The sequence below is a fragment of the Coturnix japonica genome, chromosome 4 (assembly GCF_001577835.2).
Source record: "Coturnix japonica isolate 7356 chromosome 4, Coturnix japonica 2.1, whole genome shotgun sequence".
Lineage (NCBI taxonomy): Eukaryota > Metazoa > Chordata > Aves > Galliformes > Phasianidae > Coturnix > Coturnix japonica.
In genome coordinates, this window is record NC_029519.1 from 20,900,847 (window position 1) to 21,045,025 (window position 144,179).

Below are 144,179 nucleotides of genomic sequence, written 5' to 3' on the forward strand. Positions count from 1 at the left end.
GGGAAGGGTCCAAACATTACAAGGGCAGGCTTAACCACAATGCTGAATTTTCTCAGTAAATGCAGTGAGTTGAATTGCTGCTGTATAAACAAATAGATGTTTCATCATCAACACAGCATATTTCTTTTCAAAACTGCATGTATACCCCCCATATTTAAATGGGTTTTTTGTTTTTTTTTTTCCCCCTCTGATTTCTTTTCTAAGCAGAAGAGGCATTGGATCAAACAGAATCCCATAAAAATCCAAATGCTATTCAAATGCCTTTTTTCATGGCTAGACTTGTAAGCTGTTTTGCCAAAAACAGGCAATTTGGCTGCAATCATTTTTGTTACAGCTGTATATGATTCCTTTCAGGTTCACTGAACTAGTGAAAGACATAACTGTAGAATAAATAAATAAATAAGTAAGATTCGTGTTCTGTTTGTGTTTGCTTTTGATGTTCTGCATCAAAAGTAACTTGTGCTAACATCAGACATTTGGCATAAAAGCCAAAATAACACTGGAACAAAATGACAGAAGTCAGAGTTCTGAAAGGCTTAATGTTCACTTAGGAATGAACATTATTTAGTAGCTCTGGCATAATAACAAGCAGCAGAACCTGCAGCTATGTGCCTACAGGACCTATATGGAAGTAGTGTGCAAAGCGTTCCCTCATCAGCTTCCAGACAAGTTTACAATGACTTCATGATCAGCATCTTGGATCCCTCAACATAGAGCAGTCTACTACTAGTAAGATTCACTTGGGTTTCATGGATAGCTATGAGTTAGGGGGCTTGCCTTATGAAGTAATGCATGCGCAAGTTTACCATGGGATACAGAAACATGAATGTGTGATGTGACGGTGACCAGCACTGCCCAACCTCCCATGGGCAGAACTGATGGGCTCAGACCTCACCAGCACCATGGAACAGGAACACAGGGATACTTCTAATGCTTCAGCTGAGCACGCACTCCTACAGCTGGTCCCTTTGGAGCTGACTGCCATGTAAGAGGGTTTTGTTTGTTTCAACTCTTTAACAAGCAGCTCATCTCCTCCAACACAATCCAGTGCCAGATCCGCTCATCTATTGAGACAAATTCAAGAGATGCAAAGCCCACACTTCATAAAAACAGCACCAACAGTAGTGATGATTTCATTTAGAAAATCCCCCTATGGAAATACATTTAATTTTTTCTTTAAGCGTTCCCAAATCAAACATCAATGTAGAGAACTTGAGAAGGAAAACAAGATTGCGTTTTCCAAGAAAGGAACATTCCTAGAGATTGGCAAACATTAAATTATAAATTAAAACGCACTTAGTTTAACATTTTATTAGCCTTAATAAGAAATCAACCTAAGTAGCTACTAGAACTAAAACCACAGAACTGTAGGAGTTGGAAGGGGCCTCCAGAGATCACGTAGCTTGTTTAAAAGAAAACAAGCCGGCAGCAGCATCCCCAGACAGACACGCCGCCCTTCTTCACCCAGCACCGCTCCCGGGGTGAGGCGCTTACTGGGCCCGGCTACCGCCCTCGGAGGACCGCAGCTCTCCGCACAGAGCTTACCGAGGGCCAGGCCCAAGCAAGCTCAGCCCCAGCCTCCCCCGAGGGACAGCATCAGCTCCGACATCCACCCGACACACACTCCCTTCCCACCCCGCTGCTGCTGACAGGTACCGCGGCCGCCGCCAGGTGCACCGCGCCGATCCCGCCGCCTCCACCACGTCTGCGCGCCGCTGCCCGGCCCTCCGGCGGGCGGGGCCCCGGAAGTGGGCAGTGCCGGCGGCTCCCGGCGGGCCGGAGGGCAGCGGGGCTCTGCCGGGCGGGCGCAGCCGGCACCCGGCAGCGGCTGGCATGGTGTTGGCGGCAGCGCGCGGCGCCCGCGTTACCCGGAGGAAAGCCGAACGGAGCCGCCATGGAGATGTTGCTGCCGCCCGTGTGAGTGTGGCGGGCGAGCGGGCTGCGAGGCGCCGTGCCGCGGGTTAAGGGCGCGGGGTCGGGCCCGGGCGCCAGCGGGGGACGGGGGACCGGCGGCGGAGCTCAGCGGGCCCATTGGGCCACGCAATGAGGGCTGGGGGCTGCGGGCGGGCCTCGCGCTAGTTAGCTACGGGGGATTTAGGTTGGTTTTTTTTTCCCCTTTTTCTATTTTTTTTTTTTTTTTCCGTCTGATTTTTCCATATGCCCTCCCGTTCGCTCCCTGTTTGAGTCAGCGGCCGCGCAGCTGTGCGGGAGACGAGGAAGGGAGCGCGGTGCTTCGGGCCTCTCCCGGCCTGGCGGGGCTGCGCTGCTTCCCAGCCGCCCTCCGACAGAGCGTGGGGGAGAGCGGCTCCGGGCTCCTGGGCAGGTCTTGTGTTCAGCGCCGCTCCGTGCACACCTGTGTGTCACACACGTACAGCGTGTGAGTCCGGATGGGTCCGTCCGGCACCCGCTGTACTCCTGGGGATGGAAGGAGGTACGGCGTCCTCAGACTTGATAATTCGGCGGTTTAATTAGTGCAGGGCTCTGCCATCCCGTTAGTCGGCAGTGCTTTGAACTGGTGTGATCTGTGTCGTTTTTTGAATGCTCATCGCTGTATATGTTGCAGAATTCAATAGAATAGCAATCTAAAGGAGTATACCAGGTAGCATCTTTTTTCCCCTCTGCACAGAAGCTCATGTATGTGCTCTTTGGTTTGTGACCTGGCTCCTTTTGGCCACGAGCTGTATCATTCTCACGACTGAGCAAGAAACTTAGCATTGCAGTGCCATGGTACAGCGCAGTAAGTGGCGACTAGTTTCAGTTCCATGGAGGGATCTTACTTTGCTGTCCATTCTTAGTGGAGAATTCACATTCCTTTGCTGCCTGGTGTGGTTTTCTGCTGTTTTACTCCAAAATTTTGTAGCCAGTTTTTGAATAATGAGGAGTAAAGCCTGCCTGTTGGCTTTAGAGGTTGTTGTAAGGCACAGGGTATAGAGGTCCAAGTTAAAGTCTTAAATTTATTATCTGTGATGTTTACTTCTAAGGTTCCTTAGACATACTTGAATAGAAACTTTTAGGTAGGATGGAAGAGTGTCCAGATGTGGAATCACAGTGCAGGAGAGACACATGTGGACCTGTTGAAGTGCGGCCAGAGGAGGACCGTGAAAGTGATACCAGGGATGGAACACATCCCTTACAAGGACAGGCTGAGAAAGCTGGGGCTTTTCAGGCTGGAGAAGGGAAGGCTATGAGGTGAACTGAGAGCAGCCTGCCGGTATCTAAAGGGGAGGGCAATGAGAAGGAAGGGGGCAGACTCTTCAGCAGAATCTGATTTGGTAGGACTAGGGAAAATGGTTTCAAACTAAGAGAGGCTAGATTTTAAGTTGGATGTAAGGTGGTTTTTAATTTATTTATCTATGTATTTATTTTATGGTAAGTGTAGTGAAGTACTGGTACAGGTTGCCTGAAGGTGTGGTGGATGGAGCTCTGAGCAGCCTGATCTAACTGTAGGTATACCTGATCATTGCAGGAGAGTTGGACTAGATGACCTTTAAAGGTATCTTCCAAATCAAATGATTCCATGATAAGGGGGGTTGGAATTCTGGGTGTCAATGCATATGCTAAGTTTGGTTCTTGCTCAACTCAGCTAAGTCAGGTTTTTATCCGAAATGATAATGATGAAAGCAGACCCCTGATGCGCCAGGGTTGGTTGCCCCACCACTACTGACTGCAGTGGCCAAACGTGTTTTGCTTATGTCCAGTTTGGAATAAAGCTATGATAGTGTAAGTGGACTCATTATTGATGCTACGTGTTTTCTAAGTAGGCTAATAAGGTAATTTGCATTTTGATTGTAAACTCATTGTAAACTCATTGCCTGGGATTGAAAAATGTGCTTGCTATTTGGACAGTTTGATGTAATTGTTTTCCTATAGAACTTAGTATCTAGAATTTAACTATCTCTTAATATGAGTTAGTTGTAGGTAAAGCGAGTGATTTAGCTGCTAGGTTTTTCTTCTTGCAGTCTTGGTACTGTTTTTGGATGTAAGAAGAACTAAGAAGCTGGTCACTTTTGCTTTTTGGTACAACAAATGGGTAAGCAAAATCATTCTGCTAGGGAAAGCCTGAAGAATTAAAGCAGTCATCATGCAGCCTTCCTGTCAGAGAAGATGACCTGGAAGCTGTGTGAAACAGTAAGCAAGATTCTGGTGGCCATACAGAGCTTAGCTCTGTTTTTGCAAGTGGTCAAGGCTTTGAGAGATCAAACTGCTGGAATATGTTCTGCCTGTCAGTACTGGTGGTAGACTAGAAGTTACTGGAGTGCTGCTTCTATCCTCATTTCAGTATGTATTAGAAGTATTCTAGGGCATTTGTTTGTGTATTTTCCACATTGGAGCTTATTGTTAGCCCTGAAAGCTTCTGTAAACCTTACTAGTTACAATAAGCCTTACTAGCTTATTATTAGGTAGATAATCTTACCTGCTTCTCTTTTCATCATGTGCTGTTGGTAAAAGGGAAACCAAAATTGTCTGGAGTAAAGAATAAACTGAAATGCAAGTCCCATTCACACTCACCAATGATAAAGATGGCAAGAACAGAGTGATAGTCTGAGGGAGTAGGAATATTAACCTTTTAACTTTTTTTAAACTTCTTTTTAAATCTTCTTTTTTTTCTTTTTCCCCAGATGCACCAAACTTTGCCATCAGAAGCCTTTGGATTTGAAAGATGATAACACTGAAATTCACTGTCCTGTTACAGTGAATCCATGGCACATGAAGAAAGCTTTTAAAGTTATGAATGAGTTAAGAAGGTATTAATTCACTGTATACACCTGCCTAGAGTCTGTAAACCAGGTTTAGTTTCAATTACATTTATGAAGTTCTAAAAATGGAACATGGAATTCCTGAAGTGTAGCTGAGAAGAAAGACTATTATTCAGCTGTCACTTCATTGTATATATAATCAAGTGATCATAGTTGTGATGGATGCAGTATGTTTCTACTCTTCGTAAGTTAATTGCAACTAGGTTTCTGCGGCTTGAAAAATGCATAGAGGATATATTTAATGAGACGCTGTGGATCCTGTGTTTTATGTTGATCCTGCCTAGATTAAAAGTGACTTTCTAATTGAGGCTGAAGCTCTTTATATATCTGCTGTTCATTTTTGTAGAGTTCTGCAAGCTGGAAAAATGATAGTTTTGTAAGCTGGAGACATGGCTTGCAGTCTAACAAATGTAAAACCAACTGATAGTATTCTTTCTTTTCTTAGGTATCTTTTGCACACCCATTGGGAGCAATTTATGAACTCCCAAATCAAATGTCGAAAGACGTTTAGGTAAAGTTTACTAAGACTTTGAGTGATATTACCACCAGTTTCAGCAAAACTTGAGGACTGGAGCAGCTAATACTGCTCTTGGCACCCATATTGATTTATTTTCTGCATATGAGGAGGTGAGATGGTGTTGAAATGTGTGACAGCTGGTAATTAGATCTCACAACTGAGCTCTGGTAATTAGGACTTGCAACTATCACTGACAGTAATTCAGCTTTATAGCTAACAGCAACAATAGAGAAATTAAATGTTTCTGCACCATAGGTGATACTGGAGTGTGTAAGCCCTTTGTTATTTCCTGTATGAGATTAAAAGCTTTACCTTATAAAAACAACAGCAACTGATATTGTATAAAAGTATATAATATAAGAGCTTAGATGAAGACTAGTTTCCCCAAATGAATCTTAGAATACAGCAGTTTCAGCAGTGAGGAACCTTTCTTGAGTTTTTTTACGTTGCAAGTAAAATGTACGTGGTCTTCCAGCAGAACGCACTGTTGAAGACCATGGATTATTTTCAGAATATACTTTCGTTTCCATGGTTACTCAAATTGGGATTGCTGTACAAGCAATTTCAACAATTTTCTTACATATATAAATAGTTGAAGTTTAAACAGGAGCATTGCCGTGCAAACATCAACTTTATTTTTTATTTAATAAGATTGTTGCAGCAAAGTTTACTGTGAAAGCCAAGTACACCTTTTAAAATCTGATAAGATTATAACCATTAATTTTCGCATTTATTTCCATTTGAAATAATAAACAGATACATTTTAGGTATGTTTCAGATTTCATTACTCTAAAAGAAGATCTGGCATTAATCAAGTAAAAATATTTGATTTTGTTGACTACTTAAAGTGGCTTCTATCTCAGTTTTCTTTTTAATGAGTATAGCACAAGGTGGTGTTTGCCAGAGGAATACTTTCCAGAAAGTGGATAACAAGTGGAGAAATTGTCTGCTGAAGTGTCTAAAATGTGTTATGTTTGGAATGCTCATGCCCATAAAGTAGTATTACATTTTTGGCTATGTATTGGTGGTAACTATACAGGCATTAACAAGAATGGTAATTACAAGGATGGTAGTAGAAGTATAGAAGGTATAAAGAAAAAGAGGAACTCACCAGTGATGACGCTAGGAGCTGAGGTGATCTTCACTAGCAAGTAATCTCCAAGAGATGCTGCCTCAGTGAGGGTCAGCCCTTAAATGAGGTCTCAGAGGAGCTGGAGTCGAACTCCACCCCTCAAAGGAGCACAGCTACATAACTTTCACCTGTGCTCCCACAGATGACCTCACACTTGCCTCAGCTGATTAATCAGTGGTTCACGCTGTGATTACCAATCTCCCATACACGCTACTACCAAGTTATCTGATCCTATTAGTTCCTAAGAGGTTTTTTTTTACTTTTACATTTTGACAAACCTGGGTAATACTCTCCTTAGTAATTTCTGTCATTTCATTACTCGCCATCACCTCAGCAATGAGTCAGATCATTAGGATAGCTAATTAGCTTTTGACACAAAAATAATTTAACTGTAGTGCCTATCTTTGGTCTTAATTATAATTTGCTTTTATCACAATGGAATTTGACCTTACCTATATTTTTAAAAATTCCCGTTCTTACAGACAAGACTCTTGTAAGATATTTTGAAGATATGGGTAATGACCTTCCTCTATATAAGGCCATGCAAGTTGGTAAACAGTAGTTGTTCATAAATCTATACTTACTTTTTTTCCATTTCTTATTTTCTCCTTTCATCTATGAAGATGGCGTACCACTGTGGCTCTGTTTGTTCAGTCACTCTGTAGTAGAAGATTATTATAATATTACTTCAGAAAGCAAGCTTTTCTAAAGTAAGTTAGTGCCTTCCTTTGTGGAATGTGCTGAGTTGCTGTGGGAGCCACAGGATGCTTGTGAGGGGTATGCTGTTAGTTGGTAAGCTTGTTTCTTTGTCTGATAGTTGATGTAGCTTGTCAGTTTATAGAAGCAAAAGGCATAGTCGCCTAATGCAGTTCCAGGCAAGAGATGTATTGGGACTACCCTAAGTTGCTGTGCCAATGTAGTGCTGTGTAGTTAATCAGCTGGAATTTTGTGTTGATGTAATTCTGTTGCTTCTGGCTTGGATAACTGTGATATTTCTGTTCAGCTGAGAGTAAAACCTTTTGTTACTGTTGCCAGAATAAGTGGAAGCGGCTGAGAAAGCTGGGCAATTGGTGGGGGTGACTGGTGAGTTGTTTTTTTCTTAGTGTTGTGTTTGTGTCAGTTTTTTGTATGATAAATCTAACAGTTGTTCTGAAGCTTCTCATAATTCTCTGCTTAATTTGGGTGTGGTCATTATATTATGTGGCTTTTTAAAATAGCCATATTACACACTGTAGTGTAAATGCTAAGTCATGGCCTGAAGCAGTGATTGAGCACCTGGTGGGAAGGCAGGGCCAACCCAGGTGAGTTCAGATCCATGCAGTGCAGCTGAATGACCAGAAAGGGTGGAACCATGATCCACCCCTTCCCAGATCTCATTTACAGGTTGGCAGTGGAGGCAAAGGTATCTTTCTGGGGATCCCTGCTGACCTGAAGCCTTCCAAAGATAAGTAGCTCTTTTCCTTCATTTCTGTGCCCGTGGCTACTGCATCTGGGCTTGTCGTTTGCTGCAGCGAAATACTTTGCTATCCCGCTATTATCATTGTACTTTCCATCACCTTATGGTGTTACACGCACTAAAGAGATTTAGATAGTTGCTATGGATTTTGACCTTAAAGGGGGAAAAAATATCTAGTTCTGGGGTTGCAGTGTGACCACAAAGGTTAGTTGTGGCTGCCAAGATTTTTGTTGTGTGGCTTCCACAAGGCTTGCTTTCTTGAGGCTGCGGTCAAAGAAATTGCATGGTTGTACAGGATGGGCAGTTACGGTATTTTCTTTGAGACCAAGGTGAATATCTGAGCAGTTTGGCTGACAGCTTCCACTCTCTGTGAGAGCAGAAATGCAACTGCTCACCCAAACCTTTGTTGCTGCTCTATGTTGTAGTCGCAGACTGTCAAAGAAACATGGAATGGTTTTGTCGGATGGGATCCTTAAAGATCATTTAGTTTCAGGCTCTCTTTATGGGCAGGGCTGCCACCTGCCAGATTAGGCTGCCAGGGCCCCATCCAACCTGGGCTTTAATACCTCCATGAATGGGGCATTCACGACTTCTCTGGGCAGCAGTGCCAACACTCACCAGCCTGTGAGTAAAGAATTTCCTCCTAATATCTAACCTAAATCTCTCCCTCTTTTAGTTTAAAGCTGTTACCCTCCTTGTTCCCCTTGTCCTGCTGCTATGCTCCCTGGTAATGAGTCACTCTCCAGCTTTCCTTTAGTCCTCCTTCTGCAAAGGCCACAATGAGGTTTCCCCAGGGCCTTCTCTGCCCCAGGCTGAACAAACCTTTCTTTGCAGGTGAGGTGTTCTAGCCCTCTGATCATCTTTGTGACCCTATTCTGGGGACTGTCAAAAGGCTTGCCTTCTAATTACCATATATATTCTGGAAAGGTAAAAAACAACCAACCAAACAAACAAAACCATGTATTTCAAATATACTGAGAATAAGGGCAACTGGATTGACACACAGCTCTAGCTCTTAGCTTAAGGAATATTGTGCACTTAAGAGATGCTGTCTCCCTCATCCTTTATGTGTTACCTTGGCTCTGCATTATGTCATTTATATGCTACTTCTACAGAGAGAGTCTGCTAAAATAGGAAGGAATGAATAGATATTTGTGACTTTGGCTACTCTACATGCTGGGACAATATAGGCTTTTGGTGTTTTGTTTTTCTTCCTATCGTGGAAAATTAAATTATAAAGAGTCTGCTTTGCAGTGGATTTAACTGGAAACAGTGTACCTTATAGCTGTAAACTGTGTTGGAAACATTTGTTGCCACTCATGGCTCTAAAGAGATACTGTATTATTGCAGTAGAAGAGGGAGGAAATTGCAAAGGTTGAGAATGCACATGAATGTAATGAAGATAAAAAGTTGAGCAGGAATGCAGTAAGTTGTAAACTAGCTTGAGTGGAAAAAAAAACAACAGTTGCTACTGTTTATATGATAAATGTTTGGAAAGCAGAAAATATAATTAGTGATTTTGAACAAATAAGTAGGTATGAGTTTCCAGTGAAATGTGACATTCAGCTGTTTGACTTTTGGAAAGTTGTGTATACCCAAGCACTCCATGTATTCCTTCTGAGTAACAGCTGTGCCATTTTGTAGCACATTTTAAAACAATGCTTTATCAACCTTGTATGCCTGCCTGTTTTGAGGGCATGGAAGGAGAAATTGTATGTTATTTTATACTGTTTTACTGTGGTTCACATATGTGAAATGACTTTCTCTGATATTTCTAAATAGTCAAAACTTGCTGTGTGATGTGACGATAGTAGCTGAAGACATGGAAATTGCAGCGCATAGAGTTGTGCTAGCCGCCTGCAGCCCCTACTTCCATGCCATGTTTACAGGTACCAAATGTTTCAGTATTTACTATGTTCTAATGCAATCCATCTGCATAATTCTGTTAGCACTGCAAATACTTTTTTAAAGTATTCATTATTTGAACTAATGTACATGCTAAGTAAGCTGGGAATGGTGGAGTGGTTACACCTCTGGAAGCTGCAATAATCTAACTTGCACGAAGTAAGGTTAAAGTGACTTTTAATGTGAATTCTGAAGTGAATTATGTCCTTTAACAACTACTGCTGCATTCTTCAACCCATGTATGTTCTAGGCTGTTAATAGATACGAAAGCTTTCTGAGGCTTTGGCAGCCTGTAGCTGCAGTGCATGTTTCAGTACTCTTAGGATAATTCTTTGTGACAGATGTGCTCTGCATCATTGCCACAACTTTTTGGAGCATGCTTGATTCTGCCTCTGCTTTCTCCATCCTGGCCAGGTTGTTCCAGGACTGCCAGAAGGTTTTCAAGACTTAGTCAGATTCATAGTACCCTACAGCTGAATTGCTGTTCTGTAGGTTTAACTTCATGATGGTTACAAACGGTACTGAAATGTGGAATTTGGTGTCAAAGTGAGAATGCATGTTAAAATTAATTTCTTAAGTTCTATCTATTCCTTTTAAACTCTTGTGCTGCTTTGGTTCTTAATAATGACTGCTTGAAATTAAGAGAATTTTCTGTAATGTTTTACTTCAGACTTCAGGCTCAAATGTAGGGGGAAAAAAAGACTCTTGGCATGCCAGTATGCAAGAAAAATGAAGTTTTAATAATTCTCACTGCACACAACTAGAAGAATGATATAATTTGACATACTGTTGTTTACTGGGAAGCAGGTGATTATTAACAAGCAATTCAGTGAAACCAAAGAAATCCATAGTTCAGGGTAGTCTTGACATTATGCATGCATACTGTGATATGATCAGTGCTAGAAGAGGAGTGACTGCTAGCAGAAACAAATGCTTTAAAGACTTTCCATTTAAATAACAGTTCTTAAAGTAATTCAGATTTGCATCTGTTGTGGTTACAGACATTCCAGGTGTCTGATGCACATTCCTTCTTAACTTTTGTACTTTCTCTGAAGTGAAAATTTAAACAACTGTTTCTGTCGTTCACCTAAATAATGAATTAATCAGTTCTGTATTAAAGATTATTTTTTTACTGACTCTCACATCAAAAATACTCTTTACTCAGGTTGTAGTTCTACATTATCCTTTTTGTGGCATACAAAAACCTGGTAAAGGCATTTCTGCTTGCCACTGACTGCCCTTTCTATGGAGAAGTTTATTTCCCTTTAGGAGTGCAGATGTAATGGATCTCTGAACAAAATCACCGAAACCACCATTCTTTCCTTCCTTTGCTCTCTCTTGAGAAGTTTTGCTTGTTTTATGTTTTCAAAGGTAGGTCTGCATTGACCCATTGTGTTGTGGGATTTGGGAACACTCATCTGAGGAAACAGTAAGAACTTTTTAACCCATCCATCAGTGGCAGTGTTTGTGTACTTGGTGAACCAAACTGATGGGAATTTAAACAGAATTCAGGTTTGGCTTCAAAATTTATCAGTGGACTTTATATTACTATTATATGCTGTTTTCAGCAAAGACCAAGCATGTTGTCAGTGTGTTTTTAGCTGTTCTCCACAGAAATAATCCCATAGCTCATAATTATCTCTGTGAATCCTAGAGTTGATACTTCCCAAAGGGAGTTGTACTCTAATCCAGTAATCTGCAAGTTCGAATAAGTTTGATGTTTTAAACATCTACAGGGTTACCTGCTCTTGACTAGAAACTAGAAGCTTCTCTGTAGGCACATGTTTGTAGGTTGCTTCCATCTTTGTCTGAGTCATTAGGTAATCACAGCAATGCAGGATAAGGTACAGCATTAGCTGCAATCAAAAAATCAAAACTTCTTTTTTTTTTCCCTTCCAGTTTGTGCTTGTAATGGCAGAAGTAGCCTTATTAAATACCCAAAAAGAAAGAGTTACTGTCTTTTAAAGGTACACAATTTAGTAAGTTAGCAACAATGCTCTTGTAAGTAATACCAGACGGGAATAAAGATTAAATGTCCTGGACTGTGTTACAAGGATTATATATATATTTTTTTCTTCTGTGAATTCTTTAGAAATATTGGTTGCAATCCTAAATTAAATATGCTTAAATGATTAGAGGAAAAGATTATAGAACAACAGTGAAGGAGCGCATCAGTGGTCTTACAGCCTGACATGTGACAAGGGTGACCTGCATTTCTTTCTGTTCTGCTGCAGCAGTTATCCTTAGGCAATTACTTGCTTTCTTCTATTTTCCATTTGTAAAATTCTATTTTAAAAAAACCAACAGCAAAACAAGAACACACCTTCCTTGTGTTACTGTATCATATTAACTTTTTAGATTTTTTTTTTTGGCTCTGTTTTTGCTCTTCTGCTCCTATTGGGCTGGTCTGTCCTTCTAAACATTTTCCTTTCTGTGTCATTGACAACTCTGTGAAGATGTTGTGGTGCAACTGCCCATGACGTGAGTTCTTCAGAAGGTTGCATTCTAAACTAAGAATGCATAGCAAGTGGGTCAATAGTTGTCTTCATATGATCTGTTAAACAAAGTCTGGAACATGAGAGGACTGATCCAGCATCATAGGAACACTGCATGTCCTTCTAACATGAAAGAAGTTTCTTGTTTTTTGTTTTTCTCCCCCTCTGTGGATGCTGAACTCTGTAGTTAAATAGAGAAGATGCCTATCCATGGCTTTAGAAGCCTTGACATAAAATCTGAAAACAAAACTAATATGCTTGCAGAATATCAAACTCTGCTCGCCTACATACAATTTTCCCAAAGGACCACCTCCACAGCAGCTTGCATAATAAATGACTTGCTGCTTGCATGCTCTGAAGATCAATAGGTTTAATCTGTGTCAAAGAAGTAGCTTAAACTTGAAATACAGGACTCTGCAAAGAACATACTGCAGTGATCTTTCACAGGTATGTGTGTTTCAGTTTCAGAAGAGCAGCGGAAAAGGAAGTTCTATGGAAGCTGAATTTTGCTCTTTCATGTGGTTCGCCAGTGCTTTCCAGAACTCTAATGTTAAGTGCTGCCATTAAGCAGAAATACGTTGCTGGAAGTGGTCTTATATGCTTCTTATCAACTAAAGAGTTGATTTCAAAATGCGTTCCTTAGCATCCAGCTTGAAAAAAGGAAAATAAAAAAGCATGAAGCACAGTAATAAAATTCTCAGTGATGAGCCAGGTAAGGGGCACTGTTTGTTGTTGTTCCTAGAAGACCACAGGATAACGAACAACAAAAATGTATGCACTTCAATAAGAAGATATCAATAATGTTAAACATCTACTGGTTCACTTCTGTGTCCTGTCTACTTTTATTACTGTGAAGATTAAACTTCCTGCCTCTCAATACCCTTTTCTCTGGATGCTTAGGGGAAGAAATAATATATCAAGCATAGAAGAATAACATGTATGTATCCAGAGATTGTGATATGCTTTTCCAAGGTGGAAGTTTTATGTCTATAGTTAGTGTATTTCATTTTTCACATTTCTGTGTGAGAAGATTATAGGTCTTAGATGTCCAGATGCATGGTTGGTCACCATGGAAAAGGCTGTAGTCTTTTCTTAGAAATTTATCTTTAGGCAATTATTTCAGATACAAACATAATGTTGCATTTTGAGAGCATTATCTAGCTGTAGGTGTTCCTGTTCATTGCAGGGGAGTCAGACTAGATGACCTTTAAGAAACCCTTCAGACTGCAGAGATTCTACAATTGTATCAGATTTTAGAAAGTGGAAGCTATTTTTGCAGGACTTTCTATGAAGACCAGTTGTGGCATATGGCCAATGCGTCAGCCTCCACGAAATGAGGTCCAACAAGTTTTTTCATGCTTACCATTTTATCTTAATTTGAGTTTTAACTGTTAGAGCTGAAGCAGAAGTGGAATTGTGAAGAGAATAAGAATAAGGCAAGTGAAGAAATATGGATGCTAATCCTTCTGCGGGAATACTCTAGACTGCATTTGGCTTGTTCCTTAGATTCAGAAGTTAATAAATCAAGCGATAGGTTGGTTTGCCAGCAAAACGTATTTGTATGCATTTGAATAGTCTTATTTAGGTATAATAATATTTTACTGATGTTGAAAACTGGTGAAAATAGATCACTTGCAGTAGAAGTATTAACCCATGTAGCATTCATGTGATGGTAACAACAGAATCTTTTTTTCCCTTTGGAGGGAAAGAGGAAGGAAAGAAACTGAATTCTTATTTAAATACTTTTATTATTACAACTGATTATACACAAAAATTTCTGCTGTTGTCAGGAGTAATTACTGTTAAACTGTTGAATTTTTCCTGTATCTCTATCTAACGTACTTGATGACCAATATGTATTTGTAGGTGAGATGAGTGAAAGCCGAGCAAAGAGAATTCGAATAAAGGAAGTTGATGGCTGGACCCTAAGGATACTTATTGATTATATTTACACTGCTGAAATTCAAGTTACAGAAGAAAATGTGCAGGTAAGACCAAGAATAACTTCTTCAACAAAAGGGACGTAATCCACAGAATCATTTAATTTGTCAGTCTGGTTAAACTCTGGCAAAGGAAATCTCATCTGTAAGCTGGAAGTTTTCCAGACCCTGTGCTTACAGAGCAAGCAATCATAGCATTTAAATTCTGGGTCACATTGGAAGACTGAAGTAAATTAAGTCCGTTGACTTTAATGTGCTTTGGAACCAAACCTTATGTAATGCAGTAAAATAGATGATTTACTCAGCCTAAAAATTAGTGCTGTCAGCCACCTCTGTACCACCCCCTCTCTGGTTCTTCAATGTAATTTACATAAACAAAAGTAGATTTCCTCATAAATGTGTACCGCGTCTTCCAGTTAGTATTCTGTTTGTCAGATTTATTATAAATTTATAAATTATTTTCTCCTGTATCTACTTGGTGGCCAGTCATGCAAGAATTTTTAGCTTGTTCTGCTTCTTAAATCAACTAATTTCTAGCATGAAGGTTTTTGCCCATCCTACACAAGCAGAGCTGATCATTTTTTTTTAATCAGATGTCCCAAAAGCTAAAACTTCAGTTAGATTAGAGCAAACATAAGCTTAGAAAAATAGAACTTATGAGGACAGGGTAGATTTTACTTCCACTGTCTTCTGATTCAGCTTAGATTTTTGGTAAGTTCAGAAGTAGTTGCATAACAGTTGTTATGTTTAATTGGTTTTTGTTTTTTTTAATTTAAAAAAAAAAAAACAAAAAAAAAACCTTCTGTCTTCTATTCCCTTGTTTCTGCTTTTGCTCTGTCCTGGATTGCTAGAAATTGCTTTGTTGCCCTTGCAGGACTCAAGTAATATTGCTGTATTTGGCACTGAGAACTTTTGTTGCAATTTTATGTTCCAAAATTGATAGATTTTACTGGGCATTAAGTTAAAATCAAAAGCTTTCTTACTAGCTGCTGAATCAGATGGAATCATTGGTATTTTTACTTATGCTTGACTGAAGGCCTGGCAATGAGATTTCATACTACCAACTTGAAATATTATACAACTAAGCTCATGTTTTAAATTGTGCTGTAAGTCTTTTGATTCTTCAATATTGATTTATTGTTATCTTCTAGAAGAGTTGTTTACTTTGTTTGTTGACGGATGTATATAGTGCAACCTGACTGAATTTATGCTGTATTTTGCCAGTCTGGTGGTTGTACAAATCTCTGTTTTGCTGCAGCAGGCCTTGGGCAAAATCCAATGGTGTCAAGTACGCCCTAGTTGATCTCTTCTGGCTTGGTCATCCTCACTTTTCATCCTTCAAGCATAATATTCTGTCTTGCTTACATACCTTAATGACCATAATCTGATACTGCTGAAGCATGTCAGACTGCATTTGAGAGGCAGCCTACTATATTTTGGCTGCACATGTATTACCTAGAAGGGTGCATTTTAACCTGATGTTGCCAATACTAGTTCTTATCTGTTCATGGGAAGGAAAGGGTGCTGTTCTATTTCTCCTTGTACAAGACTCGTTAAAAGGTTTAAATCTCCCAAATCTGATAGCTATCATTTTCATAGCTCCTGATGACCTGACTGTCTGAAGATGCATGTAATAAAGTTGTGCTTGGTAAAACAAATAATATTGTGTGTTGAGGGATATTACACGTCTGTGGGTAGTTAAGCATTGGGAAGACAGTCAAACTTTTAAGGATTTATTATAATATAATTGTGCCCTAACATTGATGGTGAATGTATTTATGACTAGTATTGAATGTAAAGGTTATTCTTCATTTGCCATCTTTGTCTTTATTAGTACTAGATTTTACTATTTATTTGCATTACAGTAGAGGCAAACACTACAGATGAAGCCTAACATGCTGATACAAGACTCTTTAAATTTGAAAACTGAAGTGGAAAAAGTGTAGAAATCTGAAAATGTAAAATCCTAGCATAGACTCTCAGGCCTTGCTTAAAGCTATGTTCACTTGATCAACATCTTACATGGTCTAGCTCTCGGTTTCCTATCTGTAACAGCAATAAATATCTCACAATACTTTTTAGCCATACTGTAATGGTTCAGAATTCACAGTTTCTGAATACAGATCCGAACCGAAGATGCCATGTCTCTAACTTTTTTATACTCAAGCTAATGCAACTTAACAGTGTCAACAGGAGCTTCAGCTTGGAGGTAGCTGCTTGCAATTCTAATTCTGATATCCTTCATGGAATTTCAAGCATGGTATTCTTTCTTTTCATATCATACATAGTAAGGATTGGTATTGAATTCATTTCTGATATGTGATGCTCATAAAAGGCAAGAATGCTTCACATTTAAGTAATGCAGAACTGCTAAGCAGTCTTTGACATTAAAATAGCTGTGTTGTATATTTATGAAAACTAATTATAAATGAATACTCAGTGCTGTAGGCAAGTTCACTAGTCCTCAACAGGAAAGCAACTGAGCTTCTTTCATTAATATCTTACTTGATATAGGCATGAACAGGAGACTTCTCTATTAAAGTGCCTTCAGAAGTTCTAAGTGAGAAACATCCTTGTTCCCACTGTTGTGTTATCATTTGTATGTTTCTGAGAAAAGGAGACCTAGAGAAGTCCATTGTAATCAATGACTGAGGAAAAAAACACATTCACTCAGTGCATTGAACTATCAAAACTGGAAGAGGCCCTCAGTACTACTTGTTAACACTGTATTAGTTAAGCATAAAAGAGATCATTGTTCTTTTCTGCAGTTTTCAGTTTTGTGTCAATAGGTTTTCCTGCACCCCTCGCAACTGTTAGACAGCTGGTGTATGAAAAAACATGCTTATATGTTTGTTATTTTTTTCTCCCAGTATTTGTTCTTCATGTAAAGTAAGTTATTTTATCATTCTTTCCTAATAGCACTCACTTTACAGAATACAATCATGTAATTCCTGTCATTTTTACACATTGTGATGATTCTCTGTACTCAACTCCATTTTTCCTTTTATACTTTTTTTCCTCCAGAAATTAGCTGACAGGCAATCCTATATCACATTTTCACATTTTAAGAGATAATAGAAATCAATATTTTTCAGAAGGGAAATCAATTTTCTTTCATGTGACTTTTTTTTCAGCTTCCATGTAGATATTAACTACATGCAGTACACAGTGTTGGAAGAGTCAGTCACTATAAGAAGCTCATGCTTGAATAACTCTTCCACACTGTGTGTATGCTTTTCAGCATGTGTTTAGTCAGCCTTGCATCTCAAATACATTGGAGCAGGAACACGAGAAGAAATTCCTGCATTTGTTCATAATCTGTGGCTTTGGCATTGGCTTCAGAGGTCAACCTGGTAATGTGGTGTGTAGAATGTGGTTGTGGTAAATGTGGTATAAAGTTCTGGACATTAATTAGGTCCCTTTCTGGTTCTGTGCTATGACTGTCTACTCCTACAGTTGTGATGATAAAACAGTTTTCTGAACTATATTATAAACCAGATCACAGAACTGAGCTAAAAAAAAAATAAAAAAAATAAAATTCAGCACTTCCCTTTATGTGTCTTTCTGAGGTGTTATTTTTAACTTGTTTTCTTGCTGCCTGGGGAAAACCTTACAGTCAGCTTCACTTTGGACCTACTAATAAACATAGTGCCTTACTTTCTAACAAGAAGTGTGCACGAAAGATAGCAGAAGGGATAATTACAAATCCTAGTATTTTTCCAGAGTTCTTTCTTGGCACATTCTTCCCTTTGAAGAATTTTGTTAGGTATAACCAGTAAAAAATCCAAAATCATGAATATGATTTAAAAAAAAACACAACTATTTTCTTGTTACTCATTTTTTGAAATTAAGCAATAGCAACGTTTATACAATAATAAACAAACATACAATTCAGATCTATGCTTCTGTTATAACTATTAACTATTCAGGCATAGATTGCCATCTGAAGTTATAGTGTGTGCTTCTCCATTCGTATGTGTTCCAGGGCATGGTGACGAGAGTTGTCAGCATGCTTAAGGTGCTGTGAGGACAAGACTACTTCTGTCATGCATGATCTTTTCTGGGTACTAATTTAAAGGCAAAAATAAAATTCTGTGCAGCATGTAATGTCTCTTATTCGTTCTGCTGAACATTCCGGTAAACTCAGGATCAAGAAGCATGGAATAAGTAGTTATATTTAGAGTGTCTGTTTGTGACATATCACCTACAGTTTTGTGTGGGTTGGATGTATGAAATGATCACTGCTTAAGGGCTGAAAGTTCCTTTTGAAAATGGTGAATTACCAGAACGACCAAGCTGGTAGCAAAATAGTGTTTTAACTTATACCTGTTTCTTATGATGGTTTCAGATTCCTTCCTTCAATACCATTTCCACTAAGGGACAGGTATGATGGTTTATTGGATTTTAATTAAGAATGTGGTTCAGGATCATAGAATCACAGAATGGCTTGAGTTGGAAGGGGTGTTAAAGCCCGTAGGTTTCCATACCCGAGCTGCATGACACTGGGTTAGGCTGCCCAGGGCCTCATGCAACCTGGCCTTGAATACCTACAGGGATGGCATATCCACAGCTTCTCTGGGCCGCTTAATTGTAATGGGATTGCCTCCTCAACAAATTACTGCATATCAGTTGAACAGTAAACAACTGTTTTTTGCTTTAGCTTGAAGAAAATATAAAATAACTTGGTATAAGCCAGTCTATAAGACTCACATTAATATGTGTGAGCACTTAATGATCAAATTACTTGTATTGCTTGTATTTGAGCTTGGAGCCAGAATACTTTGGGAATGTTTTGATACTTAAATCAAGCTTTATCCTCAAAATGGTATATTTTGTTTATACAAATTGATGATTAAACTGCCTGTCTTTATGTGTCTTAGCAGCAGTATGATGTATGAAGAGCATAAAACAAATGCTGCACGTTCCTGGAAAATAAAATTTGTTTTAAGTACCAAACACTGACTGCTTTTTGAGAATTTGAAAAGCCTGCCATTAAATATACTCTTTGAATGCTCCAGAGCATCTCTGTTTCTCTTACTGGATGAAAAGTTATCCATTACCCTTCGGAGGGTTGTATTTGTTTTTCTTTATGAACACATACGTTTTCCAGTTTAGATGGACTTCTCCTTTTTTGAACTGAAGACTGATTGTCCTATACAAACTCATGATTGGGTATCACAAGAGGAGAGAGTTCATTTAAGTACTTGAACAGAGATGTGAATTCTGTGTTCTGGAACTGTGCCTTCTGCTGTGTAAGGGGGTAGGAGAGATAAAAGGAATATTTGTTCAACTGAACTGAATGCTGTGAAGGTTTCACCGAATCTTACCATAAGCTAAGTTCTAATTTAAATCTATCGTATATATATAATTGCTTTGAGTCATAGGAAGGCTGAAAGTTCTTCCACAGGATCTGGGCTTTTCTCCACCAGAGAGCAAATTATAGATATGCCTGGAAAAGAGGTGCTACACTTGATTCAGGAACCTGAGATGTACAGGAAGGGAATGAGTTTGATCTTAGTGTATTTGCAGATATGTTTCTCTAGCCACCTCTTCTTCAAGGAGCTTCTGATCATCAGAGCAAGGGAAGCAGATGAAGCAAAAGCACTGTGTTGGAAAGAAGTAGAGCTAGGTAGGCTTAATCTAGGCCAATACATTCCTATTTGTCATAACCAATACGCAAAGACTAAGAGATAATTATCGCAGGTCCAGTACCTACCCTGTTACGCACTCTGTTGAAATGCAGTGCCTCTGGAGATAAAATGTAATGTCCGAATAGTTTTCAAATAGGATACCATACACTAGACATTGCAAGTGTTGAGACAATATGGATAGCAATAGCAATTTTCCTGGCTATAAGCAGATCCACGTAACTTGTTAAGACTGTTACCGCTGTACCGCAGGTTAAAATTTGACATCCCTTAGTTTGCAGGCTGGTTATTGGTATGATAAAGACTTTTTGTTTACCCCATTTTGCTTCATTTATTGACCACAATTGCTTGTTGACAGTATTTTCAATTTATCTTTGTCTATCCTGCCCTGTGGCAGGGAGGTTGAAACTAGATGATCCTTAATGTTCCTTCCAACCCAAGCCAGTCTACACTTCAGACTGTGCTTGCTCTTACCAGTGAATTCCTTGCTATGATGTTTATCAATTGAATGTGATATTTGAGTTATTAGATATGTCTTCTAAGCTAGGGCTGATCTTCCCCACAGTTCTTCATACAGCTCTCCTTATGTGTCCCTGCAGCACCAGGACAGAGACTCCTTAAAACCTTTTTGTCTTGATTTCGGAGTCTTTCCAGATGTACACAGCCACTTGCTTGAGAACAAGTTAAGAGCAGAGCATGGCCAACCTTATGGCTTTTTACTCTCACTGTTTAACTGCAGGTGCTGGGAAAGGAAATCCTGGCTATGTAAGCATCTTCATTCTCGGCCAGAGGGTTTTCTTCTAAGACTTCTTGTTCAACTTGGCATGGTTGTCAAGAAAAATGAAGATACAGTTTAGGTCAGGAAATGCTATTGCTATTGAGTATGTTATACTTCTTTTCCTTCCAAAGAAAGTTTTATGTGGTGACTGTGTTTGCTGTGAGTTTTTTCTTATGCTGGCCCAAAACAATGAAAAAAGATGGAGCAATATTGTACTCTTTTCCTTGTCAATAGTTTGCAGTAGGTTTTTTTTGTTTTTAATAATAATAATATCTTTAACTTCAGTGTGAAGTCAATAAGGATTTTGACAGCATCTTTTGAGCTGAAATCTGCGAATCTGTATTTTTTGTGTTAAATCTAATTTGCCAGTACCTCTCAGCTAAGTAGCCTGGTGCAACCCATATTTTTATAGACAAACTGTTAGGCCAAATGTTCATTAAAACTGTACAACTATCTTTCAAGCTGTTCATATAGTTTTATTTTTCTGAACTGATATTGAATGTACATTTTGAACAGATTTTTCTGACAAATTGACGCTGTTTCTCCAAATGATTTTTCTTTCCATATAGAGCAAAATAACATGAAATGTTAAACTGTCATACTGTGTGACTTCTCAGCACCACTCAAACAGAAATGGTCTCTGTGCTGCATTGTGGTGCCTCAAATGGGCACAAATGGAATCTTGTTTCAATGTTTGGACCTGTTACGGATGTGATAATCATCCTGCATGCTGCAACTACTTGCAATACCTGTTCCTGCAGCAAGAATATATGAGATTTTTTAAAATTTTTTTAGCTGCCATGTGAAGGGCTAGGTGTTAAACCATATGCCTGCACTCTTTTATTACTTCTCTGCATTCCTGTAGATAGCAGATAATTTGTCACGACCTGGCTTTTAGGAATGAGGTACAGGTACGTCGTATCTCCTCAGGCTGAAGCAGTTTCTGCTCTGACAGACTAAATAGAAGTGTCGATTGCATTATTTTTTTAGATGAAAAGCTGTTGTCAGAAATGTGTAATTAACACTGTGTAATTACTTGAATTCAGGAATGTCAAGAGAAAACATTTTTCTTCTGTAATAATAGCACCAAGGCATTTTAAGACTGTGGCATGTCCTAGATTGCAGACTCACCCAGCTTTTCTGCTTGCTCCTTTCGTGAAGTTCTCAGGCTTTGCCCTTTGTAGACCCTTTTTGGAACAAAGGAAAGAGAAAGCTGAAGGTCCGGGAGTAGGACTTGGTGTTCCATATGGGTCTCTTCCAACTCAGGATTTCTTTGACTTTATGACACGTTAGATGTTAATAAGAAACAGTAAGGATATCTGGACAGGGGGGGGGGGGGGGGAAATAAAGGGGGGGAATGGGGGGGGGGGGGGATGATGTGTTTACTTTTTAATTGATATTACATCTCTATTATTTCTTTGACAATCTCTTGTATGATAATTTCTGCAAAATTTTGAAACCCTACCCCTCCACAATGCTTTATAAGGATAGTGAGATGCTATCTCTTGAACCTGGGTATGAGAGGTGGATATTCTGTTTAGTTCTGGAGAAGTCAGAAAGCTTCTCATGATGTTCTGCTCCCTCAAGTTTCATAGCCTCCACCAGTGGGTGTTTGCTGGACATGGTTTGATCTAGAAACCATATTTTTATGCTGTTCCTCATTTCTTACACTGGTGTCATGGAGAGCTAAATCTTTGTATCCATAAATGATTTTTTTCCCCCAGATTTCAGGCAATTGCACTAATTCTTTAAAGTGTTTTTCTTTTAAAACCTTTTATATAATAAAGCTATTGAGTTTCAGAAGCTATCAGTGGCAGGTGGTTTTATTTCCTTAACACAAATTAAAGCTTTAGGAGAAGATAAAATTCTTTTATGGGATGATCTTATAGAGCAGTAAAATTAAACAAGCTTTTGGTCTTCCTGCTGATCTCTATCATGGCTGCGATGGCATTTCTGCTAAATTTTGGAAATTTTTGTAACTTATGAAATGGTAAACCAAATCTGTCATATTAAAATGTTTTATTAAATTACTGGTTTCATGATTAAAACTGAATTATAAAATCAGTTAACCTTAAGAAGGTTGAAACCACTGTCTATATGGTAATCCAAAATTTCACTTTTATTCTGGAAAGTTCTGATAGCATTAAAGGATTGCTGACACTGCAGAGAGGTATTTAAATCCAAGCACAAGTGAGTTTCATTACAAAACCTTTTAATAGAAATATTAAGTTATAATGAGAATTAATTTAATGTTGGACTAAACAGTCTTATGTTTCTTTAAATGTCTTGGTCATGTCTTGAAAGTGTACCAGTAGAGTACAACGGTATTTTGCTGTTATATGTATTTTATATGCTATGCCTCATGCAACCATCTGGGTTGTCTTTTTTGACCTTCCCCTACCCCTTTTTTAATCTGTGACAGTGGTTTTGAGGTCTTAATAATGTGAGGGTGAAACTAGCGTATGCCTTAGCTGGAGTACAGACAGTGGCGTACTACTTTAATTTGTATGCAGTGTAAGATGTGTCAGGCAACAGTAAATGATCTAATTTTTCCAGTGGAAAAAATCCTACAATGCATTCCTCATTTGCTTATACGTGATGGTATGTCAAGAAAGTGCACGTAGGAGTGAAGGGAAAAGAGAAAGGTAATTTTTCTACACGTGTATTTTATTACTAATACAAGCTTCATTAAATTGTGCTTTGAATGAGTAAGCTTTGCATAAAAGGCCTGTGGTCTTTGCTGACGAAAATACTGAGCAAAGAGATTTTTAGGGAGCCTTATTCTATTAGTTTTTAAATGTGTGTTGAATACTGTGTATTTTTGAGTACGTATTTTTCCCCATGGCATATCTTTTATGGCACTAGCTGTTATGTATGTGCAAAATAGAAACTGTCTTATTTCTCATGCACAGTGTTCATTAGTTTTGTGTAATGCCAAACAGATGTGTTTTATATGTAGTCACTCTTTTCTGATTCTCTTTCTTAACACTGCAGAACTGGAGTGTTTGGTTTGGCTGAATGTGTATTCCATGCCGATGTGGCTACTAAATATGCCTAAGACATTTCATTTTCTTACTTGGTGAAGTAAGTATTCTTAGTAGAAACACACTATGTACTTAGCATGAGGAAGGTGCTGGGGGCCTGCAAATGCAGTATCCTGAAACTCAAGGCAGCTGCAGCTCCGTGTCCCTGAGGCCCAGCCAGTAGTGTGATTGTGTAATTCCAGTAGGTACATACACCGACACATACTAACATGGATACATGTATCAGTGCAAACAATCAGTGCTCGTGTAAACATAAACAGCACGGTGGAATAGAATTCCTCCATGTGGGAGGAGTGACACCCACTGACATTCATCAACACTTACTGAACACTGATGGAGACAAAGTAGTGGATGTGAGCACAGTGAGGCAATGGGCGGTGTATTTAATCAGTGATGACCATGGCAGTGGGTCATCTCTGCTGGTGCGGATTTTGATGAGTGCAGCATGCAGGCTGTTGTTCATCACTGGTGAACATACACAGCTAATGATAGCAACTGTGATGAAAAATAACGTTTCGTAGCTGAGAATTTGCTTATCAAATAGCATTATACTCCTTGTATCTCTTGTTATTTCCATGGAAATAAATAAGAGTTATTACTTTCAGATCTATCTATGCATTTTACTGTCTCCTCCATTTGTTTCATTAGTTGGGAATGACAGGGTGAAATTCCAGGATATAAGGAGCAAAAAAAAATTTGTGGTTGGGCAACTGCTCATTCTGGACAGCTTTAGCTTTGGTTAAGACAGAAATAAATGATAGCAGGAATATAAGAAGCCAGGAAAAGGAATTGTTACGCAAATATGGCAAATGTTGTTTCCTGAGATACTCTTGTTTTTGCTTTCCTGAATTCTTTTCTACTCTAGGTACTTTCCTGCTGTTTCTGTGTTGTCTGTGTGACACTGTATGGAGTCATAGAATGGTTTGAGTTGGAAGAGCCCTTTAAGATCTTGTAGTTCCAGCCCCCTGCTATAGGGAGGAACACCTACCACTACATCAGGGTGCTCACAGCCCCATCCAACCTGGCCTTGAATGCCTTCAGGAAGGGGCACCCACAGCTTCTCTGGGCAACCTGTTCCAGCATCTCTCCACACTCACAGTAATTATTTTCTTCCTAATATCTAGTTTAAATCTACCCTCTTCTAGTTTAAAGCCATTTTCCCTTTGCCCTGTTGCTACCTGCCCATCTAAAAAGTCCATCCCCAGCTTTCCTGTAGGCCCCCTCCAGGTACTGGAAAGCCTCTATGAGCTCTCTCTGGAGCCTTTTCTTCTTCAGACTGAACAGCCCTAGTGTTCTCAGCCTGTTCTTGTAGGGGAGGTGCTCCAGCCCTCTGATCATTTTCATAGCCCTCTTCTGGACCTGCTCCAACAGCTTCCATAGTCCTCTTGTGTTGAGGGCCCCATAACTGGGCACAGTACTGCAGGTGGGTTCTCATGACAGCAGAGTAGAAGGGCAGAATCACTTCCCCCAACCTGCTGGGCACACTTCTACTATGATTCATATTTGACTGGTGTTATCCAGCTGAAACAGGTAGACAGGAGGGCATGAACCTTGGAAGAGTGAAGAGAAAGCTGAATTTTGAGCTGTCTTATCACAGTTTGTAGCTGCTGAAGATAAATAAGTCGGGGAAAAACAGAACTGAAACACAGTATGAGATATGAAGATGAATCTTCAATTTGGATCATACGACACAAGACTTGAATTAAAATTTTCTAGGGTTGCAGAAGAATCTTGGACTATCAAATGCCTGCCCCTGTTAGGGGGGAGGCAGAGAACCTAGAATTTCTTCTGTAGAAAGGCTAAGCTCTTACAGACTGCATCACAGATTCTCCATGTCTCAAATTCCTTGTTACTTCAGAAAGTGTTTTTAGGGCTGGATGCAAAACACTTGGTTCTACTTATTTGGAACGGAAATTTCTGGGTAGAGAATATGACGAGGCTTGTAGCTTGACTTCACCAGAGAGCTTTAAGTAAGATCCAAGGAATGAATCAGAAACTCGTGGAGGAGGTGGTGGGGTGAGATCGAAGTGGGGTTGAGACAGGAATATATCATGGAAGAGATACTAATCTGTACTCCTGTTTTTGATAAACATGTGATTCTGATTGCTGTAGGAGGTGTATGGGAAGTCACTGTGGGATTTAAATGGGCATGTTTAATTTAAATGATAAAAAGAATAAAACACTTTCGCTCAGCGTTGCAGCTCTAAATATAACAGCTGTTCATTTCCTGCATATTGTTTCTTTAATGAGTGATTTAGAGAACGTGTGGGTTGCCAGAGCCATGAGTGAGCAAGGTGCCAGGAACTAATTAAGGCAGAAAGTCCCATTTATACTCAAGTACTTTACAAGGTGCATGCTCTTACAGATCAAGGACAGAGAGAGAGGTTAAAAGAGGAGTTATTGGAGCAAATACATAAAAACATTAGATCAGTAGGGTATTAGGGATTTTATAGACATACCTAAAAGTAATTCTTGCATACCCGTAAGGAGAAGAATTTTTTTAAATGAGGTGGTCGAGATTGTATAGAAGTGTTATATTCTTAGCTGGCTGTATACTGCAGCTTCAGTTCTGATTCTGGTAAATAAGTACAATGCTGCTTGTGATCCAGAGTATTAAAGAAACAAGGTGTTGGTTGTTTTTGTTTTCTGTTAGTGTCAGGTAATGTGAGTGAGTTTCAAACTGTGTCTGTATTACAGTTCTGAGTCATGCACCACTCCTAAAAACTCCTATAGTTCTTTGAGTGGTCCAGAAATAACAGTATCAAAGGCTTTTGAAAGTCAAGTTAGTTGTAGTCCCTCTTAAACTGCTCATGTGATGAGCAATAAATAGATCAAAAATCCCTAGGGAGCACAGGAAGAAATAGGAATAAATAGAATGATCAAATGGTTTGTGTTGTAAGGGCTGTTTAAGATCACCTAGTTCCAACACCCTGCTATAGGCAGGGACACCTCCCTCTAGACCAGGTTGCCCACAGCCCTATCCAGCCTGGCCTTGAATGCTTCCAGGGAGAGGGGGTATCTAGAATATCACTGGGTAACCTGTTTCAGTGTCTCACCACCCTCAAGGGAAATAACTTTTTCCTAATATCTAGTCTAAGTCAACCCTTTTCCAGTTAAAAACCATCTCTTTTCATCCTGTCACTACCTTCCCATCTTAAAATGCCCCTCCTCAGTTTTTCTATGGGCTCCTTCAGGTCCTGGAAGGCTGCTAGAAGGTCCATTTGTCAAATCCATTTTTCTCCAGTTTGGTGACCAAGATGATGTGTGGGACAGCGCTGGTTTTCACTATAACCAAATGGTTGTAATAATGTAAAGAAGGATAGGTTTGTTTTTATTATTTAGAAAAAGATGTAGATAATAAACCGGTTAAAGCATTTTTCAAGAACAGACAAAAATAGGAAATTTCACTGCTTTCTAGATAAACAGTATGTTGGGCTGGCATGATGGCATGCTGGTTTAAGCGTTGGAACATAGAATGCATATGTGCATTATATATCTATATTCACAAAAAGAAAAAATTGAAATACTCCTATGTATTGCTGTGTTCTACTTTAACAACTTTTCCTAGAATATAATAATATACTGAAGTCACTTTAGGAAAAACTTTTCCTCTTTGTGAAATCGTGATTTTAAAAAAGGAGTACATAAAGTGATGTAGTAGCTTGTGTATGTCACTGTATATAAGTCATTGTTCCCATCTGTAAGACTGTGCTGAATAGACTAAAATATGACAGGAAGAGCACATTCTGGGAATGACTTAAAGCTGTTAAAAGCATAGAAAATCTATCAGTCAAGAAAGGCGAGTAATTTGGGCCTGTTTTAAGATTGACTCTGAGATAACTAGAGAACAACTTGATGTTTTTTCTCTAATACTGTATTTGTTCTACATACTCCACTTACCCTCTTTAATGGTAAAATAATGAGTTATTTACAAGGACTATACCATATATAATGCCTCCCGTCTTATTATGTTGGCCCACCATGTCAGAAGTATGCAGGCTCTTGTTTGTTACGGTGAAAATGCATAGCTAATGGTGGTGGAAAATAATGTTTTGTAGCTGAGAATGTGTTCCATCAAGTAGTGTTATTTTAGTTTTATAGCTGAGTTTCTGTGGAAATAAGGAGGACGTATTATATTCAGATCAATCTATATGCTTAGGCTGAGGGATTGTGAGTTCCTTAAGAAATATGGAGAGGAGTGCTCAGAAACACCCCTGTGCATGCCTAAATGTTTGACTGTGAATGGATGGAGTCTGTTGCTGCAAAATGCATGTGAGAAATAGTTCAGGATGCAGAATGTGAGCAGTGTGCTTCTCTAGTCTATTGGATAGTTCAGAAAGATGTACCTTAGCTGTGGATCTTGGGTTACCATTGAACGGACAGTGTTCTACAGCAGGTCTTCTTACCCACTAAGGTTTATGTCCTGAATTAAATGAGTGCATAGCTGCTCCATTTCTGGGTTAAGTTTGCCTATTTTACTTTCCTTCCTCCTAGGCTTCCTCTTTTTTTTTTTTTTTCCCTTGGAAAGGGAGAAGAGGAATGAGTGGGGAATGTTGGCAGTGCTCTGAAGCTTCAGTCCAATCAGTACCAAGTTTAACCACACGTCAGTGAAGGGAGGAGTACTTTAAAAGATTCTGTCTTGAGATGACTGCTAAACTTGCTTCCTGTATGGCTGAAACTGCGGGTGAATTCCCTGACTGGTTCCAGTAGAGGTAGACGAAAGTAGTTCTAAGGGCAAAATTTTACCGTTGTTCCTTTTATCTTCCATTCCATCTTAACAGAAGCCTGTGTGCTAGACCCAGCAATGAGCTGTCATCACCACCACAGTCTTTTCCTGTATTCTTACAAACTCAGAAAACACCAGACTCTTGTCCTTTATATTCCTGTACTTTTGTTTTTTTAACTGCATAGCATTGACTGCTACCCTTTTTTCTTGAGTTTGACTGTAACTAGAAGTACCAGTTCTAAAATATTCTAAAAAGTGAGATGAATCCTTGTGCTTCAAGAACAAACAGTTCCTTGTGTTTCAAGGAAATACTCCTTGTGGCTGCTTTACTGCAGACTGTAGGATCTCATGCACCTTTTTCTGATGGATGTTCCTAGATGGCCTGAGATGAATAGACTATTGTTTTGGTCTAATATAGAGTCATCCAATATTTTCAGTATTGACACGAAGTAAGGTTTGTCTCAGAACAGATTGAAAGTGCCCAGCTTCTATAACAGAAGGATGTTAGCATTCTAAAAATGTCTTAAAAAGTAGGGTGGGAAGAACATGCAAATAGAAGAGCATGCAGAAAGGAAACATATATATGGATATATATAGATATATATAGATATATTTTTTTTCCACGCAGTTGACTTGGGAGAGATGCATTGCTTTTTCTTCTTGAGACAGAGATTTTATCCATTTTGAACATATGTTGAGCTGCAGAACTGTAAAGTTTTAGGTTAGCCTGGAAAATATTTTTAACTCTGTTTTATGGGCAGATAGGATTGGGATTCTGTTGTGATAGGAGTTATGACAAGCTGCAAGTTTGGTGTGGCCCAAAAGGAGGGGCAGGGAGGGAATGGGAAACATAATAACCAGGTAAGTCTCTGTAGCAGTCAGGACTGAGATCAGAAGTTTTCTGTTTCTTATACCTTGCTGCCTTCATTTTGCCTCTCTAGCATGTGCTTGCCCTTCTACTAGACATTAGTGAATAAGAACTTCTGTATGTAAGCTGCCTTCTCAGCTTGTCCAACTGTTCTGCGTCTATGATCTTTGAAATTATCAGGTTCCTAGACTGTATTAGATTCTCCTCTGTCAAGTTCTTTCATCTCAGCTATGACTTTTGCCATAGGCACCCATTCTTCTATTCCTATGTATGATAATTAAGCTACCTGATACTTTACTTGAAAGATAGCCCTTGCCAACTTGAATTATAGATACTATTTTGCCCGTTTATAGTGTTCTATGCAAATGAGAGCATGCGTGCCCATTCACCTCTCTGTGAAATTCAAGGTGCTTATTATGAGTAAAGTGATGAGTAAAAGATTTTTCTCAATAAAATATAGAAACATTATGGCTATATATATACATACACACACACACACACACGCACATATATATGTATATATACATGTATAACATACTGTTATGCTAAAAGCTCATTGTAATCAAATACTTTGAGTTTACCAAAGAGCCATTTGTTGCACATTAATTGTTCATCTTGTCTCAGTTTTTATTCTGGGGATAAGAACTATGTGTACAAAATATTTCTACTTCACGCTATTTCTGTTTTTCTTAGTTCCCCAGTTTTCTATTAATAGAAAAATTGGTATAGATACATCTTCTGAAGCAGAGAATGGGATGACAGAGATGGCAGAGGCTCATAATCTACTGTCTCTGTTACATTGCTGTTTATTTTCAGCACAGGCTTTATGGTTTGGAAATGGTGTTTCAATTCCTCCCTTTCAAGTCTGGCAGCAAATACTCAGTTATATTAGGAGAAAAATCCTTGTTACAAGTCAGTCAGTCTGTAATGAAAAATGAATGTGTGCCTATAATTAGGGAATATTTTAAAAATGTTACAGTGATCTTTATAACCAAGCTCAATGTATTTGTCAGTGGGATCTGATTCTGAAGGTGAGATGTTATGGTTAAATCCTATAGATTAAGCATATTACCTAAAAGCATCAGCTGATGCAGAGATCCTTTGTGGGTCAGCCTTTGCAGAAAGATGACTACACAGACCGCATACATTACACAGAGTAAGTTATGCTATCTTGCCTACTTATTTTTTTTCAGCTTTTTAAGTCATTCTACAGGGAATCTTTGTGTTTTATTTGACTGGCTTAAGACTTCAGCTCCCACAGTTAGAGAATAAATTGTGTAGTTCCTGAATGACAGTGTCAGCAGCAACTGGCTTTGTTGACTGTAGTCATTCTCAGTTAAGTTTACCTGTCACTAAGAAAATATGTAGTTGTCTTAATGCATCTGTATCATCTTTTAAGCTCTGAATTACAGTATGATGAATTATTGAGCTGCTGTTTTAGATTACTTGCTGTGCATATACTTAAATTCAGTGACCAAACTTAAATCATATTTCTATTGAATCAAAATGTGTGGTATTTTTCTCACTGAAAGAAAAATCTAAAATTCTAACTAAAAATATTTTAGGTTCAAGAATGCTTCACTACAAGTGAAATAATGTTGCTGTTCTATTTTGAGAAACTTTAACAGAAGCTGAAGATATGAAAGCTCATTGTTGTTAACAGAAATAACCATCAGGTTTTCTTTAGCCAAAACTATGCTGTTTCATGGTGGTTAGGGCACAGTTCTGACAGAGAAGATGTATGAAAATCCTCTTGTTCAACAAGGAAGCACGATTCTCCGTTGTAGACCAGACAGGTACTGTTAATTATAGTACTTTATTTGACTCAAGTGAGCCTTCTGTTCCTATGTCTGCTTTGTGAATGATTTCCACACTTTGCAAACCATCCTCTCAAATTCATCCCAAAACTTCCACATCTGTCTACCTTAGAAACAAGACAAAACAAAACAAAACAAAAAACCAAAAAACAAACAAACGAAAAACCCAAACACTAAAAGCACAAGAAAACAATGAAACAGGAACCTTCTCCTGGAATCTTTTAACTAGTAATTATGATTTCATTCAGACTAATCTAATGTGGTATCTCTTTTAAAGCCAGTTTTTGAGCAGATCAGTTCCTTCCAATAAACTGCATGTGATTGTAACTCTCATGAATTCTTAGAGATTGCAACACTAGTTAAAAAGCAAATATGTAAAAAATATGTAAAAAGCAAATATGTAAACCAGTTACTTTTACCTTATATAACTTAATCTCTGACACCACTTTATTAGTTGGGAACTCCTTAGTGTTTTTATAGATCATCTCTTAGTCATTCAAAATGTTATTGTGGTTGTTTGCCTGTTCTCAACTGAAAGTGCTCTGCCAACGTGTAGGTAGTGCTAAGGGAATGAAAAGCAAAAGGACTGCATCTCTTTTAGCACTTTGATTCATTTATTTGATGCTATAAAACTGCCATCCACACCTGTATTTGTTATTTTGCTGGGCTTTTATAGCAGCACGCAATAGCCTATAAAATCAAGGACTGAAGACAGCCAAAAGCTACATTTAATAAGATGTGTGGTATCATGTTGTAACTCATGCACATTGTAAAATCCAGTACAGCATCTTATTAGAGTGTATTTTACACTAGAGCAGTATGTTCAACTTGCACTTCTTGGCCTTGTAAAGTGACAAAATTTGTCAAAATTCTTTATTTTTTTTTCCCCCATAGATGTAAGTGTTAAAATGTTTGTATCCATTTTAGTGGTTTAATATGTGTACTCTCAAACAGCATGATTTCAGAGCAACGCAGAGTTATTTTGTTAGAATTAAGGCTGAATTTTAGTTACAAAGCAGTTTTGTTTATAGCAAAGATACACTTAGATGTGTATTTAAAAAAATACATTGTATTCAAATGATCTTAGGCCACTCTGTTCACTTCTTTCTTCCATGTGCCATAGCAATATAATAGACAGCAAATTAAGGATTACTTTGAAATAAATATTTAGATAGAGGTTACATATTGTATTTCCTCAAGATTTTTTTTTTTTCTTTTAATTTCTTATATTAACGTAGCTGCTGTTCTCTGAAATTGATTTAATTTTAATGTCAAAACTGAAAGTTTGGAATATCTACAATGAGCAAAGATGTAGCTCAGTGTCTTAGGTGCTTTTATATCACACTGTGTTTAGTTTCCTCACATATCTGCTGTACTAGGCTAGGCACTTTCCTCATGTTACTGATACATTTTTCCCTTGCATGTGATTTAAAAATAGTGTCGTTTTTCTATTTTAGACAGCACACTATTCATTTCTCTTGGCATAGTCTGCATTGATTTTCATTGGCTTATTCATGCATAAAGCTGTATCTGAGTAATTCTTTGTTCGTGCTATGTGATCTTGTTCTCAAAATCTGCAGAAGGTTCTCAGAACCTCTCCTTGCTTACAAATATGTCATTGGTTACGTATATCAATCTGAAGTTAGGCAAGAATTGATCACATTTTAAAGAAATTCCAAGAAAACTAAGAATAGTGATAAATACATTGACTTAAACATTTTCATACTGCAGGTGATAAAACTTGTCAGGAAATCTAGTAGTGCAAAGATGAAGATGATGACAGCAAGGGATAATAGCATGAGTTGAAACAAAGCTCCATTACTATATCAAATGGCTTTAAATCCCCAGGCGGAAAACTTTAATCAATTTAAATTTTACTTTGCACTGGACTTTTTTAATAAGCAGATGCAATTGAAGCAAGTTGCAGAAGGATTTGTCAACTGAATTGTGAGTGTCTCTGAGGATGGAGATTATGCTGCTTGCTGGGGTGACTTGTTCCAGCACGTAACCAACCACCCTCGTGGTTTAAAAAAAATGAAGTCTAAACAGCAAACAAAACCTAACATTATTTTTTTCCAGACAGATTTTCCTCCATTCTCGCTTGCATGTTATTTTTTGTCCTGTTGCTGTGCAGCTTCAAGAGCAGTCTGACCCTGTCCTCCCATTAGATAGCGGCAGACAGCAGTGAGCTCTCCCCCTCACCTCGTGGCTGAGCAAATTCAGAGCCTCACCTTGTAATACCATATATTCCCATCCCACAGTTGTCTCGATGACCCTTTCTGGACTTGTTCCAGTAACAAGTTTTTTTCTGTTGTCAACTAGCAGGGCAGTTACAAAAAGCTTGTGGCACCAACCTGTGTTTGTGACCTTGGTTGGAGTGAGGGGCTGTGTGGAGTGAAATATAGCACTGAATATTTTGAAGTGGAAATAATGTGAAGGGATGCCGGGAAGGTCATCTAGCAGCTTTTCAGATATGAACTCCCTTGTTTGCTGTGTCTTCACAGTGTTGCAGAATGCTGTCAGTTCGGTACTCTCTGACTGTGTTGCTTTAAGATAGTCCATATGAGGAGGATTTAAAATTTAATATCAAATTTATTTATATGAGGATACTTGCTGCTGCGTAGTTCTGTGTTTGGATTTAGAAGAGAGACAGCAGTATACTGAAATAACAACAGAAGCATGATGTTGCAATTGCAGTGCACGCTTGATTCACTGTACAGATTTGATTCCCATCACTGAGTCTCCGTGTGATCATCCACAGCACAATGGATGTCCCATGTCACCAGGAAGGAATATGAGAGATAAAGCCAGCTCAAGTCTGTTAACTCTCTCCAAAGGTCCTTTTTGTTGGCTTTTTTTTTTTCTTTGGACTGAGCTGCATATATTTCTCCACTGCCCTGCTGCCCTGGCTGGCTGGGAAGGCACTGCTCTGCTAATTATCACAGGGAAGCCTGTTCAAACAACTTGCTGACCTACTGATACACCTGTTTATCTAAAACAAAGGTTACCCTTGCTGGTATTGAGATAGGTTCAGTTAGCTTAACACTTATTATTAACAGGGTGGTCGTGCCTTGCATTCTTCCATGAGGTCATCACACTTGCCCATCTCTTCTGAGCCTTCTTCCAGTGCAGAAGTTTGTTGGTTACTCATTCATGCCATCCTCTATCTCTTTGAGACTTGTAAATATGTTCCTTGTGAACTTAGAGGTCACAAATAACTAGATGGGAACCTGACTGTACTAGCTGCTCCTCATCTCGGAGCTGAGCAGATGTGTATTTTGGTAACATGAACTAAGAATGCCCAGCTGTGTGATGGTGAGCTGGAAAAAGAAGGAGAGAAGCTGCAGGTATCATAATTCTGGTTTGCGTCTGTAGGGGTTGCAAGAGAGGGCATCCACCTCAGTAGCAGGTTGATGATCTAGCTGAGTTATCTGAAGGGTTCAAATCTACTCCAGAGAAAACAGGAAACAAAGTTTAAGGCTGTAAATGGATCCCTTCTGACTGCATGGGTGACCTCACAGTACTTGGTCACTGTCCTTGTTGCCTCATTGGTGTCGGGAAGGTGTGAGGCTTCTGTTCCCATAGCCAAACTATAGGTGGAGAATAAGGAGATAATCAGGAAATAGCCTCTAGAGGCTTGTAATGGCTAAATAACGTGCTCTATCAAATCTAGCAGCAATTCCAAAATTCATCACCATTACTTTGGCACAAAGAAGAAAATACATAATTTCCTAGTTGCCTTCTGAAACAATCTGTTCAGTTTCTCTCACTGTAAAAACAGCTACCACAATGAGGATTTTTTTTCCCTTTGAATTTGTAAATGATTTGTATTTCTTTCACTCCAAAACAGTATGCATACTAAGCTATTTTTGACTGTTAGAGCAAAGTTAGGGGTACCCCCTACTGGCTATTTTTGGAAATAAATCTGAAGCATAATCTACCTCTTTAGAGGCAGCAATAGTTGAGTTTATTCCAAATTGCAATTTTAATAGGTTTTTAAAGGGTTGAAGAAGAGTGTCATTGTTTGCTGTTATGATTTCTTCCCCTCCCAGGTCATTTCATTCCTGGTTTCAACAGAATGAACCTGTCTGTGATAAAACTATCTTAAATGTGGGTAGTTGTAGCTTTCAGGCTGAGCTCTGTAGGTGCCAATGGAAATACCTAGATGTTTTCATAGCTCTTGATGCCTAGTAACTAAAGCACAACTTACACCTTCAGTGGGATAAATTTGATGCATTTTGCTTGTCTTTTCCTTTTTATTTAGTGGAATACACCTCTGTGTATTTAGATTAAAATGTGTGATTGCTTAAAAACAAGAATGTATTATAATATTTATTTTTACAAACCCAGTTTACCATGATTTAAGAATTCACTTAAATTTCAGATATTTAAGACAGATCTTCTTGTAACATTTATTTGCTGTTTATGGATAAGAGCAAGCTTTTTAGTCTGTGCATGCAGATCTTAAATTCTTCTCTGCAGAACATTCTCAAATGTCATTTTATTATTTCTTTTACTGATCTGATGGTAATTCTACATGTTTTTCTGCTAAACTATGTTATGTCAGAAATGGTTCTTGGAGTTATCCAGAGTCTCCAGTTTCCCTGGAGGTGTTCAAGGCCATGTTGGATGGGGCTCTGGGTCTAGTATTAAATTAAATTAAATTTACTTATGTAAATAAGTACTTGCATTAGATTTTTTGCCCTGACTTTTGGTATGCAATGTTATGATCATAATTTATTCTAGAATTCATTATCAAATGAATTATCCACTCACTGTTGTAACCAATCATACTGTAATTCCAGCAACGCAGTATCTATTACTAGAGTTATTGTATTCACATTTTCATTAATATATATGCTAATAAAATAGTCCAGTAGCCTCATTTTTAACTTTGTCATTAATAGACTTTAAGCTTAACTGAATTTATTTTTGAGTTGTATGACTTTAACCAATACTTGTTCCTAACTGTTACACGCAGCTCCATTTATTTTGTTGGATTATGTAATATTTTCAAGCAGTACTGAAGGCTTAAATTAACTATAAGTTATTTTGCTTGGTAGTAGTTTATGTATCTTACTGTAGTCATATGTGTTTGTCTCCTTCATTTATTTCATTAACAGTTAATATCTGAAGCATGCTATTTTTAAAAGATGTGATCCTTCATTTTTGTTATTTACCTTGCTCTTCTTTGTTTTGGCTGCAGAGATGAGGATTATCTTGTGGAGCAGAATCATGATTTTCAAACAGGCTTCCTATATGGAAAATGTAAAACGTCGGTTAGGAGACTGTTACACAAAATCCTTTTTTGTTTGTTTTTGTTTGGGTTGTAATCTTTAGTTTCAAAAGAACAAAGCAAAAAGTAAACAATAACAGTAGGTCCTGAGAAGCTAAGTAGGGTAGGTGTAGGTAGATATTATGGGCAAATATCTGATTCAGTTCTGCAAACAGCTAGAAGATTAAAACTTCTTCTCAAGAACAATGATTTAAGCATATTTAGCAGTTTTCACAAACAGTTACATAGGTCTCTTTACTCTGCTCTTGCAGTTGTCCCGTTCTTCCTATTGTCTTCTCGCCTGACTTTTTTAATTCTACCCAAGCAACTGTTCTAAAAAGTAAAATTTAACAGGGGTGCTGCAGCCAGTATTTTGCTTGTTATTGATGCAGCTCTATAGTATGTTTTCTTCATATGTAAAGTAAAAAGTTTCAAGGCTTTTGTGCTAAATTCTTTCTTGTTTTCCACTAAAGATGGAAGCTAACATTAATTAGCTGAACTGTTTTTGAAATTCTTCCCTTCTTTTTTGCTTTCTTTGTGAAATTTGAGAGACAGATCTCATTTATATCAGTATGGTATGGATTTGTATTGAATTATAAACTCCTGGAACTCTTATTCTTTCAAGGCAAGTCACAGTCTTCTTTGGAAACTGTACTGAATCCATACTGGAAAGTGTTGTGTACATATGCTTATTGTTGATTCTTCCAAAAAATAAATAATGTCCATGGAAGCTTGCAGGCAAATAAGTTTTACATGTTCTCTGATTTAAAGCAGTATCTGGTGTTTGAAGAGCTGGAGATGAGATACAATTGTGGAGTGTTGGAAACTTGTGAATAAATATTGGGAAGACTTGATGTGTTAGAATTATAATCTATGGAATGATTTCTCAGCAGTAGAAATGTTTCTTGTGACTTTAAATCTTAAATGGCATTTGCAGAAAAGTGAGATGAATACTGGGTTTTGAGTTCTTCAGTCCAGTAGTTCTGAAGTTTTCCTTTATTTTTTTATTAGCAGTTTGGTTTGTGTTTTCTTTATTGCTGTTGATAAATTCTCTTGTGTAAGGTCAGAACTGAACTGGATATTAACCACCTATTACTTCTTACAGGTGCTGCTTCCAGCAGCCGGTCTCTTGCAACTGCAGGATGTGAAAAGGACTTGCTGTGAATTTTTGGAATCCCAGCTTCATCCTGTCAACTGCTTGGGAATTCGTGCTTTTGCTGACATGCATGCATGCGCAGATCTATTGAACAAGGCCAACACATATGCAGGCAAGTTAACATTAGTATAGAGCGTAGCTTGATATTTGCATGGAGATGCGTACATGCTCATAGATTTCATATTTAACCACTCACACTTGCCCGAGGGAAACTAAATGTTATCCAGGATATTTCAGAGGAAGTTTTCTGAAGAAGACTGCTTTTTGTATGAATGTCTGTCAGAAATAAACTTTTGTCTATAACACAGTTATAATAAGTACCAAGGGGAGCAGTATTTTCATGGCCTACCAGGTCCATGAAACTTCTAATCCAGAAATAATCTAGCTCACTGCTTGAATTTTTTTGCACCATGACTCAAAGGAGGAATGCAGAAAAAAGAAGTAAAACTCTGGTTTAGAAGAGCAACTGCTAAGAGATGAAGTCTTGTCTACAGTTGTCAAGGCTGTTGGTCATGAAGCTGAAAGAATGTGAGAGCATGTGGGGAATTTATCTGTAGCCCCTTGTATGGAAATTGGTAATCACAGCCTGAACCTCTGATTAATCAGCTGAGGCAAGTGTTGGTCAGCTGTGGGAGCACAGGTGAGAGTAATTTAACTGTGCTCCCAGAAGCAGTGGAGCTTGGCTCCATCTTCTCTAGACCTCATTTATGATGGCTGACCACCATTAAGGCAGCATCTCTTAGAGATTGCTCCTTGGTGGAGACTGCCTCAGTGTTTCCCAGCAGACTGAAGGCTTCCATATAAATGAGTTTTTCCTGTAAATAACCTTTTGGATATCTGCTACCATTTTTACGTTATTGTCGCCATACACCCCTATACAGAACTGATTGTTAAATATAGATGACTAAAGCATAAACATATCTACTTGTATAAGCTTTGCACAAAGCAACAAGTTTGTAGCATACCACTGACTAGATCTAATGCTTTAATTTGTTCAAATAGCGATTATTTTACTATCTTTCCTGTGTGTTGAATGCTTTGAGGGTCTTGATGTTTGGATAAAGACTGAAGATATTACACTTATTTACTTTTTAATGCAAGTTTTTCATGGTGAAGAAAAAAGCCGGCTTTTCATAGAGCTTAAACTTTAACCAGCGAATTAGTGTATTTTGATTGTAGCTATGGTAGTGAATACTTGAAGAACAGGACAAACTTATTTTAGAATATAGTACAAATTCAGAAATCATGGGTTGTCAGAAGTTGAGAGAGATTCTCAGGTACTCTTCTTTACATGCAACTTTCACTATGTGTCCAGTCACGGATCTTTTTCTGTTCTTTCAGTGTCTTGCTGGATGTTTCATTTAGGTTACTTAAGGGTCAGCAAAATTCAACTGCTCTTCACCTAAATATCTTTCCCTTCTCTCTGTCTCCTTCTGTTAATAGTGATTTCAGTGTTTTCCTAGTTGTTGAACTTTGTAAACTTGAACTCTCCTCTGCCATTTCTTTCAACTGCTGTGTTGTTTATTCCTCTGTTTTGTTTCTTCCCTCCCCACAAAATTTGTTCTTTGTTGAATCTCCCTTTTGTTGTAGTATAAATCAACATCTGCTTCAACTTCCTCTTCTCTGTCTATTCAGCTTGCTCCACTAATTTTGCAGTATTCTCAAGTCTCGTCCCTTCTCCCCCCCCCTTCCTTTTTTGGTTTTTTTTCCTCAGACAAATTAAATCCTGGTCTTTCATCCTTGGATTATCCAATACAGCACACTCTCCCGTACTTTACTCCTCTGTTGCTGTCTGATTCCTCCAGAAATTTCTCCTCATATATCCTTCAATTTTTGTCATTGTATTCTTGGAGTCCTTCTGGACCATGCCATGAGCTGTCAGCTACATTCCTACTGTAGCTTCACTGGACCTGTCATGATTTTAAAGCAATGCACACTCTGTTCCTAAGAATAAATATGCTGTGTGTGGTTGGGATGTGAACTTCTTCATTGCCTGGCACTGTGTTCTGCTGGGCTCAGTTTGAGAGCAGTACAAAAAAGAGAATAAAAAAATGAAACATCCTGCGAATTCTGCAGGAAAAAAAACCATGTTTTTTATTGTTTTTCATAGCTTTTATAAAGTGCATAATGGCAAGTTAACTCTGTACTAATTGTTAATAATGTTAAAACTGAAGATCTTCCTGAAATAGAGCTTTTTATGCTTATTTCATGTCTAGGTCCAAATAGTAGGCTTTTTATTGCCATGAGTAATTTCAGACCTCAGAAAGATTTTCATGTTTTCAGTTGCTTTCCTTCCAAGTGTATCTGTTTTCAGAATAGTCTTTTTTCCCCCTCAGAGTTAGTAGATTGTAGTTTCTCTATCAAGAATAGATATTTGAGGAAGAAACAAATGCAGCTAACTCCTATGTCTAGGTGTCCATTAAAAGAATCCTTGCTTGTTGTCTTGTGGAACAACTATACAAAGCGATTGTGCTCAGTAGTATTTCATTATTGTGCAACATCATGAAATTGTACAGAAACCATTTATATATCAATTAAAAAGCAAGCAAACCAAACCAACAGCAATAATAACAATAACAAGAAAAAACAATTAAAGAGCTGTTCAGATTGGTTTTAAAAGAACTAGCTTTTGTAATGCGTGCTTTAGGGGAAAAGTTCATATGTAAATGAGTATTATGCAAAAGGTTTTTAATTAAATATTTTCTGCCTTTCAGTGATGTCTTGTCAGCTCCTAAAGGCTGTCATATTTCTGATCTTTTATGCAACAGAGAGCAAAGCTTGCATGTATTAGATGCAGCTTAGGTAGCTAATTCTTTTAGCAAACACATTTCCATATAATGATGGCTTAATTTTTCATCTGAATTTCTTTTTTTCCAACTTCTATTCTGATTGTGCTTTAACATCTAAACAACTTCACTTTTAATCTATCTTTGTTCAGCTTAGTAGTTGCAGTTGATATTTATGGAAATCAATTTCTAGAAATAACATCTAAAACATTGGCAAGACTGGATACAGTACCTGTTAAATGCATTTGATAGCATCTGTACTCTGTACAGATTATAGTCTTCCCTCTGAAGGAAGATGTTGTTTAGATGTCCCTTGCTGTGGTAGAGAGGCACTGCAAGCAGAGTACAGACAACAGAAGAGGATAAGTAAGCTATTTGTTCTATTTATTGACCCCATTTGGGACTTGCCACTCCTGATGAAAGCACTTAGGCAAGAAGGGCTGGCTTCCATTTCTCCTTGGAATGGGCTGATCATCAATGTTGCTGGATTTGTCTTCTGACTCCCCAGTTTTCTATTTTTTCAGGTTTGTGTTTTTCCTCTTGAATTTTCAAGCATCTAAATGCTATTTGGAATCACAGCACCTTTCTTGCCTGTTCCTGAATGGCTCTGTGTTCTTCTTCAAGGCTCTTTCTCACAACTTAAATTTTTTTCTTAAAAGTCTGAGCCAAATATATGAGGCTGTGTCATTTCAGAATCAGAGACAGCTGAACTCCCAGGGGCAGACATTCCAGGATTACAGAAGAGGACTATTTAATTGAAAGAATTATAAAAATATTGTCCTGCTTAGAGTAACTAAAATGCATTTGGATGTTAAATTTTGTTATATTTGCCATTTAATATTGAAGAAAAAGAGCCAGAAAGATAACTTCTGCTAATAGAACAATGGTGATATAAAAAAACAAATTGATGTTAAGTGTAGATCAAAAGTTATTAGAAAACTGAAACTCTTCCTGGGAGTAAAATTTGTGAGTAAATCCCAAATTTTATTAAAATTAGAGCTTTGTAATTACATGATGGGGCTGGTCCACCAGGCTACTAGATTTCTATAATCTAGGACAGCCATTTATATAGGCATCATTATCAGATGCCTATCAAGAGACCTGAAAATAGTGGTCACTTGATACACTATGTGTCCAGTCACGGAGGTTGGAATGAACCTCCCTTACAATTAAATTTTCTAACTGAGATCCTAGAATAAATTGGAAAGCTAATTGGACAACCTTACAAGGCAGCTGGTATGCTGAAGCAGAAGAAATACTTCTTGTCCTTGATGCTGAAAGTATCTGTTCTTCCTTTTTGTACTGTTTCATTATTACGCTTTTAGCCAAAAGTGGTTTTGATAATCAGCTTTACACATCAAAGCTGTTTGGCCACAGTATCATTCTGAGAAACTTTGGATGGGGAATCTTAGCATGAGTTGTGAAGCACGGATTGCTAGATTGTACTTAACTGTGGTACACTGCATGCTGTGTTCTGGTAGTATGCCTAAGCCTTTGAGCCCTGACTAGATCTGGAAGCATGCATGTCTGCTGCAAACTATTCTGGTGTACATTTGTACTCGTGAGATTTAAAGGATGTATTTAGCAGAATCTTTCTTACAATTCTATTCTGAGTAGCAACGTCTGTTGCTATGCTTCTGTTACCTTGGCTGCTCTGAGTTTCATGGTGTTCTAAAAAGCAGTTATTTAAGCATAAAATTAACAAGATGGGCAGATTTTAAAAAATTGGTTTCTGCCATGTTTAGCTCCTGCTAGTTAAACTGGACAAGCTTGTCTGGATTCCTCTTGGCCAGTGCCTTGTGATATGCTATTAGTAAAGACCTTTCCTCAAAAGTCAGAAATGTGACATTGTGAAGTAATAATTAAAGCTAAAAAAGTTAAAAACTAATTCTTAAGCATACTTGAGACATATGCTTGAGAAATCATCATTGTTCTTGTAAGTGAATACAAGGCTTAGATACTTCCAAGCTCCATGCTCCGCATCTCTATAAAATAAAGTAAATGTTATCAGTTCAGGAAGAAGGTGTGTTTCTGGGAGGTTCCAGCTGGTTTTGTAGCATTAGCACATCAGAAAGACACAAGTAGTCCATTTAGTTTAGAAAACAGATTTATTTTTTTAATAGAGTATAAACAATTGGCCTATGACACAAAAGAATGATTTCAAAAGAGTTCAGATATTTGATGGTAATCTTTGGTTTCACGAATAGATGCCGGATTGTTGTCATTCAAAGATCTGAAAAATAGAAAATTTTCCTTTTTTTTCTTTTTACCTTCAACCTATGTCACTGATAAGCTGCAGCCATATTTCTCACGTGTTAATGCAGCTGTGGTAACATCCATTGGGAAAAGATTTCTGGAAGTGTACAATGTATTGAAAAGTTCTATTGGAAATGCATATTAAGTATCATTGACTGCTGGAATATAAATATGTTGCTAAATGATTGAAGCCTGTGGCTAATTGAATAGAAACGTAGGCAGTTTTCAATATGTTGAGACAAGCACTGGGAACAGACATTGCTATAAATCAAAGTAAATGAGTTACAGACTCTTTTTTTGTCTCTATGAAAGGTTTTGCATCTGAGGAAATCTCAGCAGTCCTTTGCTTTTGTATTTATTCCATTTATTGAAAAGAGATCAGCCAGGGGAATGTTTAACTGTGGGTATATAAGTGAGTGAAGTAGTCCTTGTGAATTCATCAACAAATGTCTGTGGCGTGAAGTGTCCTATGCAAACTTCAGATGCAGCATTTCTTCCTGTATAACTGGGAAATACAAAAGTAGTGACAATATCTCTCTCATTACCAAGACATGTACTTTTTGCACAGGAAAAGGTTCAAAAGGTGCAGAAAAAGTAATTTATGTCAAATGTCCCCTATTTTCAGATTTCTCACTAGGCATCAGATTCTATGTCAATGGCCCACCAAGGTTATCTAAATCCGGTAGCCAGGAGGACTGGCCCTTCTGGTCAAGCATTTGTGTATGTAGAATATGTATCTTCAAACTTCTGATGAAAAGTACCAAGTGGTGCTTCTACAGCTCCTCTTATCTTCCTTTGCTCTGCATGATAGCTATGTTTAGTGTACTTCCAAGCATTTTGTTACTAGCTGATTTCACATTAAGAACTTCCTCTTTATCTCTTTAGTATGTTCCAACCTACTGATACAGGGCAGACAAGGACAGATCTTCAGCTACCCAGATAGAAACTGGGTCCCTGCCAGTTGTCAAAATGTGAAAATCTGGTTTTCATATGCAATTGGAACAGATATTTTAGAAGCTTCCTAAAATTGAGGCATCGTTTTTATTTTTAAGGCAGGTTTAAGTTCTGATGATAAAGAATTATAACCCTACTTGTTCAGTAAGTGGGAATTTGGGAGCCGAGACCCTGTAGCTCTTAAGCCAGCTTGTTTGCAGCCTGCTGTGTTCTCAAGCCAGCTGGCTTCAGTATATAGGTAAAGCAGCAAGAAGTCAGGCAAGGTTCCAGTATGAATTTGTTAAAGTTGAATGCTACATGCAAAACTCTGGTTTGGAAAAAATAATAAGTATTTTATCCTCAAATGAAAACTTCCTAGCCAGGTCTTTCTATCTGTCTGCTTATCTAGGAGATGTTTATGACTAAAGTAACATTGTCTATTGCAACAAATGAAAACGCAACTAGTTTGAGATTCTGGAGGGGAGTGATGCACAGAATGTTTGGTCATGTCATAAATTTCATGATGTTTGAAGTTAGTATCTCAGATTGTCAAGCCTTTCAGAATTTGAGTAATAATATGGAATAATACAAATCCTAACCCAGATGGTAAAAACACCCAGTAGTATTTTTCTCTCATAACTGTTATGAAAGTGAATCTAAATGGATTTTTTTGAATTTTAATTTGGGATCATATTATTTCAAAGTAAGATGCTGATATCCTTCTTGTTTAAGGAAGCAGAAAGGTTTGAATTTCATACACATTTTTATGTAATAGGAAAAAAGTCTCCTGTCTTCGGTGCTTGAACGGTTTAAGATAAACAGATTTAATTGGTGTTTTTGAGTTTCCTAATTGTTTTCATTTCTTATTTTGAATAATCCATTTTATTGTAATTTCAATTGGCTTCTGCCAAACAGTTGTCTGTCAGTCACTTAAGATGGTCTCCTTGACAACAAGAAATGCAATTCTGAAGAGGCAAGTGATTTCACTGTACCTTCACACTTATTTTTTTCCTCATGGATAAAGTTTAAATAGCAATGTACCCTCCTACTTCTTGGCCACACGCTTTATTTTATGCTTTAAGCACAGTGGTGGCATCCTGTAAAATAGCCTCATTTTTTGCTCAAATATTGTAATTTTTAAAATTTTCTCCTACAGTTATCTTCCTAGCATGAGGACAGATGATGGCTTCACCTTTGCAAATTACTTCAGAAATTCTCAGCTTTTCTTCTTTTGGTTATGGACTGGAGTTCTTTCTTTTCCTCACAGCATATCATAAATCTAAATCTCCTTTTTTTAAAAAAGAAGACTTTTGTATATAAAATTGAGTATGTCTAGGTGAATAGATATCTTGTTGAATGCGAAGCTGTTGGATTGGCTTTTTCAAAGACAGAGGAACAAGGCTTCTGAGATTTGCATGTTTTGCTTTTCTTTTCTGCCTGCTTTTTAACTCAGCTTCTGTGTTCTGTCAAATGTACTGTTTTGTGGCATTGTCACTTAAAATTTGGAGTTTAAATTTAAACTAATATATGCAAGTTACAGTTTTCAGTTTCTATGTGTAATGTGCTAATAGTAAAATTAGGCAAGTATTTATTTCAGTAAGTGTACCTCTCAAAATTCTACTTAGGCACAAGAAACTGCGTAATTGTAGTCTGAAAAGGAAACAGAGACAAAGATTGGTAAGGATTGGAAGAGTAATGGTAGTGTTATAGAAATCCATTTGCTTCTCTTCATCCAGTCTCTTCCATTGCCTGAAATACTGCAGAAAATACTGCTTGTCTGTATTACAAGAGAACATTGCAGAATTGGAGGGAGTTGAAGGGATTATCATTACATGAATGAAAAGGCTGTTAGGATAAGGCAAGGAGTATCTACTTAGAATAGAAATGAAGGATAATTTTGAGTAGATAGATTTCAACCTTTTTCTGTCATTGTAGTGAGCATTAGAGCACATTGATATTACTTAAGTCTGATCAATGGTGAAATGTGTATTAATTTTAGATGCAGGTCTTTTACTTCAATGAAACTAGGATTATTACTGTAGGAAAGTATTAGTAAATAATTTAACGGATGTTAGAGGACTGGATTGTGTTTTACTGAAACTCTTGTTTAATGAAATGTAATTAAGGAAAAATATCATTATTCTGGCTGCCAGTCTCTAATTTTTTATAATTATGGTGTGATCTTGATGACAGGCTTGTTGTCATTTACGTACATTGTATTCTTGAACTTTTGTCTGAATATTGCCTGTTCGAAGGTAAGCAGGATGCTGAATTAGATAGAGAACTAGAATTATCATGCTACATTAGGTTTATACTTTATATATTGCACATTATAAATTATGTGATGTTTCTGATCTTTACTACAGTTCAAAAAAGCTGTTGTACCTTGATAAATCAGCATGAAACATTGGACTTCTCAATCTGGAAGCATTCAGCATTCTCTAAAATTTCTTCAGAGTCCAAAGGATGGTTGAGGTGGGAAGGGACTTTTGGAGGTCCCCTGTTCCAACATCAGTTCCAGCAGGGCCACCCAGAGCAGGCTGCACAGGCCCATGTTTATGTGGCTTTGGGAGATTTCTGAGGAGGAGAATCCATTGCCTCTCTGGGCAGCTGTTAAAGAAAGAAAAAGTTAATGTCAGGCATCAAGTACTATGATACCACCAGTGGAGTGGCAGAAAAGGCTTCAGAAAATTCTTTAGTTTGAATGTATATTGAACTGTTCCTTCTAACTTTTGTTTAGCCTAGTTGAAGAGGGCAAAACACCAGTTAACTGAATGGAGCTACTTGCGAAGTAGGTAAATAGCTTACAAAGAAATTTTAAAAGAAGGGAGAAGACAGGTGAATAACAGAACCAACCAATGGATTAGGTTACATGCTCTTTGTTAAAAGAAAGTTTCTGGCTCTACAGCCAGTTCATTAAGTTTTGTCAGCTTTGTTTAAAACTTTGAGGTATTTAAAAAAAAAAAAAAAGGAAAAATTAAGCAGCTTCTATGTCTTGTAAAGACTGTGGCATGTAGTATTTTTATGAACTGAAAGAAGCTCTGAGAGATGCAACAGGATGCCAACCTGTTGCACAGCTCTTTGATTTGATCTATGTTCCTTTGTATAACCACTAGTTAGTTGTAATGAGTCAGCTATTGTTCATCTTGATCTGCAGGTTTGAAATGTTTGTCAACAACATATACAGGATGTGTCCTGGAATCTTTTTTGCTATATTTGTGTGTACTTCCAAATATAAAGTTAGCAAAATGAGAATTAAGTAATTGTCAAGGACAAGTATAGAGTAAAACCACTGAAAACATTAAATCAATATGGTTGCTACTGTTAGTAGAACATATAAAATATTCTTTTTTTTTAATCTTTAGAGAATCTTTAGAGACAAATACTATATATAAGTACTTTTACCTATATAAAATGTTAAGCTGCAGCTTCCAAGTATGACAAAATAGCATACACATGGAAACATATTCACTCTTCTACTACTCTAATGCTTGGTTTGGTGTGACTTAGTGCTGTATGTTAATGTACTTTTTTTTTTTTCTCTCCAAACAGAACAGCACTTCTCTGATGTTGTGCTTAGTGAAGAATACCTCAATCTTGGTGTAGAACAGGTGTGCAGTCTGATATCCAGTGACAAACTTACAATTGCCTCAGAAGAGAAGGTAAGTCCACCTATACTACACTATTCTTTCGTATAAGAAAGTAAGCTTGTTCTTACTGCTCCTGAAAACCACCTGGATAAGTTCATTGTTTCCTTAATGAAATTAAGCACAAACTATGCTAGTTTAAAAGATTTTTCCCAAAAGTATTGTCAGTTTGGTAAAAGTCGTAGAATTGTATTAAATCACATAATCCTTTATTTCTTGAAAAAACAGTCAGTTAAATGGAAATTCCTTCTCACTTTCACCAGAACAAAGAGAGTGTGCGCTGTAAGTCAGCATACAGGTTAAACCAACTAAGAAATAGTAGTCTGAAGAACAAGTGAATGCCATCTACTATGACATAAGCAATCCCAACAAAGACTAAGTGAACAAATATGCGTTGTAAAGGAAAGTAGCTTGATACAACCAACCTTGAATTTGAAGAAGTTTAGGTTCCGCTTTAGGTAGATCTTACCCTGCCGAAGCTTGTGGAACTGATTGAGTCTAGCAGATATCCTTGAACCTCAAACAATTTTTTGCATGTGCAGAGGCATCTGCTTCGAGTCTTTGAATCTAGTTGTGATCAGTTAAAAATCTGTTTTCCTTTTTCCAATGAGTATGTAGCTGTACTGGCATCTCTGCTAAAATGAACTTAAACTGCATTTTAAAGCGTGTTTCAGTACTGATTTGATGTCTCAGTTGTGTTTCATGTTAAAACATTTTTTTCATAATGGAAATACTCTCAATCTAAGAATACTCTGGTTAAACTGCAGTTAACAAAGTCAAGTTGCAGTTCCCATAATACTGTGAAGGTCCAGATGTTGTTGGTACATACAATGCTAATAAGGTTTTAATGCTCAAGTATCTAATCATCTGTTGTGAAATAGAGGAGAAACAAGATTTGGTGTTGCTGGTAAGACAGTGATGATAAGTCATTTGAGTGATGGTGTGGTATGTCAGTTCTCTAAGACAAGAAGAAAAATATGAGCACTGTGATATCTCTGCTACATTGTTTATACGGTAATACTGGTTTTTCAGTACTAATGAAATCACTGTGTGCATTTTGTCAGTGTAGCACAACTGCCCCTATATTGAATAAATATAGAAATAATTGGAGCTGTAACTGCTATGGTCTTTTCTTACATTAGAAAAGTAAAAGCTATTATTGGAGACAGACTGATACTTTTGTACTCACGGATTTGTAAGTCAAGGGACTTGCATTTGTTTGTTTCCTGGAAGGTATTTGAAGCGGTGATAGCATGGGTAAACCATGACAAAGATGTAAGGCAGGAGCTAATGGCACGCCTGATGGAGCATGTCCGGCTGCCTTTGCTTTCCCGGGAGTATTTAGTTCAGGTAAGCAAAAAAGAATATTAATTCTTTAGCACGTGAACAGTTGTTTATTTTTTTAATGTCAGATGGATAATTTTAAATTTAAACAACAGTATCACGTAATGCATTACTAATGGTAAAAAAACAAAAGAAACCACTACCACATGTGCACACGTGTATGCATGCGCACAGTCAAATAAGAGATTGCCACATAAAGGATGCCACGTATAATTAATTTACTTGCTTGGATGACTGCTTGTCATGGCATACTAATAATCTGAATGAGATAATTTTCTGAGATCAGGGTAGCTTTCATATGTAATACAACTTTGATACAACACTTCCTAAGAGGAGTTTAAGTTTCAGAATTATATCTGTTAAAATGTTTAGGGATCAGTGACAATGTTTCTTTACCTGGTTCATATATAAAATAAATATGTATGTTAATTTTGTGAGATCATGTTGGTCATGTTGACTATGTCAGGTCAGATATTTAACACTGAAAATACGGTATCACCGTTAACATTAATAGGTAAAGTAGTAGGGTGGTAGTATTTAGTTTTAGAAATTCTGTCTTTATTATATGAATTTCTTCCACTTCGTTGTTGCAGGCTGCTTTAAATTCTTTTCTCTCCTCCAGTCTACCTTTAAGCATTTGTATTTGAAAAGCCACGAAATGTCTGGTTGTGAGCAGTCACTTGCTATTGCCAAATGCTTTTTCTTCCACTTACTAATTAAGAGAATCTACATCTTCCGATTTCTTCTCGATCGCTGCATATTGCCAACAATTACATATGTTAGTGCCTAAATGGTTAAACTATTAGCTAAAAAATTAAGGTAATCTGTATTTTTTTCTGTGATAGAGGCTTTATTACACCTCAGAGTGTGATTTGTGTTTTACTTCCTTAACGTGCTCAGATCTTGTTAAACCTCTATTAATAAACAGAGAGTTGAAGAGGAAATACTGGTTAAGAACAGCAGTGCTTGTAAGGATTACCTCATTGAAGCTATGAAGTATCATTTGCTGCCAACTGAGCAACGAGCGCTGATGAAAAGCACTCGAACGAAACTGAGAACACCTGCTAGCCTTCCAAAAGTAAGACCCTAATTTTTCCAATGCACTTATTTCTTCAAATTTCATTTTAACAAATATGATGACAGCATTAGTATCACTTAGTCCAGTAAAATAATTCACATCAGAATAGATTGTCTCAAAAAATATCAGAAGAGGTTAGCTTTACAATCCATATAACCTGTGAAACAAGTTTTGTTGTGCTCTTAGCAACTGTAAGAGTGGAGTAGAAGATTCCTTTCAGCAGGTTTAGCACTTTTACCTCAAAGGAACCAAATAAGGCTGTTCTGTGATGGATGTTCACAGTACTGTTGAATGTCACAGCTACTAAATTATCCTACCTGCAGTCCAAGTATGATGTGGAGACACAGCAGAATCTGCCTCGTTCATGGGAGCTTTTAATTCTTATTGGTTCCTGCTTTTGTACCTCAGATATTTTTTTCTAGACAGAGCTAATAATTGTGTTTTTTGAAAAATGAGTAATGCCTACTGCAAGGCCCAAATTACTTTTTTAGAGGATCACTCTTTGGTTTTTAAAAACAAGTGCACTCATATTTACAAATAATTAACAAATGTTATCTCCTTTTCAGTTAATGATGGTAGTTGGAGGGCAGGCACCAAAGGCCATTCGCAGTGTTGAGTGCTATGATTTTAAAGAAGAACGCTGGCATCAGGTGGCTGAGTTGCCTTCCAGAAGATGTAGAGCAGGTAAATAATGTCCAATATCTTATGGCATTGGTTAATGCTTCAAACTTCTTGTCTACATAAAGCTTCCTACACTTGTTCGATCAGTCATTAAAATAGTTATTTGAGAAGGGCTAAGTCTAGTCTTCAGCATCATCCTTATAATGTGAATGACGCACTTGCTTATCTAGACACATACAAGTTTGATAATTTGAATGTAATTTGTATTTCGGCTCATAATGAGATTAAACTACTTCAACTGCCAGCAATACAGAGGATAAATATATTAAAATACGAATACATTATAGTAATTAGTAATTCTATTACTAACATACCTTAGTAGTATTATGTTAGATGAAGAATGTAAAGAAATGTCCACCTGATACCAAGAAGATGAAAATGTGATCTTAAAGTATTTGAGATATCTAAGGAAGAAGTAATTCAGCAAGCATCACTTTCAGGAATGTGAAACACGAATAACAAAAAGTATCACAACTTCTAGTACTTAGATTGAAGGAAGGGTGGCTCTATGACACTGCCTTTGTAATGACAACTTTCCCATTTTCCTGCTCTAGGAATGGTGTACATGGGAGGCATGGTTTATGCTGTTGGTGGTTTCAATGGCTCATTAAGAGTTCGCACAGTAGATTCCTATGATCCAGTGAAGGACCAGTGGACAAGTGTTGCTAATATGCAAGACAGAAGAAGCACACTGGGCGCAGCTGTATTAAATGGACTTCTCTATGCTGTGGGAGGATTTGATGGGAGTACAGGTATATTTGCCTTTACATTCTGTTGATAAGTTTTCTTTACTCTTGATGCAACGGTATCAAATATTTTGTATCTCTTACCTGTGATGAAAGGAATGGTGAGGATAGCCTAGAACCTTGTTGTTTGAGCATGCTTTTTAGTTGTCACATCCTTCTACTCAGTACTGAGCTGTGGGCTGTTCTCTTTAATAGATTCTTTAATAGCTACTACTGATGAGCATGTGTACACGGGAGAAAACATTTTCTCTTTATTTAAAGAGAATGTGGTGACTGTATTTGGCTATTTAAAGTATACCAATTATCCCTTTTGCATAGTAGTTAAGTTTAAAATTTATTTGATTTTACAGGTAGGAAGAATCTTCTGGAAGGTGTAAGGTATGTTGCTTCTAGATTTGTAGAGAACATAATGTTTTATTGTTTTCATAGGCTTATCATCAGTTGAAGTTTACAACTTAAAGACTAATGAGTGGTTTCATGTAGCTCCAATGAACACAAGAAGAAGTAGTGTTGGAGTGGGTGTTGTTGGAGGTAAGTTTACAAGTAACATTAGAAATGAAGAGGAGAAATGCAATCATTTACCTTATTGTCTTTTTTCACCTGCTTCAGATTTTGGTTTTTGCACAACCCTGTCATTTAAATGGTGTGAACAAAACACAGTCTTTCTACTTTGTTTTGGCAAGCTTTTAGTATAGGTGTTGTAATGTTTTTTTCAGTTTCAGCTGTGTATCAGATGTGCCTAAGGCCAACCAGCAGGAAATGTGCTAGCCAAGTATGCTCTGTATTATGCACGTCAGCAAAGATAAAGAGCCTGTTTACTGAACCTATGTCCAGAAATTGGTCTTCAGTGATGTAACTTTGTGCTGTTGGCTTTGTTATCTGTGGCTGATGTGTTCAAGGGCAACTTGGTAGCAAATAGCTTGGTCGTTGCTTGTGCAATGCAGACCACAGCTAGTTTGTGCGTCCTGAAACAGTTTCAGGCACTTCTTTATTTTAGCTGCATAGGAGCCACTGTTTCTTATCTAGAAAACTGAGACTATTCAAGTAATTTTCATCTGAATTTTTTTGATGTTCCTAGAAAGCCTTGAAGTGAGCGAGCAATGTTAGATGCACCTGAATTAGTTTGCCTTTGAACAGTTCTTAATTAAAAACAGAGAAAAGTGCCTTTATATTTCAGCTAGGCAATTCACAATCTTTTGACTTGCGCTGTTCTTGTTAGATACAAAAGCTGCCTTTTACCTCCTAGAAATGACAAGAACCACAGTGTATTATCATGAACTACGGACAAAAATAGAAACTTGCAGTAACCAGTTGATACAAGTACTGGGTAGCAGCTAACTCAGAACAGTGACATCCCCTCCACATGTTTAACAGTATAGTCCATGTGCATTAGAAATGTACAGATTTTTCTTGATTACCTTTATAGGTAAACTGTATGCAGTTGGTGGCTATGATGGGGCATCACGTCAGTGCCTTAGTTCAGTTGAATGCTATGATGCCAATACAAATGAGTGGAGCTACGTTGCAGAAATGAGCACTAGAAGGAGTGGAGCAGGTGAGTGAACAAAAATCAATGATCATAGTAAAACCGAAGCAGATTTGTGGTTTTAAATTTTACTGGAAATATAAAAGGTAAGCTGAAGTCTGAGTGTAATGAAAAATATTAGTTTTAGATGGCAGACTTATCTCAGGTTATAAATACAGAAGTGTCTTGTAGAGTAAAATTTGGTCTGCTTAAATATTTTCCTTTGCTTTTTCATACTTTTCATGCTCTACCTATAGTTTCTGAATTTTACAATGGACTACGCATGGTTATTACAGTCATTGTAGTATTAGCTAAATAGTGAATTATCAAAATTTAGACGCCCAGGATGAGAAATGTCATTTCCTCAAAAACCATCTCTTTGCCAGCATTTGGCTGATTTATCTAATAGCATTTTCAGATGCACTTTTTATGTGAACCATAAACTAGATTTCCACTTCTTTTTGGAGTATTTGTTCTTCATTATGGTTTACTGCAGGAAATTCTGTCCTTGTTTGTTCTTAAGTTTGTATTACTGATTTCATCTTTCTACTTCCATTTATGTACCCTTCGTTTCATCTTCAGTAATTCTTCTCACCACCTGATGTTTAAACCCTTTAGATATGTACAATTACTACATTATCCTTCCTTATAGTTTATCCAAGGTAAATCCATTTATTTCTTTAGAATCCTAAAAGTACTTATTTTTTTTCATGGATTTTTTTTTTTTTTCCCTTTGGGATTCTGAATATATCTATTTCCCTTCAGAGACATCAAAAGTGCCTGTGGTATTCTGTTCTTGCTTAATGAAATGATGTTTCCAGAGCTCCACACTGACTTTAGCATTTTCATTATCTATAATGGACTCAACTCTCATTTACTGTTTGCTGTCCTCTATTTGTCTTTTGGTATTTCAGGTTTTTTCAACTTGCTGAAGTTGTTTTATTTCTCTAGATGCATCCAACATGAACTTTTTCAAGTCAAATCGCACAGTATTATTTTTCTACATTTATATTTTCTCTTAGGTCACTTTTTTGTCAAGTACTCAACGGTGCTTTTTAGCAACACCTTTCAAATATCAAATATCTACCTGTGATTGTGCTAACCTGCTTCATAATTGGAAGAGATGTTGCTACAAATAAAATAGATGGCCTTGCAGTCTGCTCTGTAGATGACTGATAGTTGTCACAACTTTTCATCTTGCCTTCCATTATTCTTTATTAATATTGAGTAGTTTTTAATCTGTGTAATGATGTTTAAAGTCAATCCAAATTATTTCAGTAGGCATTATATAAAAGTATTAAAATCAATACTGAAATTAAGCTACTTAGTTTGTGATATTTCCTTTAATGGTTTTACAAAACTACCAAGTAGACAGGTCCACTATTGCCAAAAATAACATTTTTGTTGTTTTTAATTGAAAGCTATCACGTTAATGAAATAAATCTGATATGGTACATCTTAATAAAAGCAGTAGTTTTCTTGTGAGACTTCTAGTTACTTTGGTTGTATACCATGAAAATAAATCCCGGATTAAAGCTTGGCCAGAGCTGCAGTAAGGCAGCTGTCTCATACTGGCAAGTTTTGAGGAAGATGTTTACATAAAACAGCCAAATTACTTGAATGATCACGAAGACAAATTGTGTTGGTGGGCTGCTAAAAAGGTTCATTTTGCAGTCTTTGAGCAATGCCCTTTTATCTAAGTTTAAAAAATATAATAATTAAATGGGAAAAAAACCCTTACAACCTGTTTTTGCAAACTGTCATTGTGCCTGCAGCCTATTTATATACTGGATATTTTCAGGTGATTTTTTTTGTTTGTTTGTTTGTTTTTAATTTTTTTTCTTCTACAAGCCTAAAATTTAGTGCCTTAAATGCAACAGCTATAAGGATCTTTCTGCCCTGCCCCTCTCCTCCTGTTCCTTGCCTTAGAATTCAGGACCTTGTTTACATACCTGTGCCGCTTTTTACCTTATCTTCTGTTTAAAAAAAGAAATAGAGAGGAATAAGGTGAATCTAGTCAGTAATTTTAGGTTCACGTAATTGAGGAAAATAATCCAACATTCTTTGGTGCCACTCGTAAATGCATGGAAAATTGTATTTATGCTTGGGGAGGAGTGGGTGGTAATGTGGAAAAATCGTGACTGTTGATTGAGCTCATCTGTCAGCCAGATATCTCAAACCACTATATCTGCTTCAACTGGTGGTCAGTCCTAGTGTTTTTAGGTACTTGCTAAAAAGAATTTTGTTCCTGTATTAAATCTATGGATCTCTGTTCATCTCGAGGAACTTTAGCCCATCTCTTCTGTTCCTACTGCTTCATCTTCATTCAAAAGCAACTTCAGAGGTTAACCCTCAGTTAATCTTCTCTAGTACCAACTGCATCTCAGTTGATCAAGTGGGGACAAATCTGTTTCCGGCAACATATTGGGATGAGGAACTTCAGATTCAGATATAGGCCGTTTGGGAGGGATGAGAGAGGTAAGACAGGGTCCTGAAAAATGGGCAGGAAAGAAAAATAACAGGAGAACTCTGAAGACGGCAACAAGAAGATACAGACGGAAGGAGCAAGAAATAAGGTAGGACTTGGAAATGGGGTGTGGGGTTAAGGGAAAATGAAGGGCCAAGGAGAAATGAACGACATTTTCAAAAAGAAAATGAATTGCCAAATAAAAAATGGCAATATGGCAGAGGAAAACTATATATGCTATATAGGCAGGTCAGAAACTGGAGAGAAAACTCAGGTGGGGAAGAAAAATATCAATGAAGCACATTCTTTTTAGTTATTTGCTTGATCTATGTCACGTTGCACATTTAAACTAAAAATCTTAGCCATCCTAGCTCTATCATGTTTAACATTACCAAAGATGAATGTTGTATTATCCTGTCTAATAAAGTGAGATCAGAGTGGGAGAAAGAAAAGCTGTCACTTTGTACTGTGACGTGATAGCTAGAAATAATAGCAATCAAGGAGGAATTAAATTAACAGGGATGGGTACAGGCAAATGTCAGTAGTGAATGTCACTGACAGAGCACTAGATAGCATGATTTATAAATCAGTGTCATATTAAGACCTACTTTTCAGATTTGCGATACTATTTAACTCTTCCATGTTTCCTTCCCCTTTTCCTTTAGTTATTGAAAGCTGTTGTTGTTTTCTATATGAGAATTGTTTCCGCAGGATTATTTTCTCTTCCCCTCATAGTATAGGAATGGCCCATACTCACAATCTTAGTGATATATTTTTCAAAGATGTTTTGGCTGGTTTTCAAGGTCTCAGAACATTTTTTTTTCTTAAGCCACATTTTTTTTTTTTTGGTCTGAAAAACTTCATATTTGCCATTTCCTTTCCTTTTTAATACATGTTTTAAGCTGTGCCCTTTTTGTGGAACTCTTTAATAACTATCTTGGCAAATTTGTATCATGCTATTTAAACTTTACAATCTCAAATATAACACGTAATAAGTTTCCCGGTGTACTTTCATAGTAATGATTTTTAATTATCTTTATGGTCCATCATTTGCAAGTTTTAATGCCAAAAAATTGCACTTCTGAAACCCAATATGTTTGGGTTATAACAGTGCATTATAAAGTGAGGCATAAACTAACAGGCCTCCCTTTTTGTTTCCTCTGATACCATCTTTTCTGTACGTGCAGTCTAACTAGCAAGTAGGCCTAGACTAGCTACTTCATCCCAAGCTTATAGATTGGTAAAATGTTGTAAAGGGGATGCTAGGATTAAAGGAGATCCAAAAAATACTTCTGGATAATTCGTTAGCTAAAGCTTGGCTCGAGGAAGTTTTGTGTTCTCCTCCAGATCTGCAGGAAGAAGCTACTCACTGTAATTGTTTACTTTTGTTTCATACATGTTTATAAGGTGGTATCGTAGCACTTCAGTGGAAGCATTCCTGTTGTTTAATGTCTGTCCATTCAGCTTTACTGTACTGCATAGTATTTATATTCTAAAAATTCAGTTCTGCTTTATCATTTTATCAGATTTCCTTTATGTTGACTGAGCATACTGCATTATTTACTATCATTTCTAATTAGTCCTAAACTCCAGCAGTCCTCCTATTTCTGCTCATCATCCTTTCATCCAAAGTTTTTTAAACGTTATGTTGCAGAACACCTCTGGTTTCTGTATGCTGCAATATGGATGGGCATGCAAGACATTTTATCAGTGTCTTGCATTAGTTTACTGTCTCTTGCTTTATGTATCCTGACCTAAATGTCTTCTGAAATAATTCCTAACATTGGATGAATGATTTGTTTTAGCAGATCTTTTTTTGTTTTCTTGGTATCAGTCAAATTACGCTGTAGTTAATTTTGAGTATTTTCATGTGTTCACAGGTGTTGGTGTGTTAAACAATTTACTGTATGCGGTAGGTGGTCATGATGGGCCTTTGGTAAGAAAAAGCGTGGAAGTGTTCAATCCCGTCACCTGTACATGGAAGCAGGTTGCAGATATGAACATGTGCAGAAGAAACGCAGGTATGTACTACAGTTACTCTAAAATGCTAGCAGTAAAATTAGGTGCAAATGGGATGCTCCTTTTTCTTTTAAATGGCTTTCTGCTTCTTTGATGATGTCACAGCATGGAAATCATGCTTTCATGGGTATGAATGAGCTGATCATTAACTTTCATGATTGGTTTCCTGTCTTTTTTTTAGGCGTTTGTGCTGTAAATGGTCTCTTGTATGTAGTTGGAGGAGATGATGGTTCCTGTAATTTATCAACAGTGGAATATTATAATCCAACAACTGATAAATGGACAGTTGTGTCATCTTGTATGAGTACAGGAAGGAGCTATGCAGGTAACGTTATCTAGGGTTTCTTTTTTTACAGTATATTGAGCTGCAGCCGGGATAAGAAATTTGAAGCATTCAAGCAAAGCACTGTGTAAAATAAAAGCTAAGATACTAGAATGGGCATGAAGAATTTGATGGTTAATTTTGAATATAGACTTCAAACAATTAATTCACTAAAAATGAAAAAGGTATTGAACTGTATTGAAGAGGAATTTAGCATGTAATGATGAATTAGAAGACTCCAGTGTGACCAGTCCCTTTTTTCCTCAAACACGCTTTGTAATTGTCTCAATTTCTAGCGGTCCAATTCTGAAGTTCTCTGTGGGAAATTGCTATGTAGAAAACAAGAGCAGTTTTAGGAATCTTTTCTTTTAATAACTGCAGTTTCTTAAGTTATTACAGTGTATGTAAAGGATATATTAATTATAAGGGTAAAGTTGATTTCCCCACCCCCACCCCCCCGCCTACCCCAAGTAACAGAAACATTCAGAAATCTACACTGATTCATATAACTTTGTTATATAATCAATTATTATTTGATATATATGTATCAAATGTACTATTAAAAATTAGACAATAACATGAACAATAATAATAGCCTGCAACTAGCATAATATTGAAAAGCTGTGCATCACCATCAAGGTTTCCCTGTTTTCCCTAGACTTACACCTTTCTTCCTTACTCTAGGTGTTACAGTTATTGACAAACCATTATGATCGATAAGGGGATCTTCAATTTGATTGTGCACTAGAAGCAGCCTTCAACAAGTGTATTTGAAGTGACTGAGTACCTAAGCACTTCTCTACTTGTAGCTGCACCTTGAGTCACAGTGGAAGATGTGACCGTCTACAATTGCAGATGATGGATGATGAAGATTACTCTAGGTAGAAGCAATGCGTAGGACTACTCTGCGGTTGAACAGGGGCTGACTGGATATTTGAAGTGTAGTAGGCCGTGTCTTTTTTTAATTGCAAGATCTTCAAACACTTAAAGCCACTTTCATAAGGACAGACTTATGTCAGTTGTGGCTGAGAAACAGGTTGTCAGTGGAGAATGGTGTGTATTCTGGTGAAAGTAAATTTGTCTTATTTTTTCCAGAGACTAATAACCATGTTTAAAGAAATGAACTGTCAGTCTTCATAGTAGGTATCGAATTCCACCTCAGTAATTTAAGCTGGCATGGGGGAAATTTGTTTCCTTTTATAAGACTTTTGTTACGTAACTATGATATGTGTATATGTACGTGTGAGCATAAGTTGCTTTCTATTGAAATTCTTCAAAAACCAACTTTATTATTTATAATTTGGCACAGTACTTTGAATATGCCCGTACTATGTTGTAAAAGAGAGTTGTATTTTTTGATATTTAACAATACTTAACACTACTAATTCCCACTGAAGGAGATCAGAGCTGGTATAATGATTCCTGGACAGGTGTAATTTCGAGGTCTTTTTAATAAAAATGTTGTCTGTACTTAATGTTGTTTTTTCTTTCCCTGTTCAATTTTGGTCACATTTAGATGTTACTTCTTTCTTACCTTTTTATGCGAAAAGTGATTTGGCATGAAAATAACCGAAAATTTATAATGAATGTGTGAAATTAAGTTGAACTTGCATGGTACTAAGGTCTCTTAATGCGTGTAACCTTAGCTTCTGTTAGCTAATACCTGGATATACTGTATGTGGCCATGTTCATAGAGCAGCTCGTTTCTATTCCTTCTTGGACGGCCTCCTTTTAACACGACCAAAGTTATTGTCATATTTGAGATATTTTCTTCAAATAAACAATTTGTATATGGTTTCCTAACGCCAACCGACTGCTTAAAGCTTGTGTTTCTCCATACAGAAAACGGTTTCTCAGCTGACATCAGGGCACCGACTGCTTAAAGCTTGTGTTTCTCCATCCTACACCTCAGCTGACAGCAGGGAAGAGATTTTGGGGGAGAAAGGCTGGTTTTGAAAAGACCTGAGTGTTAGTTATTGCTGAGGCTGAAAGTGCTCACGTAACTACCAGGGAGGTTTCTGAAAGCGTTTTACTCAAGCCATTGCACTGCAATTTTCTCACTCCCTTTCCTAGAACGAGGAAACGTTATCCGGCCTCGCCCCGACCCGGAGAGGAAAAACCCCATATCGGGTTCAGGGCAGCACCCCCCCACCCGCCCTGCCCACCTGCCGGCCCGCCTCCTCCTCATCACCTCGTGCACGTCACCCGGCCGCCCGCCCGCCTCATTGGCCACGCTCCGAGGTCTCACTATCCTCACTCCACCCCTCCAGCCAATCGCCGAGCGCGCACACAGCTCCGGCCCTCCCTCTCTCACGCCTGACTCTCCGCCGCTACCGCTGGCCAGCCAATGGGAGCCGCGCCGGGGTTACCGGGCGGCCAATAGGAGGGCGCAGGTGAATAGCCGGCCGCGCGCCGCTTGTTATTGCTGCCGTCGGCCGCGGTGTGACAGGGCCGGGACTGCGCTGAGGTGAGCGCGGGGCGCCGGGGGCCGCGGGATGAATGGGGGGACGAGTGGGGGGACGAGTGGGGGCCGTGAGCCGACGGCAGAGGGACGGTCGTGGGCCGCGCTGGGGTGCCCTGGGCCGCTCTGGGGTGTGCCCGGCCTCGGCTGTGCGTGGGGCCTGGGGACCGGGCCGGGCGTCTCCCTGAGTTCCACCCCACGGCGGCTGTGTCGCTGTCTGCCTTTTGTACCCGTCTGGAGGTTTATGCTTTTATGCTGTGCTTCAGAAAAAGGACTTGGTGTAGGGAGCCTGCTTTGGCAGGGGGGTTGGACTCGATGATCTCTAGAGGTCCCTTCTAACCCCTACAATTCTGTGATTCTGTGATCCGTATTAACCTGCTCCTCGGTTTTTAGCCTCTTTCTGAAGAATAACTGCTGTTTATTCGTCTTCTCTTAAAACACCCAGGTTACGCACAGACGGCTGTGGAAGATCTGTGACTGTGATGTTTTGTGCTTGAACGATGGCAACGAACGACAGCGTTAATATCTTGAACTCTGCTTATCTGGCAGTGGAATATATAGACTCTTTCCTGCCTGACAATCCTCTGCAGCAACCATTTAAAAATGCTTGGAATTACATGCTGGACAACTACACCAAGTTCCAAATAGCGACATGGGGGTCGCTTTTAGTTCATGAAGCTTCATACTTCTTGCTCTGTGTACCTGGATTCATCTTTCAGTTTATACCCTACATGCAGAAGTATAAAATTCAGCCGGTAAGACATAGTAGTGGACTGCACACTGATCTACCTCGAAACACATGAAATCAAGCATGTGGCTGCTGTTGGTTTCCATTTCATGTGGCCATGTTTGCTCAGTCACTGTGAACAATCCAGAAGGAACAGAGGAAACTTAAAGTGTTTGTGAGGGGATGCAGAGAAGTGGGTTTGGGGAGGCAAAGGAGTTTTTTCAGAGTGAGAGTGTATCCTTTCCATCCTCAAGAGGTAGAGAACAGGTATGTCAGCCTTCATAATAGGAACTGGAAGTAATACAACTTTCTGGAGTTGCCACAGTGATTTAATAAGGTGTCTTCCTGCAGAACCTCTTTTTTTGAAGACAGTTTAATTCTTCACGACTTTTTATCTTCAGCTTCTGTTTTATTCTTTTAGCTATGGCAACACTTTGGTGCAAAGAAGAAAAAATAAGTTAGATTTGTGTCATTCAACACACTTAATCTGATATGTTCCTGCTAATTATAATTACTGAAGTAACAAGAATAGTTTTGGGGGGAGGGGGGAGGATGGGGGGGAGGGCTGGCAAGGACAACTTCTGATGAGACACTTCAGAAAAGTAGTTTAGAAAAGTGAGAGCCTTTGAAACCAAATCCAGAGCCATGAAACTGGTGTTCCCTGGGATAATTTGCGTGATGGGAAGACTGGCTGTCTGTCTTGTAAGGTGAAAGGAAATTGCCTTTGAAGTCATCTTTGTGGCACTTTGGTTACTCTTGATAGAAATGTATAACTCAACTCATTTTTCTTTTTTTTTTTTTCCTTAGGATAAACCAGAAACGTGGGAAAAGCAGTGGAAGTGTTTCAAAACGCTTCTCTTCAATCACTTTTTCATTCAACTTCCTCTAATCTGTGGCACGTACTACTTCACAGAATTTTTCAACATTCCATATGAGTGGGAAAAGATGCCTAGGTGGTACGTAGATATGTCTTGTACATTCATAATGAATGACACTTACATATATAACAAAAACCGTATTGGAGTTTGTGACATTAACGTAACTTTTTAGGCTAATAAACTATGCTTGCTAACCACTCTTGAGACTAAATTGCAGTGGGAGCTAATTAGAGCTTCCTAGAGTCACAGCAGCTTGTGTAAGATATCAGGTGGGTGGTGTGCTATGGGTTTGTTTTTATTTTTAAATCCAGCTGTTTTTTTTTTTATTTTCTATTATTTCCTCCTAAGTGTTTCTTAGCTCCACCTTGTTTTATTCAGCAGCAGCAATGCGTTACTGAAGGGAGGGGAAACTGCCTCGTGTTTCCCTCTTTTGCCCTAAACTGGTGAGAAATGCTGCAATACTTCGAAATGCCTTCTTTTCTTTCCCACCAGTAGTTGTTTTCTATAACAGAGGGCCATCTTTTTTAGTTGTTTTCTGTCTGTTTAGGTATCCAGTGTGGTTTCTGTATCTAGATCTTAGATTGCAGGTATTCCTTATAGGCTGTATGTGTGATGTTGAAATGACAGCTTGCTACACTACACATAAACTCTGATATATCAACAGATGAGCTATAAGGGCTAATGTGTATTTTTACATAACAGTGCATTGACATTATCTTTTCAACCAGTAATACATGCAGTTCCTACCTCTACTAGCTCGTCAACTTCTTTATCTTTCAAGGCTGCATATTTGCAATTATCTGCTATAACTCTTAACTCTTCAATTTCTTTTATTTTCATTTTTGAAGGTATGTTTTGCTTGCCCAGTGTTTCGGATGTGCAGTGATTGAAGATGCCTGGCACTATTTCCTGCATCGACTGCTGCATCACAAAAGAATATACAAGTACATCCATAAGGTTCACCACGAGTTTGTAGTATGTATTACTTGATTTTATTTTATTCTATTACTTTTAGTGTATGCAGATTCATACAGCTTGTTTAAAGACTTTATTCAGCAGACTTAAGGGTTTTGTATCCTTCTGACTGCAGTCTTTCCTTGTGCTCAGCGTCGAACACAGCCATCCATTTTGTTTCTGATAGCACCACCTGTTATTTGATTTTATTTAAAGAGAATGAAATGGAGCGCTTTTCAAAGCGTAGTATGCGCCTGCTTCCTAGGGGGGAGAGATGGGCTGGGTTTTCTGGTTATGGCTGTCACTTGACATTGCTGCAAACTGATGGATATATGGTGATGTACTTACATATGTATAATTACTTATATATATATATAAAATGTAAGTAATTATATATGTAAATATATATATATAAAATTATTATATAATATATATAATATAAATATATAATTATATACACATAATTATATATATAATGTAAGTAATTATATATAAGTATATATATTGTATATATATATCATTTTATATTGTATATAAAATGAATTACTTACATAATACATTATATTATAATACATATACATTATATATATATATATATATATATAATGCTCTGGTTCAATCTCATAATAACGTTTTGAATTGTAAGAATTAATTTATAAAGCTGATCAATCAATTTGGGCATTTATTCATTTTGATTGGTTTTGATTACGGCTTTTTTGTTTTTTGTTTTCTTTTTCTTAAGCAAATCTGTAAGTGAATCATGACAGATTCTTTTGGCTTCCTTCTGTTTTGTTCTACTTCCAAGACTGAATATATTACAAAGCTGATAGGAGCTTGCCAAATGCTTTAGCATTCCTATTCTTTGGCCAGGGACAGTGGTGATTGATGGCCATTGACAATGGTGCCTAAGCACTGGCTTAGCCTGAAGCACCTTGGCTTTAATAGGGAAACATTTGGAATTGCTAATGGAATTGTAATCACTATAAACTTAAAGTATAAAGTACAGTTTTCTGTTTTAGCAAGGAGGAGCTGAACACCCGTGTTAAGACCTTTGCTCAACCAGACTGTTTCCTTCACCCACAGCATTGTTCTGTTTCTCTTGTGGGGCAGTGGGGAATGGGGGGTGCCACAAAATAGCGATTCTGATTTGGGAGCATAGGAAATCAAGAAGGGTAACTGTTTTCCTTTCTGTCCTGTTTTGTAGTCTCCATTTGGAATGCAAGCAGAATATGCACATCCTCTGGAAACGCTCATCCTTGGAGCTGGCTTCTTTATTGGAATTGTTGTCTTCTGTAACCACGTGGTTCTTCTGTGGGCATGGGTAATATGTCGCCTGATGGAAACCATTGATGTGCACAGGTAAATCTTTGCTCCTTTTTAATAGTTTCACTTTTCCCTGGGTTTGTCTTAAAATCACCTGTCTCTTTCAATGAGCTTAGCTTTACTGCTTTATTTTTTTACTGAAGTGTGTGCTTTTACGCATCTTACGATATGGCACAGTCCAAATAGCTGTGCTGTGTTCTGTTTTGAGGTAGTGTAGTCAGTAAATTGTGTTGATTAAAAGATTGCTATAGATGAGCTAAAGCACCCTGAGTGTGATGTCAGCAGCCTGGGTTTCATCAGGATTATTGGTGTACAGATGACCTTATGCAGCTTAGAATGCCAAAAATAATGGAAAACTTCATATTCCATCTCCAAGAGTTTTTTCCATTTGTTAGTTGATGGTTTTCTGGGCATAAGGAATATCAAGCAATGTAACTGGAGATCATCTTCAAAGTAGATAAATGAACTCTTTTATTTCTGGTAGCTCTGAAGGGCAAGACTGCTCATCTCTGTAGCAAAACTGATTCCTTTCAGATTTGATTCCAAAATGGTAATGCAAATCTAAATAGCCTTAGATTCATCTGCGAGTAAATGAGCTTTTCTTTCCTGTGTTCAAAATGAAGGGGAAAACTAAGTTTCGACCTGCTAGCATCACATTTGACCTCGTGTCTGGAAATACATTATGAAGCATGTAGTGTCTTACTGTAGAGGCTGTGTGAAGGATTTCACATGAGCTATTAAATGACTCATTGGACAAACCATTGCCATTTTAGGAGTTCTTCTTGGTCCTAGGCTGAGAATGTTCTAGACATGTCCTAGAGCATGTTCTGACGTGCTAAAGTAATTCATGCAAAATAAAAATCTCATCTCTCAAAGAGAATGCCTGCAAGAGGTGTTTGTAACAGATCATACTGCGTTCTCCCCACTAGGTGGTGGTAAGATGTTTTGCAGAGCTGCTAAGCAAATGAGTTGAAATGGCTTTAAAGCAAAGCAGTCTGGTTTTAATATTACTTTAATTTTGTATTTTCAGTTTTAAACCTTTGAAGAACTTGCAGTAAGCAGAAAATGATTGAGAGCAGAAAGACTACAACTGTAGTTGATTTGAGCTGCTGTTTGAGGAGGAGCTGAGCTGGCTGATACTTATAGCTTGCTGTCACTATGTTTTTGTTATTCCTTTTTACTAACAGAATCACAGAATTGTAGGGGATGGAAGGGACCTCTAGAGATCATCGAGTCCAACCCCCCTGCCAAAGCAGGTTCCCTACACCAACGTCGCTTTTGAGACAGCTATAGGTCTACTTAACAACCAGATCATTCTCTGTCATCTCCTGGCTGTTTCTGCTAAATTGTTAGTGTTGCTCATCTGAGCTGAAAAGGTCACTGAGTGCCAAAAAGCCACTGTTAACAGAAGTATTTGCCTAAGTCAGGAGGGGATTTTGTTGTAGTACCGTTACTTCAGGACCTTATAGAATAAAAGGCTTTTAGATTACAAAAAGAATAAATTGGTGCCTATATAAGGCACCAATAAGAATAAGGATTTGGGAATCCTTACTACAATTGTATTTTTTCTCCTTCCCCTGTAGTGGCTATGATGTTCCACTGAACCCTCTTCATTTGGTGCCTTTCTACGCTGGAGCCCGTTTTCATGATTTCCATCACATGAACTTTATTGGCAATTACGCATCGACCTTCACGTGGTGGGACAGAATCTTTGGCACGGACTCTCAATTCATTGCCTATAAAGAAAAAGAGAAGAAGCAGCAACTCAGGATGAAGAAGACTAACTAAAAATCCAGTGTAAAAATCGTGATGCTAATACTGGTAGTCAACTTTTGCTTTTCTTTAAAGCAAAGTCGTGATTGGGTATTAAGCATAAATCATTTTCCTTGGCTACTGAGTGGTAGGGAAAAAAACCAAGAAGTAAACTGCAGTATCTTCCTAATGGGAATGCTTTCTATTTTATATGTAAGCACCACATATATTTTAACTACAAATTTAAAGATGACGCAAAAAAGACAGAGATTACTTGAATCTGTCCACTTTTTTTTTGCAAAAAATTATTCAGTTTTATCTTTAACATTGCCTGCTTTTGATCCAGGTGGGATTGTGTACATTCACCGAGATTGGATATACTTCTTAAAACCTTACACTCTTCAATTTGTAATATCAAATAGCAGAACGTACTAATTGGTATCAGCACAGTAATTAAAATATCGGGTAAGAATTGCTTAAAACCAAAACAAATCTGTTAATAAAAAGCTTGGACAGGCAGGACTTTTGCACACTGGATAACGCGAGCTGTTAATCTCAGAATACCTGGCTAAACATGAGTTAGCGGAGACATTCCTGGTCTAGATTTATGATGTTATTTTAGGGTACAGATAAAAAGAATAGAAGTTTTCATTTGAACAAACTTTCTTTTTGCTGCTCTTTGAAGTTGCTCCGTCAGTGTACTTAGCATTTACATGACATTCCTTTCAGTGTTGTAATTTGCTGAACTGACTTGTTTGCTGTATTTGCACTTGTGACTGATGAAATAAACGTGGTTTGGTTTAAGATGTATATTACACCTTTCATATGTTTTTAATACAAAACTGACCGAAAACATTTGGGATGCAGTGTCTTGCTTTGTTTATTTCTCTAAGGAAGAAACACAGTTTCTGATAAAGCCTGAATGTTTTACAGGTTACACAGAAACAGCAGTAAGAAATGGAAACAGCACCTTGTAGATCTGTTCTGTAGGGGTTGATGACATGGGTCCATTCCGTGTAGCTACTTTGGACATAAATGCATTTTAAAGTTAAGCCATAGCTTTCAGAAACCGAAATCCTAATTAGCATCTGCCACTTGAATCCAATAGTAATTGAAGCAGAATTCTGATATTATTGGACCGACTTGTTAAATTGCTGGCCTGAGCTCTCTGTGGTGGAAGCAACCTCTTTAATCAGGTTTCAAAGACTGCCCTTATCCTCTTTGCTTTGTCAGCTCCCACTCGTCTTGCAGCTGTACTTAGCTTTATTCCTGCTGAACTCCCAGCCTAAAAATACAAGGAGCTTTCAGTGCTACGGAATGTCTCTGTTCCTGTGATTCTGTTCATTGATTCTTAGCTCACCTTTGTGTCTGTGCAAATGCAGTTACAAACTGACCACTGTGAGCCAGCCAAATGCTTAAGCTCTTGTTCAAGTTATTATGAAGTACTGTCTCTCCAGCTATAGGAGCTCAGCCCCAGCAATTTGGTACAAAGTTGTGACATATAATAACGCGTCACTTATGTCACTTTTTTTAGGTACCCCATGTTTGAAGTGTAATTGAGTGTTTGAAGGTAATTTTAAAGGGGGTTTTAAACATTCATTTTTATAGAAACGTCCCAGTGAAACCTCCATTTTGGCTCTGAATGATTGTTACTAACTCGGGTCTGGTTCATAGTTCCAAATCTCCATCCCATCGCTGTTGCCTCTCTGTCACTGTTAGCTTTCTGATGAACCTTAACCGCTGCAGCCTGTAGCTGGCAGGCCCACTTCTTGCTGTAATTTTCTATCTCTGAGGGTAGTAAATGCCATCAAATCTAGTTTTAATGGTATTTTTCATCAACCAGCTAAATTACATCATGTCCTTTGCCGCAAGACATTTCTCCAATTTCTCACATCCCTTCTGTGGCCCCTCAGAAGCAGCACTGGAATTCAGTGTTCCAAACCTGGATTCATCCCACTGTTGCTGTGATACGACACAAGGAGCAATAATGAGTCAGGGCTGTTTGCGTCGGTGTAGAGCAAGTGTGAACATCAGATCCGTTTCAGATGAAATTCAAGCCTGTAAGAAGCAAAAAATTATCGCACATGCATGTTTGCATCCACGCCCTGGCAAGCACAGCAAGCTCTGCAGTACCTGGTAGGGCTGAGTCTTTAGCCATGTTTATTTATTGACTTGTAGTGAGTCATGTTCAATTCACCACATTGAATAGGGGCACCCACAGCTCCATCAGGCGCTCAGAGCCCCATCCAGCCTGATGTTGGCTGTCTGTAGGAATGGGATCTCATCCACCACCTGTTCCACTGCTTCATCACCCAGTGCAAGAAAAACTTCTACCTTATATCCCCTCTATACTTCAGTGGGTGGCAATGAAGATATTCTCCTTGGGATGTCGTTTCCATGATCCTGTGCTCTGGAATCAGACAGCCCATCGTGCATGGGGATGTTCATATGTTCACAAAGGGCTGTTCATAATACCTCCGGAGAGCTCCCAACCTATAGATCGGTGCTGGGAGGGGATGTGCCACGGGCTCGCTCTTTTAGATAGAGAATGGGTGCAAACAAGGTATTAAATAACCAAGGATGGGGTTCGATTTGTGGCAGAAAAGACTGCATATGTGATTTTCAAAGTTTTTTTTTGTATTTTGAACCTCTGACAATTTTCAAGGGAAATTTTGCATTACCAAAAAATTAATAAATCTGATAGGGATGAATCGTTAACGATTTGCCTTTCCCAGCCGTCGGTTTGGGGGCATTTTGACGTGGTCCCTATCGGAGCAGGCTGAGCAGCGGCTGCTTGTGGGCATCCCACAGTACCGGAGCAGGGAACTGTGATTTATGGAAGTCAGTGTGCAGCTCCCCTCGGGGCATTCCCGTAGAGAATAACGGGATTTGCCCTCTGAGCAAGCAGCATCTGCTGTCCCCGGCGTTATTCTGCAATCCTACTGCGTGTACCTGTCACAGGGTTTGCTTTGTGCATCCATTCATTCAGCTGCTCGCCGCCGCGCACTACAGCGGTCTCACGGCAGAAGACCCGAAGGAGCGCATCTCTCTCAGCCCCGTGCCGGGCACGCCCCGAGCCCCTCCCGCCGCGGGCACCGTCGCCTCTCCCGGCCCGGCGCGGCCCCTCCCCGCCCGCCCGCCCCTCTCCCCCCTCCCGCCGGGCGGGCGGCAGCTGCGCGGCCGCAGGCGGAGGAGCCGGTCGGGATGGCGGTGCGGGAGCTGCGGCTGTTGCTGCTGGCGCTGGGCGCGCTGCTCGTCGCATGCCGGGCGGCCGAGCCCGCGGCGGGAGGCAGCAGCCGGCGGCGACGGCTGAGCGCCGAGGAGGGCATCTCCTTCGAGTACCACCGCTACGCCGAGCTGCGGGAGGCGCTGGTGGCGGTGTGGCTGCAGTGCCCGGCCATCAGCAGGATCTACACGGTGGGGCGCAGCTCCGAGGGCCGCGAGCTGCTGGTCATCGAGGTGTCCGACCGGCCCGGCGAGCACGAGCCCGGTAAGGGACGGGGCGGGCGCTGCGGTGGGCGCTGCGGCAGCGCGGGGCGAGCAGCGGGCGGTGCCCCAGCTCCCGGCGGAGGGGCTGCGGGCGGGGGGCTGCTCGGCGCTGCCCCCGGGTACGGCCATGCCACAGCCCAGGGGCCGTGCGGTGCGGCAGGTGCGCTGAGCTTTGAGCCGGCGGCTGCCGGGGGAGAGAGAACGGCAGGAGGAGCGTTCCCTTTGGGTGGCATCCGCCTATAAGCACGTGAATAACGAGTGTTCTGCGTTCCGTGCGTCGTGCTGGGTCCTTCATAAAGGCAGCCGAATAGACTAAAATGCCACATGTTTCGGTGCCCAAGTCACGTGCTGGGGAATGTGATGAGCACTGACGATCTGTCCTGGTGGATGCTGAAAATAGTTGTTTTTTTTTTTATTCCCCCATCCCCCGGGATTAAGCAGGATTAGAAGTGGAGCACGCTCGCTGTTTGACCGAAGCCGTCCCTCCCTCTGCAGGGCACGGTGCAGAGCAGCTGCAGTTCTCTGCCCGCAGCAGCACAGGGGAGGCTCGGGGTCACCTGGGGAAGGGCGACAAGCTGGGCTCACACCTGTCAGCACTGTGCTCCTCTGCCATGATTGCAAAGGTGCACAGCAGCTGTGATGCTCCATTTTGGAATCTGAGCACCCCCATGTGATGCCAGGGATGACACTGAAGGTGTTTTCTCCTTAATAACACACCCTTTCTTCTGCTGTGTAGTGCAAGGCAGTGCTGTGTGTTTCCTCGCGTGTGCCATTTCTGTGCATGAGAAGAAGCAGAGCTCTGGGGCCACCCTGCAGCCATACTGCAGCCATACCAGAGCAGGGATCCTGCTTGTCGTCAAAGAATGCATGGTGGCTCTGATGCCAAGCAGGAGAGTGTCATGCAGAGGATGCTTCTGGGGCTACAACCTGCCTCATCTGTCTTCACCTGTTAGTAAAAAAATGGAGGAGAGACTCACAGACACAGTCATATGTACAGATGCTTTTTCAGAGCAGGCTAAGCAACTGTTGGTATACCTGAACGTAACCCATTCCCTAACCCGTTGGGCTGCATCAGAAGAGGGATGGTCAGCAGGGTGAGGGAGCTGTTTGTCACTCTTTGCTCTGCCCTCATGAGGCTCCATCTGGAGTAGTGGGTGGCCACTACATACAGCAGTGGGTGCCCCATCCCTGGAGGTACTCAAGGCCAGGTTGGATGAGGCCCAGGGCAGCTGAGCTGGTGTGAGCAGCCCTGTCCATGGCACTGGGTTGGAACTGGATGGGTTTTGAGGTCCCCTCCAACCTAAGCCATCCTATGTTTCTGCAAGATAGGGTATGTATCACAGGGCTTATTTTTAAATACTTATATGAGTAAGTAAGGTACGCTGTAGCTTATTGGTTTGTGATGTGTAGAGCTTGTGCCTGGAAGATTTGTGGAGATGATACTGGAATTAACCGGTCAGCTGCCATGAAAACATGTAGAAATGTTCCCGCTCACTTAGTGACCAAACAAATCCATGGGGCATCTGCAGAACAGCAGTGAAGGCATCTTGTGTCAAGTAAAGAGGCTTTGCACTGAGCACATAAAATCCAGTGCATACGCACATCCATTACGTAAGCATATGGATGGTGTGCCCATGCTGCAGTGGCTGGGTCATGCACAAACACCTGGATCGCCTCTTGGTTTTGAAATATCAGTTGTTTTCCAAATACATTTATAATATTTATGCAACATTTGAAAACAATTTCATGACAGAAGTTAAAAGGAAAATTTTAGAAGCATGCTTTAGATTCCCAGATCCTCTGGATCAAATCTTTAATGAACAAAGCAACTGGCTCAAATCATTGAGGCCTTATCTTTTGCTGGGATGAATGTATGTTGGGTTGGAAGGGACCTGAAAGCCCACCTGGTTGCCCCTCACCAGCTCAGCTGCCCAGGGCCCCGTCCAGCCCTGCCTTGAGCACCTCGCAGAGACGGGACACCCACAGCTCTCTGGGCAGCTGCCTCACCACCCAGATCTGATCAAGTTGGCAGGAGACAGCAAGGTGAGATAAAGTGAGGAGAAAAAGATGGTGGGAAACTGAAGGTGTATTGAAGGACAACAAAGAACAGTTGACAGTGAAGCACACATTATTTCTAGGAAGGAAATAGTACTTTGCCTTAACTGCTGTGCAGTGTTTGAGAGGCTCTTGCTTTGGGTGGCTGACATTCTTTTGAACAAAACACCCAGTAGATGCTGATCTCCTGAGGTTTTTTTTTTTTCTTAATTACTGTTAATAAGCTAATTTGGGGCATGAGTCTGTATTCTTTAATAGCAGTGATACACTTAGAATTGATTCACGCTGAAAGCGATTCACGGCATCTTCATCACATCCTTAAAATATCAGAATGTTGGCACTTTGGGTATAATGTTTCATAGTTTTTCAGAGCAACATTTAGCTTAGAGGCATACTCCAGTTTTAATGACTCTGCTGTTCATCCCTTGCCCCACAGATATCAGTGGCAGTGCGATGAGGTACAAGCACTGAAGCCATTTCCTCCTGCACAAGCATATTGAAAGGGTGACTGAAACTGAAGTGATAACTGGCTCTGCTGTGAGAAATGAATGGGGAAATGCAAAATCCTTCTGCTCATATGGAAACCGTATCTAGGTCTTATTCCTGTCATTGAAGCGCACCTTCAGAATTTGCATGTAAACATCTTGAGTTATTTGGTGGGGCCCTTTAATGTTTCTCAGTTTGTCAAGATATTAATGCAGTTTGAATACAGCAAGAGCTTGTTACTAAAGCTATATATGAGGGAGCAAGCCTAATTTTTGCATGCTTGAATTTTAATTAAGTGTCAGTTTTTATCAGTGCTTTCTTAGCAGTCTCTTTCAGAAGAGATGTCAAAAGATACAGTCTCTGGTAAATGAGAGTACAGGGAGTTTGTGTTCATCCAGCTGTGTCGCTTCAAGATGGGGTTTGCAAATGCTATGAATGTGTGGATGTGAGCAGAATGCTCTGTGTCATCTATGAAGCTCCATCCCTGGAGGAGCCCAAGTCCAGGCTGGATGGGCCCTGAGCAGCCTGAGCTGGTTGGGGGCAGCCTTACCTGTGGCAGGGGGCTGGGACTGGGTGGGCTTTGAGGTCCCTTCTGACTCAAATCATTCTGTGTTTAAGCCATCCTTTTGCTGTCACTGGTTCAGCTTTAGTTTACACTGTGCAGCTAGTTGATGATTCTATTCATGTTGCCATTGAAGTGGATGGAAATTTACAGTAAGTGTGGTCAGGCAGCTGTCCTCAGCAATCTCTGCAGTGTTTCCTGGAGCTGTAATGCTCCTTCTCCAAATTGTTTCACTACCTGAGGTATTTAATGTCTTCAGTTTTTCATTAGACTAGTTAAAAAAGATGGAGAGGGGCTGTGTGTTACCAGCAAAAGCATGCTGGATCCCAGCTATTGCATGTAAGAAGTTTATCTTTTATTTTATAGAATAGTAAGAAGGTCAGATGATCCTCAGTAAGGACCATAGCCGTAAGGAGTACAGTGTGAGACCACAGAGGGCAATTAATTGTTCAGTTTTTCAGGCTTAAAATCAGTCTGGATGTGCAGAGCATTCTGAGTTAGTTGATTTGACTCAGACTGGTGGTAACAGCCCTAGTGCTCCTGATGGTGCTTACTGCATTGACTTAATTTCTTTCAAAGAGAACAGTTATCATCTCCTCCTGCATCTGCAGAGTGCCAGAACTGTTCCCAGTGGAAACAGAGATGTGACATAATAGGTACTCTATGGCATGGAGGTGTTGCCTTGCTTGCCCCCATGCTTGGCATGGAGATGTGTGCTGTTGGCAGTGATGTTACTAAGCCCAAAGCATGCTCTCAGTTTGTACCACTTTTCCTTTGGAGGAGAGGTTTGTGGCCGTGTGTCATCCAGCCAGTTGGGAGCCACAGCTCTTCTGATAGCAGCAAACAGCAGGGTGTTGTTAGAGCACCATGGGGCTCAAGGAACGTTTGGACAGTGCTCTCTGATTTTTGAGTGGTCTATGTGGAGCTCACAGTTGTAGAATCACACAACATCCTAAGCTGGAGTAACCCAGAGGGATCACAGAGTCCAACCTGGAATGTTCTGTGATACTACAACTGTGAGCTTCAGTTCAAGGTGGGGGTGTATGTTAGAAATGTCTGTATGTAGCTACAATGGCCAGGTAAGAGAGTCTGAAGTCATAAGCCTGTGGTTCTGAGGTTCCCTCCAAAGCAAGATGTTAATGATATAAGCTAGTAGCCGCTTCCTGCTAGCCCTTCATGTTGAACCATGAGCAAAACCTGACTTCTCTGTTCACCTGCAAAGTGAGTCCCAGGGAGCAGGCTGAGATGACTCTTCTATCCATGGAGTCGTTCACGTCGTTCATTACTATGAAGGTAAGTGGCCTGATTTACAGCTGACAAGATGCTGCCCAACAGCCTGGACTGCCATCGTGTGCCATTTTAAATGCCTACCTTAGCTGTGGGTCTGCCTTAAAGCACAGTGCTTTGTTTGTTCAAATGGCACATCTGACTATTTGGCTAAGGTGTAAAGAACTGTTTTCTTGGCAAAGACATCCTTGTCAGCACACCGATGTAATGATCCAGCAGTTTTACAGTATCTAGGAAGTGTGGCCCTGACCCTTGTCTGCTCTCCCAGCCAAAGCAGAATTGTACACTATGGGAAAAGCAGTTAAGAAACAAAGACAGTGGAAAGGGCAGTGACATATTTCAAAGGTAAAACTTCTTGTGTAGCTGTTTCCTATACAATCACACTACTAGATAACTCAGTAACAAATGTGTATGGCTGTATGTTTTCCCCTGAGATTTCTACCTGCAAAACATACCCTCCCACTTCTGTGTCCCTCCAAAGCAAAAGTAGCTCACAGTGCAGTTCTTTCATTGGCACACTGCTGTCCTTCACCGTTGCAAGCTGTATATTCCTTGTACATTTATCACTCAAAATTAACTTACCTACTATGGTAAATGAAGGATCTGTGGCTTTGGCTAGCTCTGCGTTTTTCTCAAAGGAACAGTTTTAGCAAACTTGGGGTGGGGTGGCTCCCAGATTTAAATACACACTTCTAGTACATGTCAAAAAATTATTACTTCAAAGGCTATGTTTAATCTGACTGTGTCATATCCTCACCTAGAACAAGCTAGGGGATGGCTTAATTTCTCCTCTGACTCAGCAGGTGAGCATCCACAGATCTAGCTGGAGTCAATGGGAGCTGTACATCTAAATCTTCATTGTAAGCAGGACTATCATAAATCCTAACATGGAAGCCTGCCCTTAAAAAGAGAAGGCTAAATGTGACATCTGATCTGAAGAAGCCTGCAGTTAAGGAAGGAGCGATCCGAGCTGATGCCTTTCAGAGTGGAATTGCTTCTTTCTTTTTGGTGATGTCAGTATGTATCAGGGTGGAAGGAAGAACGATCCTGTGGGGTTGGGAGCGGGACTGTCCCATGTTGCTTAACAGAGAAGAAAAGTCACCCAGTGAGAGTGTCTGCCTTCCTGTCTTGTTCTGCCATGCGTTCCTCATCTTTTGGATAAGAATGTTGTCTCTGTGTTCCCCCTCAGGTTTCCACCTACATGACAAGGCGTGTTCCGCATCCTCACTGTAGGTTAGCTTGTGGTGATGCCATGTGCTCAGTGTGCGTTCCTGATAGATAGCATATGGCTCAGCTTTTGGTCTCCTCCAGGACACAGTTCATCCCTGCCTCTTCTTGTTTTCTTCTCCATAGCACCAGTACTTGTGCTAGCACAGCTATGTGAGCATGCATATGGTGAAGAGGATGAGTTGGGAGCTTTTCTCCCTGTTTACCTGCTGTGGATATGTGGGGATTTCTTTTATTTGTTTGTTTGTTAATCTGCCTTGATTGGAAGGTATGAGTCTTCCCTTTTCTTCTTGTGCTGATAGGCTAAGTCATAACAGAACATAACACTTGTTTGTGGGGTTGCTATTTGTTAGGGGAGCAAATCTGTAGTGGAAATAGTGGAAATCTTTAGTGGAGATCGTAGAATCATAGAATGGCTTGGGTTGGAGTGCACCTCAAAGCCCACCCAGCCCTGACCACCGCCGTAGGCTGGGCTACCCTCACCAGCTCAGGCTGCCCAGGACCCCATCCAGCCTGGCCTTGAGCGCCTCCAGGAATGGGGCGCCCACAGCTCTCTGGGCAGCAGTGCCAGGGCCTCACCACCCTCTGAGTAAAGAATTCCCTTCAAACATCTAACCTCAATCCTCATTTTTGGTTTAAAGCTATTTCCCCTTGTCCTATCACTGCTAGACTGTGTAAAAAGATGATCTACCTCCTGCTTGTAAGCTCTCTTCAAACACTGGAAGGGTGTTTGAATAGTAGTGGGAAAACCTACCAACAGACAGAAACAGAGGTTACTTATATTGCTAGCCAATAAAAAAAGAAAACTCCCCCATAACATAAGACTCTCAAACAGCAAAGCTTACAAGCCAGCAAGCTCATCTGACTTGAAAACTGAAGAATCGTCTGAAATAGATGTAGCCATGGTGACAGAGAGGATTAGCAGCCCGAGACTGATCTCATTGGTCTGCCGCTAGCATGAGTCGCTTGTTTGAGCAGCATTAATATGTTGTCTCACGCTGCTTTATATGCTGAGACCATCTGGCATCAGCGGTATTTAAAGGTGCAGTTGTGTTGTGGAAAGGGTTGGCTGCCATCGTTTGATTTCTGCTTGTAAGACAAGTTATGAGAGTTAGGAGGTCTTTCAAAATCAGTCTCATGCCCTAAAAATATTCTGAAAAGTCAAAGCACGTACAGAGCTGAAGTGGGGCCTTGGGAAGCCATGCAGAGAATTTCTGGAGTTCGTTTCATTGCCAGCCAACACATGTTTAAAGCATTCTCTGAACAAACATACACTTGTGCATGTTTCTTCAGGTGTGTGCATGTGAGGCTGCCTGGGACATGCCTGGAACAGGCATGGGGTCATGTTGCTCATCATTTGTGTATTAGGAAAGGCACAGCGCAGAGTTAAATAAACCAAATAAAGCTCGACCAACAGATCCCCTCTAGTATGTGTTGGAGCCTGGGCTTTCAAGAAGAAAACTATTTCAGTTTTCTTTTAATTTTGCCACGTCCTGTTGAAAATATGTTTTGCAGTGTTTGATAAGAAGGAGAGTTTTATTGGAGACTCTGTTAAAGTGAACCATATCTTCGATCTATTTATAGCTGAGAGTCTTCATCTGCTTTCCTTAATACTACTGAAGAGTGGATGTTAGCTTCCAAAGGAGCTTATGCTACAGCGCTGACATTGCCCAGATGCTTGTGAATTTAGGCTTTATTTTCTTTCTTTCTTTCTTTTTATTCTCTCTCTCTCTCTCTCTCTCTCTCCATATATATATATATATAATATATGTGTATATATTTTTTTTGGGGGGGGTGGTGGTGGGGGAGGGGAACACGACTAAATTTTATCATGATTTTTGAATACTCCCAGGAGTTTCTCCCCAGGCAGTGATGGGTGACTAAAGGGTGACCATGTACTAAGTAGAATATGTTCCCATTGCAGCTGCCGAGTGCCAGCACAGAGCACTGTGCGGGGGCTGAGCGTCATAAGAGAAGTGTCTGCAGGGAAAATTAGCCAGAGGCTTTGTTCTCTTGTGGAGATTTAAAGCGAAGCTGAATTTGGAGTTAAATCTTGATAGCAAATACTACATTTTTGCATTTTCCAATTACTGGCATTCTGTAGTTACTAAGGAAGGAGCATAACAGCTGTCTGTAGAGACTGATGTGAGATTTGTTGGATACTGGTGATGTCCTGTGTGGCACAACAACAACAACAAAAAATGAAACAAAGGGCTTGGGAACTATTTCAGAAACCCTTCGGTTTTAAGCTTTCATTTTGGAGCTCTGACTTCGACGCCAAAATAAATTCTTCTTATGATTTCACTTCAAATGCAAGATCCAATAAACACACAGCCATGGATGTTCTAGCTCCTTTAAATAGCTTTGCCATGATTACATTATATGCTTAGTGTTTTTACAGGTTAGTCCTGTTTCCAGTCTGTCAGAATGAGTATAGACCACATGAAGAATGCCAAATAGCTTATCTCCCCACATTGCTCTCAGGCCCCAGTTCCTTGTTTGTAAGTCAGCTTAATCCCCCCTCCACTGCCATCATCTCACTTGACTAAACTCACAGTTGCATCGTATGGGCACCCAGTGAGCAGTTTAGTGTGATCCAACCATGGAGATGATTGAAGGCCCTGATAGCAAGGGTGTAAGGCGCACGCACCCTCTTAGCAGTGTGGGCATGGCCGTGGTTGCTCGTCTCCAGTTTTAAAATCAGAAGCCAGAGCTTCTTGAAAATCATTTGTACTTTAAAACTTAATTTCTACGACCATTTTTGTCCCGTGGTGACAGCTTTGGTGGTGACATCAAGGGGTCCAGGCGGATCAAGGGATCGTTGCCATGTCAGTGTGGTGTCACAGAGACTTCTGAGCTACCATGGGCAGGGCAGCCAAGAAGCAGTCAGTGCTTTTGAGGTTGTTAAATCTGCCTATAAGAGAATGAACCCCAGGATACCTGGTATATATATATACTTTTTCAGTATAAAATATACAGATACAAATTAATAGACAGTAATGTTTTACCCTGTGTTTGTAGGTCATTCTGTGTTGTTAACAGTGTGTACAGTGTAAGGTTTAACAGCAGGTAATATAAATGAAGTTCATGTGCTTCCCTTGTTTTTCCATCAGTAACACAGCTAATTTGTGATGTTCTGCCTTTCTTGATGTTATTGGCAAAGCTTTAGTGGCTTTCAGTCTCTGCAAAATTGATATTCCGATCAATTTTGTTTCCTGTTTATTTGGCTATCCTTAGCAGCAATTAAAGTTCAGACTGCTTCAAAAAACAGTCCCTACTCAGCTCTTGAGAGAGTAACAACAAAAAAAGAAACTCTCCCCATGCTGCTTTTTATTTTTAAATCTTTAAAATGTGCTCTTTATTCATTCGGATTTTCCTCTATGAAAAACTGCTGGAAGAGGAAATGAGGAATAATCCTGTCAGCATAAACATTAATGACCTTGATGTGTGTGTATTTTAATGATTCGAAATGTCAAAAATAACATGCCTTGTAGGTTTTACTTAGATTCCTTTGTTTCTGGATTGATCAGGACTGTATTGGGAGTGATTGTAATTCTCCATTGGAAAAATTTCACCTTGAAGAGATCTTCTTAAAATAGTTCGGCTAAGTAAATTTTAATGAAAATGAATAAATATGTAAACTTTCCTTGTTATAAATTAGAATTTTAAGCATGAAGGTGTGTTTAAAATGCAAATTTAAGGTGCATTTGCCTTAAAAATTTTTCAGTAGTGTTTTAGCAGGTGATTTTCTGGCATATGTTCACACGTCAGTCATAGAGTTACCTAGATCAATCTATGTCTGTGACATGGGGGGCAGTTGGCCTGTGGGCCCCCTTACCCCTAAAAGTGCGAAGGGTAAAGGGGAAGGGATAGGGAGATGGGGAGCTGTGCTCAAGGAAACAAACAGTCTTTCAAAACTTATAACAGTACTGTGTGTTATAGAAAAGGATCTTGTGAACTTAGTGACGATTCTCCAGAAGTTTCTTCCTGGGAAGAGCAGCAAGGCATTGGAATGGGCCGCCTGGGGAGGTTTTAGAGTTGCCATCCCTGGGGGTATTCAAGAAAAGGGTCAATGTGGCACTGAGGGACTTGGATTAGTGGTATGATGGGGATGGGTTGATGGTTGGCATGGATGATCTTACTGGTCTTTCCAACCTTAATGATTCTATGAACATCAGCCTTACCTCTAATCCTGGAATAGCTGGGGGTTCATATTAAAGATTTTAAAGATTTGAGGAACAAATTTGACAGTGCTAAATAGAGTAGAACAGTTTAGAATTTCCCATTTCCCATGATGGTGATGATAACTATTTTTTACTTCATGGCTCTTGCTGTTGGTTGTGGTGTTTCTGCCTGTGACTCTTTAGCTCACATTTTTTCTCCACAGCCACAGTGACTTCAGTCTCAGCAGGATTCCTCCAAGCAGAACAGAGCTGTAGATGGGTCTCACTCTGGGCTCACGACTCATCTTACAGTGAAGTTGCAAGTTGAATTTTGCTTGGGGACTGTTTGATTTGATCTCTTTCTGCTTGTAGCAAAATATGAACAATAAAACGACTAGAGGTGGCGTGGATGTGATTAACATCCTGACAGACAATCACGTTTCTTTAGCATTAAAATCAACATTCATATTCTAATTATTTCTTCTGGAAGAAATTTTAAAACTTTTAGATCTTCAGGATAAAAACACAATTAGACATAAAGTACCGGTATAAATGTTATTTGGGAATTGCAAATTAGAATAAGGATGCAATTGGTGGAATATAGTGAGAGAGTCCTGTAGGGCCTGGAGGCACATTGAGGAGTCTGAGCAGATTGCCCATATCTCATGTGAACTACTTAAGAAACAGCAGATCAAGGCAAAGTAGAGTACCATGGGTAGGTGGCAGATTAAAAGATGCCCCCAGGAAACACAATTTCAAATGTTTGCATTGGGCTCAAAAGCCTTTAAAGATATACTAAGCCTAAGCTGTGCTCAAGTCAAGAGCTTGCTTCCTTTGCAATTCAGTAATTTCAAAGGGGAAAAAAAGCATAAATAACTTTAAAAGGAAGTAGTTTTAGAGAATGGGAACAAAAATATCAAAGGTAACTTTCTAGAACTTTTTCATGTATTGAAGGGGTAAAAGCAGATAGTTTAGAGTCAGATGGTGCATCTTGAATAACTGTTTTATTTCCTTCTCTACAACTAGAGAAAAGACATAAAAGAATCTACCTAATGCTGGAGTCTGAGAAAGCTCTTTAGATAAAAAGAAACAAAAAAATTCTCCCAAGAAGTTAGTGTGTTGCTATGTGAACAATTATAATGCAGAAGCAGAAATTGTTTACTGAGTGCCCACTATTCGAAGAAAGTTTTCCTGTGGGCGATATCAAAAGGGAAAGAAGTGTTTTGATGCCAGTTAAAAAGATCTGGCTGTGTTGTGAAATTTCTTCAGTAATGTCTACTCTGAAGAATCGTGGCAAGCCTACTTACCACAACCAAGCCAGACTCTGAGCTTGCTGAAAGTTAAGAAGATACTGAAGTATAATTTAATTATTACTGGGTATTGATCTGTGTGTAATATGTGTGTAAGAAACACAAATTTGTTCAGAAAGGTGGAGAAGAAACCCATTTCTTTGTATGTGTGTGCCCAATATCTAAAAGTGCAAGTGAACTAAGAGCATACTTATGCCTTGTGTAGTCAAAAGTCAGCATCCAGTAGTGTCGATGGGAATACATTAATTAGAGATTTTTCTATCATTTAAAGAGTTTCTCCTGAGGTTCTTATAGGATCACTGTTGTTACAATTGTTATGATTTAGTTCATGTTTTATTTCTTCAAGGAAAATTGTTAAAACAATTCCTAGCTGTCATTTTACAGGTTTTTCTCTATTCCTTCCTTCCCTACATTGTTATTCTGGTGTTTAATTTTTTTGGTCAGAACTCTGAAAGGAAATTCCTCAGCTTTTGATTTTCCCATGTCAGTGCTGAACTGCATTTGACACATTGACTCATAATGTTGTCAAAATGTCATGACTTCAGTTTCAAGCCTATGCCTCTGCGGGATTTCCTCAGGAACCAGAGATCATAGGCAGTATTTTGAGATACATTCTATGGAATTGCATTTTGCTGATAAGTGGAATGTAAACAATGAATTAAGAAGTGTTTATAATTAATTATTGAACGTTTTCATTTTGGACGTGACCAGAAGAAGGGAAAGAACTGGGCAAAACTTTTTGTTAGAGTGAAATCACAATATATGTGATGTTTTGATTGATCTTGCTTTTGAAAATGACCTGTAATTAGAACATTATGTTAGTCCACATTGTGGATCAAAGCATTCACCATTAAGGATATCTTCTCCTTAATCAAATTTGCTCTAGTTAAAACAAGGATTGATGTGTTGTTCCTGAGTGATCAAGTCAACACAGCAGTGAATGAGCTGGGTTTTGTGCAAAAACTCACACTCTGTACAGCTACTTTAATTGAAAATCAGTTGCAAGATGTTTTTTCAGGGAAAAGAATATTAAAAATGTAAGAGATTAAGGTTAAATGTAGTTCAGGAGGAGCACTGCTTATTTTAAAGCATGAAGCCTGTAGAGCTAAAATAATTTCTTCTTCTGACATACAAAACTGGGACAAAGCAATACACAAATGGTTGTGTTGGTCTGTTGGTTCCTAGTGCTTGGAAAGGAGTCATTTGTGATCCTTTGGGACGCTAAGGACTACTTACATTTTACCACTTGCCAAGGCCATTAAGAGAACAGATGAAAATAGATTAATTTGGCAGTAACTTAGGAGACCTGGATGCTGCTTTCTAGTGTTTGGCAGGTCTGCAGTGAATAGATGCTAATTACTGTGCCAGTTTATGTATTTTGGGGGTTAATTTTGTTTTTCCAGATTACTAGTGTAGCAACTCTTTGCAGATATTTTGCAGTTTTTGATCATGTGTAAAGAGTGGACTGCTTTGGATGCTGGAGTGTCACAAGTGGGCAATGGTGATGGTGGCTGGTGACAGTTATTGGTCTATAATGAGGTTATGGGAACACTGACCTTGTAGTCCAGTGCTGCTTGTTGCTGAATTAAAGCATGGCACTCGGGACAGGTTAGTGTCCCACCCCCAGCACATACAACTCAGCGTGGCCATTGGGCCCTGTGCCCAGGTTGCTGGCATCTGGCACCTCTATCTCTTTCTCTGGGCCTGGGCTCATAGTGGGGGGGGTGGAGCAGAAGGGAGGCATTTGCACCTCTATAGGTTGTCTTCACACTTCTGTGTCCCAAGCATTGTGACTTCCTTCTCTCTCCTCATTTACTTCCAAGTCTCAGATTTCTTCAAAGTAGTCCTTTGCTGTTCTGGAAAAGGTCATCTTGAGCCATGGAATAACCTTCTGGGTAGATGACTGCATTACATAGTGCTCCTTCCCAGCTGCTGTGGTTCTCCCTTAGCTCCCTGACAAGCCTTGTAGCAAAACTGAACTCGTGCCTTCCAGAGGCTGATGTGGTATACTATTTCTTATTTTATCCTGTTGTTTGCCTGTGGGGGCTTATCCTGTTCATGTTTTCTTCCCTGTAATTGTGTTTATTAATCGACCTTTTATGGCAGCTTAGCTTATCTCCCCTGAAACCTGCAATAACTTCTGAAATATTTTGACTTGATGAAAAAAACATCCAGTGTGATTATCTTCTGCGCTGTGTTTTAACCTCAGGAAATTCTGGCCTCTCATTCCCTAAACTGAGAGACACATAAGCGTTACAGGAGCTCACGAGCATTTGTATTTCCAGAGGAAAAATCTTAGTGTGTAGAATACATCATCCTTCTAAGAGTTGGTTTTAAAGCATATTCTTTGCTGCTAGCAGTTTAAGCACGCCCCTCTTCCATTTCTGACTTTCTGTAAAAGACAGGATAAATTCAAAACCCAGAGGTGTTTCTGAAAGAAGCTGAGGGCTTGGAAGCTCTCTGTCATAGTGAACATACGTTTATGAAATGGTTAATGATTATAATAATCCTATATAGCTTTATAAATTTTTAAAGGAGAAAAAGCATATATTTTACTTTAATCCCATTATGATCTAAAGTTTGTATGCAGTGCAACGTAAAGTAGGATTTATCGCTTCCACGTGAACCAAAGTAGGATTCTTTAGGCATCCAGAACTGTCCAGTACCTGCTTCATTGTTTTATGGGTGGTTTTTGTCATAGAGAGATTTGTGGTCAAATTAGGCAAAATACAGTCAAGTGTGGTGATGACAAGTCCTTGATTCTCTTGCTGTTGTCTGAATCCTTGCTTTAGTGGTAGATAACCATATGGAAGAAAGTCTCTTATTTCAGTTTCATTACTGTAAAAATGGAAGGCATAGTGTAGTTCTTCTTGATGGAAATAGAAGTGCCACATGTGATGGAGAGCAAAATACACCCCCAGATCTGAACCTGGACTCCTCTGCACATCAGGGGAAGAAACTTCACAGGATCTTTAATTGTATACCTAGTATGACAGAGTAGCAACTGTATTGGAGGATGTGGAGTTTAGCTTGATTCACTACCAGAATAGTTTTGTAGATGACTATCTTTGTGAAACTGCCTACATAAGGATTTGTTTGAGAAAATCAAAGTTTTATGAATTTGTGCCAGCAGTGTGGCAGGTTCCATGTTCACTATCCCAAGGCATAGAATATTGATACCAAAATAAAATCTAATTTCCTATATGTGATATGTCTAACATACAGAATGTACTTTGTGGAGAATCTTTCTTGCCTCCTCAGTGCTCTGAAATTTACATTGTCGCTGGTGATACCTTGATTTTTAGAGTGAATTATTTATGGATGACAAATCTGTGTTACATGGTTGCTCATCAGACCAGCGATGTGCTCATTCTGTGGTTTGCTGCCGCCCAAACTCAGCTGTGACCATCGTCTTTCTTATTTATTTATAGCTGGTACTTTGATGCAGTCAGATCTCCATGTACTTACAAAAATTCCAGACTGCAAAGCTGAGTGAAAACACATGAGAAGGAGCCCAGCAAGGCTTATCAAATGCAAAGAGCAAAATCCTCTTCCTCTGTGAAATTGTACAGCTCACCAAATAAGTAATTGGGAGAAAAAAAAAGAAAAGAAAAGAAAAAAAGACAAACAAATTTTACTATCCCAGATCATGTCCACAATCTTCTTAGATAAGTGTTTGTGCATCTGATGCATGGAGAGTTTTTTGCATGTTTCCTTACAATATCAACCTTGATCTGGAGCTCAGCTGTGAAAGGCAGTGCAGGCATTCCCTCCTGTCTGTTACATCTCCCTTTTTCCCCCACAGGATGGGGTTCTTGTGTTGAACCTCAAGGTCTTATATGGAGTATATTCTCTGTACAGCAGAGAAATGAAAAAAGAAAAGTGAAAATAAGTGGCAGTGAGAAAGCTCTATCAACTGCCATGAGTGTCGAGTAGCTCAGTGCAAGGAGTATGCTTATAGAGGTCAAAATGATAAGGAGAAATGACCTGGAAGGTCCATCAGACCTGAGCATAGTCTACCAAGGGTGTCAGGTGGGCTCTAAGTTTATTAATTAAAAATGAATGAGTAAGTCTTGGAGAATACTTCAGAGCACAACTGTCTGACAGAAGAAACACATGTATGGTATCTATGTAGACTTTGCCAGCTCGTCTGCCTTCTTCACTTATGCTGTTCACAAAACCTACTTGTCTTTCACTCTTGTATGCTGAGATGCTTTATGACATTTAAATAAAAATACATGTGAACGGCATAAGGAAAACACAGCATCTCCTCTAGTTTTGTCTGATTTACCTGGAAAAAAATATTATATTCAGTAGGTGTGATGTTACTTTCACAAAACTTGCCTTTTCTTTTGTCGATGGATTTGTGTGGGTGTAATCACAGTACGGCAGTCCTAAAATAAAACCACAAGATAGCACAATTCCTTCCTTCCTTTAAAGAGCATATAGCTGTAAAGCACAGTGGTAGCACACAGCAGCTGAATGTCACACGTCCTGCTTTCTCCCAAGCTCATTGATGCAAAATCAAAATGGCATCTGCTAGGGAATTTCTGTTGTGAAAATCTGAGGGGAAAGAGCTCTGTAGAACTTCCTCTATCAGTATTCACCTACTTTTATACTAATTACACAGTCAACTGACATTCATATTGGATGATCTTTCTTTTCTTACACAAACCTCTGTTTCTTTATGTGATACTTAAGGACAAAATTTAGTGGGCAATGTTGGTGGTAGGAAAACGGTTGGAAAAGATGATCTTAGAGGTCTTTTCCAATGTAAATGATTCTGTGATTCTTCCTTTTCTTCATTAGATGGTGAAATGAACTGTTCCTTAAGAAAAACAGTGTGCATATTCATTTGTCTATTTCAACAAATATTTCAAATATATAGTTCTGCCTATTTTTGGAGGTTTCCTTGAGTTCAGTGACTTGGAACCTTCCTTCAAATCTCTCCACAATATTAGTTTTCTCATAGAAGTTACCAAGGGCAAGGGAGGAAGGAGGGTTAATGAGATCTATCATGAGATCATAGCATGTCTAGTGCTTGCCATATGCTTCTATTGTCTTTCCTTCCTTTGTGCAGATAGCAAATAATCCAAGAGCGGGTACAGTCCTTGTTTTGTTTGTTCAGTGAGGGCACAGTGATGTCTGTCCTGTTACGGGGGCTATTAAGGATTAGTGATAATGGTGTTACTGCTTGTATGGAAAGTATTGCACAGCTGGAGTGGCAGCTTTGAGTAGTATGTAATTAGATCGCGGTGTGGCTTTCTCCTCTGTGACCATGCCTTGTAACCATGTTTGTGTACATGTACAGAAAGAGGACTGCTAGTTCAGACAGCTATTTGAAAAAAAACAAGCAAGCCTGTGATTTAGTGAGCATTAAAATAAACTTCATAAATATATATATATAATTGTATTTGTATAAACCAGTGTTGGCCAAGCAATCTAAAATAGCAGTCTTTTTCTTTTGAGGAAGAATGTTGTGGCTAAACTACTTTCCTGGTTGGAAATAACTGTAAAGCAAAGCAAGAGTTGCTCATAACATTCATGTGTAGCGCATAGCTCAGAAAGCCTAGTAAGTTCTAGTTTCCTGTATTATTCTGTTTTGTATTTTACCTTGGTAATAAGTTATGTAGCCTTGACAGAGTAACATCCTGATTGGAGGTCTGGGGGCAGTTCCTAGTCAGGAAATTCATACTATTCATGAAGTTATCTCTCGATACTCTTTTTTTTTAGTGATGACAGCATTTTTCCTGATGCAAAATATTTTCTTATCAAGGCTGGGTTTTGAGGCAGTTCCTTCCTTGGGCTTTTGCTAGTAGATTACTGTGTCCAGAGGGGCAAATGATGATGACTACCACAAATTTGTTCTTGGTACAGCCGTATCACTAAGGGCTACATTGTCTTCTGAGACAGAAGAAAAGAGTCCTCTTGACACTGGAGAGTTGACTTTATGTAGTAATAATATAAATGTAAGCCTCACCAGTGCCTCATCACCCACATAGTGTAGAATTTCTAATTCAGACTACATATCTATCTCCCTGTTGAAGAGCTCTGGAGCCTTCTCTTCTGAACAGCTCCAACATTTTGCCTCTAGCGGAGAGATGCCTTCTCAGTGTTGCTCTTGCATGTGACTCTATAAGGCCTCACCTGGCAAACTCCTGGACACATGCTTCACTTGAAGGTCCAGACTGACCCCTCTTAAGATGCTGTGCTTATGTTTAACGTACTTTACTGCTCCAAGTTTGAATTTAAAAGACGATAAAACTGAGCTTTCAATGTTGTTTCAAGGATAGATTTTGCTACTAGCAGAGTTAAAGAGGAGAATGTCTTTATTTTATAGATACAGAAGCCTTGATCATTAGAAAAAGAGCCATACCAAGTCAAATATTTCTGCAATATTTTGGGGAGAAGAGGAAAATAAAAAAGTATTCTTCCTACCTGTTGGGTTAACCTGGGCAAAGTTTATGCGCTGGCTGCACTTTCCCGAATTTGTTGCTTTTCATTAAGGGCAATCTTTAATGGAAAATGTGATAATCTTCAGTCTCATCGCCTTCGTATTTCTGTGTTCCTATAATCCAAACACATTTTTTAAAGAATATTTTATGTTTTGTAACAATTTTTTCTTTATTGCTTAGCAGACAGCTGGAAAAATTATACTGAAACATGCTTTTGGCAGTTCTCATGCTGTGATCATAAAATTTAAAGCCAGGATGAAAGAGAAAGTTAAGTAAAAGTTCATATAAAAAAGAAATAAAAAGGCAAAGACTGGATAGCTCATGTTTTAGAAAACAATTCTCGCAACTTTGAGCTTGCGTATTAAAGCAAGAACTATGGTTCCGTTTCTTTCTGTCTTGAAATCATGTGGTTTTGATTTTTGTTTGAGGACAGTGCCAGATCTGTCTTTTCATATGATTTTGAATATCTGCAAATGCAATTTCTTTAGTTAAAATCAGAAGTGTACTTTAGATCTAGCATGTAAGTGTACAAAAATATGAAAAATATTTTCATGACCTGGGGATGCCCTCTTTGGTGTTCCAGTTTCTCAGTGAAGGACATTTGTGTGTGTATCTGGGCATATGTATGCCTCTTACAAATGCAGATTAATAGTCAAGCGTTCATATACTGAGTGGGGAAAGAATTTTCCATGCATGCTATCCAGCACTATTTCTCCTTTGTTTTCTTGGCCCTTTGTTGGCCTCTGTCCAGTATGCTCATGCTGCTCTTGCATGAGGACTCAGCACTCCAGATGTGTCTCACCTGTGGAGGTGAGGTCTGCCCATGCAGTTCACATGTGTTTGTATTTCCTGTATCTCTGTGGACTTGTTAGCAAGCTTACACAGCCTTTAAATTCTCATTTTCATGTAGGAATTTTGCAGTATTCTCCTATCTTAATTGTGCAGAGGTGCTTTGGGTAGCAAATTGTTATGCTCTTGTTTGGTGCACAGGGATTATTTTATCAGAGCATTTGAGAAAGTGTGCATTTCTTTTGTCATCTAGCATTTTCTGTCTGCTTTTTTCCATTCAGAAGTTTTATTCTCTCTGCTCATTGTTTCTGCACAGTTCTTTCCAGAGGGGTGGAAAAAAGACTGATATTTAAAAGAGATGGCTCAAGTTCTTAGGATTCATACTGCCTCTCTTCCACATATTCAAACATCAAACAAAGTGTTGTTTTCACATTTTCTGTCTGCCTTTGAGAGCTATTTGTAAGCCATAACAATAGGGCATAAAACAGTTTTGCTTTAAAATAGCTTTTCAGTAAAAGCTTCACTTCCTATCAAAATTACAGCGTCTTCTTTCCATGGGATTTTTTTTTTTTTTTCCTTTTCTGAGAAAAAAAAACAAATGCCTGAGCTTTCAAAATGAAAATATTGCTATATTGCTTCTTAGGAGATGCCTTTTGGCTTTGTTATGCTCTCCTCTGTAAGATGGCTAGTTAGCTTCTTTCTGGGCTCTCAAGCCATTAGGAATTATGGTATGCATAAGAGAAGTCATTTTCACCATCTCAGAATATTGAATATTTGTTGATAAAAGTACAGAATGCACAAAGCCAGCACATGAAAAACTCAGCTGGAGTTTGTTTTCTTTATCATTATATGCCTCTCTAACATTTTACACCTATGTAAAATGGAAGTAGAATGCTGCAGATCTGAAAGATAGTGTGCAATTTTCCTTTTACTTCCAGCTCTTCAATATTAGTCTGAAGTATGGCAAAGTATTTCATCTTTGGTGTTTTATTATGCCTTTAAAAATATAAACAGCTGCACAGGGATCATGGTGAATACACTAGAAATGAAGCCAGCCAACAGAAACAACAGTCCTTTGCCCAGTTTAGCCTCCACTCCTTCCATTGTCATAAGGAATCATCAGCCTTCTTCTCATTTTTTTAGTGTTTAAGATGACAAGGTGGTGTTTTCTAAAGGGTATCTATATTTCAAACGTATGTGAGCATGAAGACCCTCCAAGTCTGTGTTTCACAGAATCACAGAATTATCAAGGTTGGAAAAGACCTAGAAGATCATCTAGTCCAACCATTACCAATACTTCCAGGCTAAATCATATTCCTCAGCACCACATCCAAGCATTTCTTGAACACTCCCATGGTTGGTGACTCCTCCACCTCCCTGGGCAGTGCATTGCAATGCCTGACTGCTCTTTCCAAAAAGTAATACTTCCTAATGTCCAGCCTGAATCTCCCCTGACACAGCTTAAAACCATTCCCTCTAGTTCTATCACTGATTACACAAGAGAAGAGGCCAACCCCCAGCTCACTACAACCCCCCTTCAGGAAGTTATAGAGAGCTATAAGGTCTCCCCTGAGCCTCCTCTTCTCATGTTTCTACCTAATGTGGACATGAACAAATCTTTTCAGTACAATACAGTATAATTTCACATTCCATTGAATGTCCTAATGTGGACATGAACAAATCTTTTCAGTACAATACAGTATAATTTCACATTCCATTGAAAAATTCTGACTCCAAGAGTGCAGTGCTTGTAGATGTATTGCTGGAATATCAGTCTTGATCCCCCTCTGCATCAGTAGAACGGGTGCACTAAGACACTTCTTAATCAAGGATTCATACACTTTGTAAATGTATATTGCAAAACAGGAACAACCTATCTTCTAAAATACTTGAATTCTGTTTTTCTTAAACCCTTTATCGCAAAAGCATCATGCTGATGTAATATTAGGGCTAAAAGAAGCTGCCTATTTTTTTTTCCTTGGTTTCTAAGGATGCTGGCATATTCCAGGTCACTTGTGCTCTGACGTAAATAGTGTCCTCTCTTAGTCATCACAAGTCAATTTTTCATTTTTTTTTCCACAAAGAGACAAGGTAATAACATGATTAGCTTTCGCTGTTTGTCTCTTTCTTTCTTTCTTTAAAAGGGCACTTCATAACTCTTTCTTTAAACTCCCTGACTAGTAATGACTCCCTCGCTGTCTGCCCAGGGAAGCATGGGTGCTCCATTCTTGGAGGTATTCAAGCCCAGATTGGATGGGGCCCTGGGCAGCCTGATCTGGTGGGTGGTAGCCCTGGCCATGGCAGCAGGTTGGAGCTGGGTTGGCTTTAAGGTCCCAGCCAACCTAAGTCATTCTGTGATTCCATAGTCATGAAATAAACACTGGTGAATATCAGAGCTTGTCTAGACATGGGGAACTAAATAAGTCAGTGAAGAAGCTACTCTTACTTTGCGACATGCTGTCTACACGAGGGACTTGTCACAGATGCATATATATGGGGGTGTTTTATCCCTTTCCATCTGTTACAGTGACCAACTTCAGCATCATCTATCTGAATCACAAATCTGCAACCTACAGTTTTTTCACGCTTTGTCACTTTGTGATAGTATGGTGGTGGAATAGTTATGTTTGAATCACCTGTAAGAAAGAACTGTCCAGTGTGTGCAACCTCAGTGGAGTAACAAGTGCCACTATGCCTCAGAAAGCTTCCTTGAGATTAAAGGAGAAAGTCTAAGGCAGGTGGAAGGGGCTTTGCTACTAGTTGCATGTAGATCTGTTTGTCTTTCCAGTGAGTTTGTCTTTGTTTCCAGTAAAGAAGGAGTTGTTCTTGGTTTTTGTTTTTTTTTTTTTTCTTTTTTTTCCCCCAGCATTTCTGCCTTCCTCTTTGACTTCAGTGTTTGAGATCCAGATATAAATAGATTATTTCCATCTTTTATCTCTTCAGAAAATCAGGACGAGGAAAAGTAGATCATGAAGTTCCAAATGTGTCTCTTGCTGGCAGCAGCCATTTGAACTAGTTTAGCTTTGAAATTTCCCATGTACTTATTGCCTACAAAAACAAAGGAATGGATAGATGAGCTCTGTCCTTTTGAAGTGCCATGATGATTGGCAACAGCTTTTATGGCTGAAGTGAAAAAGCTGATGCTGTAGTTTGCTGTAGAAAGCTTGTCGTATGAGCTTAGTGGGGAGCTGTCATAAGTACATACCTGAATTATGTATCAACCTTCTCTTTATTAAAAGAATTATTTTGGTGATATGTTGATGGATTAAAAAGCTATCTTTGCAGTACATGCCAACCAAAACTGAAGGGTTACAGAGAAAGTCTTTGAAATGAAAATTTGCTTGGTCAGTCACATGTAGGTTTAAATGGAGTTCACTCTTTACTGAGCACAGTAGAAAGCTGAACTGAAACCATTGTTTCCCGCAACCAGCATCATTAGGTGGAGGATCATCTTTGTCATTCCTGTTCTGCCAGCAGCCTTCAGGAAGAGGCCCAGGGCCTGTTTTGTTTTGTGTTTCTTTTTTAATTTTTTTAATTCTTATTTTTATTTTTTTCCCCTAGCAGTGCAACCAATAAAGGTATCCCATACTCAGCCAGTAACTTGTAGGGATGCCTTAGCACTGTCCATTTCATATTTAGTATTCTTACAAAGCTCATCTTCCTCGCTGAGCTAACCGTACCTGCAATCGCAATTAAGCAGTGAATCCTATAAATGCAAAGACCTGTTTGTTTATCCTAGAGCATGTAATGTAATACAAAACCAGTCTAGTGAATCCGGCTGTGTGTATAGATGTGTATTTTTTACTTCTAAGCTTCCAATATTTTTCTAATCTGCTTTGAATTTGAGAGTGTCATTTAACACATTTATACAAAATCAGGGCTTTGTGCATGTTATATATCAGTATTTTTTGTTAAGTTAAGGATTTTGATTCAATAAGTAAGTTTAATTAGTTACAGTGTAAAGAATAATCATAAATTCTATTACACAGTACCATGCAAACAAGTATTAGGCAGAAAGCCTTATTCTACTCTGTGTTGAATCACATGGGCTTTACCACAGACATACCTCAGTTAATGCAGTGCTGTGCAACTGCAGCATAAACATGGCAGAGGGAGCTGTGATGGGGTCTGCAGATACAGAGCAAATGCTGAGCCCGCTGCTTGTGGGTGGCTCTGCCACATCCTGTAGTGACAGCAGGGAGAGTGGGCTGTTGGAAGCACGAGGAAAGCATCTAGTCACACAGAATCCTTATGGTAGAAATAACCAGCTTCAGCATGAGGTAATGTCTGGAGAATTTCCCTTCCATACCTAATATACAGAATACACAGTGCTCAGAGAATTTCAGAGATTTCCAGAAGCAGCTTGAGGCTAGACTTGAGTTATGGCTGTGAAAAAATACATGCGTTGTTTTAAAGGAAGAGCTTGCAAAAAGTTCCTTGGATATCTTTTCTTATTTTTTTTGATCCCAGTATATTTTGCAGTAGCTAATGGCAGGAATATCAAATACTGGAGTTTTTAAAAGCCATCGGTGTTGACCCGTTTATGCTTTCCTGTAAGCCAGCTGTGAAACCCCCAGAAGTTTATCTTTCAGTAATGTTAAACCAACACTACTACTTAGAAAATGTCATCCTAATATCCTAAGGCTTATACAAGGATGTAGAAAGTAATACTGCCTGCTATCTTCCAGTACTGTTCATTTTCACACGCCATAGAGTTCAGTGTTGCTACTGAAATGCTGTTCAAGTGGGCTGGAAGTGCCTCATTACCGGAATGGTAGAAATGTAAATTTTCTGATTCTTTCACTCTTTCTTATATCTTATTCTCGTTTATTTTCTTCTTCTCCTCTTGCTGTTTTTATGTTCAAAAAAGAAACTCATGTTACAATCCATGATTTTCCTCTTAGTTACCCTCCAGAGATTTTATTTCTCTTTGAACTTCTAACAAAAATATGGAGTGTAAGAAGTTCCTTGATCACCTTTAGATAAATGAATTTCTTGCCAGCAGGAGTTCTGAGATTTTCCATACTGTTTATCTACATGAAGAATTTACTGGTCGCCGTATTAAAAATGATAAGCAACTGTAATCAAGAACACTGTCTTCTATTTCAGGAACATTACCTGTTTCTCCTTTAGAAATAGAAGTCTTTAAGGATGTTTAACCCTCAATTGCAAAACAGTTCATTAAGGACCTAACATTTCCAATAGTCTGTTTTTATTCTATGTGGCTTGTGCGTCCATGAGTAGAGTTCTTTATGTTTTGAGGTTAACTACTTGACACTGGAGTTTGACTAGTGGAATAACTTTACCTTGCCTCACAATAAATATACAAGGGATACTCCAAAAATAATGCCTCCTATTTTATTATGCTGGCCCACAACATCAGAGGAGATGTAGCATAAGAAGTTGAACCTTCCTGCCAATATACTGTTAATTTTTTTTAATATGTGACAGATAGCAGCAGAGGGGCAGCTGGCAAAATGACTTTTGATGTAGAAGTGCATATGAAACAAAGGTGTGTTGTTGAATTCCTCCATATGGAAAAAAAAAAAAGGCACATATTGACACTATCTTATGCTTATTGAACATTGATGAAGACCAGAGAATAGATGTGAGCACAGTGGGGCAGTGGGTGGTGTGTTTAAGCAGTCGAGATAGCTACAGTGGGTCAGGTCACCTCTGCCTGTACAGATTTTCATGAGCTCAGCATGCAGGCTCCTGATGAAAATGCAGAGCTAAAGGAGGTGACTGTGTTTTCAAAGAGCGCTTTGCAGTGAAGAATGTGCTCTATCAAACAGGGTTATTGTGCTGTTTGTATCTATTGTGGTTTCCATGGAAATTATAGGAGGCATTACTTTCTTACATAGCGACCTACATAGTAAGTGCTAAACTTTTTGCTCCTGCATTTTAGAAGATTACTATCTTTATAAATACAGGTTGACCTAAAAATGGCAGTGGATAGTCACCTTTAGGCAATCTTTTCAATGTTAACAACATTCCTTCTGTTCCTAGGAAGCTGTAGAAGGCCTTAGCTTAGTAACTGCAGAAGCGAATAGTGACATTTCACAATGTCTGTCATGTACCAGAAAGGTTTGACGTTTCATAATACTCTTTCCTCAAATGTTTATCAGGTTGCAGTGTACCACACAATCAATCTAGGAGGGTTGTAAAAGCTTTATTAAAGCCTTAGTGATATGCTGGTATAGGTGTCGTGAGAGACACAGATATTTAGAAAATTGATTGCTGCATTTAATTTCTTATATCTTGCCCCTAAAGATGTTTGTAGTTATTCACTCATTTATTTGTTATCACAAACCTCTGTATCTGGGCTGAATTTGTATGTAAGTGTTTATAAATGTCATCTTCCCATTGTTACACAAAACCTGCCATAGTTACTGTGAATGAGAGATTGTCTTTTATAAAGATACTGTCAGAAAACTAATAATGCTAAATAAGGATTTTAAATATTCATGCAACAGGTGTATTCCTTTGTGTTTATCATATCTTGCAACATGGAAACTCTTTAAAATAATTTTACTTCTTTTGCATGTGTGGGTGTCAAATAAATCAGATTTTTTATTATTATTTTTTTATACCTCTTTTTCCTAAAAGCTACCTCCAATGATCTGCCATGGAAGGGGAGCAGTTCTGTTCATTTGGAGAAACTTTTAAGAAGTTCATAATCCAACTGAGATTTTCAAAGCTCTTTTATTAAAAAAATAAGAATTCTGTGAGGCAATTACATTTGTGGAATCCTATAAATGGTGATTAAGGTCTCTATTAAATGGCTTACAAGGGATTAATGGGAAGAGCAGCTATTTTTCCAGCCAACTGTCTTCCATCGCTTTTCATAGGAAAGACTTTCCATCATTCCATTCATTCTCTGCCTCTTTGGCAACTCCTTTCAACTTTTTGTGCCCATGTGAGATTTTTCATTGCTGCTGAAGATACTAGTTGATGAGGATTTATTCTGGGTTCACTTTAGACAGTACTTGTTTTCAAAAACCATGATGAACACTGTTAACAATTCTTTGATTAGGGTGGGAAAGTGATGCTGTATGGAAAAATTTTGTTTCTATTCTGTCGTTTGAACCAATTCTGTAAAATCCAGATGGAAAAGAAATGAATGGTGATAGCATGGGAGTCTGGAGAAGTGAGTTCTTCAGGCTTCCACACCGGTGTCTAGGGAAAACCACAAATGCCAAGTGTGGCTGTGTTCGTGTTTACCATGGTAACAAGCTTGTGTCTTAGCTTGCAAAACACCTTATTTTTTTTTTTCTTCCCATAAGTTAAATGGCATTATACATATGCATGAGTGTACTAATTACGAGAATTTGTGGTGTGCAGTGCTGCACATTTCATTAGATAGTATCCATCTGATATAATAGGGTTGGACTGAGTGCATGGCCTGATTATTCTTGATAATTAGACCTCTTACATTCCCCGGTATTAACAGATAAGGAGAAACAGTAAATAAGAACTCAGTGCCAAAGGAGGAAATGGAGGGTTTTAGTCACAGTAATGGAGTTGTGCATATCAGATAAAATGATGCTGTTTCATCAGAACTGGAGTATTTTTTAACCTAGCTGACAGAAGACCTTAGCTGGAAGAAAAGAGGTCCTGGAATTAATAGCCCTCTGCTAGGGCCTTATGAGTGGATTAAGGTTAACATGCAGACTGAAGAGTCATAAGTAGATACAGTTGTGTGCTTGATTAGCAGTTACTTAGGCCTTGTTTGTATAGTGCTTCTCACCTTGAATTTGCCACTGTTATAGTGCTAGAGGCTGTCGCAGGGCTTTTTGAGACTATTCGAAGCATGTTATCAGCAAAAGGTTTGATTCAAGCTGTGCTAACAGGTGAACTCTGAAATGGAAAATAATGAGAAAAGCCAGCATATGCTTCTGGCTAATTATGAGACAATCATAGAATGGCTTAGATTGGAGGGGACCTTAAAGATGGTCTAGTTATAATGCCTTGCAATGTCCAGGGTTGCCACACACCAACTCTCTAAGGTGTTCTTTATCTAGGATCATGAGGGTGCAGCTTGGGAATGTTAGAATGTTTATGTAGGTACTGAACTTAGAAATATATATATGTATATATAAACTTGTATATGAACATGCACAGATAAATGAATAAATAAAAATATACGATATATATTAAAGACGATATTAAATATATAATTAAACTCCCTTGTATATGTTCAGTATGTAAAACAGTAATTCATATTATTCATGAGAATTTATGGTTCACACGATAGATACATATGTGGAATGTTTTTTGGAATGTTCAGCAAGAATGGTCTGTGAGTTAGGTTATTACATTGTCTTTTTAAAGTCCAAGCTGAATATCTGAAGCAACTGCTTTGAATTTTTCAGATCACTAGGATCAGCAGCTGTTTGTTGTCAGTATTTTGGCAGAAGAATTGCAGTGTGATGCGTATGCAGTGGGATAAGCTTAACCTGATCTTGGTGAGAACATTAAAGATAGGAAGCTCTGTTAGTGTCAGTTTGTAAACTTAAAAATTAAGACACCTTTTAGTGTTACAGAGGCATCAATTGCATTATATCTCAACAATAATGGTGTTAATGGCTACGATTAGCATTTATTTTGAAACAGTGTATTATCCTCTGGCATTCTTTCTCTGCCTTTGGTGAACAACCAAATGTAAATTACTATTTGTTTAGCCAGAGTTTAGGAAAAAAAGAAAACAAACAACATATCTAAATCCACTTTTCTAAAAGAGGCTTGTAGCTTCTTGGGGATGCTGTGAGAAAATGTGGTCACAGCAGTAGAGTTGTCTCTGGGGTACTGAGATGTAGTCCATGCCTGGGTTTTTTGAGCTACTCTAAGACGTGCTTCTTCTTTCTCTTGCAGGAGAGCCAGAATTTAAGTATGTTGGGAATATGCATGGGAATGAAGCTGTTGGAAGGGAGCTGCTCATCTTCTTGGCTCAGTACTTGTGCAACGAATACCAGAAAGGCAATGAAACTATTATCAACCTGATCCATAGCACACGTATCCACATCATGCCATCTTTGAATCCAGATGGCTTTGAGAAGGCAGCATCCCAGGTTTGTAAAGCTACAATATCCATCTATGTATTTTAGACTGGTTATAAGGAAAAAATTTCTTTCCCTAATGGTGGTGAGGCAGTGGCACAGGTTGCCCATGGATATCCTGTTCCTAGAGACTTTCAAAGTCATGATGGGCATGACTCTGAGCACCTGATGTAGCTGTAGGTATCCGTGTTCATTACAGGTGAGCTGGACTAGATGACATTTAAAGGTCTGTTCCTACTCAAGTGATTCTGTGATTCTATATCAACCTGAAGGTCAAAATGGCACCTTAATTTATTTTCTAAGTATATAAACTCTGTGGGGATCACTGAATTGTACAGCATAATTTATTTTCTAATAGTACAGTAGACTTCTTCCCTTTAACAAAGAAGATATAATGCTTGGGCTTTCTACAGATAGCTACCTCTGTTTTAAATGAATATTCTTCATTATTAAATGTAATGATGTTTATGCTTCGTGCCTGTTCTTTCATCTGAGTTTGCTGACCAAACTGCATCCTGAACAAGTAACTTGCAGGAAAACATCATGTTCCCAAAGCGTTAGAAAGGAAAAAAGTTAATGTTTCTTCAAAAAATATTCTCATTTAAATGTGTTTCTGTGAATTATTAGCATACATCTGTTCTTGATCTCTAAACAAGGAGACTTCATGAGCTATGTTTTTAATAAAAACAACTGAATCTATATTTTAGGCATAAGGTACTTAGGTTAAGCTAAGTGCTATTAGTCAGGAAAACTTAGTATTTAGTTTAATGTGAAGACTCAGTAGGATATAATGTTATGTCACGTTTCCAGTGTGTATTATTATTTTAAAGGAAAACTACAGTTTCCTTGTTCTACGAGTCCTATCAATTTCTCCATATACTTTAATGTATAAATATAGAATCTTTCAATGTGACTGTTTATTTATGGTTATGTAAGTTAAACACTATTAAGCTCTTCATTCAACAGCCTATTAGGAGGGCTTTTAAAAACCTGACATCTTTTAACCTATGTTCAAGAGGATGTCTCCCTCTAGTGGTAATAAAGCAGGAGTTGTCACATCTCATGTGAAGGAGCAGCTGAAAGATTCTGCTGAACTTTTCTCTGCATCTTTGTTTGGTGCCACCATTGAAGCAGATGAAGCTGATGGTTACCACAAAACTAAAATTCTCAAGAGAAATAAAGATTAATGTCTTTCTTTGTCCTGGAGCCATTTAGAACTATGGAAAAAAAGTGCAGATGTGCCTTGCACCTGTTGGTTACAAATGTAGCTGCTCAGAGGCTCTTAGAAATGAGGTCTATAAGTCAAAAGCATACACATGAGGCAATGGGGAAAAGCCAGGTCCTGAGGGAAGGCTCAGCAGGCACAAATTGGACAGGCACTGGAAAATCTGATGGCAATTTTGCCCATCTTTAGTCCAGACTTGTTATGATGGGAGTGATTCCCTCCTCTGAGACAGTTTGGGTTTGTTTAGCTTTTACTCCCACGTGGTCCATTCTTACTTTTAACAACATGAGAGGTAAGAACATGATGTGAATTTATTTACATTGGTTAATATACCTACATAAGAGCTGATACCTAAGCTGCTGAATCTGCCAAGCTCACTTCTCATTCTGTTTCTTTCTCTCATTTAGCCTGGTGAACTTAAAGACTGGTTTGTTGGTCGAAGTAATGCCCAGGGGATAGATCTAAACCGAAATTTCCCTGATCTGGATAGGATAGTCTATGTTAATGAGAAGGAAGGTGGGCCAAATAATCACCTCCTGAAAAACATGAAGAAAGCTGTGGACCAGAATCCCAAGGTAAGCAGAGGCTGTAGAGCAAGTTTCTCACATGCCTCTCTCTTCCATTTTGCGTAAGCAGATACACAGCCAACCCTTAGAGCTGTGTGTGCAGTATTTGTGATTCTTTTTTTGGATGGTTCATCACTTTAAATTTATTCATCTGATGGCCTTAGTAGCCATTTTCTATCTTCAGATTCAAATTATTAAATGAATTAATTTTACTTTCAATAAAGAGAGCTGGTCTATGTCCAACCAACTTATACTTTGAATTATTATCCTTGGTCTTATATTTTAGTTTTAGCTTAGATATAATCATAATATGAAGAAAAAATACTGAGATAACCTTATCTGTTTCCTCATTCTAATCTAATTTACACCACATTTAAGCCTGAAATGAATCTACCCAAGTTCTGATGTAAAAGACTAATCCAGCTCTCTTTGCTTAAATGATTTACAACCTACATGATAATAACTAAGCCATGTATATGCAAGTAACAGTCCCTGCACTGAATAATCAGTTCTTAACTGCTGGTAATGCTTTTTTATTGAAGCTTGCTCCTGAAACAAAAGGTGTCATTCACTGGATTATGGATATTCCCTTTGTGCTCTCTGCCAATCTTCATGGAGGAGACCTTGTTGCAAACTACCCTTATGATGAGACTCGGAGTGGTATGTAGATATGAGGAGATAGGAATACTTATTCTTTACTTTTTCCCCATATTTATTATTATAAATATTATTCAGTGATCTGTATTATGTTATTATATCCTTATACCAATTCTACCTGAGATCCACTTTGTAAACATTGTGGCATGACAGTAATGACTTATTCATTAATTATTACATTAAATGATTGTTTCCAGTTCATCAATATTGGTCATACAAAAACAAGGATCGCTTTGAGATAGAGATGTTACCATTTAGCTTGCAGTTGTTTTGCCCATAATAAGTTGTACACATCACTGAAATGACTGTTGATACTGTTGATGACTGATTTTCTTCAGTCTGCTCTCCAGTGTTCAATTGCAAATTCTTGGAATACCAGGCAGTAAAACTTTTTAAATAGAGATATTTTTCCATGTTCTTTTTTCTTAAATAATATTAAAAAAAATAATAGCCTAGGATGCTTTAGATTTTTTAGGCACACATCGACATGAATATTTTACTAAATATTAAGGCTGATATGAATACTCATTAACAAGGCAGCCTGGTACAGACAATTGATTAAAAACTGGAGAAATGTTAGTGTGGTTCAAATAATGCAGTGTTACTTTATACTGCTATAGAACACGTAATGGCTTACCAAGAATTTCTATCCAATGTGCAATGTAGGTAACCTTGCTCTTGACCCCAGCCTGTATGACTGTGTTTATGATCATTTTTGTTACTGGACCTTCTTTTCTCCCCAGGCAGCGCTCATGAATACAGCTCCTGCCCTGATGATGCTATTTTTCAAAGCCTGGCTCGCAGTTACTCTTCTTTAAACCCTGCTATGTCTGATCCAAACAGACCTCCATGTCGTAAAAATGATGATGACAGCAGCTTTGTGGATGGAACGACAAATGGTGGTGCATGGTACAGTGTCCCAGGAGGTGAGACCCTTGGCTGATTCAGGTGCTTATTTCCATCTTGAGTTTTCACTCTGGAAACTCATCCCCTCAGACTGGAATATCACTGCTTTGGTCCCACAGCAACTCCAGAGACTGGGGTAAAATTTTGGCCTTTCTGAATATCATTAAAAAGCAAAAGTTTCCCTTTGTGTGAAGGTTTTCACAGACTTTGGTTTGATAAAATAGAATTTGTGTGATTTGGAAAAAATTAAAATGAATAAAATATCAGAAGATTCAACTGTTTTATTTTATATAATTGTTTCAGTTCAATCCAAAAATAACTTAGTGAAATATTGAATATTAGCTGTGAAAATGTGGACACATTTAACTTCTAGCCTTTTTTTTTCCCCCCTTAGGAAAATGCTATCTTTCCATTGTTTTGATGCAGTCCTTTCATTCTGACTAAATTGCACGTGGCAAAAGAAACACTTTTCCATTGGAAAAACTTGTTGGAAAGCTTGAATTAATTCCTTCTTTTGGATCTTATTTTAGAATAGACTGAAAATTGCCCAAGAGAGCCCTTTTTTTTTCAATGTATTTGTTCAAAAGCAAGATAAAGGAATTCTAGATCTAACCAGAATTGATGATCTTAATATGATGCAACTAATGAAAAGCGGAGAGATGACAGTGGGGGATAACTGTGGACCATACAGCCTGAATTTGTTTCTTCTTCTTCTTGTTTTTTTTTCCAAGTGTAAAAGTCAGCTGCCAAGCTGTGATTGTTGACCAAAATGTTCATGCTAATAAGAGCGACAGAGTGACTTAGAAGAAAAATGACAAAGAAACCACAAAAGGAGTTCAATGAAAACAGTTCTTTCTACATCTAGGGCTAAGGAGAATAACTAAACGTTACTAAGTTCAAGTTAAAATTTTATTGGAATTTTATTCCTTTAGTCTGGAAAGCTCTGTCAGGAGACAGAAAGGCAGTCATCTGTTGTGTTGGTGACATTTTGCTACGCATATGGTAGTATGCTCAAAGTTAGCAGTGGTATGGGCTATTGGAAAGCAATTTGTACTCCTGTAGGGAAAGGCCACATCAGGCCACAAGCAAAAAAAAAAAAAACAAAACTTTTACATAAAATGTTTTTTTTTAGTACTGGTCTTCTTTCTGTCAGATTGTAGTTAATGATTCCTTCGCTTCTGAGTGCGCAGCTTTTCAACATCAGTAATGTTTTTTTAATGTACTTTTGTGCGGAATATCTATTTGGAAATATAAATGAGAAGAGCAGATAGTAATGAATTACTAACTAGCTACATACATGTTCTGCTTGCTCTGTCATTACAGTGTCACCAGAATCTAATCAGATCGTAATGTCATTATGAAAATAGCATTTCAATGCAGCTACCACTGCTGTGCTTGTATGCTATTGTTTAAGCATCTTTCTATTTTCAGATAATCTTAAATCACTCTTGGCATTCTGTTCATTCACATCTAACTTCAATTACCTTTTGTGCTATCAGCTTTGAAAGCAATACTAAGGAACATTTCTTAAGGATTTTATACAACACATGTAGGAGGCACATGTTATCCTCATTATGTACAAGGCTCTATCCGGTCTTGCTGGAAGTTATGTGCTTTACACATGTGGAAGTTCAACCAGCTTTCTGGTACAGCTTTTGATTCAAAGTATAGGTAATTCTGATGCCAGGACACCAGTGGTGCACCACACTCCACATTTTTTTTTGTTAAAATGAGAGACTTTGGGAATGTGATAAGGTGGATACCTCTGATATATCCTGAATGCATAAGAATGAGGAATAGGGTGGTTAGAAGCTTGGGCAGTAGTATCAAAGTTGCTGCAAGACTGAATAAATCGTCTGAAATGTATTGATTTATTGGGTGTTGCACTTAATTACCAAACTGATCAGGTAGATGAAGAGTGCAAATTGTAACCAGGTCAGTGCTACCAGACTGCAGATGTAGTAAGCCATAGTTTAAATCCAGATTATCTTTAACCCATTTTCTATGCCAGAGATTCAGATTGTCATCTGTTTATCAGTTATGTAGGCAGAACTTTTTTTCAGGAGAGCAGTCCAGGAGTCAGGAAACAAACTATGAGGTATGACTGTTTTGCACAAAACCAGAACTATGTTCCTTCTTAATTCTGTCCTTAGGATCACAGAATCACAGAATTGTAGGTATTGGAAGGGACCTCTAGAGATCATTGAGTCCAACCCCCAAATGCTAGGGCATCCCTGGTGTCACCTTGCTTTGGGAGGAGGAGTGGGAGAAAATTCACGAGTATTGGAGCAGCAGTGTTCAAGGGTTGTTGGCATCACAGTAGAATTATGCTGTGGTCTTTGGCACCATGTTATTCTCTTCGTGATTGCTTTATTTCTTGTAGAAGAAATGCAGGAATCAAGAAAAACAGCATTATCTGCTGTCTGGAACAGTTGCCTGGCAGTCAGCGCTGCTGTCAGGGTGACTCATGACTCTGCTTGTTCTCTCGCTGTGTACAGGTAGATGATCCATCGCATTCTGCGTGGTGGGACATCAGAGCTGTCCCTCTCAGGAGCACCTTTTGCCTTCTGTGTCCTCATTTTTCTAAACAGGCTTAAAGATAAAAAATTGGTTTTGTTTTTTTTTTTGCTTGATTGGCAGAAGATAGACTCTTCATCCATATGTGTTGGCAGAATCCTGCCTGACTCAATCTGTTCACTGCCTTCGGTGTTCTCTTTTGGATATGACATCAGTTCTGTGGACATTGCTGTGCATAGTGCCAGTGCTTTAGTGAAGAGATCATATTAGGTCTCCTACATAGCTCACATGGAGCAACACAGGGCTGAATGAAGTAGCTACTTGTAAATCCTTTGAGCAGCCCTGTGGAGATGCTCAAAATGCTTTGTAACCTTTCTCTTTTCAGCCTTCTGTTTGAGAGCCCACTGACTCTTCTAGCTATCTAGGCTGGAAAAACAAGAGCTTAGTTGTTATCAGCATCTGCAAAGAATGTGCTTGTAACCATCCTAAGGACAGACATGCTCACTCTCTAGCTCTTGATCCGCTTACAAAGCTGGAACTGTCCTGGTTGTCTGTTGACTGATTTGCCATAACCAATATTCTCATTGCAGAGAGAGGAGTGGCTCAGAAATGCAAAAGAGCATGTCATTCTGACCAGGTTTTTATACTTGTTGATGATGCCGTTGTTTATATTTTTAAATTCATTTGGTTAAGGCTACATTATTAATGAGGTTTCTCTTAATTAATTGAAATCTGTCCAGTGTTTCTCTTTCAAAGGGATTGCATTCTCTCTGTGGAAAAAAAAATACTATGTATTGAAAAAAATAATAGGATGTCTGCTTTTTATTTTTTTTCTTGTGGAAAATCACCTATTTCTGGAATCTATGCACAAAAGCTTGACCAAACTCAGAATATTTTTTAGAAAACAGCTGCCATTTCAAATACAATGTTACTGAATTGAAATACTGCATTTTCAGGAAATTTATGATGTTTTTAACCAGTATTTATCTGTCTTTCTTTCAAAGTAAGTTTATCATGTTTCATTTGCTCTGTAGTTAATTGTCATTCTTTTTGGATTACAAAATGATCACCTTTTACTTTCATCACAAAAAATTGGAAATAACTTTAAATTCCCAGTGAGGAAAAAAAAAAAGTTATTTTTATGCCAGCAACTTAAAAACGTGTCAGATGGGAGCATGCAGGTCAGGTGCAATGTCATGGTCAAGTTCATTCTAAACTTTCCCTGGAGGGAAGTGTTTTGGAGGATTAAGTGTCTTATTAGTATCTCTGTTGCAACATTCAATTCAGAACTAAGCTGATTAAATAGAACTGTACCAACTGTATTTATAGCTATTATTTTCTTAATATGTCCAGCATCTTACATGTCCCTCTTTACTCCAGTTACTTTGGAACAATGCAAAATTCATCCATAACTCTTTTCTGGCATTGCAGGAATGCAGGATTTCAATTACCTCAGCAGCAACTGCTTTGAAATCACAGTGGAGCTTAGCTGTGAAAAATTCCCACCTGAAGAAACACTGAAGGGCTACTGGGAGGACAACAAGAACTCTCTCATCAATTACATTGAGCAGGTAAGAAAAAAAAACAAATAGCAAAAATCTATTTATTGTATGTGAAACTTCTGAACTTTGTGCTAAGTGAACATCTACTTTGTTATATTAATCTGATCAGTACATAATTCTTATATGTCTCTAAGATGATATTCCTGTGTGATATTTCTGAATGCAAAGTTGAGTGTAAAAATAAGAATGGAAAAAAAAATAATACAGAATCCATCACAGTTTTTACAGATATTTAACTTAAGTTGGGCTCCTGAATGATTACTGATACACATTTCCAGAGTATAAATCCATCCCACCAGCACTGATGTGTGCACAAAGAGATGATTTGCCCTCTACAGACAAAAGTGTGTGTGTACAGGAGTTGGGATGAATGACTGAATGCACAGGGTGCCTAGATGACCTGGTTGGGCTGTAGGTGGCAGCTCAGTATAGCATCAGGGAGCGTATCTGCCAAACTATAGCAGTTTCAAACTTCTGAAATCTGGATATTGTGCTTAAAGATCACAAATGTACCTGTTGTTGTTAATGGCTTCACACCGGGGACTATGAAATCACAAACATACTTTGTTGGCAGAGCTGATCAAGTAATATGTTCACTTCTTCAAGAATTTATTTTTGCAGAACCACTTTACTTAGCTAGAAATGTGAAATACTTCATCATTTGAAATGCTTGAGTTAAACAGTTTTGTAAGTACTACGTGGTCTAGAATTTATTATGGGATCCGCTATGGGATCTTAGCTATCTAGACATTGCTCAGCTCCTTGGGTGCATGGATTAATTTTCTTTGTGATATTTAAAACTATGATGTTACTTCATTTTCCTAATTACTAATGTGCAAGAGATTGATTTGTCAGCTTCCCTAGCTCCTGTGGAGCTGCTGGCTTTATCTCTGAAGTTTAGATGATCTGCCTGGCATCTCACAGGGTAACAAGACCAGCCCAATGTTCCAGATCTCTCATGACTGCCAAAGCAGTACAAATGTGTACTTTCTGCTTTTCTCAGCCATTCTGGTCTCCTCACGTGCAGTAATGACATCCGTGTTTTAATTTCACGGGGAACAGACAGTTCAGATGATCCTGGTGTTTTCTGGTGAGAAAGTGAGAAGTGATGGTGAAATCTTGGTCCCTGTTCTCAAGTGTTAACCTTGAACATCAGTGCCACACCTCTTCTTCCTTTGATTTAAAAAAAAGAGGGAATCTAGTTCAGTCACTGAAACTGAACTGAGAAGGCTTTCGGCTGGGGATCCCAAAAGCTCAGTGGATGCTGTGCTGCGGCCTGGAGCATGTTCCTATTAGGCAAGAAGGAACAAGGACCTGATCCATTGTAGCTCTTGAAAGCTCAGTGGGGAGTGTTGTGACTCCAACTGATCCCAGCTCAAAGCCCTGGATATTTTAGGAAAGAGCCCAAATGTCCGCATTTAACCTTGCTGGCGTTTGACTTCTAAACACTTAGATCCATTGTTTGCCCTAAATTCTTACAGCTGGTGAAACTTTTATTTTTAAAATTTTATTTTCAGCCTGTCCTTGAAAATTTTTCAGCACGTTTATGAATTCCCAGTCACTGATACTTCCAAGGCAGTGTTTATGTTTTGTGATTTTATGTGTGTTTCTGAAAAATGTTTGCATAATGTGAAAGAACTAGAATAACTATCAGCTGAATTCTTTTACCTTTACTAATTACTACATAGAGAAAAATTAAAGAACTATTAATGTCATGTATGTGTGTGTATGTATTATCATTAAATATTAAGAATTATCCTTGATGGTTGTCAGCATGTGGATCCGCAGTCTATATGATATATATCAATATACTGTTGAAAATTACTTTTCTTAGGAACTATTAAATGATTCTGTATTTGCTTTTGCCTTCGATCATTTTAGATTCACCGAGGAGTGAAGGGTTTTGTTAAAGATCTTCAGGGCAATCCAATAGCAAATGCTACAATTTCTGTGGAGGGGATAAGCCATGACATTACGTCAGGTAAGTGTTGTGCCTCAAGAAGACAAGTGTTGGAATATACTGCCACATCTTTTCCTTTGCAGACTAGAGCCATTTCAGATCTTATTAGCTGATGCCTAAAGGTACGACAGTTTTGAAACTAGGAGAACATGTTGTGCCTCAAGAAACTGCTTGCCTGCAAGATGTCCTGAATATTCTACTAGTATTTTGCTGTCAGAGGAGACAAAGAACAGTTGCTGAGGCTTAATGGATCTCTTGTGTAAAGTGCTACTGATGGCTGTTGGTTATTCATGCTTATTTTGTCTTCTGATTTGTGGTGGCGCTTCACAAATCTGCCAGAATTTAAAGTTCTGTTGGCAGTGCTGTTGGCTGCGCTGCTTTGAGCTGAAAGGCTAAATTGCAGTCCAAAATGTATATCATGATGTGATTGTACCTCATCATGTGTAAATTCTTGGCAGATCTTCAGTTTTCATAGATTTGAATTGTGAAGATACATTCTCTCTATTCTCTCTGCTTTTTACAGATTTATTTTTTATTTTTTATTTTTTTTTTTAAGAAGGGCAGCTGAAAGAGAGGGAAACACATCGTGTATTTATTCACGGAAAATTTGGTCAGCTTTTGGCTGGTGTTGTACTTTATTTAAGGAGTGAGTTCAAAGGTAGCTTTTTCACAGTGCTGACTTGCAGTCTTCCCTGTTGACTATGCTTGCTTATTCTAAGTAACAAGCTTTTAAAACTTTTGTTCTTACAAGATTCTTCTTAGGAAGAAAAAAAAATCATACATAATAAAGCATTATGGACATTTTCCCATTGCTGTGTCTTACTGTACTCCTATAGAGGAACAGAATACCATGATAACTCTCTGCTGTGTCCTCACATCACCTTAAAGAGGGCAGCATTTCTACTAAACAGGAGAGCAGCCCACAGTAACATCAGCTACGTCCTATCACAGTGTGTAGGAAAGCAAAAAAAAAAAAGTAGAGGCTGAGAATAATTTTTAGGGATAAAATGAGGGAGTAAGCTGTGCAAAGAGATATTCTGGAGTTTGAGAGCCTACACTCACACTTCTGTGGTACAAAAAGGATTGTCATGAATCACATTGTTATATCTGTACTTGCTGAGAAGTTGTATATTGTCAAAATAGTGGGGAGGATAAGTATTTAATTTGAGCACATTCAAAAACAAGGATAGATCTTGTTGTTGTTGGTTTTGTTTTGTTTTTAAATTCTTCTGCTCCTTTGTTCACAACTTCAAATTCATCTTTATTTCATTGCCAGAAAGTAGAATGGATCATTACTGTTGCTCTGTATTTTTCTTTTTGTTTTGTAAAGAAAAAAGTCTGAGAATAGTGTGAATGACTACTAACATTTTTTACTGTGCAAATTAGAATCATTGGATGATTAAGGTTGGAAAAGACCTCCAGCATCAGCCAGTCCAACTGTCCACCTACCAGCAATACTTCCCACTTAACCATGTCCCTTAGTACTGATGTACTCATCTAAACATTTCTTGAACACTGCCAGGGTCAGTGACTCAACCAGCTTCCTGGGCAGCCCATTCCAGTGCCTCACCACTCTTTTGGAGAAGACATCTTTCCTCATGTCCAATCTGAACTTCCCCTGGTGCAGCTTGAGGCCATTCCCTCTCATCCTATCACTATTATTTGGGAGAAGAGACCAACCTCCACCTTGCCACAACCTCCTTTCAGGAAGTTGTAGGGAGAGATTAAACTGAAGGCATTTAAATAATATTTCCCTAAGTGTGGACATGTGCTTTGGATGGTACTGCTTAAATTGGACTCTACAATAGCCTTTTAATGCTTCTTGTGACAAATCAGATGATCGGCCACTCCTTGCTCAGAGTGGATCAGATTATTTGTGGAAATGCCAGAGGGTCATTTCCAGAGAAGAGAATCACGTATTTTATTTCTCTGGGGGGAAAAAAATGAAAAAAAATTGTCTGCAATAATAGTGCAGTAGGAGCCTTTCTTTGACCTACCTCAGTGGATTGAGCTTTCAATTCTTTGTTCAGTTCAATTGAAGGAAAAAAGCCCTAGACATTGCTTGGATACTGAAATGATTAGATACTTTCAGAGTCATTATAAATGGAATACTCCAGGGCGTGATCATTTATAGCTTTCTTTACACTATAGTTTGAGAAAAGTGGTCCTGTTTATTTGAATCTGGGGAGAATAAAATATATTTCAATTTGAATTTCCAAAATATTGAGGGAAGGACATTAATAATCTACATTGCACTCCAGGCAAACTCAGATGCTTGAAACAGGCTGTGCATTGGCTGGAGGAGCACTTCTAAACTGGGATGATGTCCCAAATTGCCCTTTTCTTCAGGGTGTTGAGAGCTTTCAGCTTCAGAAGGCAAAGTTTTTCATGGAGGATACAGCACAACCTCAGAGTTAAAATGCTTGTTGTGTTAACCTGAAAAGAAGAAAATCTGTGGTAATATATTCATACAGTCTTCACAGAAGATTTCTTTCAGACAGCTAAAAGAAGACTGGCAGGAACACAGCAGTTACTGACAAGCTAGACAGTCCCTGTTTCTTGGCTGCATGATTAATTTTATGCATATTTATTTGATTTTATTTCTTTCATCTTCTGTGCAGCCAAGGATGGTGATTACTGGAGACTGCTTGTGCCTGGAAACTACAAACTCACAGCCTCAGCGCCAGGTTATCTAGCAATAACTAAAAAAGTAGCAGTTCCCTTTAGTCCTGCTGTTGTGGTAAGTGATCATACACATGTCTGTTTAGCATCTGTTATATTGAAGCAAACAAAACAAATAACCAAAATTTTTTCTCCCTTCTGATATATATGTAGCCTAGAGGTTATTTTTCAGAACGTTTCCAATTTTATTCTATTTTAGAAGACAGTCTGGAAATCTGCTTTTCTAGTACTTGCTGTGTAAGGCACTGAAAACAGTCTCATTTAAACTCATTTGTTTTCTTTATGGTCTCATTTGAAATGAGATGGCAGAGAGAAGGGTGATATTGAGATATTTGTTCTTTTTTATTAGTAGCTATATGGCTAGGAAATCAGATGATCCCAGCATATCTCTGAGTAGTGTGGCACAAAGAGTGAGCAATCTTGAGATTTTCATTTGTCTTTTTAATCTAGATTGTCAAGTGACTACCTGCACAGGTTAAAAACTCCCTTTGGCTCTGTGCAGAAAAATAGTGATGGAGCTGTACTTCATACAGATACCCAGTGTGTATGGTGAATAAGACCGAGGCTCTGTTTTAAGAGTTCAGAAGCATTTTTTATTCATCCTCCACATGGGTATGGAGTCTGCTCATAAAAATTAAAACAGATGCTTGTTTCTTCAGTATGTAACATACACAGGGAATGTACTGTACTCATATGTCATATCCACAGTAGTGAACCGTATACCAGAAAAGCTTCCTGGATTTTCCTAATGACATAAAATAGAGTATGTACTTTGATATGTTGGGAATCTGTCCAGCTAGGTGTTGGCAGTATGTTAAAGAGGCACATGTTGTATGCTAGAAGATACATCTACCTATAAACCATTTTTAATTTCCTTGCCCTGTGGTTTTTGAAGTCTTTGGACAAGCCTAAGTCTGGTCAGATGCCTGGATTATATTTGAAATTTTATTACACACCTTTGTGCACTTTATGGATGTTTATTGTATTGGTATGGAAGTGTTGCACACACTTAAATAAGACATGAGAGGCTGTGGAGTAAGCCCTAACCTAAAACAGAAAGTCCTTCCCCGGGGCCTACAGCAGTGTTAAACAGCTTTCAATAAATGACTCTTAAAAGCACACACTTCTCTCTCTTAACATCTCTTACCGATATTTTGATTGCTTCTCTTATTCAGGTTGATTTCGAACTGGAGTCATTGTCTGAAAGAAAAGAAGAGGAGAAAGAAGAGCTGATGGAATGGTGGAAAATGATGTCAGAAACACTAAATTTTTAAATGAAGATTTTGGCTTTTAAGCTTTGAATCTGTTATATGTTGATTTAGTATAATGTACTGTGGAAAGTCCCTATATTTTAGATTTTGTGCACTTCACAATATTTAACTTTGATTTTTTCAGTCATCTTTTGATTAATATGATTAAAATAAATACTAATCGCCTAGCTAGATATATAAGTTATTAATTTTCTTTCATATTGTTATAGAAAATTTACTCTTATATACAAATCTGAAAAAAAAAGAGTGAATGTCTCTGCAACCTATATGGATGTACAATCTTGTGTAATATGTACAAGTTCAGAATGAGTAAGTTAAATTTTAATTTAAGAAAAAATCAGTAAAACACTGTAGTCAGTTCCCAATGCCACCAGAAATATTTGACAGTGCATGGTAGTAGACAGTGCTCTTTGCTGAGTTCTATACTGAGTGCTATTGAAAAGGCTTAAAATTATGTGGTGCTGTAATGATTAAAATACATTATAACACTTTGTGTGTCTCTGGTGTTGTGACTCTTCAAATATGTAAGAACCATAAACTTCTCACTTCATTTTAGTAAGCAGAAAGAATCTGCATTAACTCTTTTATTAAAGATGGCATGAAATGAATTCAAGAATTCAGAGTTTTTTTTCTTAAAGTGTCTCAAGATTAGATTAAGTTATTTCTCATTATTTGCTAATTGGATTAAAAATTCTGAATGGACAAGGGAGAAAAGCTTGTGCATCTTGTTAATATGCTGCTTACATTTGTTTTCCAGCCAGAAAAAAGGAATTTCAGATCATCAAAATTACTCACCTGCTTTTTCATCTAACTTTAAATGTATCAGTGCTGTCTAGATTATCTGCTGAAAGTTCGTATGGTCACTGACAGCTGACAGAATTTTCATGTTCAAGTTCAGACAATGAACTGAAAATCACGGGTGGTATGCGTTTACCTTCACAAAACAAGAATGGTTTGCTTTTGTTCCAACTTTATTACTTTTATTGGTTAGTCTTATTGGGATCTAGATGCAAGACAGATAATTGAACATTTTATCAGGGTGAAATTTGACCAAAAAGGTAACTTTGATTTTAAAAAGTCCTTCTTCCTCCTTTTTCTTTTTTAATGTATACTAGACTTGACTTAACTTGCTTTGGTATTTTGTCTAAGTTGAGTGAAACTTGTGAGGACAGAGAATTACATGTGAGCTACAGGTTTGGTACAACTCTTCCACAACTGTTGTTTTATATCAACTAAACATCTCATCTGTTTGAAAGTTTTGACACTATTGCTGCTCTATCTTAATCCAAGATCAGGTATTTTATATGGATTTCCTTCCTCTGTCTGTGTTTTGATGAGAATATTATTTTAGCTGATGTAGAAGTTCAGTACCATTTAAAATCAACCAACAATGCATTATCATATTCCTACCTTAAGTGAAAAATCGCGTATCCAGGAATAGGATCCAAATTTACCTCCTCTGAGTATTTAAAAATCTGAAAAATACTCTTTTTTGACAATTTGGTATTCTTTAATAAATACAATACTCGGTCCTTTGCTGTAAAAAATTAACCACACATTGATAGATTGAACAGCAATAAGAAGGGATGTACTCTCTGGCCAAGAATTTACTCTGAAACCTGTAAATCGTTCAGTTGTTAGGCGTGGAATTCCAGCCTTTATGGGAACTTAACATGCTGTGAGTTGTTATCCAGTGGTGATCTTTCAATCTCCAGTGTGAGGAGGAGCCTCTGTGTCAAACCAAGGACCCTACCTGTGCACATCTTGGGAGCAGCCTGGCAAAGCTGGACACATGAACATGTCCAGATGAAGGATGCTGCAGTGGAGATTGGAAATATTAAGGCACATAGCCTGAAACACATCCCATGTCTGGAAGTAGTGATTCTCCTTTCAGCAGAACCAGGTACAACTGAAACAAGCAGTATAAAAATTAAAGAGACCACTGGCATGTGGGCAGTTGGCTACAAGAGAGTTTCTGGCCTGTAAACGAATATAGTAAGGTGAATGTATATGTGCATACAGCACCCTGCTCTGCCCCTTGCAAACCTTACTGTATCAACCCACGCAGAATTACTATGTGGTGCAATGCCTGTCATGCATCCAGGCTTCCTGTGTGGTGGATTGTACAACATAGCTGGTGCATCAGACTGATCTCGTAATACATTTCTCACCTTTACTTGTACTAACATGTGAGATTCTCTTGTCTACTGTTGTGTGCATTGGCAATGAAATGTAGTGTCCCATTAATGTTTTGCTTTAGGTGACTGCTTGCTGTTCCTGTGCTGAGAGCAGATTACAGTCATTAACTGTTACAACACCAGAAGCACTACCATTGTTCTTGCTGTAGGTAAACATCCTTCAGAGCAGCCTAGCCAGGACTCTCAGTGAATTATGTAGCTTGTCTAGCTGAGCTGAGCTGTGTTGTAGGGCTGTGTATGTTGAAATGGAAGATTAAAGTGTTGTGTGCTGCTGAGCTTTTGGTTTAAAAGGCACATGCTGTACTATTGTACAATAAATCTACAGGTTTATTTAAAACTTAAAATGCGTGAGTAATTTACAGGTTCAAACTGTGACCATCTTTCTGGGCATGTGTGTAAAGTATGTCAGCAATATCCTCAGTGAGGTGTGTATGCCAACTAATTTGTTGCTTGAAAAGAGGAACAAGTGGGCTTACTGCCACTGTCCCACCGAGAGCCATCCGTACCCTCTCACACTGCCAGAGTAGCCTACTTTTGGATTATATCTCTTTCCTATGTGGGTTTCCCCAAGCAGGTTTTCAAGTCAAGGAAAACTGGGGAGAACTGTTCTCGTGGGGGAGAACGAGGTGCTCTACATCTATGTGGGGTCAGTTGGATCAAGTTACCCACTTTTGTAAGTCTTACTCCCTTTCCCAGTACTTACAGTTCTTTTATTTATTTATTTATTCGTTTATTTATTTATTATTAATTGTTAGGATTAGCAAGCACAGTGCTCGCAAAACTGTGGTACTACGGTGGTCAGGATTACAATGAAGCAAGGATGATAGATAAATTTAGAGGAGACAAAAGTAGGTTCAGATCCCACCCAGCTGGTTCTTCCACTGTCTGAGCTCAGTTTGACTCAGGCTAGCAAAAGCTGCAGAACAGCAGCAGTTTGGTGTCAGTCTCTGAGTCTGAGCTGCCCCCAGGGCTTCTCAGTAGACCTCCTTCATGGAAAGAGTGCCTCACTGCTTGTATCAGTGGCATTGGGAGTGTGAGTCCTAGAAACATCACTCCTGCCCCCATCTTTAGGCTTCCTGAATCTGACGGTGATCCCATTCTGATCATCTCCTCATAGGTATTTTCTTTTATTGCCTCCTACATTTCTGTTTATGTAGAGTTACATCTGTTGTGAATAATTCACTGCTTTTTAATTTGACTCAGAAATTTGGTCATTGACGCAGCCTCTGTTCCAGTATTTCTGACTTCTATAATTAAACCCAGAAAACAAAAATACCCAAGAGATTTCCTGAAAGTCACGGTATTAAGAAAAACACAGTGGGTTTGTTTTTCTCCTGGCTTGTGAGGGCTTTCAGTGAGTTTGCTTCAAGTTTCCATTTTTATAGCCTGCTTTAGTGAGAGAAGAAAATGACAACTGAGAAGCTGATGTAATCCTATGCCTCCAGAAGCTGAGGTTCTGGGTAGTACAGCAAGTATTGGAGTAGGCAGCATAAAAAAAAAAAAACAAAAAACCCAGAGATTTAGAAACAACTGATCTTTACTTTTACTAACCGGGATAATGGGAGCTATGTTAATTGATTTAAATGGCCTTGCTCTGCTGATCCTAGGTATTACATTTCAGCAATGACTTAAACACATCCATATTTAGGCACCATTTATCACAGTGCTAGATTTGCTCTGAATTAATGGTTAATACTTGCATGTCATTTTATCTTTGTCCTACTTTCATATTAAGTTAAGCCACCACAGATTTTTGTAATCATGCATCCCTCTGTGCACAGTGAAAATTGTCAAAGATATAAGCTGAAGACTTTGGCTCCTGCATTGGGAATGTTGAGGGAATTTGACATCTGGGAATGCACTGGAAGCAGTTTAGTATTGTGAAATAAGTAGATTTTATAGATCTTTTTGCTAATCTTTCTTCAGGAAAAGTCTGAATAGGATTATGGGCCCATGGGATTCTAGGAGTGGAACACGTCTGTGTCTTTAGACTAAAGCTAAAGCTGCTCTGGAAAGATTCCCATTACCTTCGCTGGGTTTTTTTTCAGACCCTCAAGCCTGGAATCTGAGTAAACAGGAGTATATGTTGCCAAGGCTGCTCATTTTGCATTAACAGTAATTGTTCTTCATCTTTTCCAGAATAAAGATGCAAGATAATAAGAAATGAAATCCATTTTCTCAAAATGCAGAAATGGCTGTGGAATTTGTTAAGGGTCACTGCAAGACCTGAAGTAGAAATCAGGCATATCAGTTGGACTAGTGGCAACCTGCAGCTCACTAAGTCTCTGAATCCACTGCTCAGTAGAGGATAGGAGGGCAAATCAGGGTGATGTTTTTGTTGCTTTCACCCACTACGGATGTGGTCAGGGCCATAATTAAAGACAAAATATCAAGCTGGATGAACTTCTCACCTGACTGCAGCATGGCCTCAATAGAGGAGATAATAGTCTTGCAACTCCATCCAGTAATGTGAGATTCCTGTTGTGCACACTGGTGTCCAAATGCGCAGAACCAGCATCCCTCTTCCACATTCCAGCACCTCTAGCACAAAAGGTAAATTAAACACATTTTCAGAGACTGTGGACAAGATTCAAGAGTAGACTTAGCTGCCAAGAGCAGTACAGAATTACAGTCTGACTTGCCTCCCTTCCGTTCACTAAATATCCGCTCATGTGGCTTTCCTTGGCTGCTTCCAGTCCTCTCAGGGTGTGTCAAAAACTAGCCCAGCTTGAGCAGCTCAAGGATTACTTGTGCCAAGACCCATCAGGACTGGATTACAGGGCTTTCTTGCCTTTAAAATTCTGAAGGTTGCACTTGGAGGCAAATCTCCTGTGGCATGGCCTGGCCCACCTGTGGCTTATTACTGGCCTGCATCCATCAGTTTCTTTCCAGGTAAGGAGACCTATGCTGCAGTTCCCTGCTGGTATAGGAAGAAGGATGTGGCCTATATCTTTCGCTCCATGTCTCAGCAGGGCAAGCATATGCCAAGACTTGGAGGATGGGAAGCGTTCCTGCATCCCACAGGCTGGACATGGTCTGAGATGTGTTTTTTGAGACAGCCTCAGAAACTCAATTATTTCCTGTTCAGATTCAAGTAATTTATTTGAAGATTTATCAAAGTAGTGATATTTGTCCCTATAAATGCCTATCACTACATATTGTGGTAGTGATATTTGTCACTGTAAAGCAGCAGATCTGCTTTGTGTTCCCTATTCAAGTGGCTGAAATGGCATTTAGTTTAAAGAGACTTTGGTTAAAATACAGAGCTAGGGGAGCAGATGTGTGCTGAAATGCAGCTAGCTGGTTTGTGCTGCACTACATTTGTTTCTGTGTGACAAAGGAGGTGTTGGTGTAATGGGGTAGCTGTGATGAATGAAGGTTGCTGGGAGGTAGTTTGAAGGACAGCACATCTTTAGAGTACAGAAACTTATGGCTCAGAAAAGCCTAAGTGGCAAAGATGAGGCTGATGTGATGCTGCAGAGTTTTCCTTCTGGATATATTGTGTGTGTACAGAGATGTAGAGGAGGAATGAAAGGCACTACAATGTAAAACATCTCCAGGCTATGGTGGGCAATCACATGCACAGGAATCCTTGAAGGTGCCGCATTTTTATTTTTTTTTCCCTCCATAAAAAGATCTCAGCCTCTTCATTTCATGTATCTCATCTAAATAAAATACACTACTCATGTGAATCCCAAACAGACCCTTGTGTTTTGGAGAAGGTGGAGAGGCTGGGGAAGCCTGGGACCCCATTGCTGCTCAAAGTAGTAGTTTAAAGGAGGTAAAAAATGGCTCCAAAAGGACTGGTGACTACACTCAATCGACAATAGTGACTGCTGGCTCTGTGTGTTGGCTGCTTTCATCATGCCTGATGCAGCAGACAGCCCTCATACTCTCTGCTGATGTCTGCCAAGAAACTTCTACTGCATTCTGACCTAAAAAGTCTGCTTGTTAAGGATTTTAATTGGGACTTTGTGAAATAAAACTTCTGAAGCTTTCTTTTGCTTTCTTCAGGAAACTTGAAAGACTAAATGAAAATTGTTTTGAACTTCATTGTACCATGAAGCATGAAACATTCTCATCCCACAAAAACAGATTCTGGCTTTAGTTCTGTATTTCAGTGTATTTCTGTCAGGCTTCAGCGTCAGATACCTGTTAAGATATCATAGAATCATAGAATCATTAAGGTTGGGAAAGACCTCTGAGATCATCTAGTCCAGCCATTGACCCATCCCCACCGAGCCCACTAAACCACATCTCTCGGTGCCACATCTCCGCATTCCTTGAACGCCTCCAGGAATGGAGACTCCACCACCTCTATGGAATATGTGGTAATAGGCAAGATATTTAACTTTTGCAAAATCTTCTCATCGTTTTAGTTATGTCTCAAAGGTTAGACAGAGATTGCAGGGGATTTCCACTGAGAAGAAATAAAATTTGGACAGTATTGTAAGCTAAGGAGGTCTGAGGGGTTTGGAGCAGAAGTCTTACTGAGGAGCTGCTCAGGGAGCTGGGAATGTTTAGCCTGGAGGAGACTCAGGGGAGACCTCATCGCACTCTACGACTTCCTGAAAGGAGGTTGTGATGAGAAGGGGCTTGGCCTTTTCAGGCAACAAACAGGACCCAGGGAAATGGCCACAAGTTGTACCAGAAGAAGTTTAGACATAAGAAGGAACTTTTTTTCTCAGAGAATGGTTAGGTGCTGGAATGGCTGCCCAGGGAGGTGGTGTAGTCTCTGTCCCTGGCAATGTTCAAGAGGCATCGGGATGAGGAGCTACGAGATACAGTTTAGTGGTTTGCTGTAGCTACAGTAATGGGAGGATGGTTGAACTAGATGATCTTGTAGGTCCTTTCCAACCTTGTGATTCTATGATTCTATGATTCTAATCTGTGAATATTTGTCTGGCAGCATACTGCATGGTATTACAAGATGCCAAGAGAAATTCAAAGTAACATGAAAAATATTCAGTATTATTAATTGTGAGTTTACATAAGATGTTGGCATTTTATGTTAAGAATTCTTAGCTAAATAGTTGCTGGGAAAGCGAAGTCCAAAAAATTATAAAATTTACATATAATATACTTTAACAAATGGCACAGAAGAATGAATTTTTTACTCAATGGAATTTTACCTTATCAAAGCATTTAATTATGGAGATGTGTTCACATACAGCTTGAAAATAAATTTATCCCCAAAATATCATTCTAAATTTGAGAAAACTAATAAAACCAGAAAACACCGTGGATCTCCAAATAAGAACATAATAATTGGAAGCTGAAAAAATTGCAATAAATGTTTGTGTGCCAAAACAATTCACTTACAAATGAAATCCTATATGCCTTCTGTTCCTTTGAAAACTGTAGGCAGAAAAATAATATTAAAAAGACTATTGAAAGGTAAATAGTAAAACTTTGAAAAACATAATATTCTGCTTCTAACTGAATGCTTTATTTATTTAAAAAAAAAACAACAACTTTTTTTTCTTTTTTTTTTTTCTTTTCAGATTTTAGAGGCTAATGCTTATACTTGAAAACATTTCTATTGGTTTCATACTTTTTATTAATGCATCCACGTAAGCGAACACACAGTCTAGCAAAGAAAGACCAAACAACATCAAATAGTTGGCAGCTGAAACTAGACAAACTCAGAAGCAGAACTAATGTTATATATTTTCTTAGTGGGACTCATTCACCTTTTGAATAGTTCATGGGCCCATACAGAAGATTTTTTCATCATAGGACTTTTAGAAGACAGATTTGTGCCATCTTTATTCTTCCTGTGAATTCCCTTTCTACTGATAGTGCCTTCTGGTTTAATTTTTCCTGAGGTATTAGAGAGTCATCCATCCCATTTCTGCTTCAGTCTAAGTTTCTGCTTCAATCTTAGGACATTTTTGGATGCATTAATTACTGAATTCTCAGAATTCAATTTTGCATTCTGAGGTCAGGATCTGTATGCCATTAAAAATACTGGATATTGATTTTTCATTTTTGCTTCTGGGTTTTCTTACTATCTGTTCTACAAACTAAGCCAAGGGAGATTTTAGCTTCGATAATTAACAATACTTGAAGATATAACAGTGCTAATCCACTGTCCTCTGCATGTGCAGGTTTTGTTGCCATAAGACTTGCTCTTCAAGGGCCATGACAGTATTCCAGGCCACCACCATCCTCCATTCCAGAGATGCTTTGGCCACTTGGCTTGCTTGACTGCAGCACATATTTCATATTCAGTAATGTGTTTGATTTTGAGATCAATCAAAATGCTCAGAAGTGCTTTCTAGACTTCTACAGTCTTAGAAGCTTTCAATTTTTCTCAAATTACATTGTTCCTAGAGTTTATTAAGTAAAGCCTGGCTTGTTTGCATAATATTTATTATGCTAGCAGATTCAGCTCCTATAATATCCAAGAAAAGTGTTTGGATTGCTAGCTTTTATTCCTCTCAAATCCAGCTGCTTCCATGGGGAGGGATGGGACATCAAAGGCAAATGTTTCACCCTCATCTTCAGGATTATGTAGTTATTCTTTCTTCATAATATCAGTTTTCATTCCAGTGTCTCTAAGACATGTGTTAAGATGGCAGGGGGGCTGGAACTAGATGATGCTTAAGATCCCCGCCAACATAAGCCATTCTGTGATTCTATGATTCTATGATTCTGTGGTCTCTGTACAGCAAAGTGCTCTGAATTCCAAGTTGGTGGGTGTGAGATTGTTGCATGATGGAATTTCTTAATCAAAAGGTAAAGTTAAGCTGCTGGTGGTAGTAGAAGGCCATGTAGTCATAGAACATGCACAGCTGCATCATTTCTAATAAGCAACCTCATTATTCTGGGCCTCTGAAAAGATTTGAAGTCAATGGATTGTTTTCACAGTCAGGGTCACATCAGATCTTTATTCAGCAATTCTTAAAGATGCAGCTAGAGAGCTGCGAGCATATCCTGCAGTTCATATTCTTTTCTGCTTCCTTTTAGTCTCAGATACTCACACAATTAAGTATCTTATATGAAAGCAAACTACTTCACAGCAACTTGCGCTTTCTTCTAGAAAATGGATGCCTGTGTGGATATTATGAAAATCACAAAGAAGCAGTCAGAAAAATGTTTGAAAGCTGCATGTTAATGGGGATATTGCACATGCAATCAAGGAAAATGGCAAAGTCACACCACAATTTTAAGTTTAATCTAGTTCTTCCCCAGAGCATCAGACAAGTGTATCATGCCTTTTCTTACCTAAGTATGTGTGATATTAGAAACAATAACAGGAAATCTACGTGTGGTTATTTATCTGAAGAGTCAATAAATACTTAAACATGAGCTCTTTCTATTTCTCTTTCTCATTTTACTTGTTTGTTTGTTTATTTGGTCTGAAATACACTCAGAAGACTGAAATAAAGAGGAAAAAAAATCCACATTATACTTTTCCAATGAATGTTTTCCCTTTATAAAGTTGCAGAGATCAAATTGTCCAGAAGACAAATATCTAGTTATAAAAACCCTTCCAATCATATTTTTTTTTTTTCCCAATTGAAGCCTTTAACATTCAGAAAAATTGCTTCGTAAAGCTAAAATGAATGCTGAAAAAAATGTAGATTCCAAATATTTGGAAAACCTAAGCATAAAATTAAGTACTAAGTAAATGCACTAAAACCCCTTCAAATAATGCTAAATTACTAAAAATAGGATCTAGACATCTATGCTTACTGCAAAGATCACATTACTCATATGTTTTTGGCTTGAAATTCTCTGTGTTGACAGTCACATTGGCTCTGCTTCTAGGTAACTTCTTCTGTTAGAGACATGGAACAAACAGATTTTGTCTGATGATTTGACCGCCTTCTGTATCGGCCCTTAATCCAACACTATGAGTCAGCAGATCCATCTATTTGCATATCTCTTAGGTCTTGATCCCTGTTGTCCCTAGAAAGGAGAATCTTGGTGAAGGTATGTTGAACTCATTCTCCACTTTTCACTGTGATTAGAAAGGAGTAACAGTTGAAGTCTATTTTCCACTCTATATTTAAATCCACTGACTTCAGTGGAATTACTCTGGATTTAAATGTCATCCCTGGGAGTAGAAAATGACCTTGTGTCCCATTTTTTTCTTCCACAAAGATCCTCTTTCCCAGCTTTTACATTGGGCAATGACAGTTTGGCACATGCTCCTGCTGCTCATTTCCCTCCCAGTTACTGTTTTCCTTTCCTGTGCACATTTTTTGCATGATGTATCATGTTCTCCAACCTCACATACCTGAAATATTTGGAAGCATCAAGTTCTGGATGCATCTGGGTATTAGATTTGCTCTGAACTGACAGGTGCTCCTTTCATGAATAAAAGCCTCACACTGCCATAGGAAATTCCAAGAAGGCTTTCCTCTTTATACTATCATTTTAATTCCAGTATTTTACCATTTCCTTTGTTAAAAAAGAAATGTTATAATAACCATGCAAAGCACTACAGAAACTTAAAGGAAAGAAATGGCTTTTAGGGCAAGAATGTGAAATCCTCTTCTTCCAGGTAAATATAAATCTCTCTTGCTACTAAATTCAGTAGAATTTTGCCATCCAGAGTTACGAATGCTCAATAACAGACAGTGGCCTTTGGGAAACAGTTCTGTAGACGAATGGCTAGAGTTCACAGCTTTCCATCTAGTTTTACTAAGAAAAATAATTTATGATCTTTGACCTGCAAACACTTTCTGTAGTCTGAATGGCCTGAGAGTCCTGTTGCCTAATTTCAGCTGGTTGCTGATAACAGACAGCAGATGTTCAAGACTGGTATGCAGAGTGCTCTTAGCAGAAGCTTTTTCTTGTGCTCTAGCTTAGGAACCAGGATTCTTGATTCTTGACCTTTCCTTAGATTAAATTATTTCTTCTCATAGTAAAGTTCAAATGAAAGGCTAACTTGTTAGATCTGATAAACCACAGTCAATTTTAGGATGTTTTTGGAAACTTATATGATTATATAATTCTTCAAATTTTCTTTAAATTTTAAATTAAAGTTCTTTAAATTTTAATGGTTCTTTAAATTTTAATGGTAGAATCACTTTTGGTTGAAAGAAAAATTACTAAAAATCAATAGAAAAGGATCCAGTTACACATAACATCTTCTGTTTGGAGCAGCTTTTTCTTTAGTTAAGAAGAATTCATTTTTCTTTTAGGGAAAACAAGGCTGATACCACTACTTGTCACAAAAAGATGTATCTTCCTTTCGTGTCTTGGTCTCTGAATACAATGACCACTTGTTGTATTAGCTACTCAGCTAATAAGCTGATGATCAATTAGTTACTTGTAACTGCTCTTATTTCTGCAGATGGGGGATGCACCTGGCTCTAGTTAAATCAGTAACAGGTTTTTCTGACTGCAGGCCAATGGCTGACAGAGCCATTGCAGTAGTTTATTTAAAATGGCCAGCTTAAACGGTTGTTTTTTGCTAATTTGTCTTTTTTGGTCTCAAATGAATTAGGGGGCTCGCTAGCCTCCTTCTCCAGCTCAGCTGTTCGTGGACTGCATGTATATTGGCATCCTGAATCATACAGTAAGTAATATATGGGGGTCAGTAACAGACCAACACTGTATTTGATAAAAGATGTATCTAGAAAGTAATAACAAATACAAACATGTAATGTGATGGTTGAAAGAAAGGATACAGGCTATTAAATAGGTTTATTGTTGCTGTATTTTATGCAGTATATCATATGATAAGAGCAGTAAAACTTTAAGAAGGAGAACTAGTAATTCAAGCTCCAGCAGCTAACAACAATAAAAGAAATAGGTAAAATCTACTCAGTAGATTATTAATGTTAGGATATTGATATCTTGTTAAAATGGCGAGACACTAAAAAGAACAGCTGTAGCCAGTTCTCATAAAATTTGATATTTGTAAATGATGATAACTGAGAAGCTCGATTCTGAAAGCAGGAACATGTTTTATAGGTATCACTTCCATCTTCTGATCATAGTAAGGATTGCTTCCTTTTCTCTCCTTCCAGTGGAGTTCCTGTTTTGCTCTTGGCTGAACTGGTGGCTGCGGTGAGTACAGAACCATTTTCTTGTTCGGTCAGCAGTCAGAGCTGAAGGCAGGGCTGGGCAGGCTGCTGTGGCTCAGTGGTGGAGCAATGTCTCTGAGTCTAGGTGGTGGATAGGGTATTTTCAGATTCCTCTGCAGTATGTTATGAGTTAACCTCTGCATTCTAAAGCTGGGCCTGTCTGTATTTTGAAAAGGACTCTTCCAAAAAAGATATATCATACTGTAGTGGTTGGAGAATAAATTGTTCCAGAGGTTTTAGTTGAAAAACCCAAAATCTTAACCTAGAGTGAGGCTTGCATGTTCAAATGCACAGCGAGGCACTGATCCACCCTCTGTGGTGCAAGCCTTCCAAACAGCCAAGCCTCACTCTTAGCAGGGCCCAGATGCCTCCTATATCTCACTCGGCATGTGGTGCATCCCTCAGAACATACAGCCAGTGAACCCAGGCATGGCTGGGAGTCTGGGGCACACTGCATGCATGGAGCAGGACAGCACCATGAGGCCTAGGCCTCCTGCCCATCTAGGGGCTTCATTAGTGCCACTCCTTTCTCTCTCAGTTGTGGTTTAGTTTGGTATGGAAAACAGAATGAGGAAGATCAGTGTTGTGCCATGCTCCATGTTGCTCCAAAGCCAGTGGTTGTATTGCTGGTAGGGGGTGAGAACTCACCTTCCCTTTGGGGGAGGAATGCCAAAGCTGAAACACCCTTTGATGAAAGGACAGTAGAAATTTCTAAATCTATCAGTGGATATACCCTCTAAATATAACTGTTTCAGATTCAGTACAGAGGCTGCCACTGGAGTGGTGCTGATTTATTTATTCTTTATGGTGCTGATTTATTTAGTTATTTTTTTTTTAATAAATTGAGTCATATGTTTCTTGACATTGAGTAGCTTGGAGGAAATCTGTCTTTCTCTAAGACTGAATGTTTTGAGAAAAGCCAGCTGTGGGGATGTTTACTTTGCCTTCAGGTCTGTTTCTTGGATTTTACATTATATGAAATGTACACTAGATGGCAATGTAATACCTGCACAAAGAGCTTAGTGGCAAATTGAACAAAAGCACGCTCTTGAGTCGGGACAATAAGCTCTTTCAAAGTAGCAGCTTCACCTGAACTGTTTTTCCCTTAATGTGAGCTGTGAGCACACAATATAACAGAAGGATGAGTTTAGATTATGAGAGATCCACTGAGTTCTTGCTTGGTTCCATTTGTTTAGTTAATTTTTCGTAACTGCTTATGTATTTATCATATGGCTCAGTTAGTCGTATTTCAAAAGGTGAAGTCTGTTAGTATGCGATTTAATCAGGTTTTGCATCTCCTGTCCCTGTTTGACACTAGCTCAGATAGCTTCGAAACATCCTTCCCGTGTATTCCCCTATTCCCCTTGGGGTACTTTAGACATTGCAGATGTTCCTTTTTCATTTCTCATTTCCTCTTCCACCCCTCTCTCACTCTCCCCCCTCCCCGTTCCCCCCAGTGAGCAAAAGTCTGTTCAATAGCTCAATAATACTTCTGGGACAGAGGGAAGCTTTGTTGCATGTGTATTCTGCATCCACCTCTCTCTCAGGCTTTCTGGATTTAGCCTGAACGTTGAAAAGCCTGTGGTAATATTTGAGCGAATATAGGCTGTACTTTATTTATGTGATTCCCTTAGTCAAATATAGACAGAATAATCAGGTTTAGTATATCTGAAGGCATGGTAGATCTGCATCATGCACTGAGAAGCTTTCCTCTTTTTTTTTTTCTTTTTTTTCTTTTTTATCTGTGCCATGTATGTTTAACTAAAATTTAGGGGAGATTTGCTGTGCTGAGTTTTATTATTCTAGTTATTTATTTCATAGTGCTGCTGTCATTGAGAATCAAACAGGACAAATCTTGTTCTCCAGTGTTGTCTAGATACGAAAAGCTGCTCTAACCTGAGGCAACAACCAGTAATCCCTCAAGTCCCTCAAGAATTCTCCCTGCTGGGTATCCTTGCACATCCTGTATAGATGCTAAAGTTCCCCACACCCCAACTCTGATCTTCATTTTATCTTTTGCAATTAATTATTCTAGCATTTTCCCCAGTCTCTCTTGAACCATTTGTTTCTGTCCTGCCCATCTACCTGCCTATGTTAGCTACCTTTTCCATACTCTCATATAGAACATAGTCAAAAGGATCAGGAGCTTGTACTTTGGCTTGCAGGGAGTTAACAGTAGTATTTAAAATCAATTTACCATTTCTTTATACTCATGCTTTAATCCTATCATAAGACCAACTGGTTATTTGTTTTCACTGCGGAGTATCTGAATGTAAGTAGCAACAACAAAACTATAGAAAAACTTAACACTGTGTCTTCATTAGCTAATTGCTAATTGCTGGCTGTGCCTCTTCTTTCTTGTCTCATAAAGCTAAGCTTCCTTCTTTTGCCTATTCCTAGCTGGTTGTGCTATGGCACTTGAAGCCAGCAGTAGGGCTCTTCTTGAGTATGGCCAGCTTGGGATTGCATTGTAGTCCCAGCCTTAGGGTTTTCCTTTCAAGTGAAACACAAAGCAAAAGTGAAAATCAAATTGAATCATTAATTTATGGAAAATGCTCTCCCAAATCAGGTAGCATGGCCTTAGATTAAAGTGAGTTGAAAATGCACTGATATCCTTTTGGTGCTTTTGATAGCTGAAGATGTCCTAGGATAAATTTATCCATTCCTGGCACCATGATTGCCTTGGGGCATCATGCATTGGAGACATTTTGTTATGTGATACTGTCAGTAAGTTAAAAATATGCAGTTTTAAAAGCTCATTAAATATATATATGAATATATATTATTTAATCACAGCTTGTTAGAAAATGTTTTCGAACATCTATTGTTAGGTTTTCACTTTGATCTGACACCTTGACATGAAGAAGTTTGACCTCAGATTCTGAGAGATTCCTTTGAGATATGACACTAGCCATCTAGTGTCGAAGATGTCTCAGACTAATGTATTTGCTCTTGCATATAGAGCAAGGGATTATTAAAGAGATTGATTTTATGCAATTAAGTTCCATTTGTGAGTGAGGAATGATTTTCCTTTGAGTGAAGAATTGCAAGATAACCTACTGTTTCACTCTGTAGTTTTTGGGCTATAGATTTATATAGTCAGAATACGATACCAGATATTTTCTGTGCTTTATAATATACCATGCAGTTCCAGGTGTTGGAAAAAATCAGGAGCTATTCCATATGTTATTTTAATATATAAGGAATGTATATTAAGTACAGAGTGAAAGGTCAGTGTACTTAGTTTAGCCTCGAGGTACAAGTATTCCGTGTAGGTAATTTTCACAATTCTTACTAGTAAATGCTGCAGAATGGCTTTCTCAAGCAAGTAAAAAATAATAATTTATTTGTTTATTTTAGTGATGAGTGGTTTTAATTCTAGAATTCCTGACTTTCTAAGATTTTAAAAGTAAATAAATAAAACCTGCATCTGTACCTCTTTGATCACAAACTCCCCAACACAAAATTTAGAAAGCATGTAAGAAATCAGGGATGACTGAAATACCAAGGTATGTTTTGTGGTGGATTGCCGGCTCAAGCTCAGTGGCAGCTACAGCATTTCAGCCAGTCACTCCTCTGCAATTTCCAGCTAAAATTTTGTTCTCATTTGGTTGCTATTTATAGTTTTCTATGTGAAATGTAACACAGTTGATGTGAATTTTCTTTTTCTTTGCTTACTTGTAAATTAGACACGCATGCAGGTTGTGATGGTGATTGCAGTAGCAGGTATTTGTTTTCAGTTTAGGTTATATATACACTGGCCCATTAAGTCTTTTTGTTGGTTGGCAGTGTACTTTCCTTTCTCTTCATTTGAAGTCTTCCCCATAAGGATTTTTCTTAACTTATGGGGTTCTGTCTCAGAAAAGGAAACCAGTTGTAAAAATAATTCCCACTGCAAATCTTTTCCTATCTGGCTAGTTACAATGTTAAGACTGGATGTCCTTCCTATCTGTTTTTCTGTTTTCCGAGGTAAAATGGATTAAATGTGGAGTTAAAGCAAATCCTGACCGATTTAGTAAGAAGTGCCCATGGCGCTTATGGCGATTTGCAAAGGTCTTAACTTTAGAAGGCTCAGCAACTGGCTGAAATTCCCAGAGAGAAAAGTGACACATTTATTATCTTGAAATTGAGACAATTCCAAAAGAGGGAATTAATCATTTTTTCCTCCTGATTTCCAGTAATTTGACCTTCATGTTTAGGAGAAAATCCTGCAACCCTTTATTGAGCAATTGTTTCTTCAAGCATTTATGTTGCCTTGACATCTCAGCTTACTCACTGGGCCTGTCTTGTGAATGAGTTCACAGTGGAATCTGGACATGAGAGTGCTGCTAAGTGTGCCTGAGGATACTGTGTGGGAAATGAAGTGTGTTTTTGTGAAACTTGTTTTAATTAATGGTATGACAAGAAAGATTATACTCTTGAACTGAGCTAGGCATTCAGGTTTATCTTTAGAAAAACAAGAACAAAAAACCCCACCTCCTAAACAAACAAATCTTAAACAAACATCATAAACAACAGAAATCCACAAAAAATCTGACCTTTCATTGAGAATCTTTAATATCCATTCCCTGTGGAGAGGAACAGGGAATTAAAACTAGAAACCATCAGTGTGTTATATATATTTTTTTTCAATGTACATATATGTGGCTCTTTCTTCAGAGAATATACCTGCTCGGTGGTAAGACAGTGATATTGCAAACTCAAGGAGATTCAGAGAAGAAAGCATGGTCATAAAATGACTCCTGCCATCATCCCAGTACTCTGTTGCCACATGATACCCTGCGCTCTTTCCATGTGCTGAGCTCTTTATGGCAAAACTCCAGCACAGCATTGAAGAGGATGGGTTGGCAGAGTCCATTTATGTCGCCATGATATCCCAAAGGTGTGCTCACAATTTTATTTAACAGACCTTCATGTGAAAGGCAAGATGGTATGCAGCAGGCAGGCTGCTGGCAGAGCCCTCATGTAGCAGCACGCAGAACTGCATAGCTTGAGCAGATGTATCTTGAGGCCAGTCTTGTTTGTACTTCACCTGGTATCTGGTGCTGCTAGAGGCTGTATCCTGCTGACCTTGAATGGTCTAAGGCAAAAACGTGCAGGAAATCTCTAGTCCGGAGTGCTGAGAGAGCACTTACGGGAAGTGGTTAATGGCAGCGCAAGGTCTGGTGATTAAAACACTCACTGCAGTCTCATGCTTTTTGATCTTCCTGTGGCTCTAGTCCCATCGATCATTCCAATTTATTGCCCTATCTATGCACATTAGCTCTTTGTGGAACTATTTACACAATCCATCCTCATTAGATTATCTGGTGATTTACTCCTTGTCCGCACAAAACAAATTCACGATGGGTAATCCCACTGATGTGCAAGTGGGGTTTGCACAGCTCAGTTGAAGCTGAATTGTGCTGCCATAAACTCTCAGGCTTACAGTATGTGAGTGTGTACATGAACGTGGATTAGCAAGTTGGCAAAGTATCACACTGTTGCTCATCACTGTAAGCCTTTGAAATAGAAAGAAACTTGTACAGAATGAATTTAAGAAGTACAGTTTTACACCATGGTGACACAAAATAAAACTTGCTCTGAAATTGATCTTTCTCTCCAGTCTTTACAAAATGCAAAAAACCTCAATGTTTGGAGTACTGGCTTATAAGTGGGAGTGCAAAAAAAAATCCTAATATTATGTTTAACTGTAAAGGATTTATTTGGATAAAATATCACTGTAAAGAAAAAAATCTTTCCAGCTCTCTGTGCCTGTAAAATAACTTGAGTACTACACAGTGTAGTTTTAAATTTTCCCAAGTGTTTAAACCAGCATTTACTTTTAAGCATACCTGATCACTGAAAAAAGTCAAGTGCCTAGCACAGGGCTTGAAAGCAGGATCATTAATAGGAGCTAAGATAAGGAAATAAAAACAACAGTAAGAAGAGCATATATGGGCAAATCAGGATGTCTACAGTGAATGCTTCTGGGATCCAAACAATAACAAAAGTGTAGCAGTTCTGAAAGCCATGAATGATAATGGAATTGTTGTGGAAGTCCCAGCATTGCTTTTGTACCCAAAGTTTACTTGTGCTGCTCAGTAGAAAATTCTCTTCTTTCTTCATTTGACAATAGTGCTTCAGTGCTTTGGTCTTCTCTGTACCTTGTGGAAATTAAAAAATCTACTTAAGTGATTTTATTTGGATTTTACTTCTTAAATTTTACTGACAGCTAAAACACTTCAGAACTACTTCTCTTCTTGTGTCTAATTTTCTTTGAATTAAGAACTAGTAAAGCTAAGATGTCATTTATTGACTGATTAAAAAATGTATTGTGAACAGGACTACAGTGTGGTTTCTTTTGACACATTAGGTTACTTCACCAAGAGACTCCAGCAATCTGGTCAAATGTTGGTTTGGCCAAATGCTGCTTCTTGTATTTAGGAGTTAGTAATGGAGACATAAAACTCAGCTTCAATTGTACTATTATGAAATACTTGATGTCAGTTCCTCTCTTAGGCAGTGTCCTAGCTTTTTGTGGAAGGAGTGAGTGAGCAATGAGCATCTGGCTGTTACAATTGGAACTGTGTATTTGGCTAGGTTTTTTAATGGATGTGTACCATTTTGTTATTTACTTAGTACTATGGCTGCTCAGGCTTTAATTTTCCAAGGAAAAAAGTGAGGGTAAAAAAATTACATCTTATAAAACAGCAGGAGAAGTCTGGGTTTCACAGAATGGTCTTCAGTAGTGGAAGATAAGTTTTCTGATTATGGCAGTATACTTTGTGTGTATAACCAGCAAATTCAAATAACGCTTCAGAGCAAATATCGAGCCATACAGTATGTCTCTTGGGATAGATGTTAATTTGAATCCTGGATGATGTATGACTCTAATAAAGTCAGAGTCAGAAGGAGCTGAATACAGGATGCTCTTCACCTGCTGCTGGGCCTGTCATGCATTTTGGAGAAGAAGTAGTGGATTACATTCACACAGCTAATGAAAAGTCTTAACAAATAAGAGCATGTGCTAACGAGACAGAGCAGTATGTCTTGGTTCAATAAGGTGCTGACTGTTCCCAAAGTACCCTATTTTATTTTTAATCTTCCCCCTCATGATTAATTTGTATTTGAGACTGTTGACCCAGGTGATTGTTCCCAAATGATTGTCTTTGCTTTCAGTCTGTCTAGTCTCTACCAGTATAAAACTGGAGCTCTAAATTTTACTAAGATAGTTTCACTTGTCTTGCTTGTCTCAGTAGGTGTTTTAATTAAAGATATGTCTTCTAAAAACTTGGGAAGATTGAAGCTGAAAATCCCAGGGTGGGTTTTAGCAAACACAAGGAATGAAGAAGTGCTGGCATCTGAATATTGAAACATTTTGACAGAAATAATAAAGTATGCTCATTACATTTACTAGGAAGGAAAAGGCCGGAATTCAACAAATTCAATAGAACAATGGTGGAGATCTAATACTTGGGTATAAGAACATTTTAGAAATGGATGTATTAGGTGGTGATTTTCCAAGTGGGACTGGAAGCAAAATTAAAATCATGTCAAGATGCATGAATAGATATTGCATACCATTTTGGACTTGTGTTCTGTGATGCACTGACATTATTTTGGCAGTAAGAAAGGTAGCACTTTTATAAGTGAGTTCACACTCTCCTATTAATTCCAGCCATAGAGCTGTGGCAACATAACTGGTGAAGAAAGATGAATATGATGGATTGGATAGAGTGCATGGATTAATAGGTGTCAGAGCAGAGAAAAAATGTGCAATGAGGAGAAATGGGCCATGGGAGAAGAAGGAAAACAGGTGTTTTGGCTTACTAGAAGGTTTACAGAATTTGGCACGGAGTGTTATCCCATGTTCATTGAATTTGATGGCAAAGCTCCCATTAACTTTAATCATGCAGAATCCAGACATTTCCCAGGGTATCCAGAAGAAAGTAAGAATGATTACAGGGGAGCAAAATAATAATGGAAAGATGGAAACTTGCAGAACAGCAACACTGAATAATACAAGCTTGTAAGGAGTCAACCAACAGAACATGGTGATTTATTGATAATAATTTTATGCTGTATTATTGACCAAGTAAACACAACTTCAAACAAAGGCAGAACTGATTTAAAGACTTCCTCTTGTCATCTGCATCTATATAAACAAATGTCCGAACGTCAACTCTCATAAATTAGCATGGCTCAGAGCAGTATTTCTCTTAATGTTGATTGACAGTGATGATGCAGAAAGACTCTGTTATTTTGTGTGGATGCTTCTAGCAGTGACAAATATGAGGCAGTAGTCACTCATTCTTCCTCAAGGAAGATGTACCAGACAGAAAAGAAGGCTTTATGGATAGTGGAGAAAGTGGCATTGTCTTTATTGTTATTATTAGCCTTAAGGATATGTAGTTTTGGCTGCACCGGCTTTTGAATTTTATTAGATTATTTGGTGTTAACTGCAATTTATCCTTTAGCTATCTTAGAACTTGCAGTGCTATGCAATAGCTTGAGCCTGTTTGAGGAGCAAGGACACTGCACAATTAACCATAGCAAAAAAACCAACATATTTCACATAAATATGCTACCTAGATCAGTGATTATATTCATTTGTCTAATTAGCATAATTATAATGCAGTTCTTTCTCACTACCTGAAAAACTGGTACGTTTCAGCTGATGCATTATTTAAAAACCGAAGTGCTCTGCCACCACCTTAGGAATGTATTAATCACGTATGATTCTGTCTCAGTCTGATACAGATTGTTAAACACTATGTTCTTGGGGGGGGGGGGGGGGGGGTGATGGTATTTTTCTGACCAATAAAAAGCAAAGGAGGTTGTACAAACAGCCTGAACATGGAACCTGCCAAAGCTCTATTTGCTAAGGAGATNGGGGGGAGGGGTGATGGTATTTTTCTGACCAATAAAAAGCAAAGGAGGTTGTACAAACAGCCTGAACATGGAACCTGCCAAAGCTCTATTTGCTAAGGAGATGGAGAGCCCTGGGGGCAGGAGGACCGGCTGGTAGCCATGAACAGCACTGAGTTTGTGGGAGAGCACTGGACCAGAGTAATATATTACAGGGCAGGCCTTTTAAGCCAGGTAATTATTTCTACACTAACAAAAATTTTAACTTTATTTGATGTTTGTTCCTTGCTCAGAATTTTCCACTGTTTACATTCAAATGTGAATGAGGTAAGATGATAGTTTACATCCGTAATTAAATCTCTTTTATGTTACTTTTCTGAGAGTTAAATTTGTTAAGCACTTGACCTTGTTGATATCGACATAGAGACCTCAGATAGCTGAGTGCATACTGGTGCTGATAAGACACTGATTCTTAGGAATGAGCTTTGCAAGGATTAGACTGAATGAGTCCTAAATCACAGACTGTCAAAGTCATGTACATATTGTCACTGTCTGGAATTGTGTGCCTGGATATTTGATTATAAAGCTGACCGTCCCCAGAGCTTTCAGTTGTCTAGCACTGGAAATATCACCATGATGAATAAGACAAATGTAACATTTTGTAATCAAATGCGGATTATGTGGTTAATTCCATGTTTCATTATGACTGTCTTCAGTATAATTCTGTAAGGCTGTAAAACTTAATTTATGAAAGATGAAATATCAATAATCTGCATCACCTGGAAAAGCTATTTGAGTATAGAGTTTAATTTAGTGACTGGATGAGAAGTATTTTTTATTTCTGGAGAACAGTGAGTTTCATGTGATTTTTGACTGGCACTTGAAAAAGTTTTTGTAGCTTTCTGTATAACTTGATAAAAATGACAAAAAAGCAAAAAATAAAAACCCAAACAAACAAATGTTTTGATGTTATGATGTGGAATACTGATAGCAAAATTACAAAACCATGACACCATCAAACAAAAACCCAACAAAAAACTGCAGAAAGTTTACCTAGTTCAAAACTTCCAAAATTTATTAGACAGGTTCCTAAGCAAATGGAAACAAAGTATTCTCTTCTGTCTGTAACAAATAAGGCTGAACACTGATATGCCACTCATTTAAAAGTTATTTGATTTCATTACTCTTCAAACATAATATGTGCATAACTTGTAACTACACAGTATCTCCCTCTGCTAAAGGACACTTTTGGAAATATGCTGATGGCAGGTGTAACAGACCACTACTTAGAAAGTGCTGTTCAAACACTTTGCGTAGTCTCTGCTTCTCCGTTTTGAAGTAAAGGCGCTGTTTCTCCTCTGCCTGCCTCAGACCTTATTTCGCTGACCATGGTTGAAAAATGGAGTCCAATAACATAGAATGACATTAAAGGGCAGTACTTGTTGCTCTAGAGTGGCTGTAATTATACCTTGTGTTTGAGATTTATGGCTGGGCAAGCTTGCTCATCCGCTTTGTTTTTAGGGCACCATTTAAATCTTTGGCATGTATGTCTATAATTCAGGAACATTTTTGCTTTATTTCTTGCAGTGTCTAGTGCCAGCTGAGCAGTTCCACCCTGCTGTGAGGTTAAATATGTTACATCTGCACACAGTCCAGTATTTAAAGATACCACAGATAGTTCTGTATGGAAATGTGTTCATATCTGTATTAAAGCGAATCCCTGTGTGTTATTTCTTTGCTCATCTCTTTCTCTCTGAGTTACTTTCCATCTGCTGCCCTCTTCGTCTACCACCAAATGATGGGTTTATACACACACTGCCTGACTGAATTCTATTTCCTGAAGTCCCTGGCTCAGAAGTGGGAGTTATTATGTCAGGAGTTGGAGAGACATGTATTGCTGCCTTCAGAGGAGTGAAATACACAATTCTGCAAAAGCAGAAGGGAGGAAATGTTATTATTCTAATCTCAGTATTAAGAAGATAAAAAACAATCTGGAAAAACTGAATGACTTACCCCAGTGTCATCTAAATTTTTGGTGGTAAAACCAATGACACAATTTTGATTTCCCTAGTGCTTAACCCCACCCTTACTTTACAATATACTTTATTTTAAAACATTCCCTAAATCCTGCTCATATTGAGGAAGAGCAGTAAAAGTTTTGACACACACATACTGTTAATTTGGAATGAACGCCCAGAATGTCTATAGTATGAGTCCAGCAGCAAAACATAATTTACTGTTGTCTTCCTAGTCACCAAGGTCTCCTGATACAGAGATTTTGAAGTTTCTTTTTTTTCTTTCTTTTTTTTTCTTCTTTTTTTTTTTTTTCTTTTTCTTCAACTACATGTAGAATGATATCTATATAGCAAAATATTCAATCTGCTTGCTCATTATTGGCAAGAGAAGGAAATTCTGAACCTTCTTCTGGCACCTCTCCATTCTTAAATCTGCTGCACATAGCTGTTCTAATGTTTCCTTTTTTCTCCAGAGTAGGCACAATTGCTCTTTGTCCTCTACGGGGCAGATCGGTGCACGGGAAATCTCATCTCAGCCCGAGAACAACTCCCAGGGAGTTTCAGTGCTGAGCCCTGGCCATCTGTGTCTCACTGCTTCAGCAAGTTTTCTCGTAGCATTGCCATTAAGCATTTTCTGCACACAGTCTTTGCACTTGGAAATGAGCAATGTTGTGCTAATCTAATTCTAGTGCATCAGCTACACCATGTAAATTTGCTGGGGCACGTTACTTGGACCAGAATACTTGCTTCCTTTCCTTTAAATACAGATCCCCCCCCATAGACCTTCAACTACATTATAATCAGATGTCTATTGTATTGCAGAGTGCCTCATAGAAGAAAACTTTTCTTTCTCAAAATATAGTACTTCTCTGTTCTTTTGGGAAATTATTTGTTGAACCACGTTCCTTATAAGGCACATTACAAAGACATTTATGCAAGAGGGAGGAGTCACAGGTCATTTTAATTTTTCTGTGTTCATATTCGATCCTTGTCACCTGCTGGGTGTATGTAATGTCCGGTGATGTGGGGACACGAATGTGCTTCTAAAGGAGGTAAATGTTCTTATTTCACAGCAAGTTTCTCGTTACCCTTCTGCAAAAGTTTATTACTTCTTTCAAGAAAGTTTTTTTTCTTTTTTTTTCTTTTCTTTTTTTTTTCCTCTCCCTTACTATTCCCTATTTAAAATAAAAAGGAAGATTTTTTTAATTGTTTTTTTTTTTTTTTAATTAATAGTCAGGGCTGGGATACCTATTTCACTCTTCATGACGAACAGATGGTTCCTGCAACAAAACACTAGATATCTAAATACATGATGAATAAATGAGCGGATACAGCAATCAGGAAATGCAAAGATACTCTATACTAGAGGCAGTGAGCACACAACCTGGGTGGCTTGTACGTACAGACCAATTCATGCCCTGATTACCCCTTCAGCTGCTGCGGAAGTGGGAGAAATTGGCAGACCAGGAGGGCCAGCTGATAGCTTCTGTAAAGACAGCAGCATTGCCTGTATCAGTTTTTCATGTACAATTGATAGCAGAGGGCTTTCCCATTGCTATAGAGTCCTGGAAACTGCAGCACGTGCAAAATGCTTCATGCTTCTGGTTAACCAGTATTCTATCTTCTCTGTATTATGGAAAAGGTTTGCCCCTGTCTTTTTGTCAAGAGAAGCTTATTTTGTGAGATAAGAACCAAGTTTTTATCAGATTGATTGCTTTTGCTTGTCTTTGCACTACTCAAGTTGCATGGCTGTATTAGTAGGATGCACACTTCTCAGTTACTTGAGGACATCAGTTATATGCTCAAGAGGATTTTATTATTGAACATGATGCATAAATACTGTTTGTTTTGAGTTTCTGTTTTCATTATTGGTAGTGATAGAAAACCCTGTTCGTAGGGAGCAAGCAAATTTTGGCCTTATTTAATAGCTTTCTCATGTCCCTGAGTCTGTAGTAAGTTTTATAACCTTACTGAGCAGAACTAACTTGCTTAACTTAAACAAAGGGATAAAAATAGCATGAAGATTAGGCGTTTCATAATGATTTGAATGAGATTTGCACAAAAGTGATTTAGTCTGATCTAGACTGTACCTATTAAATATATATATATATATACAGCAGAAATAAATAAATAAATAAACCCTTTGGGATGGGAGAAAATTCCCACTTCAGGGTGGTGGACGAGAGCACTTGTAGCCAGATCTCAAATATACAATTAGAACGCCTCAACTTGAGTCTCCTACAAATCTCCCTAAAAAGGAATTGAATCTCTCTCTTTTTTATTTTTTATTTTATTATGCTTCATGCCGTGTGGGTTTGTGTATTTTTCTTTGGGGATGAATGTAAATGTTAGGAATGGGACATAATGGGTGCTCCACAGCAGCTGAAAGTCCTTGGGTGAAGGACTTCCAACTGCTGGCTTGTGCTGTGGCCTGGCACCTGGGAGCCAAGTATGGTGAGAGCCCATGATAATGAGAGGGGTTGATGAATGGAGCACAGTTTGAGAGATTTATTTATTTATTTACTTGTTTTTAGCAGCACAGCAATTCTTGAAGTATGCAAATATATTTTTAAATGCTCAGGTTGTCAGGTTTATTATTCTTTTTAGGCTATTGTAGATGGTATATTCTCCTTAATCTTTCTCTATAATGTTCTGCTCGTTTGTAGATTCCTTAACTTTAGGAACATCTGCATTGTGTTTCACCTAATGTGTCACGTGTCTCAGACTTGCTTTCAGAATATCATTACGTGCAGCAGTGCCACCCGATTAAGGAAATGATTATGAACTAGCCATACGTTTGCTTGTCAGCTTTATACCAGTCTGTAAGCTGACTGAGTGGATCAGATTCACAGCATGGCTTTTCTCGTGAAATGTGTAGCTGATTAAGACCTATAATTACTTAATGATCTATTCAGCAACTCTGCAAGTTCTTTTGCTCCAATTGCCTGCTTCCCTCAGAATTCTTTTGGTATCTTAACAGAAATTTCCACTTTTGGCTCCTCCAAACCTGGGCTATGAATCAACCTTTATTGCAAAAAGGAACTTAACACTCTTCTCCATAGTAGTGGAGGTGGCTGTGTAAACCTTGCTGTTTAATTTAATGTGGAGCACTGAGGGGAAATGAAAAGAACCTAGCAGTCACTAGGAAAAGAAGAGCTGCTCAGGTCTCTCTCAGTCACAGCCAATGGGGTGTCAGCCAGCTAGTCAGCCTCTGCAAAAGGCCATAGTGAAGTTATAAACATCACTTCCGAGGGCAGAGCGACCTGGCAGCCAGAAACTTGAGATCTCCTTTAAGTGACAACTTGAAACAACAATAGGCTGTAGGGAAACAATGGTCCTTCAAGAGCACGTGGTGCTGGAAAATGGAGAGCACTGGCTGTCCTTGACTCTGACAGCCCAGGAGTCGCTGAGGAAGCACAGATGGAGCCAGTCTGCAGAGGTCTCTTCACACTCGCTCTTTTAATTTTTTTTTAAACAGCAGGAAAATAATGAACAGTGCCAATGTCCCAGTGAGTCAGTTCATATACAAGAGGAAAAATCATGCAGTACTGAAGACCACCTTAGACGTAATTTCAAACGAGAAATGTGTACGCATCTTGCATGTATTGCTGGTATTCTTCTGTTAAATCCCCACTATGAATTTTCCAGGAAAGTCTGTGACAAACAACAAAGAGAGAATTCTCTGATTTATACTGTATGCTAGAATGGTAGAAGAAAATGTTGGAAAATAATCAGGGCAATGTTTAAAAAAATAAAAATAATAATCTCTGAAAGCTGATTTACAGCCCTATCCATCTCCTATGTAAATCAGTGAAAAACCTTCAAATGGCTTCAGGGAGAGGGTCCTGGAAGGGGAGAACCAAGCATGAAGGTATTTTTTTAGCTTAGTTACCCCTCTCCATCTCTTAAATGACTGAAAATTTGAATCACATTGGATGCAACTAATTCTCACAAGCAATATGAAAAGTAGTGTTGCACGTGAATATTTGTGTTAACAGCACCAGAAACTATGATAGCCTCCAAAATAAAAGTGCAGTTTCTAGGAAGAACGAATTTCAGTCACTGGGAGTCAACAAGCTCACGTTCTCAATCAGAGGACAGGCTCGGAAGAAAGTGTGGTAATAGCAGAACAATATAAGAAGTGACTAAGAAAACTGAGCTAAAACTAAAGACCATCTGCAAGAATGGCAAACATCTGAAGATAGGATTTCTTAGGGCCAATGATAACTGACATCAAAGGAGATGTTCTGGCTGATTTCTGTAGCTTTGAATTAGAGATTTTAATTGGATTGAAATTACTATGTTAAAAAATACAGCAGCAAAGTACTGAAACCAGTTTTTTCAGGCCGGTGGCCTGTTATGTGTGAGGAAATCATGGCTGAAGCAACAAATCATACGACAATTGCATTTATTCTTCACATTGAATCATATTTTATATTTTGATCTCCAGACTGTTTTGTTATATCTCTGTACTCCCTCAGCACTGACTGAAAAGATATTTGTGGTTCATAACAGTTGGGGAAAAAATTGAATTCCATCTGTTTCTTCCATAATAAGCAACTGGGATTGAGGACTTAACAGAGAACTCTGTCCTATTAAACACCACACAAATGCTATTTGAGGTTTTACATCTGAAACACCTGCTCAATGTATTTGTGTAAAGAGAAACTGCTTTCCTATGCAGAAGTCCATATGATCAGACAGCAGTGCCAGCTGATCATCCAATCTGGCAAAATATCCACAGCCACTTCAGATGTGTAACAGCACAAGGGATTTGACTGGTACATTGAAATAATTTTAACAGGTAGAAGTTTTCATGGAAAAATCAAGTGAGAGAGATTTCCAGGTCTCTCTAAGAAGCACTTTAATTGTGACAAATTAATCCAGAAATATATATAGGTTTATTAACATATTTCTTCTTCTCTCATGGGCTAGACTCTTTAAGGTTTTCTGTCCATTTTTTCCACCTTGTTTTATTTTATTTTGAGTTGTGCTTACTGCTGGAATGAAATATTTTCTGCAAGAACCTAAATGTATTTAGATATTGAAATTCACCTATCATGAGAAATTTGATCTAGTAAAATAGTCAATTCTGCTATCTGGAGAGGAGATAGACATAAGTGTAATACAGAAAATAAATCCAGGGAAAATATAGTAATCAGCACTGAATAGCTTCAGTTGAAGTGACCCGTTAGGCCAGGGTGGAAGAAAATTTGCAGAGCTTCAGGCAAAAACAAGAGCAATTGGCAGTAAATAAATTAAGATAGTTTTGTATGTTTGATGTGGATCAAATCTTTAACATTACTGTATTTCAGCAGCCTCATCATAACCTACTCTCTTTAGCAGAATAAGTTATAAGAAAATTAGCAGACATTTCTGGTTGTTTATTCTGAATGAGCCTAGAAATAGATAAACAATCTATATGCACCTGAAAGTAAGCACTGGCAACCTATGTTGACACTAAGCCCAGCAGTGCTATTGTTATGTCCCAGTCCTTCCCTAGTCCTTTCCAAAGAGACTTAGATATCTCTAGAGCAAATATTAAATCTGCTGCTAGAGGAGATGTTTGTCATTACAATAGATAAAACAGAAATTTGAGCTGAACATAGTTGTTACTGGCTAAAGAAACGAAAAGGTGGAGTCCAAGAGCTGCAATATGCTGTTTTATTTTTTTCCTGATGAAATAATGGATTGGAAACTATCACGTATTAATCGTTTTTATAAGATTTCCTTTCTGTGTCCCTCTTATGTCCCTCTGTCTAGTTTATGACTTCACATACTATTATAATCTAAAGGTGCAGGTCACCGTGTTCATAACGTTACACCCGTTTCTGGCAACATTCTCATAAATAGCTTGGAGCATATGCTTCCTGTATCATCCCCCTCTCTTTAGGAGAAAGGCTGTTATTGCTGATAACAAATCAACTCCTCTGTGATTCATGGGAATAAAGAGCCAATGTAATCTTAAGTGTTTCTGTCTCTCTGACAGCCATAACACTTAATACTGTGTCCTTACTCAGAACTTCCTAGAATTGCATGGTCATCACCTCCTGATACTTTTTGGCACTAGTGAAGTCTACAGTGCCCTTGGGTAAAATGGCTTTACTTTTTTGGAACAGAATTTTGTTTCCTACGTCAGTAGTTTTTGCTCATTCCATGGAAACTACTTTCAGGACTTCATCTGTTTTGTAGGTGAACCTAATGGACAACTTGCCTTTCGGCATTTGAATTATTTTTCCGATGAACTGTTGTTTCTCCATGAGTGTGTATTTTAAAAAAAGCAACACATACAAAAAGAAAGCCATGAAATCAAACAGACCACCAACATTAACAGCGACAAAACAAACAAACCAAAATCACACCATTTTAACAAACTACCTACCTTCTAATCCTCAGAAAAGTGAGACAAAACAGGCGGTTTTCAAGAGCTGGTTTCTCTGCTGCAGGTTACTCCTCAGTCAAAGTATTCTGGAGATTAAAAATACTGAAAGTCCTGTAATGAAATCGTTTAGACTTTTTGGAACATGATGGGCTTATTGGCTGGAGTATAGAATGTTTCTTCAGAGTCATTTCATCTATGCCAGATCTGTACAGTGTGTTTTGAGGATAAAGAGTTGTTATTATATATATATAGACAGAATCCCATGGAGTTTGAAAACCCTTGAAGGCTATGTTTGTTAGAAATGTAACATAATGTCTCAAAGCAAGTCATGTTTTTAGCCTAGAGCATGTTGCAGGTCTGGTTTCACCTGAAAGGCATTATTATAATCTACACAAAGAAAGAAAAACAAAACAAAAGCCAGTGTTATTCTGTACCTTTCTCTGATAGTGATTGTACTTGGTATATTATTTTTAGTTGTCTGCTCATTAAAGCTCTGTAAAAATGATCTTTGAAGAAGCATAACAGCTTCTGCCCCCTGTTGCCCCATCCTACCTCAAAGAGGACACTCTTGTGCCTTTGTATTAAAGGGTGCTGCTTCACAAAATAGAACTCACTATCTGATTTGATATTTTCAGTCTCCTAGGGATTATAGGGAAACCACGTGTTATGATGTCATGTATTATTCCCTTATTCTTTTGTCTGCTTTGTGCCACAGATTTTTTTCTTCTCTAACAGGAAAGGTGATTTCAGCATACCTGTGCTTTTGGGGTGAGGGATATTAAAGACTGGAGTCCCATCTCCCCATCCACTCAATTTAAAAGTGAGCTATAAAAAAACCTAACTAACCAGCAGGCTTTCTGCATAGTATCTATATAGGTATGTCCATTTGAATCTTCTCTCTACTTACCTCCAGTGGGAGGAATCCAAACCCAAACTCATCAATTGTTGAGGTATCCAGTGAAGCAGTGCAGTCTTTTTCTTTCCACTGTATAGAGAGGTAGAAGAGGACTCTAGATGCTTGATCGTTAAGACGGATTACCAGTTCCCTATGTTCTCAGATTAGCAGAGTGTAGTCTGTATGCATATGACTGTAAGTCTCGATAGAAGGAACCTGGTGCGCTGCTGCTAAGAGAAAATAGGCTCTGCAGAGCAGCACTGCAGCTTTGCAGTAGCTTAGGAGGGTGGATAGGAGGATTACTTGGTAGTTGCTGTTCATTCTCATCATGAAAAGATCTAACTGTGAAAGTTTGTCCAAGCTTTTCACAAGATGCTGATACATTCAGCATCTCAAAGTGTCCAGGATGAAAACTTTAAGAAAAGGGAAATTATTGCTCCTGATGACTGCCAAATCTCTTTATTTGTACAAATCTGGCACTTTATAAATGGTATGTGATGTCCTCATAACAATTTAATAAGCTATAAACATTCATGAAAATGTTTTATAATTTAATGTGATGATTATCTGTTTTTAAAATTTCTAATGAGACAGACATTTATTTGCTAAAAACCTGATGGTAGTAGAGAACTACTTCCCGGCTCATCTCTAGGAAACTGGCCAATCAATTTGTAGCTCCTATAAAAGGGAATGTAAGACAGTTTGTAAGGACTGACTTGGAGAGCAGATTGTGGAGGTCTGTCTCATTCTGCTTAATGCAGTTCAGATGTAGGAGTCCCCACCTACTCTAAAAGATGGTTAGCTTCCAGTGATTTTCCATTACTATCATAATGAAATCCTTTTTAGTGCTGTACAGCATCTGTCTGCAGTGAAATAACTCTGGTGAAGGAGATGACACAGACTGTATATCACAGCATTTGTGTGCAGGAAAAATTGGTTCCTATCTGCCTGTCTTTCCCCAGAATTACATTTTCAGACACATCCAAGTTTAAACATAATTGCTTGTTTTTTAAGGATCAACAAAAAGGAACATGGGAAAATCGTTTTGTTCTCATCCAAATCTGATACAGACTGTGAGGGTAACAAGCTATGAGGAACTGTGGGATGAGTAATTCCACAGTTCCACAAAATTCCATGATTTGTAATCATGGGCCACGTATCCTGTTGGTTACTCCTAGGTACAGGAACAAAGTCTGCTGCAGCAAAATGAGCTGTCTCCCATAGGCACTCAACCAAATTCTCAAGAGAATTTGCAATTGGGGAATTAGAGTAGAAAGTGCGTCTGACAGCCCTCAAGCATTTGTCTCAGTGTACTTACCGCACAAGTTCACCACCACAGTTAATTACCTGATAGCAATTGAGAAATGTTGCCATTGTTTTGAGATTTCTTCACAATGTTTCTAAATTCCTAGCAAAGGGGCTTTCACATGATTTTACTGCAACTTCATTTCCATTTCAACTGATGTTAGTGGTGTGCTACAGTCTCGTTATCCCTTCTCTTTGAATCAATCCTTTCAAAGCAAATCCTCTCCTGTCACTATGCTTCCTATTCGGGAGTGCATGAGTCACACTGCAGTACTTATCTAATGTAAGCATCCCCTAAAACATAGAATCAATGACGGATCCTCTATATGTCTTGTCAAAATATAGATATCCCGTACATACATCAAATCACATATTTACATGGCAAAATTTTTACTCTGGCGTACTTTTCAATTTCTCATAATTACTTGGGGTTATATTTGGCAGGCCATGGCAAATCTGGTTGACTTAAAACATAATTTTTTCAGGCATGGAAGGACCAGGCAGCAAACACTGAGTGTTCCATGCTGCAGTGTGTGCGTATTCCTCCCACATCAATCTGGTGTTGTGCTTAGTAGAGTGGCAACTGTTGCTGTTGCAAAATACTATTGAGATGACCAGTGCTCTCTAGCAAGCAATTGTGCTTTCAGACTATGAAATGCATTTGGTTTAAAAAGCAGGAATGTAGAAGAAAGCTGCCTATTTCTGTTCAGTTGGTAAATGAAATTGATTTTTTTTTTTTTTTTTTCATAGAATCACTAAGGTTGGAAAAGATCATCTAGCCTAACCATCCGCTTACCACAAATATTGCCCACTAAACCACATCCCTAAGTACTACATCTACCCTTTCCTTAAACATCAGCAGGGATGGTTACTTCTCTACCTCTTTGGTGTCCAAAAAGGCCAATGGCATCCTGGCTTGTATCAGGAATGGTGTGATGAGTAGGGACTAGGGAAGTAATCCTGCCTCTGTACTTGACACTGGTGAGTGTCATATGCCCTATGAGGAGCAACTGAAGGAACTGGGGCTGTTTAGTCTGGGGAAAAGGAGGCTGAGGGGAGACCTTGCTCTCTTCCAGTACCTGAAAGGTGCTTACAGTGAGAGCGGGGTTGGTCTCTTCTCTCTGGTGACAGATGAGAGGATGAGGGGAAATGACCTCAACTTACTCCAGGGTAAGTTTAGGTTGGATATCAGGAAAAACTTACTTTACAGAAAGGGTGGTTAAGTACTGGAATAGGCTCCTCAGGGAGGTGATTGAGTCTCCATTCTGGGATGTGGTGTTCAGGAACATTTAGTGGGGGGTTGTTAGAATTAGGGTAATATGGTTAGGTTACAGTTGGACTAGATGATCTCTAAGGTCTTTTCCAACCTGAGCAATTCTATCACTCTTTAATTCTCTCTGGGCAGCCTGTTCCAGCATCTCATTGTTCCTTCAGCCTTTTAGCTCTAGCCAAGCTTCTTGGAGCTGGATGAAAAATTTCAGTGTCAGCAACTTTGTATCCTGCCTATTGCTTTTTTTACTTCTTTTTAAAAAAATCTCACTTGTGTTCTTAATTTTTCTGGGTGCTTACAGATCAGGCTGCTCATCAAAGAAGATGAATTATGCTCTGCAAACTATGCTTTCACATTTGTTGGTGGCAGGGATGGAACCATGTTGTTTTATTACTTTGGCAAGATGGTCTAGGAGATCTACAGTTTATCTACAAAATTTTGATTTTCCAGATACTGCTTTCTTTTTCCTTAGCTGATCCTTTAAAGAGCTCTTTCCACACCTTTTGCTTAAAACAAACAAACAAACAAAAAAACCCCCACAAAAACAACATACATATATATATTATTTTTAATTATTTATGAGAGAAAATAAGGCTAATGTAAAAATAATCTGTTGTAAGATTCTGATCTGAGAAGTGCTGCTGTATCAGGGAATGCGGATGGTACAGTGTCATCCTCAGAGATGTTGTTCCCACTGCTTTGAGAGGCTGTGGCTGTATCCTGTCATTTAGACACTGCAAAAATCACTGGATGATCTTCAAAATATCATCAGCTATGTCATTAAAGATCTGCAGAGTACAGTGTTTAGTGAATGGTAAGAAACACTACCTCAGGACTACTGGAAATTTCCATGCAGCAGAAGGATGTGGAAAAAGAACTGAAAACCACTGCAGGTTGTAAACTAGATGTTACTGTAATGATTTGTGGATCCATATGACTCACAGAGATTTGAGGGAAACTTTCCATAGAAAGAGTATAAGGTTATGCTGCATCATCTGCTGCCTGGAATGTGGTAAAAGAAAAAAATGTCAGGGATTTTAATTGCATGATTATCAATACATGCATACCGATGTCACTCTTCATTGCATATCATGTGTTAAGTGTAAACTGGGCATCTTCATTTATTGCAAAAGAGAATTTGTTTTAAATATGGTTGCAGAAAAGAGAAAACGAAAAACACACACAGCTTGCTTCTGTAGTAGAAAAAGGCTTTGTGAACCAACAATTGTTCTTTAGCTAAGCAGAATATCTCTGCCAGCTATGCTGGTGTAAGGGATTTAGCAGCAGCGTGTGGCCAAGGAACATAAGGAAGAGTGACCTCAGTACCCTTAAATCTGATTCTTTCCTTTTTCTTTTTCCTTTTTTGTTGTTGTTGTTGTGATGAAGCTATGCTCATTTGGGGAATTTATATTAATGTGATGCAAATGAAAAACAATATACCATTCTAAACTACATAACAAAACTTAAGAACTTTTTGACATTGTTCAAAATATTTTAAATTCAGTTTTTAGCATTTGTCTTAGTACTTTTACCTAAAGAAAAGTATTACAGGTAGTTCTATTTTAAAAACCACTTTA

At 38.6% G+C, this 144,179-nt stretch overlaps 3 protein-coding genes and 1 long non-coding RNA gene across 9 annotated transcripts; 3 read left to right on the plus strand and 1 right to left on the minus strand.

Moving 5' to 3' along the window:
• The first annotated feature begins 1,749 nt into the window (after positions 1-1,749).
• On the plus strand, positions 1,750-59,127 carry KLHL2 (kelch like family member 2). Of its 6 annotated transcripts, none has more exons than XM_015860880.2 (15): positions 1,751-1,917; positions 4,620-4,745; positions 9,645-9,751; positions 14,129-14,250; positions 37,464-37,626; positions 47,042-47,151; positions 48,370-48,486; positions 49,409-49,558; positions 50,125-50,242; positions 50,794-50,991; positions 51,415-51,516; positions 52,412-52,540; positions 56,858-56,998; positions 57,178-57,321; positions 58,003-59,127. In XM_015860880.2, the coding sequence occupies exons 1-15, from the start codon at positions 1,895-1,897 to the stop codon at positions 58,029-58,031; spliced, it is 1,779 nt and encodes a 592-aa protein (XP_015716366.1). In that variant the 5' UTR covers positions 1,751-1,894; the 3' UTR covers positions 58,032-59,127. The 6 variants fall into 6 exon arrangements, with proteins under 6 accessions (XP_015716367.1, XP_015716366.1, XP_015716368.1 ...); XM_015860882.1 differs by lacking the exon at positions 1,751-1,917 and adding an exon at positions 5,203-5,384 and having other exon boundaries at positions 4,634-4,745; XM_015860881.2 differs by lacking the exon at positions 48,370-48,486 and having other exon boundaries at positions 1,750-1,917.
• Positions 59,128-59,635: 508 nt separating this feature from the next.
• On the plus strand, positions 59,636-66,217 carry MSMO1 (methylsterol monooxygenase 1). The gene is made up of 6 exons (XM_015860890.2): positions 59,636-59,785; positions 60,225-60,534; positions 61,314-61,462; positions 62,233-62,359; positions 63,543-63,697; positions 65,245-66,217. The coding sequence occupies exons 2-6, from the start codon at positions 60,280-60,282 to the stop codon at positions 65,447-65,449; spliced, it is 891 nt and encodes a 296-aa protein (XP_015716376.1). The 5' UTR covers positions 59,636-59,785; positions 60,225-60,279; the 3' UTR covers positions 65,450-66,217.
• On the minus strand, positions 65,702-68,529 carry LOC116653428. Its single transcript, XR_004307245.1, has 2 exons — positions 68,366-68,529; positions 65,702-67,471 (listed from the first exon to the last, which is right to left on the minus strand). It is a non-coding gene; the product is annotated as an uncharacterized LOC116653428 (long non-coding RNA).
• Positions 68,530-68,584: 55 nt separating this feature from the next.
• Positions 68,585-110,249, plus strand: CPE (carboxypeptidase E). Its single transcript, XM_015860888.2, has 9 exons — positions 68,585-68,903; positions 96,111-96,307; positions 97,928-98,095; positions 98,629-98,746; positions 99,487-99,669; positions 103,598-103,737; positions 105,610-105,709; positions 108,310-108,428; positions 109,546-110,249. The coding sequence occupies exons 1-9, from the start codon at positions 68,618-68,620 to the stop codon at positions 109,642-109,644; spliced, it is 1,410 nt and encodes a 469-aa protein (XP_015716374.1). The 5' UTR covers positions 68,585-68,617; the 3' UTR covers positions 109,645-110,249.
• The last annotated feature ends 33,930 nt before the right edge of the window (positions 110,250-144,179 follow it).

Bases quoted from the DNA above. Each gene is read 5' to 3' on its own strand.
- MSMO1 (XM_015860890.2), top strand. From the start codon at position 60,280: ATGGCAACGAACGACAGCGTTAATATCTTGAACTCTGCTTATCTGGCA. The intron at 60,535-61,313 runs GTAAGACATAGT...TTTTTTCCTTAG, and splicing joins AGAAGTATAAAATTCAGCCG to GATAAACCAGAAACGTGGGA. The intron at 62,360-63,542 runs GTATGTATTACT...CCTGTTTTGTAG, and splicing joins AGGTTCACCACGAGTTTGTA to TCTCCATTTGGAATGCAAGC.
- CPE (XM_015860888.2), top strand. From the start codon at position 68,618: ATGGCGGTGCGGGAGCTGCGGCTGTTGCTGCTGGCGCTGGGCGCGCTG. The intron at 68,904-96,110 runs GTAAGGGACGGG...TTTCTCTTGCAG, and splicing joins GCCCGGCGAGCACGAGCCCG to GAGAGCCAGAATTTAAGTAT. The intron at 103,738-105,609 runs GTAAGAAAAAAA...CGATCATTTTAG, and splicing joins TCATCAATTACATTGAGCAG to ATTCACCGAGGAGTGAAGGG.
- KLHL2 (XM_015860880.2), top strand. From the start codon at position 1,895: ATGGAGATGTTGCTGCCGCCCGT. The intron at 37,627-47,041 runs GCAAGTTAACAT...CTCTCCAAACAG, and splicing joins CAAGGCCAACACATATGCAG to AACAGCACTTCTCTGATGTT. The intron at 47,152-48,369 runs GTAAGTCCACCT...GTTTCCTGGAAG, and splicing joins CAATTGCCTCAGAAGAGAAG to GTATTTGAAGCGGTGATAGC.